Here is a 126,894-nt window from a genome sequence, read left to right on the forward strand (position 1 = left end):
CAATATTTTTATAGGTATGAATAAAACAGCAGATAGCTTATTTTAATATGGTAAAAACCTCTATGTGAGAAAATGCTCTGAGCAGATCTCTGGATTGTGTAAATAAGTTTATCCTGGCAAAAGCAGGAAACTGATGTGTGAAATTTATTTTATTACCTGTATACTGAACACAAACACGCTAGAAATGTATAATGAAATGGAAAATAGAATTATCAAAACACATGGAAATATAAGAAATTGGGGGTCTTCAAGGTCCAGGTTCTCTTTAGTTCTGCAGCTGAAGGGTTCAGTAGATGGCTGAGCTCACAGTTTGAAGTGTTCTGCTCTGGTTCTCCACAGAGAGGCGCTGTGTCCACTATGTCTGTTCTCTTTACCTCAGACACAAATAAAACCAGATAAAACCAGATAAATACAAGTAAACCCGGGGAAATACAGGTAAATACAAGTAAACCCAATTAAGTACAGGGGTCCTGCAGGGGTCCTGGAAATAACCCCATAATTTTAACATTTTAAAATGTAACTTTTGAAACCTAAAAGGTAACAATTTTCTAAAAGGAATCATTTAGAAAGAACATTTACTTGTATTTAAAGAACCCTTAAACCAGGCTTAAGGGCTCTGCTCTGCTGGTCTGCTGCTGCTAGCTTGCTCTACTCTTCAGCTTCTAAATTTCTCTCTATTTTAGTCTTTACACTTACTAAATTACTTTTAGTCTGCTTCCTCTTTGCTCTACACACTTAAAAATGTACTCTCAGTCTATTTTATAGACTTTTTCCTCAGGTTTGCTGGATTAGCTGTTTGCTGCTGCAGTTTGTTTGTGGTGTAAGTTTCTAATTTCATCTGAAACAAGGTCAGTGCTTTTTTACCATGGCTGCTGAGATTTTCTCCTGTTTAGAGTGCGGCATGTTTAGCTTAGACCCACTGTCCACCGATACTGGTAAAAATAGTGGTATTTGTAATAAGTGTGAGATAGTTAGCACCTTGGTGGAAAGATGAATAAGTTAGAGCTGCACATCCGGGGTTTAGTAAGGGATAGACAGCAGGATTCACTGTTAGCAGCCCCGTGGGCCCCTTTTTGGTTTTACCAAAGAGGGTCCCACAATCGTTTAGCCATTCAGTGCTTTCAAATGTCATTTTATTTACTATTACACTGTGTTTATGTAAACAAGTATGACCTTATTAAACCTGTAATATTTATAATTTATAATCATTAAATCATGTTGAACACTTGATATGCCCCAGTTGTCCACAGCACAGGTTTAGAACCCTTTCTAGGCGTGTTTTGATGAGTGAAATCGTTGGTGTTAGAGAGGAGAAAGGAAGTGTGGAACGGATGTGCTTAAACATCTCTACTGTTAAATACTCAAGCTGTGGTTGTGTCAAAAGTGAGGACGTGCTGTGTTAATGATTAACACTCAGTGGGTCAGGGAGTGCAATTTAGGCAACATGTACACTTAAAAGTACTAGGACAGCTGCTCATTATTTTTTTCTTCTGAAATCAAGGCTATTTTATAGAGTTTATCCTGCTTTTGTTGGAGTAATTGTCTCTACTAAGTGTTACTAAGGTCAAGATGTTGGTTGATCATGACACCACCTCATCCCCAAATTATCCCTTGCAAAAGTATTGAACAGAGACCCATCATTTTGGAGAACACAGTTCCACAGCTCCACAGCTCAATATACCCCTCTTTACCCCTCTAGCCCATATCTGGCATGAGGCATGTTGCACCCCATTCTCCTGCGTGGGGTGTTCTGGTGTATGAGCTACTCACAGGTAAAGGTTCTCACAGCTGCTTCTCAGATGGACTTATAGCTGTGTGGAGTTTATTCCACGTACTGTATCTCCTGTTTCACTACAAAATACGGGCTTTTATCTCCCTCACGCTCATATTCTAATCCAGGGATGGGCAACTTCCATGATGGAGAGGGCCACATTTTTTTCAGCATGACCATTGGAGGGCCACATGACCTCGCACTTCAAATAATTGAATATGAAAAACGCTACAAATGATTTTCAATAAGAACAAATTTTATATGAATTTATATCTGTATGTTTACAGCACCAACATTTATCAACAACTATTTTCTGCATATTAATGCATTTTTAATACGGCAAAAGACAAACCGTTTGCTTCACAAAGTGCAAAAAGGAAGTCCTTCATATCAAAGAACAAAAAGTTTGCTTAAAAAACTGATTGCAAATACAGTAGTTCCTCTGTGTAAAATAAGTTCATTATAACAAGTCCTTCATAAGCAACAAGGACAAAACATTTGCTTATAAAAGTGCAAAAGGCATTTGAACTCATTTATAACAAAGAACAAAAAAGATTTAAAAACTGATTGCAAATAGCTCATTCAATAATAGCAGAAAACTAGACCACAGAGGCCCAACATTTATTGAAGCTAATGAGAGAGCTGTGGTTTGGCCTGCTGGCTCACAATGGACTGGATGTCAATGTCAATTTTCGTGGTTGTTTGGCAGCGGTCAAAAGTAGAATTACGTTTTTTTTTTTTTTTTTTTTTTTTTAATTATGAAATTATGAAATTATTTTTGATCTATTCGCGGGCCGCACTGAGTGATGACGAGGGCCGTGTGCGGCCCCCGGGCCGCCAGTTGCCCATCCCTGTTCTAATCCCATACAGAATTCTGCAGCTTCCTCAGGGTTTTCTGTCGTTATTTCGCTGCTGTTTCGGTTGTGACTCGAATCTGACTCCCCGCAGAATTATGGAGTGAATTTTGTGCCAAAAGTTTTACGTAAAAAAATAAAATCCACAATCAAAATTTTAAGAATCAAAAGTAAAACATGTATGTTGCAAATTCAAAAGAGAAAAAATATATATCAAATATACGTATTTAAATATACTTGGTTATTTTATTATTCTTTGCACTTATTTGAAAATTATTTTAGTTTGGATTTTGCCAGTCTTTGCTTTCATTTTTGGATTTTTTTGGATTTTCTGTGGATTTTTGTGGATTTTGCTGCTAAAGACTTTTGCTTCTGGAATCTCTCCTTTGCTTCTGCTTCATTTTTTTGGTTCTGATTTTTGGCACACTTTTCACGGGTGGGCGGGGCTTAGAAGAAGGCGTTCCCCTTTAATCTCTATTGGTCACCTACCCTGAACCCTCGTCTGAGACAGACCACGCCCACCCCGCCAGCTTCAAGCGCTCTTCCAAACATGGCGGAGCGAACGGGGTTCAGCTCACAGCAGCACCAGCAGGTACTTTTCCAATTAAATTTCATACAGACGTTATGTTTAATGTTATATTTCTTTTTTAAGTAAGTGTTTAACTCTATTAAGATGCTCATGTTAGCGGGGTGTGCTAAATATCCATGCTTAAATTATACTAGTTAGTTAGTGAACACTAACCTACCTAGTCAGTGAGTTAGCTAGTTTACCTAGGTCATCTGGTCAGTGAGTTAGTGGGTTAGCTAAGCTAGTTAGGTTACCTAGTCAGTGAGTTAGCTAGTTAACCTTAACCAGCACTTACTTGGCTTTACCCTGGGGCATAATAACTAGCTTAGCTAACCCACTAGCTCACTGACTAGGTAACCTAACTAGCTTAGCTAACCCACTAACTCACTGACCAGATGACCTAGGTTAAGTAGCTAGCTAACTCGCTGACCAGATAACCTAGGTTAACTAGCTAACTCACTGACTAGGTAACCTAACTAGCTTAGCTAACCCACTAACTCACTGACCAGATGACCTAGGTTAAGTAGCTAGGTAACTCGCTGACCAGATGACCTAGGTAAACTAGCTAACTCGGTAAACTAGCTAAACTAGGTTAGTGTTCACTAACTAACTAGTATAATTTAAGCATAGATATTTAGCACACCCCGCTAACATGAGCATCTTAATAGAGTTAAACACTTACTTAAAAAAGAAATATAACATTAAACATAACGTCTGTATGAAATTTAATTGGAAAAGTACCTGCTGGTGCTGCTGTGAGCTGAACCCCGTTCGCTCCGCCATGTTTGGAAGAGCGCTTGAAGCTGGCGGGGTGGGCGTGGTCTGTCTCAGACGAGGGTTCAGGGTAGGTGACCAATAGAGATTAAAGGGGAACGCCTTCTTCTAAGCCCCGCCCACCCGTGAAAAGTGTGCCAAAAATCAGAACCAAAAAAATGAAGCAGAAGCAAAGGAGAGATTCCAGAAGCAAAAGTCTTTAGCAGCAAAATCCACAAAAATCCACAGAAAATCCAAAAAAATCCAAAAATGAAAGCAAAGACTGGCAAAATCCAAACTAAAATAATTTTCAAATAAGTGCAAAGAATAATAAAATAACCAAGTATATTTAAATATATATATTTGATATATATTTTTTCTCTTTTGAATTTGCAACATACATGTTTTACTTTTGATTCTTAAAATTTTGATTGTGGATTTTATTTTTTTACGTAAAACTTTTGGCACAAAATTCACTCCATACAGAATCGGCACAACACCGCCCACTGTAAAACTGCTCGAGTGGAAACAGCGCTTATAAATAAACAAACACAAAAACGAAGGGTTTTCTATCATTAATTTCAATTAGTTTTAGTTCCAGTTAGTTATGCTTTTTTCCTTTTAATTACCGTTTTTATTAGTTTCAGTTAACAAAAATGTTTTTTCACTTTCAGCTTTCATTATTTCATTTGTTTTCGTTAACGATAATAATTGGTTACTTAGCTAAATTGTGATTATCACGCCTAAGCTTTATATAAAATAAAAATACAATTAGAAAACAGATGCTTCATCTCAGACTATTTTCTGTAGCCCAACCCGACCCGGCCCGAGAAATGAGGTGGAAAATCTTTGCCCGACCCGACCCGAGTTCGGGTCAGGCTTCAGGTCGGGTTCGGGCAGAGAATTTAAGCTCTATGTTGCAGGTAGGTTCATGTTTGTTTATCTGCTCCAGAGAAGAGTCATATTCTATTGGCAGTACTCTTCTACAGGGAATGGACAAGCTGTGATGTGCATATCGTCGCTGTCCAATGAGAAACAAGTGTCTTGAGAACAAATTCATTTCAGCTAATTTTGGAAAAATTCCATTGGTCTACTCATCAAGGAATTTTGACACAGTGTGAGAGACAGTTTGTGTGCTCAAACTGTGTAGCAAACTAAAAATCTACAAAAAATGGAGATACTTGTTTTTATTGAACAGCGACGAAATGCACTTTGTGAGAAATGGGTACAATGTAATTAAAGTAGCCGATTGAAACATACATTAGTAGGATTGTCCACAAACTTTTGAACACATTGTGTATGCGGTCACTGTGATGTCACGTTGTGTAGTATGATATCATATAAATAAACAAACACCAGCAGGATCAAACACTGTTTACTGTGTTTATCAGAAGTTCGGCAGTAGAAGAAAAAAACATGTTTACGCTTTTATTCACAAGCGCACTCGAGAATAAATCACACACACTTCGGTACAAAACGTGCAGCATGCCCGACTAAAGCGTCACGCGATTACGCTAATAAATACCCCCAACAAAAGATAAATATATGATACACTGCTCTCACCCACGGCAAGACGAGCAGAGCTTCAGTATCAGAGCAGCAGCTGAAACCCGCACCACAACCAATTAACTACTGAACTACAGTGGTGGAGAATGCGGGCCCAGGAAAATAAAAAACACCCTTGGAGTTTGTTTCAACAGACAGTCGAAACAAAGTCCTGGGGTGGGTTTACTTTTCATGGACCTGGATTTACCACCTCTAGTGAATAAACACACCCCTCTTCAGTCTGTAAGATTCAGAAAAACATCAACAGTGCTTCAGTGTCGGCGAGGTACTTAACATTTCACACCAACAGCAGAGACCCCCGGACTCAGGGCTGTGGGGGTCAGCAGGGTGTTACTGTCAGTAGAGGCTGTAATTGTTCTGGAGATCCCAGTGTTTTACTTATAACACATGACATCTGGTTTTAACAAGTTGCTATGTGATTGTAAGAAATAAAATGTGTGATAGAAATGTATAAAAGTTAGTTGAGCAGCTTTACAGTTAGGCCTAACTCTCGGTATAACCCCTCCAGGGCTGTAATCTACAAATCTAAGGGACCATAACCACACCCACTTAACACCAGACCAATCAAATCAAACATTCAGTAAAGTCTATTTATCTATCTATATCTTTCTATTGCTTTTTGCTTCCTCAAGAGTTATATTAGCCTCTGCAGTGATATATTAACTCCTGCAGTGTTATTTTAATTACTGTGAGGGTGTTACCTTAACCCTCACAGTGTCACATGAACTTTCAGTGTTATATTATCTCATACTGTGGTACATTAACGCTTACAGTTTTACATTAACTCCCAGTGTTACATTATCTCATACTGTGATGCATTATTCCTTGCACTGTTAAATTTACTCCCAGTGTTACACTGGCTCCAAAAGTGTTACAGTGATTTAACTCTTTTTAGGTTACATTAACCACCACTGTGTAACATTAACTCATTAAGTGTTGAATTAACTTTTGCAGTGTAATGTAATATTTTATATATATTTAATACACACAGGGGTTGGACAATGCAACTGAATCACCTGGTTTTAGACCACAATAATTTATTGTCCGGACGGACAGTTCTGGTGGAAACAGGAGAGTTGAGGTTCACATTGAATTCTGTGTGATTTGGGCAGCCGTGGTTTTATGTGTTTTGGATACAATCCGGGTTAGCACCCAAACATCCCTTTCAGACAGCTTCCTCTTGCATCCACAGTTAATCCTATTGGATGTGGTTCGTCCTTCTTGGTGGGTGGTATGCTGACATTACCCTGGATACCGTGGCTCTTGATACATCACAAAGACTTGCTGTCTTGGTCACAGATGCGCCAGCAAGATGTGCACCAAACATTTGTCCTCTTTTGAACTCTGGTATATCACCCATAATGTTGTGTGCATTGCAATATTTTGAGCAAAACTGTGTTCTTACTCTCACACTCTGCTCTTACTGGTGCAATGTGCAGTTAATGAAGATTGGCCACCAGGCTGGTGTTTCAGTTTCATTGTCCAACCCCTGTATATATTATATTCTGGTCATTCTGATACAATACCATATAATATTAATATTCTATTACTAAATATTCTAAAAAGATACAGAGTTCTAATAAAATTAATATCAAGTATGAAGTTCTAACAAAATGTACATTCAGAATCCATCATATTTCAAACATGGCAATTATTTAAAAATGAAATATCATAAGAACACACAATTAAAATATTCAATAAAATAATCATTAAAACAACCCATTAATAGAATGACGAACAGTAAAGCAACAAAAGTGATTCGGAAAAACTCTTGGACAGTAGTGTAACTGTGTGCAAAGATGACATTAATTACATCATTTGTGGGAACAATTTTAAAATTTACTAAACAAGTAAACATCAACACATCATATAAAACAGCACCTGTTACCCAACTAACAATCAGCCTCGTTCACACTCACAACACAAACAATCAAAAATGTCATCATTTTTCCAAAGCATTTTCAAATAAAAGCAGATAAAAGCAGTGATTATCATAGCGAGTCACACGGTCATGCAGTCAGAATCTGTTTTACGACTAGAACTAAGGCAAAAACTCTTATAAAATATGAACAGTAATGAGGGTCTGCAGACTGAACACAAGAAACACAACCTCTCTACTCACATTATTGCAGATTAGCCTGCGGTTAAGCTAATGTTTTAGGCAGATTTGGGGAGTCCAGGTCAGGAAAGTAAAACTCCATCACAGGATTTAGTAACTACTGCAGCAGAAGATCCATCCAGAAAGTCAGAATAAATTCCTGGGATGGATTTGTAACTTTCTGGACCTGGAAATCCCGCATTCTCCACCACTGTTTTTACTCACTAGACAAGAGTTAGTATCCCTGTTATTCTTCTGATTGGACGTTTTTAAAGCATCATCGCACTGCTTTTCTGGAAGAGTAATGGAAGCATTAGTCCACAGAGCTCTAGGTTTTTTTTGTTTGTTTGTTTTTGTGGGGTTTTTTTTGTCCCTGCAGCATCGTTTACCGGTTGTGCTTGATTTTGTCTGTGATCAGATTCATGCAACATCGATGTGAAGGTTTTAGAGTAAAGCAGATCAGTACACAGGCAGGTGTTCTGGTCCATGAAGCCACTAGAGAAGATAAAGTTCTGCTGATATTCATGCATCAGATATCCGAACTGTCCTGAAGAAAACGGCAGTGTAGAGCTTAACTTCAGCAACAACACAAAACATACTTCATAAGGGTCATTCCAAGTCCAGCTCGTCACCTGGGCTGTGGAAGGTCATGGAATTTCTGTAAAAATTCATTATAAATATGTGTTTCCCTTGTGCAACCAAGCAACATTTTATCATTAATCTAGCTTAATTTTATTATTTTTTTAAATTATCTTATTTTGGCTTTATATTCAGTGTTAAATAGTAAATTTATTTGTTTAGTACTCAATTTATTTTTTTATTAAACTTAATAAATATTATCTGGGTAAAGAGAATGCTTATTATACTATTTTATACACAAATAAGATATTAATTAAATAGCATATGTTTCTTTTAAGAAAATACAGGTTTAAAATGTTACAAAACTGATTATTAGAATTCTTAATTAATTCTGTACCTTAAAATATGTAATATGCAACCAATAATCTAGTTTAAAATTAGTTTGTAAAATTTCTAAACTTTAATATGAATATTTTGAACAAAAGAAAATTTACACTACATCTTCTTATACATTATTCATTTCAGTTCATTTGCTTTACTGCATCTAAAATAACCAACTACTGCATGAATTAATACAATTTTTGATAGTTTGTTAAATCATTTAAAATTCGATTTATGCTTTATTTTTTTAATTCTGCACTCATGGAATAGCCTTTCAATATAAAGACAAAAAATAAAAAAAAATCACTACCTTACATCCTATATGTTGCAAAAATACATATGTTAAATAATTATTCAAAACGTGTCAACTGTAAAAAATAAAAATCATATTATATTAGTTAATATTTCAGCTCAGCTCTGTCACTCTGTAGCAGCTAAACTTTATTATTTAGTATTTTTCTCTCTTTATGGAAAACCATGACATTTGTCCAGGTGAGATTATACTTGTATGTTTTGATTTAAATACTGTTATGAAATATGGAAGTTAATAGAGTCCACAAATATAACATCCACCTTTAGTAATCACTCGTATTAATGATTAAACATGTTATATTATAAATCAATTACTGTGACACAAAAAAATAAATAAAAGTATAATAATAGTTTGAAACCAGTCTATTTATGAGAAAGCCAGAAACAGCAACAGTGAGATTAGACATAAATTAATAAAAAAGCAGATATAAAAAGTGTGCTTTAGTGTTAAACAGGCAGCAATATATTAAAGATAAAATGGGATTATTAAAGTTCACTGAGAACTCTTGCCATTTAATGAATTAATCATTCATTTTTGCTTTTTTTAATGTAATAATGCATTTCCCTAACGATAAAGAATCATTATTCTGAATGAATTATATTATTATTATTATATAATTTTATATTGTACTAGGTTTTTACTGTGTAATATTTATATTTGAACTGTTTACTTTAAACAGGAAATTAAAAATCTTAAAAGACATATATATTTGTTGATTTGAGTAAAAGGGTAGGGGTAGGTGCTAGGGGGTAGGGTAGAGGTGTTATAATAAGGTAAATCATAGTTTTAATAATTCTGTGATAGAGTTAAAAGTTTAATAATAAAAAAAAATAATAATAATAAAACTAATAATAATAATAATGAGGTAGATTTAGCAGAGTGAGGAGCTTTTTTATTAATGCCCAGGCTTACCACTGTAAGCATGGTAAGCATAGACATTATTTTAATATGTCTAATTTATATTAATACATATTTTTGTCATTTATAGAGTTTCATAAAACAACAGTTATTCATAGTTGTTTAAAATAAAAAAAATCCCAAATTCTGAAAAAAAAATGTGGTGTTTTGAGCAGTTTGTATATAATAATAACAATAAGACAATAAGATGAATAATAAGCAAACTGTGAAACAACATTATCTTATTTATAAACAGTATAATAATACAGCGACTCAAACTCACATCACCGCTTATCTGATCTGAATTATACAGATAATTATACTGACAACAGGAAGCATCGAATGGTTTAGTTAGCATTAGCATTAGCCACTAGTTGAATTTAGGTGGAAGCTGGAATGGATCCAAACAGAAATAATCAATACTGCCTTTATACTGATCACAGACTACAGAATGACATCACTTCCTCCTGAGACTCACTGAGCACTACAGTATGACACCACAGCTCATCTGTGCAGAAGCACTGAATTCTACTAAAATTAAATTAAATTCTAAAACAAGGAACATCCACGATCACCATATTACAAACATGTGTTCAATTAAATTTGAAGCATCACACATTTAAAATGCACAGATAAGGACTGTGTATTATCAGTATATTATATTGTCAGTGTATTATGTATTAATGGCTCTACTAGTACTAAAGCTTATTCATGATTGAATTTTGGAACATGAATCACCATTAATATCACAATGATGCTTCAACGTCTTACATTTTAACATCTGAACGCTGTCCTGGGGCCCGAGGTTACACGATTTTTAACTTTAAACACTCAAAAGAAGGAATAATAATGTGGAGAATCGCTTTATTGTCTCTACACTGTAATCTCTCCAGATATGTAACTATGCATCATGACATTAATTGGTCAATAACAGATCAGTGTAACGTTTATCAGTTCACATTTCTGATCATTTGAAGCTACATTAGAAAACTGGGAAAATTGGGTTCAAATTTATTTTCATCCATTTCCCCCCATTTCCTAGTTTTGTAATTAGATTTCCTGTTACAAAAATCTAATGGTATAATCCATTTTAAATTCCCAAAAAGTCTGCAGCTGCAGAGCTTCTTCGGATTGATCCTGTTTGATCTTACTAATCCTGTTATAACTGTTACAAATTATAATTAATATGCAGTGATTCCACACAGATGAACAGCAGTGAGTGCAGGATGGATATCTAGAACTAAGACATATCTAGAACTCTAGAACATATCTGATGATCCTGACTGAGGGATGGCGAGAAACACAGAAAAAGTCAGAACAACTGAGATTCTATGAGGGAGCGGCTAGACCAAAAATACAGAATCAGCACAGAACCTGTTCAGAACGGGTCTAAAGTCTGGACCTGCCCAGCTGACTGTGTGTTAGATCATCTGAAAGACAGAGAGATGATGTTTGGTTGTCTCAGGGTTCTCATGGTGAAGCAGAACCACAGAGAACCATAGGAATCAGACTCCTGTATAAGAGTGTCCAAACTGTTTCAGGGGAGGAACACCAGGATACAGACTAACTCTATACCAGCAGAACTGCATCAGCATCACCGCTCTCAGTGCTGATAGTTACAGGAAATATTCACTGTTACTGTGTTTATGATGTCTTTTGATTTAATTTAATTTCATTTAATTAGTTTGCTAATAAAGAATGGACCCTACATGTAAATGTAATTCAGTACACTACAAAATACTGTGTAATTAATTATTTAATTATTTAAGTTAAGTAGTATACCAACAGTGGCAGTAACAGCTGTAGATGTGTGGGTGTTAAAGTTCAGGCAGTCTGTGCTGTTTACATTTTGCTTATAGATCCTTTAAACTTTTTTCTATTTCTGTCTGCAACATAGAATAGCCACATCCACTATGAATTAAACTAAACAGTTTAACTATAAAAGCTCACTGTTTAAATATCACTCCAACCAGAATCAGACATACACCAAATATAAACAAACTACAGACCAATCAGCAAAACTACAAGCTACAAAACAACTAAAACACTAGCTATTTCTCTTGTAATGTACTGGAAGTCATAGTGTATATGGAATAATAGTCGATCGTAAAAAAGGAACTTCTTAATAATTTAGAGTGGATTCAGAGTCATAGTGTATTGCAGACTGTTAGTGGCAGTGCTTAGTATTTGATAAAATAATTAATAGTGGATACTGAATAATGATGAATTAAAATAATTCAAATGTGAAATCTGGAGTGTAGGTGAGCTGGACCATCAGCTTACTCTATTGGGCAACATTATGCTAATGCTAACTTGGCTAAACAGCAGAGCTAAACCAATTCTAATAGTCCTATTATCTGTAAAATGATGCTGTTCTGATCATTATTTATTTTATTTAATTGGTATGAGCAGGCTTATGTGTAGATTGTCCAGGTTTGGTTCTAGAGTTACTCTGTATTCTGCGATCTTCACTTCACACACTGCTGACGGTCACTCAGAACAGGCAGGTAAAGGCATGCTGAGGGTTTACTGTTTACACCAGAGGTGGAAAATTCAGATCCAGGAATAGAAATCCATCCCTGGGTTTAGTTCTAGCTGTGTGGACAGCTTTATATATCTGAATTCTGGCTGTTTGTACGTCTTTTTCTGAAAGTATACTGTTTGTTTTTCTGTTTTCATGCTTTCTACACAGAACTTCCACAGAAAAGCGTCAGCGCTGCATTCCGACGAGTTAAAGCACATACGGCGAGACGATCATCATCATAATACAGAATAATAAAACACTGTAACACTAAAACTACTGATTAATATTGAGCTGAAAGTGTGGAGCTGCACTGTAGCCCTTATTTAACACCTGTAAACGTCCGTGATCTACTGCCAGCATAATCCAGCTCGCTAAACCAAGAGTGTCACCAGCTTCGACTGCGATTGGTCGAATTATTTCAGGAAGTTACGCTGCGTGTTATGCATTTATTCATCTTGAAGCTTTGGTTTATCCTTTTCCTATCCTTTAAGTTATTACTCACTTAGTTGTTTCTTTTTATTTTGTTTTTTTACAAAACTCATGTTGCTTAAAATTACCCGAAAACACTGTTTTAACCCTGAAGAGTTTCTTTGATGTTGTGGTTGCGTTGCTGTTCATTAGTGGTTTGGTGTGTTTATTGCACGTTAAACTGAACACACCCCGGGTTCCTGGCTGCTGTTGGAGTTTATAATAAGTGATGTTTTTTGTTCCAATAAAACGGTGTGTAAAAACACCATGCACATTAATGAACTCATCAAAACAGACAAAATTATACTTCGCTTTTAAAGGTAATATGAAGAGTATTTATAAGCTGAAACATGGAGTATATTAATTACTGTACAGGTAAATAATAATAATAATAATACCATTATTAAAACGTACACCACCACTTTTTCCCCGTTTGATCTATACTAACTGAACACGTAAGCGTTAGTCATGCACTTCCATACGTTACTTTACTCTGTGCTCGGATTATTTTACAGCGTGGCTCAAAAACAACACACTGCCAACCAGAACAAAACAAAAAATAAATAAATAATTATCATAATAATAATAATAATAATAAACATCAAGCTCATTTTATAAAAGCCGTAGAAGCTTTCTCGGTATGGTTCCCATCACGCGTCGTACGCCATCAGTCCGATAAAAACGACACTCAGCTTTTCACCAGTTTTCCTCGAAAAAGTTTCATTCCAAGCAAAACTGCAGAAGAGAAACGGCGGGATGACCCTCAGCGTGGCGTATCTACAGACATGCTGGAGGTGAGTGTGTGTTTGAGTGTGCATGTGTGTGTGAGTGTGTGTGTGTGTGTGTGTGCGCAGTGAAGGCCGACATTGGCTGTGCGATGACAGTGGAAAACACAAGCCTGGATGGAGTTCAAGTAAGAATATGAAGCAGGGTCTCGTGGGTCCTCGGGCATGTAGGAAGGTGTGCAGGTGGGCAGTTGAACCGCTGAGCAGCATGGACCACCAGGATACTTCTCACTGCAAACTCCACCAACAGGGCAGCTCAACTGTGAGAGAGACAGAGAGAGAAAAATGAGAAGGGTGTTCTGATTCTTGTTGGGATAGAGGGATAAAGTGTCTACATTTGTCCACCACTATTTGCCTGCTAATGAAGATGTGATTATTTATTTATTTTGATGATGTGTCAGGTCCCTAAAGCTCGTTCCATTTTTATGGGGGAGAAGTACAACCCCAAAGGTGCCACTCAAAAATAATGGTTATATATTGGACCTTAGATTCTCTGTTGCCATGATCAGGTTGCGCCGGCTCATTATCTGCCTAAGGCTGACTTTCCACGCAACTCTTTGATCCATTTATCAGCTTGAAGTCAGTGTGTGTAAGGTTTTATCTCCAGGCTTGAATTCTGGCTTCCTGTTTGCTGTTGATGAATCTGTTAATCACATTCTAGGAGGAAACTCATCGATGCCTAGAAGAGGTCATCAATTATCTAACAGCTCAAGTTTTTACTGCCAGGAAAACTCTAAAGTTTACTGCAGCTCTTTGTTGTGGTCCTGAAATCCACGCCACCCTCAACTTTAACAAGATTCCCAGTACCTGCACTGAACCCACAGCCTCACAGCATGATGGAACCACCACAAAATTTTACCGTGGGGAGCAGTAAAGTAAAGTAAGTGCTTGTCTTGGAATGCTGTGTTCTTTTTACCCCATGCATAGAGTAATCCAAAAAACTCAATTTTAGCTTCATCACTCCAACAGAATCTTATTCCAAAATGAAGCTGGCTTGTCCAAATGTGCTTTAGCATACCTCAAGCGACTCTGTTTGTGGCGTGTGCTCAGAAAAGGCTTCTTCTGCATTTCTCTCCCATACAGCCTCTCCTTGAATAACTGAACGATGCACAGTGACACCATCTGCAGCAAGATGATGATGTAGGTATTTGGAGTTGGTCTATGGGTTGATTATAACTGTTCTCACCATTCTTCTCCTCTGATTATCTGAGATTTTTCTTGGTCTGCCACTTCAGGCCTTAACTAGAACTGTGCCTGTGGTCTTCCATTTCCTCACTATGTTTCTCACAGTACAAACTGACAGCTGAAATCTCTAAATCTGCTGTTACCATTATACTCACTAGGAGGCACTGGGGCAGTTTAGTTGGGAGCACTTAGGAGATTGTTCAGAGAGTGAATGTTCAGCTGTTGACCAGTGTGTAGCTCATTGTCGTGTCTACTGGCTGCAGGAAATATAAGCCTCAGTTTGTGTGTTAACTTTTAGGGTAAAATGACATGCTGGTGCATCAAACTCACCTTTAGATATAGAAAGATGTTTCTATTAACATCTTTATGACAGCACAACAGAGACATACAGTTCAAACAGCTCCTGAAAAAATGAGACACTGTTTCTCCCTCTCTACTCTTTTTTTTTTTTCATGAAACTGAACAATGGGAACTCATGAATTCACTAAGGATACATCCATCATGTATGAAAATGTAACATATTTTTCACACTATAAGGCATACCAGATTATAAGATGCACCATCAATGACATCTACGTTTTGGTCTATTTTCATATATAAGGCACACCGGATTATAAGGTGCACTGATGATTTTTGGGGAATTAAAGGAATTTAAGTGCGCCTTATAGTGCGAAAATAATGCACTTAGACTCCACATAGTTAAACAAATAGCTTTTTTTTTCTAATTTTTCCCATTTCTCCCCAATTTACACGGCCAAATACCCCACCCACTCATTAGGACTCCCCCAATCACTAGTGATGCCCCAACACACCAGGAGGGTAAAGACTAGCACATGCTTCCTCCGATACATGTGAAATCAGCCACCGCTTCTTTTTGAGCTGCTGCTGATGCAGCATTGCCGAGCAGCCAGTGAGCTCGGAGGACAGCGCAGCGGCTCGGTTCCGGTACATCAGCTCACAGACTCCCTGTGCTGCGGACATCAGCGTAGGAGTGATGTGTGGAGAGAGCGCCATCTACCCACCCAGAGGGGGCAGGGCCAATTTTGCTCCCTCTGAGCGCCGGCCGCTTGATGGCAAAGCTGCATGTGCTGGAGTTCGAACCTGTGACCTCCCGCTATAAACAGATAATTAAACAGATAATGTCTCTCAGTCAGTTTTAGGTCCCTTTACCTCATTAGCTTACTTGGTAATTGTGGATGGCGCTCCAGAGCGATGGAAATGGACGATCTGCCACTTTCCGTCGCGGCGATGCCAGATGCGGGACTCCTCGGACTGTGCAGTGCGGGGCATGCCGTTATTGTCAATGTACTGCGTGATGCGGATGTAGGCGATGCAGGCAGCCTCCTCTCCAATCAGGTGGATGTGCGGGTTCAGGATGGTGGTGTGAACTGGCTTACTGTTCTTAGACCACACTACAGGGCACACAGACACACACACACGCATAGCTATACACAAAATTCAAAACCAGATGGGAAAAGACAGTCACTGACTTCAGCTGCTTTGCTGCTTCAGGTTCTGAAAAACTAACCGATAACCAGTTCTGCTGTTTACCAGACAATCCTGAAGGAGAATATCCGGCCATCTCTTTGTGTACTCAAGCTCAGGTGTACTTGGGTTCTGCAGCAGGACAATGATCCAAAACAGACAAACAAGGCCACTTCAGAATGGCTTAAAAAAACAAATTAAGTTTTGGGAGTGGCCTAGTCGAAACCCTCTGATGTGGCTGAATTAAAACAATTCTATAAAGATGTGTGAGTCATAAATCCTCCACAGAGATGAGAAAGACTCGTTGACAGTTATTGGTAAAGCTTGATTGCAGTTGTTGCTGCCAAGAGTGGCACAACCAAGTTATTAGGTTTAGGGGCAAACACTTTTTCACACAGGGCTCGATTGGTTTGGATAATATTTTTTCCTTTAATAAATCATTTTAAAAAGTGCTTTATATATTTACTCAGGTTATCTTTGTCTGATATTAAGGTTTGTGTGATGATCAGGAAAATCAGTATGACAAAAAAGTAAAAACTAAAGAAATCTGTATATCTGTATTCACTGTATATAGACTCATCAACATTTTCATGCTTTTTTTGTTTGCCAATGAGTGTAAGAAATTATTAAATGATGAAAAAACCAATGTGTAGATGAACTAGAGAGTGGAGAGTGGAGTGAGTAACTAAAGCTGTAGCTGGGTCCAGCTCGCTGCTTCTCATGCCTCTATTTCAGGCCGTATGATGGAGGTCAGTTACAGATATTGAGATGTAAAACCATGGTGAGACGTCTGCAAACAAATGTTTTCTATTAGTAAACAGCAGCCCAGTCTATAATCAGCCCACCCCCAGCAGAACCTGCACAGCTCTCTGCCCACTGGGTTACAGCTCCAGATCTGAAGTGTGAGAAACATGAGCTGCAGTTTAACGACCAGAGAAAAGCCCCCGGAGTGAAGGAAGTCCCTGACCCTCACTGAGACCTTAACTCTTACTGCACCGTCAACATTCAGCTATTAATTTAAGAGTTATAATATCCAAAATATACTATTAATTGTTCAGTAATTATTTTGAGTTAATCAGAATACGCCATGAATTAAAGAGTGTCTTTAAATTATTTAGTATCCCCTTTGAATTACTCAGTAACACTATTTTAAGAGGGCATTGTTGGAGTTGTAGATATTTTCTAATGTTCTGGATTCAGTCCAGTCTAAGGCTGCCACGATTAGTCGGCATAATCGTCAAAATTTCATTGTCGACGCGTCATTAAAGTGTGATGGAGCGAGAGGGAAGAAAGAGAGAGAAAGCGAGAGAGCGCACGCGGAAGAAAAAAAAGGGGCGAGAGAGGAAGACACACACCTAGTGAGAGAGTGAGCATCCTGATTGGCCTCTCCTAATGCTTAGTTGGCCAATGAGGTTTCAGTGTGGGAGGGACTTGCAGCGCGAGGGAGAGAAAGAGAGAGGTAGAGACGCGCGTGCAGTGTAATATCAGCGCTGTGTCCATTAAACACAAACAAACACATTTAACTCCACAAAAATACTCTACAGTCTGTCTTTACTAGTTCTGTACAGTTTAAACACTGATTTCTATATTACCCGCAGTGAGGTAAATTACTGCAGTGAGCTGCTGAGGTGAGTTTAAACAGGCTTCACTTCTTCATTAACATTAATGACATTAGATAAACTATCGTTAGCTGGATAAGTGTTGGGGAGATACTGTACTCTGTCCTCTTTATTAAAAATTAAGTTATATTTTATAGTAACTACAGACTTCATTTAAAAAAAAAAACTTTATTTTCTTAAAGACAATCAAGAGTTTCAGGGTGGTTTCTCCTTGAAAAAAAGTAAGAAAGTAAGAAAAAAACACCTACAACTATCCTAGAATCTCCTGAAAATATCATCCAGCCTGTGTCAATGTTTCCTATAATATACTTTGTAATTTTTAGTTTAATATAGGTACGTCAAACTATCAAAATGTACTGCAAAAAAAAAAAACGTTTAGGGCCTAAACGTTTAGTTGTCCTTACCAGTAGAAAACACAAATAGAGGGCACGGAAAAAAATAATCGAGACTAATCGATTAATTGAACAAATAATTGGAAGATTAGTCGGCTACAAAAATAGTCATTAGTTGCAGCCCTAGTCTAGACGAAACACTGAAAGTTCTGAGCAGATAAAATGAAGAATTTCTTTGATCCTTACAGTTTTCAAAGTAGAAGCGATGGAAGTCCAGACCCTCCACCAGATTCCCCAGAGCTTCAGGCTCAAAGGCAGTTACACTTGGGTCGCACATCTTCCTGCACACACACACACACACACATACATGTGCACTCATACTTAGGCAGAAGCATTTAGCAATATTCTACATCTTTCTGAAAATATCCTTATGCCCGGATCAGACTACACGATTTTAGCCCAATTTTGTCCGATTTGACCGATTTGTTTTGGATCCGAATCCAGTGTTGTGAGTGACAAAGGTCCGTGTTGTGTGACACAGTCAAAGAGCAGTAATTTGACGTGAGCGACGCCGCTGGAGCGTCCGACAGAAAGACTAGGATGTTAGAATTTTTTGTACTTTATCGCCTAGTTTGACATGCTGCTCCGCGACCTGCTCCCTGACTCTGACCAATAGGAAGACAGAGTGTTCTGTGGCACACAGATGTAAACATGAGAAAAGAAAGCGGCACAGTGCTCCTGCAGTTCTCTGGACCAGAGAAACAGAAGAATAATCTAATAATCATCTAATAATCTACTTCATTCATGAAATATTTAGTTTACAGGCACTGAAACCTAAGTAGTTACATCTTTACCATACCTCAAGCTCTCTCTGGAGTACAAAAAAGCATGTAGTGTCCATTTGGGTCACCCACAGTCGCGTTTCCCTCTTTTTTTTCTGAGCACAAAAGCGCCAACATCACGCAAAAAAGGGCTTCTGTAGCAGTGATTGTCAGATTCTATGCTTTTCACCCACAATGACCTACGAACTCTGCTTAATCTGACATAGTGAACATTGTGAAGGACAAAAATGTCGTTTAGTCTGAGCTTGGCAGATATTCAACTTTTGGGAACACTAAGGAACATTGAGGATATTTAAAGATAAGACGATGAAATCACTACTGGACTGAAGTGAACTGAATTAAACAGAACTGAATCCAATTTAATTGAACATGACCCTGAAACTGAATTGTATTAAATTGAACACCTCCATTTAGATCTCCAGCCCCTTGCAGTTCAGCAGTGAGCAACAGCAGATTCAACCATTCTACACAAACCATGATCAGACAAAAGAATGAATCATCCTGGTTGTGTTCAGAGGGGGGGAGGTGTAGTGAGAGTCATTTTCAAACAGTAAGCAGTGGAGAGGATTCACTGAAAAATCCTGAAGAACAGCATGACACATACAGTACAAACCATTAAACGGGTTCTGCTAGATCCAGTTTGCAGCCAGAACTACAGAACATGACAGAACAGAGTCTACTATCTACATCAAACTAGACGTAGGTGTTGAGAGAGTGTGAGAGACTGTAAGAGAGTGTAAGGGAGAGTGAGATGGTGAGTGAGAGGTGTATGATGGAGGTGTAACTCACGTGTAACTCTCAAAGTCTCCATTGCTGATGGCTTCAATCAGCTGCTCCGTCACTTTAATGATCTCCTGCTTCCTCACTGAGAAACACACACAGCACCCTGAACACCCTGCACATAACCCACACATATCCCGCACACCATGCACCCTGCATCCCCTGTGCACCCTGCATATTTCAACTCATAACCCTGCACTCCTAATGGAGCATGATGAGGAACCTGTAGGAGCTCACTGATGGACATACAGGTGCTCTCTGACAAAACTATGGCAAATTTATGGAAGCTCTTCAAGGGACCTCTGATACCTTTTAAGAACTGTCCAGTGATTCTACTGCTTTAAGGAGTCACTCACTACGTATGTAAATGTGGGCATGTTTCACAAACAGGAAACAGAAGTTGGGGGACGATTTGCCCATTGGCCACTCGCATCACAGGTTCGCTGGTTCCAAACCAGCAAGATTGAGACTTGCGATTTGAGGCAAAAACCTGAGATTTTGCGATGAAAAAGCACAGAACCATTCGGAACTTGGCACCAGCACCATGCCGGGGGAAAGGCATCTAGAGTCATCTCTGATGGATCAATGAGTGGTCCCTGAGGAATCTATGAGTGGTCTCTGGGGGATCTATGGGGGCAATCTTAAGGATCTATGATTGCTTTTTGAAGGATCTATCGGAGCATGTTGAGGGATCGATTAGTATTCTCCAAAGGATCTATGGGTGCCCTCTGGTGGGATCTACGCTATGTAATGGATCTATGAGTGCTCTTTAAAGCTTTTATTGAAGCATGTTGAGGGATTTGATTGATACTCTCCAAATGAACTATGGGTGCCCTCAGATGGAATCTACATTATCAAATAGATCTATGCATGCTATTTGAGGGGACTATTTGAGCATGTTGAAGGATCGATTGGTACTCTCCAAAGGAACTATGGGTGCCCTTTGATGGATCTATGGGAGTTCTTACAGGGATTTAGGGAAACCTTCTGAATGATCTACATGATCTATCTGAGGGACCTATGAGTGCTGTCTGATGGATTAATGGGTGCAATCTAAAGGATCTATGAATGCTTTTTGAGGGATCTATTTTCATGTATGAATATCAAATAAAAGAAACACTCACCCCTGGTGTCTTCATCCTCGATAGTTGTGTTTGTACTCTCGGATGACTCCTGGAAAAATGAACAAAAACAGATTCAAAGATCCACACTGAATAACAAAACCACCACTTCAGGAAGCAGCTCTGTGGACAATCTGGATCTTCTCTTCTTCTCCTTCTATAAAAGAATTGATCCCTTAAATTGTTATTCAGTGTTTGTTGGCCTCTGGGTTCTGGATTATGGAGACATAGGGACAGAGGGAACAGCTACAATATGATCAGTGACCCCACACACATCAGAAACGTGAGGGGTTCGGGGGAACGTTAGAGATGGGATGTTCACAGTCAAAAAAAGAAAAAAAAGAAAGTCCAGCTCCATACAGAAGGACAGCAACGTTTTTTTTTGCTGAACGCACTGGCTTGCTTTTCACAGCTAGGGGGCCTCGAGTCTGGGATAACTTTCCGTGTTTAAGGAAAGTCGGGGTCTGAGTGACCTCGAGAGGAGGGGCATACACACTCACCATCAGCTGGACGCTGGAACTGGACTTCCTTTTCTGGAAAAGAAACGAGAAAAGGTTAAACAGGAAAACACAGAATGGGATGGAGACGGAGGCCAGGGTACGACAAGGACAGACCAGAGACACCTGAGTGAGTAAATGAGTGTGTGTTTGTTTGTGTATGTGTGTGTAAGTGTGTGTGGGTGTCTGTGTGTGTGTGTGTGTTCTCAGTTAGGGCTGGTAAATTTCCACAAATGCTGGAGTTGAGTATGATTCTGATTCCAGGTTATTTCACACAGTGATGTTCTCTATTATCTGAACAGGGAAGAAGATCAAGAAAACACTCATTAGGTTAATGATCTTCCATTCAGCTGCTTTTCATCTAACTTTTTTCATAGTTTTCTACGAAGCAGAGTACATCACTGCTGAAAACCACTTCTCTAGCCTGCAAAACATACCTTTATCATGGAATAAGCACACGTTTAACTATGAAAATCACTTCTCTAGCCTGCAAAACACTCCTTTTACCTGGAATAAGCCCACTTCTAACTATGAAAACCATCTCTCTAGCCTGCAAAACACTCCTTTAACTGGAATAAGTACAATTCTAACCATGAAAACCACTCTCTAGCCTGCAAAACACTCCTTTATCCTGCAATAAAAGCACTTTTAACTATGAAAACCACTCTCTAGACAGCAAAACACTCCTTTAACCTGGAATAAGCACACTTCTAACTATGAAAACCACTCTCTAGTCCCTTTCTAATTCCTCCAGGCTGTAAAAATCTCAATTTTACTATAAAAAGCACTGTAAATAGCCTGTAAAGGCACCCCTCAAACCAGGAAGAACACATACGTAGCCAGAAGAAAAACACTTCTCTAGCCTGGGAAAAAAAAAACGATTTACATTTAAAAGCACAGCCCCTGACTAGAAAGCATTTGCCTAGCCTGCAAAGACACACCAGCCTGGGAAAGGTACTTCTCTAGCGTGAAAAGGCACTCAACAAATCAGGAAAATCATTTGGACAACGCTCCTCTACCAGGGAAAGACACTAAACCAGACTGAACAGCACTCGTTTAACCTGAAAAAGCACTTCTTTGGCCTAAAAAAACAGATTTTACTCCTCTTTACGCTCCTCTGAACTGATTGTGCTTTAGCTGACAGAAAGTGTGATGGAGAGTGTGATAGAAAGTGTGAAGCTCCAGTAAAATACACCTCCCAGTTTCATGGCTGTTACTGGGAATGGGCTCTGAGATGTGATGCTACAGTATATGAGCTACTGATGGGTTTTAGCCAACTCTAAAAAATATTACCAACCGTCTCGGGTAACTGTAGACGGTTACTGGTTTAATGACCCCGTAGATTGTGATTTAGTTGTACAGTGTGGTGAACGCCAGTGTGCTCCTACCTTTACACCATCTGCCTTCTTGTTGGCTCCACTCTTTCCTCCTGAGCGAGAGACAAAGAAAAAGAGGAAGAGAGCAATCAGAAAGGGCATAAATGCCCAGAAAAGGAGGGCAAAGGGCATGGTCCCACTGCAGTCCTACTGCGGTCCCCGATCCAGCACTTTCCGCAGTCCCGCTTCTCGATCTGGACAGCCTGAAGCTCTGTAACTCTACAGCAGGTCTGAAAGGTCAGTCCACACGTGAGAGATCCATCCACACTCTGCAGACGAGGCCCGGAGTGTCCGGTTCACTGGAAGGCGGAGAGGTTAGGCAGCATGGAGGCCTCCCCAATATAGAAGCACTTGAGCCACCAGCACATTCCTGCAGCCCAAACGTGTGTGTGTGTGTGTGTGTGTGTATGTGGCTCACTAGTTTTCATTAACACACCACTTATCAGCCTCCTCTGGCTGTGTATCAGACAGGACGTTATTTAATTCCCTCTTGGTAAGTCGGATTGGGGTGCTTCCCCGGCTGTTACACACTTTTCACCACATTCGCTAATTATAGCAGGCCGGGTGTAGCCTGATCCCGAAGCCCTGGCCTCTTGACCACAGCGTCTCCGCCAGGCACTGCATGAGCAGGGGGTTCTCTTCCTCACTGTCCTTCAAAAGGCTCTTTGAAACTCCCCCAAATTCAGTCCACCACCACAGACGTGTAGCCTTAAAATCAATGTAGCTAAAATTCAAAGGAGTTGTATTCTCCAACAGTTAGCATTGTGTTAAGTGCAGCCCTAAACCATCAATCACATTAAACAATTTTCCACACCAGCTTAAATTGTATAGAACTGAAATTCTGGTGTCTATGAGGCCAGCTTATGATTTTACTTATCCAGTAGTGTTGCAGTGGTAACCGGTTCCATAGTAATAAAATGCATGGTTGTCATACCGTGAGCATTTGCTTATTACCAGTAAAAAGCAAGCCAGCTAAAAAACTCATTTGCTCATGTTCAACTCCGCTCTATATCAGCTGCTCAAGCACACAGCGGTGAGAATGGCAGACAGATATGGTACAGATTTAACCATAATCTCCATCCATGTAAACTAAAATCAGCAGTGTGGGACTACTTCAGATACCCGCCAAACGGACACGAGGATAGGAATCCAATTAGCAAAAAATGTGTCTGTGAGGTGGCAGCTAAAAAAGGGAATACCGAAATCTGGTTTTCGCATCTCCGAGAACACAATCCCTCTGTGCAGATCAAAGTAGTCTCATTTATAATTAAAATCCTAACCAAAATACGTGAAATTTTGAATATAAAACTTTGGAAAAAATACAAATCTTTGTATTTGTGCACAACTCACGCGGTAAGCGCCTGCAAAAGTGCTGAGTCATCCAAACTTTGGGCTCGTAGGTGACCATTAAGTGCATGCTGTGTTTTGTGCATGTGTATCTTTTAATGCCCATTGCAGACTAATTTTGATTTTGATTTTTCTGGACTCAATGTGAAAGACACCATTAATTTACATGCACTTATTTTCTAAATCTTAAAATCTAATGTGCCTATTTTTCACCCGTTAAAATCAGGCTCAGTGTGAAAGCCTTAAAATAGAAATATCTATTGTGAGGATCATAATCCCCTCTTTCTGCAGTATCTGCTTATATTCCAACTTGGCAGTAAAACATACGCTTACAACAGTAATTGATCATACACTCAACCAGGCGCAGTTTATCAGATATTAAATAAGTAAAAAAATTATAAAAAATACCACGGTATTTTCTGAGACAGTTATCATACAGTGAAAATCTCATACCATTGCAACCCTATTATCCATTCCACCTTAAAGTGGGCAGCACCTACATTTTTGTGTCTGTAAAACCACGTCCTTATTGACGTTTTGTTCCACCTTAAGTGGTGCAGCACCTTCATTTATGTGTCTGTCATGCCTGTTTTGTATTGAAAAGTTTTTGTTCCACCTTGGGTTGGGATGGTGCAGCATCTACATTTTTTGTGTCTGTAATGCCACTTCCTTATTCACATGTTTTGTTCCACCTTGGTTGCAGCATCTACATTTTGGTTTCTTTAGGGGCAGCTTTTTATTCTTAATTATTTATTCTACCTTAAATAGTAAAGCAATTAACCAGTGCGAAAGTCAAGCAAGAAGCTTGCATTAAAGCCACAAGAATGTGCCTGCTGCACCATTTAAGGTGGAATGGAAAACTAAATAAAACCTGGCCTTACAGAGAAAAGTATGTTCCTTCATTTAAAGTGAAATGGAAAATTATAATAAACATGAAGCAGTTCAGTAAAGGTTTCTCAGCCAGATTAGAATCCTCTACAGCTCTGTTTCTCAGTCTAGACTCATTTACCATTTCCAATTTCAAACATCTGACCAGCAGTGTGTCTAAAAACAGTATCAGTGTACATGTTATAGATAACAGTTTGTCATAGCTTAGCTTCTTTGGCTTGTTAGCCAAACTATTGCTTTAGGAGCCAAACTGGCAGAGTTAATAGCTGAGGAAAGAGCTATTAAAACACAAAGGGCAGATCTATCCAGGGCTGGTGAAGCAGTATAAATAGCCGCCCGTGTAAACGGACCGTAAATCTCTGGTCTGTCTGGTCGGGGTGAAGCTGAGCAGGCCGGGGAGGAGATGAATTGGCTTGAGATATTTAGCCTATGCAGGGGTAAGAAAGGTCACGGCTGCTGAACATAGCTGCACAGCACCACTGCCCAGTAACCAGGAGAGAGTGGTTCTATTCCAGATCATTAACGGGGGTTTCCCACGCAGTACAGGAAGAACACTAGAGAGAACATGAGTAGAACATGCAGCTTCTGCCAATTTATCCACTTATTACAATGATATTTCCCCAGATTCCCCCTGAATAACTATAGAGCTTAAAAGTAAATTTACCATGCTTTTCATAAACTTGAATTATTTAATGGTATAATTCATGTTTTTCGTGTTTTAAGGTGGTGAAATTTGCTATTCAAAAAATATAATACGAAAAAAATGTAACAACAGCATTTGATGTTAAGATAAATAAAATTAAAATCTATTCGATGTAAAATTTAGAAACAGAAATGTGTGAGGTGGATGTGAAACTGATGAAGGGGATATTTAATCACTACTGGGAAGCCTGGATGTTTCATCTCTGTTAAATAAATCTGAGTTTTTTTTTAATATTAAATCTTGAATTTAGATTTTAGATTCAGATTTGTTATAATAAAAATTATAATAAAAATTGCAGCCTCACAAGTTAAATGAAACAATCAGATCCAAATATTTATGCTTTATTTTTAGGCTGCATAACAAATACTAACTTACAGTTTGTATGTTAATTGAGGAGTGTTTAGAATTCCCAGAATTCACTTCTTGTCAGGGTTGGCCAGGCAGGGAGACGTGGAGGTGGACGCAAATGCAGGTAGGCTGAATATTTATTAAATAAATATCAAAGAAACAAAGAACAAAGAAATAAACCACAACAATGGGAACAATGGGGAAGCTAACAAACAAAATCAAGGAACTAAAACAAGAAAGAAATAAACTAAACAGGGCAAGGGAATTAAACAAAGGAATTAAACAAGAAACAAACAAGGAAAAAAAAACGAACAAAGAAATGAACACAGAAATAAACAAGAACAAGCAATGACTAAATACACCAGAAAGCAAACAACAGGGGTTAGTGCAAAAAACCGACGAGGACAAGGTGACACAGGAGGACTATATATACAAACAGGAAACACACACTAAACACGAACACCTGGGGTAAGGGCGGAGCGATAACACACAAAGACATGAGAACAGACAGGAAACTTGGCAAGAACATGACACTTCTTCTGCATTATGGTCAACTTTAACTTACTATGAGATCCAGGCTAAAGTACAGCCTCCAAACTGTACTTTGAAGGTGAATTAATTTTTTTTTACTTCTGTTCAAACTTCTGCACACAGAGTAAAATCTGGTATGACCATGTACACAACTATTTAATTTGCCACTGACAGTTCGGCGCTTCAGTGTGTCTTTCTGGGGCATGGAAATGAACTTACTGTTTGATGATGAAAAATCTAGCTGCATACTGGGCATGACTCTCCATGTGTTCAGTTGTAAAATATAATATATTACAGTACAGCTGCCTGGCATCAGTACTGAAGGCTGTTCTAGCAAGTTAACCCCTTAGTCTGCTGCTGCGTGAGGCTGTTGGCTGTATCCTACAGTGTTCACTAATGAACTAATACAGTATTACGCATCATTATTTTTTGAGAGAACACAATTCAATTTAAAGGGCTATTTGTAGAGTGTAGTTTCAGACAGTATTTCTGTTACTGAGACCCCCAGGGTTAACTCTGAAATACCCTTTTGGACACAGGTGGATATGTACAGGAATTTATTTTACAATTTGCTGTATCGTCCCTAGAAATCCCTTGTTTTTGTCTTATTGAGGTGTTACAATTAATTATTAATAATGTGGTTGTTCCGCAGTGGGAGGAGATTAAAGTTCTGGATAAACACAGTGAGGCCTGAGTGAATACAGCATTAAAAAACACTAAATACAGTTTATCCAAAAATCTGTATATGACTGACAGGACCACTATCATCACTATTCACTGCAGTTTTAAATGAATAAATGAACTCTGTTTATACATACCTGAGAAATTTCTGGTGGCGAGCATGGTGGTGAGAATAGCCCCCTAAAAAACAAAAATATACATCAAAACAAAACAGCAAAACACCAGAAGAGCTGACCCAAACCTGCCATACAGAATAGAGATCCGGGGCCAGCTGCACCAGCTGTGGATACGTTCAAACATAGGCTACTTGTAACATAAGTGTTAACTTAATTCAAATTTAATCAAAATGGACTGCACCACACAAACAGGTATATACATAGGAGCTAGTAGCTATTAAATATTTACACATACCACTATATACAGTGGTGTATGATTTATTTATTTTTTTGCATGTTTGTCACTCTTAAATGGTTTAGATCATCAACGAAATGTAAGTTTTTGAATGAAATTTTTTATTATTAAGGGTGAAAAAAAATCCAAACCTACATGGCCCTATGTGAAAGTGTTTGTCACCCCAGTTAAAACATAACTTAACTGTGGTTTCTCAAGTTCAATTTCTCTAGCCATAACCAGGCCTGATTACTGCCAAATCAATTAAATCAATTAAAGGACCTGTCTGACAAATCGAAGTATACCTAAAGATTCTAAAAAGCTACACATCATGGACGTTTCTCAATCTGCATTCTTGTCTGTACTTGTGTTCTTGTGGACTCGGGGAAACGTCATCAGTCGCAACCCAAGTACTGTTCCAATTCAGAAGATCACAGTTAGCCAAGTACACAACTAATACCCGGATGTGTTCCTGCTCCTCCCACTTTATCGAGGATGCATGGAAGGTGACTTGTGTGAACTTCTTACAGCCCGATAACCCAGAATGCACCTTGCAGCTGTATCAGCGTAATGGCAGAGGAGATGGTACATAACAGTAAGCACCTGTACGTTTTCAAAATAGTACTGCTGTGTGCTAAAATAATGGTTTATGTAATTTTTAGGCGAGAATGTAGAGGGTTTAGACTTCAGATATGTGGTTTATTTGTTAAGAAAGCGGCTAGGTGAAAATGTGCTCCTAGGTTTTCGGAACAACGCTCATAGCTGTTCCAATTACAGAACAACCGTCCCGCTTCCTCCCATTCTCGGGAGTCCGCACTCGCGATCCGAACTGCCCAAGTCCGTACTTGCCAAGTACGGGAGTCCAGACTTGTGTACTTGTGTATTGAGAAACGGCCCATGTCAATATCCAAAGAACTTCAGGAACAAATGAGAAAGAAAGTCATTGAGATTGATCAGTCGGGAAAAGATTATAAAGCCAACCACAGTGAGAGCCATTATCCACAAATGGCAAAAACATGGTGTACCTAAATGATCATAAGAGCGCAGCGACGACTCATCCAAGAGGTCACAAAAGACCCCACAACAACATCCAAAGAACTGCAGGCCTCACTCGCCTCAGTTAATGTCAGCATTCATGCCTCTACCATCAGAAAGAGACTGGGCAAAAATGGCCTGCATAACAGAGTGCTAAGACGAAAACCACTGCTGAGCAAAAAGAACATTAAGGCTCATCTCAACTTTGCCAGAATACTCTGTGGACTGACAAGATGAGAGTTTAACTTTTTAGAAGGTGTTTGTCCCATTACATCAGATGTAAAAGTAACATCACATTTCGAAAAAAAAAACAAAAAAAACAGTAGGTTTAGGGGCAAACACTTTTTCACTCGGGGACATGTAGAGTTGGATCCCCCCCCCCCCCCCCCCCCATAATTATAAAAACATTATTTTAAAAACTGATTTTGTATATATTTGTGTTGTCTTTGACTAATATTTTAATTAGTTTTAAGATCCAAAACATTTAAAAGTAACACATGCAAAAAAAAAGAAATCATGAAGGGTCAAACTAATTTTTAGACATATATAAAGAGAAACGTTATATAAAGTGAAGTTTAGCACTATAGCACTCCATCTTTCTATGTGTAATAATGTATTCATTCTGAGAAAATCTTGAAAAATGTATGTTACACAGTGTTTAAATGCAATTGAATTCTATGCTGTGACACAAAGGCAGGATATAATGATGTTGACATTCTGAGACGTTCTCCGAGAGACTGACGGACAGCTCAGTATTCAGGGGTCAGTTGGAGTAACGGCGCTGTTTTGGTGTGGAGCTCCAGGCGATGGTGAAGGTAGAGGAGATGTTCTGATGACAAAGACTATGATTCATTCAGCTCTGGATATCAAAGCGTCTCCATGACTAGACACCCTCTGAACATCCCGGAATATACAGACTATAAAAACACATCAGATAAACTGATTCACCCAACCTTCACACACAGCCCACCTGATCAGATACAGTGAGGGTTCTATAACAGTCGAGTCCTGCGTTTCTGTTTTGGTTTAGGAAATTGCAGATTTTACTAGCTGACTCAGTCTATAAGCACAGCGCCACCTGTGGACCAACAGAACGCTGACAGAATGTGCAGCCAGTCCATTTAAACCTGATACAGTAACTGATACAGTCATATGAAAAAGTTTGGGCACCCCTATTAATCTTAATCATTTTTAGTTCTAAATATTTGGGTGTTTGCAACAGCAATTTCAGTTTGATATATTTAATAACTGATGGACGCAGTAATATTTCAGGATTGAAATGAGGTTTATTGTACAGAAAATTTGCAATATGCATCAAACCAAAATTTGACCAGTACAAAAGTATGGGCACCCTTATCATTTTATTGATTTAAATACTCCTAAATATTTTTTACTGACTTACTGAAGCACAAAATTGGTTTGGTAACCTCATTGAGCTTTGAACTTCATAGCCAGGTGTATCCAATCATGAGAAAAGGTATTTAAGGTGGCCAATTGCAAGTTGTTCTCCTTTTTGAATCTCCTCTGAAGAGTGGCATCATGGGCTCATCAAAACAACTCTCAAAAGACTGTTCACAGTCCCCTGTTGTTCAGGGGAAGGATACAAAAAGTTGTCTCAGAGATTTAACCTGTCAGTTTCCACTGTGAGGAACATAGTAAGGAAGTGGAAGACCACAGGGACAGTTCTTGTTAAGCCCAGAAGTGGCAGGGCAAGAAAAATATCAGAAAGGCAGAGAAGAAGAATGGTGAGAACAGTCAAGGACAATCCACAGACCACCTCCAAAGAGCTGCAGCATCATCTTGCTGCAGATGGTGTCACTGTGCATCGGTCAACAATACAGCGCACTTTGCACAAGGAGAAGCTGTATGGGAGAGTGATGCGAAAGAAGCCATTTCTACAAGCACGCCACAAACAGAGTCGCCTGAGGTGTGCAAAAAAAAGCTGTTTTGCCCAAACTTTTTCATATGACTGTAACTGGCCACAAGCATGACCAAAGCTGAATGACCACCATGACTACACTAGACAGCCAGCAAGATCTGGTGACCATGACCATGCTGGCCAAAGGCTGGTCAACCAGTAAGTTTACCAGTGTAGGGTATACGTTCTCTTGGATGACGAGTTTTTCAATCATCTTGACCAGCAAAGACCATATTAGACTAACTGAAACCAGCTCCCAGCAGAAACTGGTCTTCAGCTGGACTACACTGAAAAAAATGATGCGTAAAATTTACTTTAAAAAAGTTTTGCAACTTTCTGCACTTGCATTAAAGTAAATTTAATTTCATGTTAATTTAAGTAACTTCAACTCGGTTTCAAGACTTAAATGTTACACAGAGTAAATAAGTGAACTGAACTTCGGTCAATCCTTTCTTTTAGTAAACTTTACTTAATTTCTGCATACAATATTACCTAATTATAATTATCTAATTCATACAATATTATTATATATAATTTTAGTTAAATAATTTTAGCACAAATTCAAATATTTACATAATCTCAAAGATTTATTTTGTAAACAGACCAAGTCTCACTGTCTCAACACATGAATGGCATGTTTAGTATACTAAAAAGAATGTAATACATGCCACCCATGTGTTGAGACACTGTAATATGTGTGTTTTAACTAAAATATTAAAAGTTCAGAAATTATACTATATTATGCATCATAAATAATTTGATTAATATTGTATAAATTAAGTAATTGTTATTAGGTAATATTGTATGCAGAAATTAAGTAAAGTTTACTTAAAGAAAGGATTGATTCAGCAAAAATAAATTAAGTAAGGTTTACTAAAAGAAAGGACTGACTGAAGTTCAGTTTACTTATTTACTTTATGTAACATTTAAGTCTTAAAACTGAGTTTAAATTACTTAAATTTATCTGAAACTAAATGTACTAAAAAAGCAAATGCAGAAAGCGGCAAAACGTTTTTAAAGCTAATTTTATGCATCATTTTTTTCAGTGTATTTAGTACGATTTTCATGGTACATCATGTGATAGAGCAGGGGTGTCCAAACTTTTTTGTTGGGGGCCAGAAGGAGAAATATATTTGAAGTCACGGGCCACACTTCGTAATAAAACAAATAATGAAATATACCACTTTAAATAATACTTTTTTTCCTGATTATTTCATTTACACACCATTTTACTTGATTTACTATCTTTATCTTTGACAATGTTGTGTAAACTAAGATTTTTCAAATTTATGTTTAATTTCATGATGTCTCTTAATATTAAACTCTCTAAAAATGGCAACTTTTAGACTCTTTGGCCCGGTTTTCTGCGCTAGAAATGCGCACCCTCTCCGCTTTTAGACTCTTTGGCCCTTTTTTCTGCGCTAGAAATGCACACCCTCTCCACTTTTAGACTCTTTGGCCCTTTTTTCTGCGCTAGAAATGCGCACCCTCTCCACTTTTAGACTCTTTGGCCCTTTTTTCTGCGCTAGAAATGCGCACCCTCTCCACTTTTAGACTATTTGGCCCTTTTTTCTGCGCTAGAAATGCGCACCCTCTCCGCTTTTAGACTCTTTGGCCCTTTTTTCTGCGCTAGAAATGCACACCCTCTCCACTTTTAGACTCTTTGGCCCTTTTTTCTGCGCTAGAAATGCGCACTCTCTCCACTTTTAGACTCTTTGGCCCGCTTTTCTGCGCTAGAAATGCGCACTCTCTCCGCTTTTACACTCTTTGGCCCTTTTTTCTGAGCTAGAAATGCGCACCCTCTCCACTTTTAGACTCTTTGGCCCGCTTTTCTGCGCTAGAAATGCGCACTCTCTCCGCTTTTAGACTCTTTGGCCCTTTTTTCTGCTCTAGAAATGCGCACCCTCTCCGCTTTTAGACTCTTTGGCCCGTTTTTCTGCGCTAGAAATGCGCACTCTCTCCGCTTTTAGACTCTTTGGTCCGTTTCTGACACCTAGCGTTCAAACTTTGAATCTCACATTATAAAAACCTGCTTGACAGCGGGCCAAATTTCATTCTATTCCTAAAATACCTCCCGGGCCGCTTCAAAATAGGAATAAACATTAAACAAACTGAGGTGAAGAGCCACCATTAAAAATGTCTAAGTTGAGTTCACTCAGAAATAGACTCTGTAATCAGATTCTGTATCAGTTTTTTTTGTTTGTTTCCAGTATAGATGAGTGCAGAGGCTTAAGTGTCTTGCCTAGAGGCAGAACCAGGTTCTGATTCATTACAGGAATTTGCTCCCACAACCCTCCAGGATTATCACAGGGCTACTGCTCGCCCTCTTCTCAGCCTGGGTGTGCTACAGCTAAACGATGCGGTGGTGCAGTGAGGAAGACCTGATCTTGAAATATAGAGGACCCTTAAACTGGGAACAGGTAATAGGGTCCCATAGAGCCCACGGAATAGTGCAGAACAGCTGAGAGCTCTTCAGTGAGTGAGTCACACTGTGAATGTGACTAACTCTCGCTTACCTTCAGCTTCCTCCGGGCATTGAACTTCTTCAGGCACTCCACGGTCTCCTGCCTGTGCATGCAGGACGCCACGGTGGAGCGATGCTGGAGGAAAAGGGTGGAGACAGGATTAAAAACAGCTAATTAAACTGGACAATGAGAAACTAAAAGCCATTACGAGTATAAACACAATGATGAAAATACAACATATCCTTATTTAGAGAAGAGAATTGAAATCAAACAACCCAAATTAGAAAGATACTCACTGATATCCAGGGGTGTTTTAGGGCCTCGGCTGCAGTGATGCGTTTGGCAGGGTTGATGGTCAGCATTTTATTAATGAGATCTTTGGCCTCAGGAGTGACCGTGTCCCACTCAGGAGATGGAAACTGTGAGGAGAAGTGTAGAAAGGCAGGTTTCGCCAAATAAACACCAGAACAGCAGAATAAGATTGAGAATAATGGCCATAATTTAGAAGGATAGTCCAGAGGGGTTAAAAGATTTAGTCTACCTGGCTGATTATAAGACTTGGCTTGGCTCTGGTTTGTCAGAAGATTGACCCACGATAGATTGGTCCACAATAAGGTTGCCCCAATGTCTCATTTTCTGACCAATCTAATGGTTGACCAACCAAGGCCCACCATTAGATTGGTCAGAAAATTAGACCAGAGTGGTCATAAGGTTGGTACTAGTTAATTAACCATAGAACTGTCCCTAGTTGCCTGGTCTGCTATAAGATTGAACATGACTGGTCAGAAGATTGCCCTGATTGGTTGAAAGGTTGGCCTGCACTTACATTTACTGGGGTCAACAGGTGCCTTAAACCAATACAGATAAATATCTAATCACAAAGAACTTACATCATATGCACCAGCTTTGATCTGCTGGTAGAGTCTATGCTGGTCCTCATCCCAGAAAGGCGGATATCCAACCAGCAGGATGTACAGGATCACACCTGGAGGAGGAGCCAAGACAGTCAGTGGGACATATCCTGCTCATCACCTCAGCATGATTACATCATCCGATTATACTATTACAAAATATTATGACTGCCTGGACATATAATTTATTGAAATTGAATTGAAAATCTATTGACAGTGTAAAACACACTGGTAAACAATGACACCACATTTAGCCCAGACATTTATTCTCTTTATATAGAAAAGCATGTGTTTCCTGTTTAGCTCTTTATCACGTAAACTTGTTGAGACTCACCACATGCCCACAGGTCCACCGCCTTCCCGTATGGGTCCTTCCGTAACACCTCGGGGGACAGGTACCCAGGAGTGCCAGCGAAGCCTGAAATCATACCAAAAAGGTTGTATTTAAAACCACTACCATTACTAGCTTAAAGAGTCCCTGAATAACCCCTCTTTATAGAAGTGCACTGAAACTAAACAGAAAGGAACAGCAGGTTTTATACTGCTGCAGGATCGTGCTGTGCCTGTAGAGGGCAGCCCGAGTCCAGCAGCCCATGGAGGCTTTCTCACTGTGAGGCCGAGTCAGGTTTAAAGTGAGTGATTAGAGATTCTGGGGGGTTGCACCACTCTATAGGCTTTAGTAGTGAAGGAGTGAGTGAGAGAGTGAGTAAATTTGTTAGAGAGTATGTGAGTGAGTGAGGGAACGAGTGAATGAGTTAGTGACTGGGGAAATAAGTAAGGGAGCGTATGAGGGAAAAAGGAAGGGACCGAGTGACTAAGGGAATGAATAAGAAAGTGTGTGAGGTAATGAGTAAAGAGTGCGAGACAGAGGAAGTAAGTGACTGAGAGAGAAAGTAAATAAGTGAGTGACTGAGGAGAAGAGAGAGTGTGTGACCAACGGTCTAAATAAATGTGTGAGGGAGTGAGTGAGTGAGTGAGTGAGATAGTGTGTGTGTGCAAAGAGTCAATGAGTAAGTGACTAAGGGGGTGAGTGAATGACTGAGGGAGAATGTAAAGGAGTGAGTGAATAAGGTAGAGATTAAATGAGTGAGTAACTGAGGGGCTGAATGAATGAGGGAGTAAGTGACGGAGGGATTAGTGACTGAGTGACTAAGGAAGTAAGGGAGTGAGTGAAAGAGGGAGCGAGCAAATGAGCTATTGAATGACTGAGGGAGAGAGTAAATGAGTGAGTAACTGAGGGGCTGAGTAAATGAGGCAAGTGACTGAGGGATTAGTGAATGAGTTACTGGAAGTGAGGGAGTGAGTGAATGAGGGAGTAAGTAAGTGAATGGCTAAGGGAGGGTGTGGAGTGAGTGACTGAATGAGTGAATTAGTTAGTGACTGAGAAAGTGAGTGAATAAGTGAAAAACTGTGTGATGGAGTGAGTGAATAAGTGAAAAGGGGAGTGTTTGAGGGAGTGAGTAAATGAGTGAATGGCTGAGGAAATGGGAAATGAAGGAGTGAGTGAGTGACTGAGGAGCTGCGGAAGTGAAAGATGAATAAAATGAGTGATGGAGAAAGTGAGTGACTGAGGAAGGAAGTAAGTGAGTGAAGAAATAGAAGAAATAAGAGACCCTTGCTGTGTGTGGGTGAGCATTATCCTTATGAAAAATGTGAGTTGGAGGCCCTGCTATGAGAAGCAGCACATGTGGCTGCAGGATGTCCTGCATATATTCCAGAGCTGATATTGTCCCTCATATCACAACTAGGGGTGAACGACTCCTCAAAGTCTGATAATACACTGTCTGTGTTTATGTCCCAGAGGGACATTCTAACCTTCATAGTGAGAGAATCTTTAACTAGGCAAAAACGTACACAGTGCTGTATATATATTTTTTTAAATTACCAAACCAAGCCTGCTGATCCCCCTCCACCTCAATGGCCAGGCCGAAGTCTGCTAACTTCACTGCGGCACCTTTGGACTTGGAGGCCAGGAGCAGGTTCTCCGGCTGGAGACACACAAACACAGAGGCAGATGTCCGTTAGAATCCGAACCGTTGTTACAGAGAGAACAGAGAGAATATCATTAGAATCCAAGAGAAACCTGCCCACCCACTTCCTGCCCACACACCAGCGCCAGCGTCTACTTCTCGTTTCAGCTGCGTTCTCGTTTCAGCTGCGTTCTCTTTACAGCGCTCTCCAGCCCACACAGAACCATCTGAGCTTTTATTCCCGGACCGAGCCCACAGCTTAGTGCAGAGCACAATAACGCAGTCCATTCATCTGCACTCAGTACGTACATTAACAACGTCTGAAACAGGCAGTTTAATAACAGCATCAGTGCAGCATATCCCAACTCTAAACTGCTGTAGACTCAATGGGTGGGGCTAAACTGCTGTAGACTCAATGGGTGGGGCTAAACTGTCGTTAGTGGCATGTATTTGGCATATGTTTTCTATGTGTTTAGTATATGTTTGCTTTGTGTTTGTGGTTTGTGTTTGGTATGTATTTGGTTTGTGATTGGATTATGATTCGTTTGTGGTCAGTTTGTGATTGTTTTTTGTTTGGTTTTGTTTCTATTTTGTTTGTGTTTGGTTTGTGTTCAGTTTGTAATTGGTTTGTGTTTGGTGTGTGTTCAGTTTGTGTTTGGTATGTGTTTGGTTTGTGTTCAGTTTGTAATTGGTTTGTGTTTGGTGTGTGTTCAGTTTGTAATTGGTTTGTGTTTGGTTTGTGTTCGGTTTGTAATTGGTTTGTGTTTGGTGTGTGTTCAGTTTGTGTTTGGTATGTGTTTGGTTTGTGTTCAGTTTGTAATTGGTTTGTGTTTGGTGTGTGTTCAGTTTGTAATTGGTTTGTGTTTGGTTTGTGTTCGGTTTGTAATTGGTTTGTGTTTGGTGTGTGTTCAGTTTGTGTTTGGTATGTGTTTGGTTTGTGTTCAGTTTGTAATTGGTTTGTGTTTGGTGTGTGTTCAGTTTGTGTTTGGTATGTGTTTGGTTTGTGTTCAGTTTGTAATTGGTTTGTGTTTGGTGTGTGTTCAGTTTGTGTTTGGTATGTGTTTGGTTTGTGTTCGGTTTGTAATTGGTTTGTGTTTGGTGTGTGTTTGGTATGTGTTTGGTTTGTGTTCGGTTTGTAATTGGTTTGTGTTTGGTGTGTGTTCAGTTTGTGTTTGGTATGTGTTTGGTTTGTGTTCGGTTTGTAATTGGTTTGTGATTGGTGTGCATTTGGTATGTGTTCAGTGTGTTTTTAGTTTGTATTCGGTTTATGATTGGTGTGTGTTTGATATGTGTTTGGTATGTGCTCAGTGTGTGTTCAGTTTGTGTTTGGTATGTGTTTGGTGTGTGTTTGGTATGTGTTCAGTGTGTGTTTAGTATGTGTTTGGTATGTGTTTGGTGTGTGTTTGCTGTGTGATTGGTATGTGTTTGGTGTGTGTTTGGTATGTGTTCAGTGTGTGTTCAGTTTGTGTTTGGTATGTGTTTGGTGTGTGTTTGGTATGTGTTCAGTGTGTGTTTGGTGTGTGTTTGGTATGTGTTCAGTGTGTGTTTGGTATGTGTTTGGTATGTGTTTGGTGTGTGTTTACTGTGTGATTCGTATGTGTTTGGTGTGTGTTTGGTGCTGTAGGCTCAGTATCAGATGTTCTGTATCTTTCTCTCTGGGTGAGAGAGTAATGGCAGATATATCAGCAGCCCACACACTGCTGGAACCCACCGCTAATTATGTCACTCTACAGAACCGCAGAGAGAACGCCCCCAAATCAGCTCCTTAACACACTCCATTTATATAAATGATCTGATACCACACAGCCACCACTGAGACACAAAACTGGGGACTGGGAGTGTCTTATCAAATGCTTAACAAAAGGTTGCCAAACAAAGACAAAATCAGAAGCAAGATTTTTACAAGATTTGTTCCACTGTAAATATTTGATCTGGTTAGTTTTGATGCTGCAGTTTAGTCATTAAATTGATTAAAATATTAAAATAGAAATGTTTTAGATTAGAGTTGCAGATACTCTAAGCTTGCCCCACCACCACACACTCCCCATCTTAAACCAACACAGTGTTTCATGTTCATGATCAGCTATAATGGGAAGATTCAGGTCAACCTAATTAATTAGAACATTAATAAACTCAGAAATTAATATTCATTCAGAGGCTAAACGGATAGAGAGTCATCAGGTTTAAAAGTCCAATTCAGGATATTTTCGCAAAAAAAGCAAAAAACAGGAGAAACACACACTGAAAAAACACAAACTAGACACAAACAATTGAGGAAATAAACACCTGAGAAATACACACTACTGGATAAACACGCCACTGGAGAAACACGTTGTAGAAATACATAGTGGAGAAATACACACTGGACAATATCTGGATGCACACAACTGGGGAAATACACACCTGAGAAATACACACTGGATACACACAACTGGGGAAATACACACCTGAGAAATACACACTGGAGAAACAGACACGGGAGAAATACAGTGGGAAATACATACTGGAGAAACACATACAGGAGAAATGAACAGTGAAAAATACATACTGGAGAAATGTGTAAGAATGGGTAATATTCTCAGCTAATTAAACACCTACCTTTAAGTCCCGGTGGACCACGCCCATCTGATGACAGTGCAGCACCGCCTCCAGAATCTGCTGAATACAATGACTAGACACACACACAAACACACACACACACACTTTTATTATAATATCTGATCAAATGTTCAACAGCTATTTGTTATTTAGTTAATTCAATATTATATTTTCTCTTTTACTCAGTGTTTACTCTAAACACTTCTGGCTACACTGAAAATAAAGAGAATAAAAATTAATTAATTGATAGATAGATTGATTGGTTGATTGATTGGTTCTCCAACTGATTAGTTGGAGTGGTGGTCTAGTGGTTCAGACCTTTAGTTCTTCTCGTTAGTGACCTGACTCCCTCAAGGTGTTAGTGTGATTTGAGTAAACTGTAGAACAGACTGTGCTGGGGTCCATTCCCCTGTTACCCTGAGTGGTGCAGTGGGTTAAACTCCTCCAGCCAACCTGCTCATGTGGGGATCAGGTGGTGGGAATATGGGCTAAGTGGGTTCTAGGTTGGCACAAGCTCTGAAAAGGTTTGTACATGTATTGTTACAGGGACCCAGTTGGGCTTCAGCCCATTTCTTACATGGGTCCGATCTAGACCCTATTTATAGTGTGCCTCTCCTGGTCTCAACACCTACCCTGATGGGGTCCATCACTGATGTCCATATGTGGGGCCAACATGAAACCAATGGACATAAACTACTGGATTACAGATCTCAGATGGTCATGCTATTGAGTCCTATGTCATAGCACCACCTCATCAACCAACTCTTTTACAGTAGAAAATTAGCACACAACATTTTAGCAACCAACTCCTATGTGATAGCAACTATCTCCTGTATCATAGCAACACCTTACAAACCAACTCCTATATCAGAGCAACAGCTTAGCAGTCAACGCCTACATTATAGCATCACAATAAGCAACCATCACTTTAGCAACAATCAACTCCTACATCATAGCAACATCTTAGCAACTAACTCCTTCAACATAGCAACATCTTAGCAACTATTACTTAGCAACCAATTCCTAGACCATAGCAACACCTTAGCAACCAACACTTTAGCAACCAATACCTACATCATAGCAATGCCTTAGAAACCAGCTCCTAGATCATAGCAACACCTTAGCAACCAACACCTACATCATAGCAAAAACTTAGCAGTCAACTTCTACATCATAGCAACAACTTTGCAATTAAAACCTATATCCTAGCAACACCTTGGCAACCATCACTTAAGCAGCAAACAACACCTACATTAAAGCAACACATTAGAAAACAACTCCTGCATCATAACAATTTCATAGCGACCAACTCCCCCATCATTCCAAATTCTTAATGGCCCAGTCACTAAATGAGTCCAGTCAAGTTCTCCTGAGTGAGATGATGTCCTGGTGTCTTCTGCTGACGAGAGGCTTATCTGTTGAACTTATGAAGAAGTGAAGACGAAAAACTTGGACCCGAAGCTGTGAAGATTACATTACATTACATTACATTACATTACATTTGGCAGACGCTTTTGTCCAAAGCGACTTACAATAATGAAGTGCAAATAATAGAAGAGGTTAAGTACAAAAATAATAGAAGTTAAAAATAAAACATCATAGATAGGGCCTTAAGGAGGTCAGAGGGAAATAATGGGATAGAGGAGTAGAGAAGAGGAAGAAGGAGATGAGGTTAGAATTAGTTAGTTTGTTAGAGGTGTTAGGAGAGTAAGTGCTCTTTGAAGAGCTCTGTCTTCAGGAGGTTCTTAAAGATAGCGAGAGATTCTCCTGATCTGGTAGTAGAAGGTAGTTTGTTCCACCATTGGGGAACTCTGTATGAGAACAGTCTGGATTGCTTTGTGTGAGTGTTTGGCAAAGCGAGGCGACGTTCATTGGAGGAGCGCAGCGGCCGGGAGGTAGCGTAAGCCTTCAGGAGCGAGTGCAGGTAGGAAGGAGCCTGTACTGTCATCACCTTGTAGGCGATTGTAAGCGCTTTGAATTTGATGCGAGCAGCAACCGGTAGCCAGTGGAGCTCAATGAGCAGCGGGGTGACATGTGCCCGTTTTGGTTGGTTGAAGACCAAACGTGCTGCTGCATTCTGAATCATCTGTAGTGGTTTTACTACACAGGCCGGGAGGCCAGTTAGTACGGCATTGCAGTAGTCGAGGCGTGAGATTACCACAGCTTGTACCAAGAGTTGGGTGGCCTGTTGAGTCAGAAACGGTCAAATTTTTCCGATGTTGTAAAGCGCAAAGCGGCAGGATCGAGCAACTGAGGCCACATGGTGCGTGAAGAGAAGCTGGTCATCAACCATGACACCCAGGTTCCTAGCAACCTTTGTCGGTGAGAGAGAGAGAGAGTCGATGGTTATGGCAAAGTTGTGTTGAATAGAAGGTTTTGCTGGTATGACCAGAAGTTCAGTCTTTGAGAGGTTTAGTTGGAGGTGATGTTCCTTCATCCATGCGGATATGTCTGAGAGACACTGTGATATTCGTGCAGAGATTGAGTGATCATCGGGTGAGAACGACAGGTATAGCTGAGTGTCGTCAGCAAAGCAGTGGTAGGAAAAACCATGTGAGCGGATAACCCGACCTAGAGAGGTGGTGTATATTGAGAAGAGAAGATCCACCTGCTGGTCTGTGACTGTCTGTTATATTAAAGCAGCACTACCCCTGGACTGATCTACAGTGGGTAATGAATCGGGGTGGCAGCAGGGGTGGTGGGGGCAGATATAAATAGCTGCAGAGCTGAGTGTAGACTGATTAGAGTGTGTCGCGACACGCCAGGGGGTCACAACCTCGTCTGATTACCATCATTAGCTCTTTTTAAAACCCTGAGATATAAATCCACTAATCAATGGATTTACAGCAATCTGATGAACACACCACAGCTCTAATCCATGTGTTTATTTGGTGATTGATTAATTGATTAGACAGCTGAAACAGTAACAAGAAATCATCCAACACTCATTTAGACAAGAGTTCTACAACCCTAAATCAGAAGAACTTGGGACAGTCTGAAAAAAATTGGTTGAACCCAGTATGAACCCAGGATATTTCATTTGCTCAATGTTTTTCATGTATTACTATACATCAGTCCTGCATTTTAGACATGCAGCATTTTTATAGTGGATCTCTGTATTTTTTTTTATTTCTAAACTGAAAGCAGAAGCATTGGGGTGTCGGGAGGCTTTTTGTGGGAGTTCTTCTGGCCACGTCAGGCGTCTTTATGTACTTACTTCCCATGTACAGCCTCAAATCAGGATCTGACGCAGTTTCACTGAACGTGAGCAGCTGGTGGAGCAATGGAGACTTCAGAAGGGGAAACTCAGACCTCAGTAACTCATTTACTCAAGGTAAAACCTAAGTGTGTAGTTGAAGTGAAGTTTCTGACAGAGCTCTCTCTCTCTCTCTCTCTCTCTCACTCTCTGAACATAACCTGGTATCTGATTCATCCGCTCTGAAAGGAGACCGCATCACACTCGCCCAGGTTAAAATGAGTCTTCTGCATGCTCAATGTAATTATCAGTTCTCACCAGAGAGGGCCCTAAATCCCCCAAATTCCAAAACTTACAAACATCAGCTTTAAAAAAGTGGGACAGGGGAAATGGGCTAGTTATGGAGTTTGAAAAAAGGTAAATAATGATGTGATTTCTAACAGGAAATGTCCAACAGGTGTTGATTTAATACTAAAGCAGGATCCACAGAAGGCTGAGTCTTTGAGAAGACTGTTGTCAGCAACAAGTCTAAAAGCCAGGGTCTGTAATAGTAAGTTAGTACACTTCTGTGATGCAACATTATGGTCTGCTTTTCAGACCACAACTTTTTAATGAACCTTTTTGCTTTTAACAAGACAATGCAAAACTCCATGATGCACAAATTACGACGGCATGGCAGCAGAAGAAGAGGGTACAGATACTCCTTGCAATCCTAATCTGTCCCTAGTAGAAAATGTGTGGAGAAAAAGTGATGATGATGACCCCGTACTGTTGGACATCCTGTAATGTATTTGTTAGAAGAGTTGGACAAAAAACTTTGGTCACAGAATACAAATCAGCCAATCAATGATGCCATCCCCCTGGTGACGTCTAATAATCTGAGCCTCGTCGCTGTCAGAGGCACACTGCTGCTCCTTGAGGGAGGGGGATATCTGTACTACATCAGCTAACTAGCTAGTTACATGTACTGTTTACTCCTTCAATTTTCAAAATTACTTCAATGATCAGTCTGAATTAGAGCTTAGGTCGGGCCCAAAAAATCCGACCTGTCCCAGCCCGAGCCCGTGCACGTTCTGCCCGAGCCCGACCCAACCCGAACCATAAACTGTCATTATGAGCCCGACCCGATCCGCCACATGAACTGGCTGTTTTCCGGCTGTTTAAATGAGCGAAATATGATCAGAATTATGTTAATTCTGAATTATGTTAATTCTCGGGCAGAGAATCTCAAGGATTCAAGGATTCAAGGGGATTTTATTGTCATTCGCATCATATGTGGTACATGAGGTGTTTCTAAGCTCTAGTCTGAATCCCAGTACCAAGACAGCCCGCATGCATGTTTACAGTGTGCAGCTTGCTGAGAGGATCAAATCCTTAAACAAACAAGTTTGGTACGATACAGACTTATAGTGGTGCTAAAACCCAGTGTGTGATGCTGCAAATGAAATGTCAATAGAAAATGTCAAGTAACGAGGTTAGCTAACAATCTAGCTGAGGTCTCGCTTACTAGCTCAGGCTGTATTAACTAATACAGCACACCTCAGATTCCTCTCTGATTGTTGATCTCAGAATGTTATAGAACAAGACAATGTTTAAAGAAATCTACTTTATTTCCTCAGAAGTCCATACATATTATATGAAATCCTTAACCAATCAAACCCCTAATGTTTCTGCTCTCTGCAGTTTAAAAAAGCAGCTCAAACTTGCTTCTCTGGTAAGCAGCAGCTCAGCCCAATCAGCTCTCTCCTGCCCTGCCCCTAAACCCATACATCACCCAGGGCCCCTCCCAAACTACCCCTACTATTTGTTTTGGCATTTTTGTAATTTGACCTGGGAGTGGAGTCAACTAAAATCAGGGGGTTTAGTGACACTTTAAATGCTTTACAGTCCCAACTTTGTTTTGGAATGGATGTTTATTAATAATTGAAATTACGTTGAGCATACAAAACATGAAATATTTTGGGATCATACTGTCTGCAATCAAATAAAATCCAACGTAAATGGGAGAAATGTTCTGTTTTTTTTTTTGCACTTTCCATACTGTCCCGACTTTTTCTGACATGTGAATGTGGGTGTGTCTCTGTGTGTTCATGTTTGTGTGCATGTGTCTTTGTGTGTGTGTGTAAGCTTACCTAGCATCTGCCTCACTGTAATATTCTCTGGCAACGATGTCCTCAAACAGCTCACCCCCTGTCACTCTGCAGAACACACACACAAATAAAAAAACAAAAACTATGTCACGGGACTATTAAGGACTGGACCCAAGTGCAAAGAGGTAAGTAATATTTGTGTAAGGATTATGTAAGGATTTATGGATGTGAAGTGGTGTGAGAGGGACTGCTTTATGCTGGGCTCGAACTCCCAACCTTGACAGTGCTGGGCCAACACTCTACTCCTGCGCTACTGGCAAGGACAGGCAGCTGTTGGAATAACACCCTCTTAACTGAGGAGGGAAAAAGGCGGGAAAACTAAACAAAGGAGATGCCACATGGCATTGCTCAAACAAAGGAAAGGCAAACAAACTAAAAAGGAAACTTAGGACAGACTTGCTAAAAGAAGTCTATTTCTTTTGAGCTCTTTTCTTTTCCTTTCTTTCTTTCTTTCTTTCTTTCTTTATTTCTTTATTTCTTTCTTTTTCTTTCTTTCTTTCTTTCTTTCTTTCTTTCTTTCTTTCTTTCTTTCTTTATTTCATTTGTAAGTTTTTGCTTTCTCTTCAGATCTCTTATTTTCCTCTCTTTTTTTATGAGATCTTTTCTTTTCCTTTTATTTTCTTTTTATTTTCTATTATTTTCTTCAGTACCCTATGTTACCGGTCACCCCTCTACAAAGGTGTGGCAAGAGTGTGCTGCTTTCCTTGGTCTTATATACCAGTGCCAGCAGGTGTGTCTCGTTTGCACTGATTACCTTCTGGCATTCTGGGGTTTTTGTGCTCGCCCCCTGCTGGCCGCTGGCAGCACTGGCCGACCCCTTACAGGGCCCCCTCCCCTAGGGACGGCCCCAGAAGTACCCAAGCCCGCAGCACGTGCTTGTCGGAACTCCCTGATAAGTTCTGGGTCAAGAATGTGGCGTGCTGGAACCCAAGACCGTTCCTCTGGCCCGTAGCCCTCCCAATCTACCAGATACTGGGTACCACCCTGCACTTTGCGGCAGTCCAGGAGGCGGCGAACAGTATATGCTGGGGAGCCATCAATAAGACGAGGAGCGGGAGGATGGGCCGGAGGAGCCCCAGCCCCACAAAGGAAGGGTCTGAGGCGAGAAACATGGAATGTAGGGTGGATCCGCATAGATGGTGGTAAGTGCAACCGGTAAGTAACTTGGTTAATACGCCGATCTACCTTAAACGGCCCCACAAACCGTGGTGCCAACTTTCGGGATTCTACCCGAAGTGGAAGGTCTTTAGCTGACAGCCAGACTCGCTGACCTGGACGGAAAGTTGGTGCACCCCGTCTTTTGCGGTCAGCAACTCGTTTCCTTGCCTCAGTCGTTCTCAGGAGAGATGCCCGAGCCTTTTGCCAGGCTCTCCGGCAACGCCGCACAAAATGTTCAGCAGCAGGGACCCCTACCTCCCGCTCCTGCTCAGCAAACATGGGCGGTGGGAACCCGAACTGGCATTCAAAGGGTGACATGCCCAAGGATGAATGCCAGAGGGTGTTATGGGCATATTCCGCCCATGACAGGTGATCCGCCCAAGAGGAGGGGTTGGTAGAGGTCAAACATCGCAGAGTCCGGCCAAGGTCCTGATTGACCCTCTCGGTCTGACCATTGGACTCTGGATGAAATCCAGAGGAGAGACTCACAGAGGCCCCCATAAGCCGGCAAAAGGCCTTCCAGAAACGACTTGTGAACTGGGGTCCCCGGTCGGACACCAGATCACTTGGCATCCCATGTATCCTGACCACGTGCTGTAACAGGAGTGCCGCTGTCTCCTTGGCCGATGGCAGCTTGGGCAATGCCACAAACTTGCAGGCCTTGGAGAAACGGTCGACAAGGACCAGAATGACTGTGTTACCCTTGGAGGGGGGCAGGCCAGTAACAAAGTCCAGGGAGACATGGGACCATGGGCGTGATGGGATGGGCAGTGGATGAAGAAGGCCTTGAGGTCTTGACCGGGGTGTTTTGTTGCGTGCACATGTCTCACATGCAGCGATAAAGGCACGAAGATCCTTCTCCATACTCGGCCACCAAAACCGCCTGCGCAAGAATTCCAGGGTCCTTGTCACCCCTGGATGCCCTGAAAATGGTGAGGCATGCCCCCAGGACATGACTTGCCTCCTCGCCGCAGTAGGAATATACATCTTGTTAGGAGGACCACCCCCTGGATCCGGCTCTTGTCTAAGTGCCTCCTGGATGGTGGTCTCCAGTTCCCACTGGAGAGGGGCTATGATACGAGGAGCAGGAATAATAGGCTCTGGGATAGGGTCGGACCCCAGAGGTGCCCACTGCTTGGAGAGAGCATCTGGCTTGATGTTCTTGGAACCTGGCCTATAGGACAGCACAAAGTCAAAGCGGCAGAAAAACATTGCCCACCTCGCTTGGCGGGGGTTCAGTCGCTTAGCTTGCTGAATATAGGCCAGGTTCTTATGATCGGTCCATACAACAAAGGGATGTTTCGCCCCCTCAAGCCAGTGCCTCCACTCCTGGAGGGCAAGCTTAACGGCCAGAAGCTCCTTATCCCCCACATCATAATTACGCTCAGCCGGTGTGAGCCGGTGAGAGAAAAATGCACAGGGATGGAGCTTCTTGGCTGGGCCTAGGCGCTGGGAGAGTACCGCTCCCACGCCAACATCTGAGGCATCTACCTCGATGACAAATGGTTCTTCTGGATCAGGCAACTGGAGGACTGGGGGGGACGTCAGCCGTGCCTTGATATCATCAAAGGCCTCTTGGGCCTCAGTGGTCCAACGAAATGGGCCTGGGGTCTTCCGGGTAAGGGCAGTAAGCGGGGCTGCCACAGAACTGAAATTCCGCACAAAGCGCCGGAAAAAGTTGGCAAACCCCAGGAACCGCTGGACCAACCAAAGAGAGGTAGGACGGGGCCAGTCCACCACAGCCTTGATCTTGGCTGGGTCCATACGGAGGGTGCCTTTGGACACCACAAAGCCCAGGAACGACACTGTGGGGGCATGGAATTCAGACTTCTCCAGCTTGATGTACAGACGGTTCTGCAGTAGCAGCTGGAGAACTCGCCTGACATGCCCGATGTGTTCCTTAGGGGTCCTACTGTATATAAGTATGTCATCGAGGTATACATATACATAATGACCCAGAGCCTCCCTCAGTACTTCATTAATAAAGCGTTGGAAGACAGCAGGGGCATTCATGAGTCCAAAAGGCATAACCTGGTACTCATAATGCCCAGTAGGAGTGATGAATGCTGTCTTCCACTCATCCCCCTGCTTAACACGTATCAGGTTGTAGGCGCTGCGCAAGTCCAGTTTAGTAAATATGGTGGCTTGTTGCAGTGCCTCAAACGCTGATGACATGAGTGGCAGGGGGTAGCGGTCTTTCACAGTGATGGAATTAAGACCCCTGTAATCCACACAGGGGCGAAGGCCCCCATCCTTCTTGCCCACAAAGAAAAAGCTTGCCCCTGCAGGTGAAGAAGAAGGCCGGATAAAGCCCAATTCTAATGCCTCCCGAACATAAGCATCCATAGCTGAGCGCTCAGGGGCTGAAAGGGCAAATAACCGCCCCCTTGGTGGTGTAGTACCCGGGAGGAGGTTAATCGCACAGTCATACTCCCTGTGCGGAGGCAAGACCTGGGCCTTTGCCTTACTGAAAACCTCTTGGAGGTCCCAATATTCCTGGGGAACCCCCCTAAGATCCTGTTTCTCAGGGCTCTGGGTAGTCAGAATCTTATGGGGGGACCTCAGGTTGTTCAGACAGTGCCCTTTGCACTGGGGACCCCAAGCAAACACAGATTTAGTGGACCAATCAATGCGGGGGTTATGTTGTTCTAACCAGGGGAACCCCAGCACTAATTGCAGATTGGGGGCTTGGGTTACATATAACACTATGTTCTCACTATGAGGCCCTACCCGCAATGTGATAGGACCAGTACAATGTGTTATATGTCCAGTACCCAGGGCTCGGCCATCTATAGCCATGATAGGTAGAGGGCGTTCTAGGGGCTCCAGAGGCAGACCGAGACTGGCTGCCAAGGATGCGTCTATAAAACATCCTGCTGCCCCTGAATCAATAAAGGCTAACAGGGTGGTATGTTGGCAGGGCCCCCATGACAAGGAAGCCTTTAATTGGAGCCCTGATGTCCTGGGGAAGAAACTCTGGCCCCTCACCGGTCCCCCTGGCCGGGACGGGCCTGACCATTTCCCAATGGTCGTGCACCACTGCGGGAACACCTGTTCCCCAGAGTGCGTAATCCTGAAGCTTGGCTGGAAAGGGAGGCCCCACCCAACTGCATGGGCTCAGGCAGTTCCAGGCTAACCGGTGACTGACCCGAGGTTGAGCGCCAGGGTGGATCTGAGCGCCAGGGTGGATGGGAGGACGAAGCACGAGACTCGCCCTTGCGGTCTAGGTCTCTCTGACGTATGCGAGTGTCTAGACGGATGCATACGTCATAGAGACCTTCTAAAGTGGATGGCAACTCTCTAGTAGCGAGCTCGTCCTTCAGTCTGCCATTTAACCCCTGTTGAAACACAGCCCGGAGTGCCTCATTGTTCCAGCCACTTTCAGCAGCCAAGGTACGAAATGCAATGGCATAATCTGCCACTGACCGTGAGCCCTGGGACAAGGCCAACAGGCGGGAAGCGGCTTCTCTGCCTCCGACAGGGTTGTAAAACGTTCGCCTCATTGCTGCTGCAAATCCTGTGCCTGTGTCACAGTCTGGGGAGGCCTGCTCCCACAGGGCTGTGGCCCATGCCAGTGCCCGCCCAGTTAACAGGGAGATCATGTAGGCCACCTTGGATCTCTCTGTGGGGAAACGAGAGGGCTGCTGCTCAAAAACCAAAGAGCATTGTAACAAGAACCCTCTGCAGCCTTCTGGATCCCCAGCATACCTTTCTGGGTTAGCCACATGAGAATCCCCACTAACAGGGCTGGGCATGGCAGGGGAAGGTGCTTCTGTGGGAGCTGCCACAGTAGGTGGAGTGGGGATTGCAGGAGCTCTAACTTGGAGGGCCTCAACCAGCACTGACAGTTGCTGGGCCATTTGCTGCAGCAGCTGTTCATGTTGCCCAATGGTAGCACCCTGATTCTGAAGGGCTACCTTAAACTGTTCTGCCTCTGCTGGGTCCATGTTGGCCACACCTTTCTGTCACGGGACTATTAAGGACTGGACCCAAGTGCAAAGAGGTAAGTAATATTTGTGTAAGGATTATGTAAGGATTTATGGATGTGAAGTGGTGTGAGAGGGACTGCTTTATGCTGGGCTCGAACTCCCAACCTTGACAGTGCTGGGCCAACACTCTACTCCTGCGCTACTGGCAAGGACAGGCAGCTGTTGGAATAACACCCTCTTAACTGAGGAGGGAAAAAGGCGGGAAAACTAAACAAAGGAGATGCCACATGGCATTGCTCAAACAAAGGAAAGGCAAACAAACTAAAAAGGAAACTTAGGACAGACTTGCTAAAAGAAGTCTATTTCTTTTGAGCTCTTTTCTTTTCCTTTCTTTCTTTCTTTCTTTCTTTCTTATTTCTTTATTTCTTTATTTCTTTATTTCTTTATTTCTTTCTTTTTCTTTCTTTCTTTCTTTCTTTCTTTCTTTCTTATTTCTTTATTTCTTTATTTCTTTATTTCTTTATTTCTTTCTTTTTCTTTCTTTCTTTCTTTCTTTCTTTCTTTCTTTATTTCATTTGTAAGTTTTTGCTTTCTCTTCAGATCTCTTATTTTCCTCTCTTTTTTTATGAGATCTTTTCTTTTCCTTTTATTTTCTTTTTATTTTCTATTATTTTCTTCAGTACCCTATGTTACCGGTCACCCCTCTACAAAGGTGTGGCAAGAGTGTGCTGCTTTCCTTGGTCTTATATACCAGTGCCAGCAGGTGTGTCTCGTTTGCACTGATTACCTTCTGGCATTCTGGGGTTTTTGTGCTCGCCCCCTGCTGGCCGCTGGCAGCACTGGCCGACCCCTTACAAACTAAATAAGAATGTAAATGTATTCTAAATCTGAAGCACTGTGACACTGCATCATGTGTTTATTTTTTCAACTGAGCTTTATCTGTTTAACATTCTGCATTGTATGGATGTGGTAAAATCAGGATGACCAATCGTCGCCGAGTTATCATGTTTAAAGACCAAACAAATGAACCTCACAGCAGCAGAACTGCAGAACTGCTGATCTGGTTTGGATCAGAACACAGAAGCTTATACTTTGATCAACAGTCTGACTATCAGACTGAGAAGGCTTAATTTGAGTTTATAGCCCTGATTACAGAGCAAAGAAATAAAAAAAAATCATGAATTTAAATATGTGCCTTATTGTTTTTATTTTGCATTTTCTCTTAATTTATTCTCATTTGTGATGTTAGCATTTGTGTATAAGAAGCTTATTTGTACTACAGATCCTGCTGGTGTGGGATCTCTCAGTGATGCTCATAAAAACCGCTGTGAAGATGCTTCAGTCTGCTGCTCTTCTCTCTGTTACATAAAACCTCATATCATATCTTTCAGTGGAGAAGATTTTATTTTGGAGTCATTCTATTGGTCCATTCATAATCAAATTCGGATACAATATAAAGAACAGCTGCCAGATTTGGCCAATGGCCCAATAGCCTATTTTCCACTGCAGGGCCAAATGGTAGTGAGGCAGAGCCGTCGAGTTTTGCACTAGAGACATTTGCTGTGTTGCTAAATCAGAATCAGAAAGCATTATAATAATGATGGGACAGTCACTGTCATCAGGTTTGGTCAGTATCACATTCCCACTCTGATTTTACAGATTAGCTTGTTAGCATGCTAAATTGCGGAACGGAGTATACTAAATGCAACTAAATGCAGAACAGAGAACTGATAAATAAAATGTATCTAGTATATTTTTCTTTATAAAGATAAAAGAGGAAATGTACTCACAAATCAAAGATGAGGTAATGATGCCCCTCCTCCGAGATGCTGTCGTGCAGGCGCACTGGAACAGATATAGAGAGTCCATCAAACAGCAGCTCACATTCCCCTCATTGTCCCAGCTCATCATTGTCCCAACTCTTCATTAACCCAGTTCATCATCATTATTCCAACACATTATCATTGGGACATTATCATGATCCCAGCTCTTCATTATCTCAGTCTGGCATCCTTATCCCAGCTCATCATTATCCCAACTCATCAATATCTCGGCTTATCATAATTCCAAGTCACATTCCCAGCTCATCATTATCCAAATGTCACATTTCCAGCTCGTCAATATCCTAGCTCATCACATTCCAAGTACATCATTGTCTCAGCTCATCAATATATCTCCTTATCATTATCCCAAGTCACATTCCCAGCACATTATTGTCCCAGCTCACATTCCCAGCTCGTCACATTTCCAGCTCATCATTATCCCGGCTCACATTCCCAGCACATCATTGTCCCTGCTCATCAATATCTCAGCTCATCATTATCCCAGCTCATCAATATCTCGGCTTATCATTATCCCAAGTCACATTCCCAGCTCATCATTATCCAAATGTCACATTTCCAGCTCATCGATATCCTAGCTCATTACATTCCAAGCACATAATTGTCTCAGCTCATCAATATATCTCCTTATCATTATCCCAAGTCACATTCCCAGCACATTATTGTCCCAGCTCACATTCCCAGAACATTATTGCCCCAGCTGACATTCCCAGCACATCTTTATCCCAGCTTATCAATATCTCAGCTCATCATTATTCCAAGTCACATTCCCAGCTCATCATTATCCCAAGTCACATTCCCAGCTCAACATTATCCCAGGTCATCACATTCCCAGATCATCATTATCCCAGCTTATTAATATCTCAGCTCATCATTATCCCAAGTCACATTCCCAGCTCATCATTATCCCAAGTCACATTTCCAGCTCATCATTATTCCAGCTCACACTGCCAGCACACCATTGTCCCATCTCATCAATATCACGGCTCATCATTATCCCAAGTCACATTACAAACTCATCATTATCTTGGCTCATCTTTATTCCAGCTCATTATTCTCCTAGCTCTTCAATATCTCGGCTCATCATTATCCCAAGTCACATTCCCAACTTACCATTATCTTGGTTCATCTTTATTCCAGCTCATCATTATCTTGACTCACCACAGTCCCAGCTCAAATTCCTTGCTCATCATTATCCCAGCTCAAATTCCTAGCTCATCATTATCCCAGCTTAAATTCATAGCTCATCATTGTCCTAGCTCAATATTATTTCAGGTTAATGTCATCTCGCCTCATCATTATCCCAGCTCAAATTCCTAGCTCATCATTATCCCAGCTCAAATTCCTAGCTCATCATTATCCAAGTTCAAATTCCTAGCTCATCATTATCCCAGTTCAAATTCATAGCTCATCATTATCCCAGCTCAAATTCATAGCTCATCATTGTCCTATCTTAATATTATTTCAGGTTAACGTTATCTTGCCTCATCATTATCTCAGCTCACATTCCCGGCATATTATTGTCTCAGCTCATCAGCATTATCCCAGCTCAGCATTATCATCTTCATGATCTCCTCCAGTCCTTTCCACTCCTCATCCCTCCCTCAGCACCAGCAGGATTTTCCCTTCTACTGAGCAGAATGATAGCAGTAAATCCTTCAGCTCAGACTAACACAGACATCAGCACACACACACAGTACCACTTGCTGAGACATCTGCGGCTAAAGACTTCAAAGACTCATCATCACCATCATCACCATCTTAAACACCATTATCATCATAACTATCATGACAATCACCATCATCTTCATCACCATTGTCAATATCATAGCCATCTTCTTTATCATGAATATCACCATCCTCACCATCTTTATTGAAATTTATAGAAGATCATAACAGACACAGAAAATAATTTATAATAATTACTGAATAATCTATAGTAATAATTAATTCCTAATAGTCATCTATTATTCAGTGTGTTTTATTTAAATCTAATTTTAGTTGAAGCTACTAATTGTCTTTATATAAATATATAATTGTCACCAGATACAGAGCCTCAAATCATGTTTGACTCCCACACAAAAATCCACTTTAATTCACAATTATTGAAGTGCAGCAGCTTTAATTCTGTAACAGTAGTTGACCATTCAGTATCTAGTGCAAATTATTCATGATCTGATATGGATTTATGGAAACAGTGTCCGGTATATAAATATCCATATTCGATCCTGAATAATTTGCAGTGGATCACTTGAGGCTCTGTATCTAATGACGATAAATAATATGCAAAAATAAATTGTGTAGAATATATGGCTTTAAGATGATCAAATAAAAAAAGGAAATTAATTCTACATCAGAGTGAGGATGAGGAGGGGAGTGGGACTGAATGTTTAAACACACTGTGTGCGGCAGTGTGTGGGTGCTGAAGCTGAACAGAACAACTTCACCTGGCAGCATCATCACTGCATAGCAACCATTGCATAACCCTCATAACACACACTGCCTTCATCACACCTCACTTCCTGTATCCACTTCCTCTACATACCCTGAAGAACACCCCCTCATACCTCCACATTCTTCACATTTACATTAGAACCTCATAGAACCTACACTGTCTGAATGTTCTAGATATATGAAAAATACAATTTAGAATTAAGAACAAAAAACAACTATAGCTTCTCCACTAAACATGGCGTAGAAAGATTGGGTGTGGCTAAACTGCTGTTTATAAAATAATCACAACTTCAGTTACTTATTATCAATATAAGTATCCTACTATGAAAAAGCAAGAATTATTCAGTTTTCATAACAAAACAAATAGTATACACTATTAATTATTAATTACCCTCTATTAATACTTTTATATCAGCTATTAATTATTTGGTGTCTGCAGGTTCAGGGTTGTTTATTAGATCAGTAGGTCTGTGGTTATCAGGTTTGGGTTGTTTATTGGATCAGTGGGTCTTTGGTTCTCGGGTTAGGGTTGTTTATTGGATCAGTGGGTCTGTGGTTCTCGGGTTAAGGTTGTTTATTGGATCAGTGGGTCTGTGGTTCTAGAGTTAGGGTTGTTTATTGGATCAGTGGGTCTGTGGTTATCAGGTTTGGGTTGTTTATTGGATCAGTGGGTCTTTGGTTCTCGGGTTAGGGTTGTTTATTGGATCAGTGGGTCTGTGGTTCTTGGTTCAAGGTTGTTTATTGGATCAGTGGGTCTGTGGTTCTTGGGTTAGGGCTGTTTATTGGATCAGGAGGTCTGTGGTTCTCGGGTTCGGGTTGTTTATTGGATCAGTGGGTCTGTGGTCCTCGGGTTATGATAGTTTATTGAATCAATGGGTCTGTGGTTCTCGGGTTAGGGTTGTTTATTGGATCAGTGAGGCTGTGGTTCTCAGGTTAGGGTTGTTTATTGGATCAGTGAGGCTGTGGTTCTCAGGTTAGGGTTGTTTATTGGATCAGTGAGGCTGTGGTTATCAGGTTTGGGTTGTTTATTGGATCAGTGGTCTGTGGTTCTCAGGTTTGGGTTGTTTAATGGATCAGTGGGTCTGTGGTTCTTGGGTCATGGTTGTTTAATGGATCAGTGGGTCTGTGGTTCTCGGGTCATGGTTGTTTAATGGATCAGTGGGTCTGTGGTTCTCGGGTCATGGTTGTTTAATGGATCAGTGTGTCTGTGGTTCTCGAGTCATGGTTGTTTATCGGATCAGTGGGTCTGTGGTTTTCGGGTTGTGTGTGTAGGAGTGGGAAGTGTGTGAATTGATCAGCTGACCTAAGGAAAAGAATCTGAGCTGTTACTCCCACTGGTTCCTTCAGCAGGTGTGGGAGGATCTTTGGCTGCTTAACTCCAACACCTCCACCCCATTCAACCATGAGGAACACTGCCATTCACAGAGCCCACCACAGGATAATTAATGTATTCAGCGCCGCTCACTCGCCAGACTGGAGCCTGAAGCTGTGAGGCAGAGTGTGAATGCTGATTCAGAACTCACTGGATTGATTTCTCAGAACCTCCTTACCAGGACATCCTCACCAGAATCCACCCACCAGGACATCCTCACCAGAATCTACCCACCAGGACATCCTCACCAGAATCTACTCACCAGGACATCCTCACCAGAATCTACTCACCAGCACATCCTCAACATAATCTCCTCACCAGAATCTACCCACCAGGACATCCTCAACAGAATCTAACTGCCAGGACATCCTCACCAGAATCTACTCACCAGGACATCTCAACAGAATCTACTCACTAGGGCATCCTCACCAGAATCTACCCACCAGGGCATCCTTACCAGAATCTACCCACCAGGGCATCCTCACCAGAATCTACCCACCAGGGCATCCTCACCAGAATCTACCCACCAGGGCATCCTCACCAGAAACTACCCACCAGGACATCCTAAACAGAATCTAACTGCCAGGACATCCTCACCAGAATATACCCACCAGGACATCCTCACCAGAATCTATCTGCCAGGACATCCTCGCCAGAATCTACTCACCAGGACATCCTCACCAGAATCTACTCACCAGGACATCCTCACCAGAATCTACTCACCAGGACATCCTTACCAGAATCTACCTGCCAGGACATCCTAACCAGAATCTACTCACCAGGACATCCTTACCAGAATCTACCTGCCAGGACATCCTAACCAGAATCTACTCACCAGGACATCCTCACCAGAATCTAACTGCCAGGACATCCTCACGAGAATCTACCCACCAGGACATCCTCACCAGAATCTACTCACCAGGACATCCTCACCAGAATCTAACTGCCAGGACATCCTCACCAGAATCTACTTGCAAGGGCATCCTCACCAGGACATCCTAAACAGAACCTCCTCACCAGGACATCCTCATCAGAATCTACGTGCCAGGGCATCCTCACCAGGACATCCTAACCAGAACCTCCTCACCAGGGTATCCTCACCAGAATCTACACACCAGGGCCAGGATCTAACAACCAGAAACTCCCCACCAGAAAATTGCCACATAAAACTTCACCGCCAGACCTTACATCCAAAAACTCTCTGCCAGAACCTCGCTATCAGAAGCTCAACCACAAGAAAACTAACAGGTTATATTTTTTTCTTGCATATTTGACAGTTATATATGCACATAACATCAGTTATACAAATTGGTGCTACTTTTTATAACTTAATTTGTTTTTAAGATTAATTTGTTAAAATTTCCTCTAAATGTTGTTAAAAAGGAATAATTCTAGTATGCCATTTTTTTTCTCATAAAATCATACGACACATTGCAATCCTTTCAGGAAGAATACAGTAAATAGAATTGAGCACAACTTGCTAGAAAATTGTATATTTCAACTTTTACAGTTTAAATGGATTTCAGATGGATGCTGGAGTATTTAGAGTTTGTTAGTGTGGTTTAATATCATCAGATGTCTTATTTTGTATACAAACTGTATACTGTATAAATTATTTAAAATCTTATCAATATTCACTTTTAGTTCCAGCATCAACATCAAAACCAAAGATAAACAACAGTTATTGGGTAAAGAGTCAGACCTGATCTCACAGTGTAGAACAGGATGACATCATTGTACCAGTCTGGAGTGGATTACTGCTAAACATTGAAACACACCAGTATGATATAACTGCTCTGAGTAAGTGTGTGTGTGTGTGTAAGGAGTGTTTTATAATGCCGTTGAGAGCCTGAGCCTTGTTTTAAACTTAATGCTTCTGTTCTATAATTACAGATTCAGAGTTGCTGGAGACAAAACATGTCTAAGATCCAGAGCCAAGGCAGAAACTCATCTGCTGCAGCAACCAGAACCAGACCCACAGCTATGATCAAATCAATAACTACACCTAGCCATAACCAAAAGTGTAACCTTATCCATAAAAATACCTATTACTACTATATATATATATATATATATATATATATATATATATATATATATTGTGGCCGGCGGCGCCGACCTCGAGGAGAGAGGACGCTGGAAACAGAGCGCCGTTCAGCACCGGACAGCTCCCAGCTGCACCGCCTTCCCATGCCTGGCCACCGTTCAGCACCACTGGTGGGACAGTGGTGGAAAAACACCAGCAGGCGGGACAGCCCCGCCCTCCGAGCACGGCTGGAAGACACTGAGTGCTGCACGGCTGGCAGCCTCTCAACTCCACTCAGCAGGCACAAAAAGGCTGCTGAAACGGCATTCTAGGAGGAGAGCCTCCAAGACGACACTAACGCTGTCTCTCTGTCCGTCTCTTTCTTGCTCCTCCACTCTGTCCTCCCTACAGAATCCTGACCCGCAGTGTGAGCCGCCGTGTCCGGGACTCCAGGACCCTTCTGCCAGCCCGAAGAGGAGCTCATACCCTCCTGCGGACTGGCTCTGGACTCAGCCTCCGGCCCTGCCCCGGCTGATCCCACAAGGAGTGGGCTGCAGAGCTAAAGACTGAACTTTTTCCTTTTGTCTGTGAAAGACTCTAAATAAATTCCCCTTCGGGGTTGTTTAAGTTATCCTGGTCTCGGTGTGTTTGGTCCCCCACCCCCGCCCCGGCGGCTCACACTGGTGGAGAATGCGGGTACGGGACCAAACTGACCACTAACTGACCAACAAAAAAAAAAAAAAAAAAAAAAAAAAAAAATTTTGTCATCAATTTTCCTCGGAAAAAAAAAAAAAAAAAAAAAAAGAGAGACTAATTTCCCTGTCTTTTAACCCAGAGATGGACCAGGTGATACGGCAGCTTTTGGAGGCCAACCTCACCCAACAAGGGGTAACCCAGGACCTCGCCCGGGGACTTCGAGAGGTCACCGGAGAACTCCTGGCAGCGCGACGAGCCAGCACGGCAGCAGCCCTTCCCGATCCCAGAAAACATGCCCATCAGCTCCTCACCAAGTTGGGACCGGCCGATGACATCGAAGCCTATCTCTACACCTTCGAGTGCATCGCCGAGCGAGAAGTGTGGGAGAAGGAGCAGTGGGCCGAAATCCTCACCCCGTTTCTGACTGGGGAGGCTCAGCTGGCCTACTATGCGCTGCCCCCGGAGGATGGCAGTGACTACGAGAAGTTGAAGGAAGAAATCCTCGCCCGGGTGGGGCTTGGTCCTTCCGCCGCTGCAGCGGAGTTTCATCGGTGGGGGTTTAAAACCAGCCAACCCCCTCGACCCCAAATGACACAGCTGCTGAGGACCGCCAAGCGTTGGCTACAGCCGGAGCAGCTGGGGCCAGAAGCGGTCACCGAAAGAGTAATTATGGACCACTATCTACGCTCCCTGCCATTGGAACTCCGGAAGGCGGTCGGGCTCCGGAACCCCACCTCAGCCAAGGAGATGGTCGAGGCCACGGAAATGGCAGAGTCGGTGCTGACCCTATCCCGACCGGAGAAAAAAGAGTCCACTAACAGTGGCCGCCCAGACCTCTTCGGCCCCACTCGGCCCGAGCTGAAACCCCATGTCCATAACCTACCTCGGCCACGCTTCTTCGGGCCCCGCCCCCGGGAGCCGGCGCGGAGTCCCCAGGATGAACCGATGCCCACCGAACCCGAACCCTCGCCAAGTCGGCCTCAGGGTCCAAAAGCCTGGCTGGCTGGATGTCGGCTGCATGGCATGGAACGGGGCACAGCCCCCACCCGCCTCCTGTGCCTGGACGGCCGCAAGGTGGAAGCTATCCTGGATACCGGGAGCACCGTCACTCTGGCCCGACCCACGGCTTTCCCCTGGCTCCATCCCGGTCCCGAATCCATCCAACTCTCCTGCGTCCATGGAGATCAAAGGCAGGTGCCGACGGCCCGGGTACACTTGGGACAACGCTCCCGAAATTGGGAGTTGTCCATCGGTCTCGTGCCAGATCTGCCGGTACCCCTACTGGTGGGTCGAGACTACCCAAACTTTGACGAGGAACTGCGGGGCAAACCGGAGAGGAGAATGACCCCTCGTAGGAGGAGGAAGCGCCGGCCCGTTGCTCCCCGCGCTCTGGCCGCCAGCGCCCACTCAGGCAGCAGTGAGCCAGCCTCAGAAGGTGAGCACAGTCCCCCCTGTAATCCTCTGTTTATGTTCCACCAACAGGCAAGGCGCGAGGGCTGTCTCAGCCGAGAGCAAAGGGAGGACGAGCGGCTACGGGAGGTATGGAAAGCGGCGCGTGAGGTGAATGGGGAGCCCAAAGGGGAGCCTAACCCAGTGCCCCCATACTTCATTATTAAAGATGACCTCGCTTATAGGGTGGCTGACCTAAATGGAGAGAGAGTGGAGCAGATGCTGGTGCCAAGAGGGAGAACCCGCACCATCCTTCACCTCGCACACCAACATCCTCTGGGGGGACATCTGGCCACCGACAACACGCTCGCCAGAATCCTCCGACGTTTCTATTGGCCCTCCATTCGGGCCGACGTAAGTCGCTATTGCCGAAGCTGTTCCACCTGCCAACTTACCTCCCCGTATAAGCCTCCTCCGGCCCCGTTAGTTCCCCTCCCCATTATAGAGACGCCGTACCAGCGACTCGGGATGGACATCGTGGGGCCGCTGCCGAAGTCTGGCCGGGGACATGAGTACATCCTGGTGATGGTCGATTATGCCACTCGCTATCCGGACGCGGTCCCCCTGAGGAAAGCCACCTCGAAGGCCATCGCCAAGGAACTGGTGCTCCTGATGAGCCGAGTCGGGATCCCCAAGGAAATCCTCACAGACCAAGGTACTCCTTTCGTTTCCAAACTAATGAACGACCTCTGCCGGCTCTTGCAGGTAAAAAGGCTGACTACCTCCGTGTGGCACCCGCAAACAGATGGGCTGGTGGAAAGGTTTAACCAGACGCTCAAGAAAACCCTCAAGCGGCTGGTAACAACAGACCCGCGGAATTGGGACCTGCTCCTGCCCCACGCCCTCTTTGCCATCAGGGAGATTCCCCAAGCGTCCACGGGGTTCTCCCCGTTTGAACTGCTCTACGGCCGTAATCCCCGCGGACTTCTGGACCTGGTCAAAGATGCATGGGAATCGCAGCCGTCTCCATTCAGGTCAGTGATCGATCATGTTCAAGACTTACAAAACCATATAAAAAAAATTATGCCCATAGTCAAGGAAAATATGGAGCAGGCCCAACAAGCCCAAGCCCGGGTGTACAACCGACCAGCCCGTCTGCGGACCTTCCAGCCAGGGGATCGGGTCATGGTGCTAATACCCACCTCCACATGTAAATTCCTAGCGAGTTGGCAAGGTCCATACACCATCACGGAGAGGCTGAGCGAGGTGAACTATCGGGTCGAACAACCAGGGCGGCGCAAGAGAGAACAGGTATATCACATCAACCTACTGAAAGAGTGGCATGAACCCCCTCCCCCTCCTGTGTCTGCCTCTTCCCAGGTGTGTTTTGCCGAGCACGAACCAGAAATCCCCACAGGAGAGGATTTAACGCCAGCCCAGAGGCAGGAGTTGAAGGAATGTCTGGCCCGCCATCGCTCAGTCTTCTCCGAGTCCCCCGGCCGGACCCAGGTGATCCACCATCGGATACCCACCGAACCCGGGAAAATCGTCCGGCAGCGGCCCTACCGGCTTCCGGAGGCCAGGAGGAAAGCCGTCGAAGAGGAAGTCAGGAAAATGCTCCAGCTCCAGGTGATAGAGCCCTCTGCCAGCCCCTGGTCCAGCCCCATCAAGCTGGTGCCCAAGCCGGACGGGTCGTGGCGGTTCTGCAATGACTTTAGACGGCTGAATTCCATTTCCCGCTTCGACTCGTACCCCATGCCCCGAGTGGATGACCTCATCGACCGACTCGGAAAAGCCAGGTACGTGTCCACCCTCGATCTTACCAAGGGCTACTGGCAGGTACCCCTGGCCCCGAAAGACCGAGAGAAGACAGCCTTTGCCACCCCCTCCGGACTCTGGCACTACACGGTGCTACCCTTCGGCCTTCACGGGGCCCCCGCGACCTTCCAGCGCCTCATGGATGTGGTATTAAGGCCCCACCAGTCCTTCGCGGCCGCGTACCTGGATGACGTCATCGTCCACTCGGAGACATGGGGGGAGCACCTGGCCCATCTCCACAAGGTGCTCTCGGCCATCCATCAGGCGGGCCTCACCGCGAACCCGCGGAAGTGTCACCTGGGCCTGACCGAGGCCGCCTACCTGGGCTACCGCATTGGCAGAGGGCTCCTCCGACCACAGCAACAGAAGGTCGACGCCGTCAGTAGCTGGCCCACCCCCCCGGAACAAGACCGACGTCCGAGCCTTCCTCGGGTTGGCCAGCTACTACCGCAGGTTTGTCCCACACTTCGCCACACTCGCCACCCCCCTCACCGCCCTACTGAGGAAGGATCAACCTGACGAAGTACAGTGGAGCGAGGATGCCCAGGCCGCGTTCGCGGCCCTAAAAAAATGCCTCACTTCGGAACCGGTACTTCGCAACCCCGACTTTAATCTGCCCTTCATACTCCACACGGACGCCTCGGACACAGGACTCGGCGCCGTGCTGGTTCAAGAATTCCACGGGGAGGAACACCCCATACTCTACATCAGCCGGGCCCTCAACCCGGCAGAGAAGCGCTATGCCGCCCTGGAGCGAGAAGCCCTGGCGATCAAGTGGGCTGTCGAGGAGCTAAGGTATTTTCTAACGGGTAGACAATTCACATTGGTGACTGATAATGCACCTTTGCAGTGGGTTTCCAAACACAAAGATACTAATGCCCGCGTAACCCGCTGGTTCCTAGCTCTACAGGAATTCTCATTCCAGGTGCGGCATCGCCCGGGTGTGGCCCATGCGGATGCCGATGGGCTTTCCAGGCGCTTCGGAGGGGGCGACCCGGTGAATCCCGCGCTCTGGTCCCAGCTGAGGGGGGGGCAGTGTGGCCGGCGGCGCCGACCTCGAGGAGAGAGGACGCTGGAAACAGAGCGCCGTTCAGCACCGGACAGCTCCCAGCTGCACCGCCTTCCCATGCCTGGCCACCGTTCAGCACCACTGGTGGGACAGTGGTGGAAAAACACCAGCAGGCGGGACAGCCCCGCCCTCCGAGCACGGCTGGAAGACACTGAGTGCTGCACGGCTGGCAGCCTCTCAACTCCACTCAGCAGCCCCACAAAAAGGCTGCTGAAACGGCATTCTAGGAGGAGAGCCTCCAAGACGACACTAACGCTGTCTCTCTGTCCGTCTCTTTCTTGCTCCTCCACTCTGTCCTCCCTACAGAATCCTGACCCGCAGTGTGAGCCGCCGTGTCCGGGACTCCAGGACCCTTCTGCCAGCCCGAAGAGGAGCTCATACTCTCCTGCGGACTGGCTCTGGACTCAGCCTCCGGCCCTGCCCCGGCTGATCCCACAAGGAGTGGGCTGCAGAGCTAAAGACTGAACTTTTTCCTTTTGTCTGTGAAAGACTCTAAATAAATTCCCCTTCGGGGTTGTTTAAGTTATCCTGGTCTCGGTGTGTTTGGTCCCCCACCCCCGCCCCGGCGGCTCACAATATATACAACAATACCCATAACCAAACATCTATATATTCTATAACTATGACTACAACTATAAACATCTCATAGTTACAGTATAACTTCAACTATAGCCATGCCCATAACCAAAGCCTTAACTATTACTACAACCATAGCAAATCCATAATCATAACTATTCCCCCATTACTGTAACCTGTAACATAACCATACTAAACCTATAACCACAACCAATTCCTATATTACTAATTTAACCATAAACTGCATAATCTCAAATAATCCAATCTAGTGTTTGGGGGGATGTTTTGTTAATAAGGTATTTGTGTTTCTGGGGTATCGAGGGTTTATGAGGTATTCAGGGTTTGTATGATATCCAGTGTTTATGAGGTTTTTAGTTTTATGAGATTTCATGTTTTTTGAGGTATCCAGTGTTTATAAGATTTTTATGGTTTTTAAGGTACCCATGGTTTATAAGGTTTCCATGTCTTGTAGGGTATCTATAGTTTATAAGGTTTTAATGGTTTATGGCAGGGGTGTCTGAAAAACAGGCCAAAGAGTCTAAAAGCGGAGAGAGTGCCCGTTTCTAGCGCAGAAAAACGGGCCAAAGAATATAAAAGCGGACAGGATGTGCATTTCTAGCGCAAAAAAAGAGTCTAAAAGCGGAGAGAGTGCGCGTTTCTAGCACAAAAAACGGTCCAAAGAGTCTAAAAGCGGAGAGAGTGCGCATTTCTAGCGCAGAAAACGGGCCAAAGAGTCTAAAAGTGGAGAGAGTGCACAGTTTTAGAGCAAAAAAAGGGCAAATGAGTTTAAAAGTTGCCGTAATTAAGGAGTTTAATATTAAGAGACATCATGAAATGAAACATCAATTTGAAAAATCTTAGTTTACACAACACTGTCAAAGATAAAGATAGTAAGTCAAGTAAAATGGTTTGTAAATGAAAGTAATCAGGAAAAAGTATTATTTAAACTGGTATATTTCATTATTTGTTTTATTACAGAGTGTGGCCCGTGACTTCAAATATATTTCTCCTTCTGGCCCCCAACAAAAAAAGTTTGGACACTCCTGGTTTATGGTGTATCAAGGGTTTGTAGAGTATTTATTGTTTAGGCAGTATCCAGGGTGTATGAAGTTTCCAGGGTTTTTAGGGTATACATGGTTTATGGGGTAACCAGTGTTTTTAGTGTATCCAGTGTTTATAAGGTATACATGGTTTATGAGGTATCCGGGGATTGTAGGGTTGTCATGGTTTACTGTGTATACAAGGATTATGGGGTTCCCATGGTTTATGGATTATCCAGGGTTTGTAGGGTATTCAGTGGGTATACAGGGTTTACAACAGACTGCAGACTAATGATGGGTTTGATACAGATATCACAGAAAATGATCCTCATTGGGCAGTTTTGTTTTCAAGGTATTACAGATTTAACCCTTTAGTTCCCAGCAGAACTGAAGACTAGTAATGTACCACTGTACACATTCTGTGTATATACTGACTAGAACATACATACTATGTAGACCTACAGAGATCTAGATCAATAGACCTTTAGAGAGTGGACAGTTCCACACTACTACAGGGTTCTTCTGTCTATACTGTTAATCTAGACTGAGAAACGTGGTGAGAAAAGAGGACCCTCCTCCTGTAACTACAGCCTCCTCTGCTTAATCCTCCAATCTGGATCAGACACACTGCTAAGTGCTCGTTAGAGTGTGTGTTAAAGTGTGTGTTTATATGTGTGTAGTGTGTGCTGAGTGCTGGGGAATGAGGGGTTGTGGGATATATAATGCAGGGCGTGTCATTGGTGGTGAGGATGATGCATTATTGAAGGAAATCTTCATCACCATATTAAACACAGTGTTCTCCATTATGCACACAGTCTGAGTGCACTTTGTTATGCAAAAGTTTGGAGCCCCTTTGGGCAAATTCCACATTTTATCATTTTTTTTGTGAGCATAGTGTCTAATATAAACTTTCTGTTTGATCCGTGCAAAAGTTTGGATCCATTACAGAGTCAGAACTAAGCTGTGTCTCATTTACCTGGATTTTGGATGTCGGAACTGGGAATGATGTCACATCTGATTTGACTGTGTTCCAGTTAAGCATTTCAGTAGTATTGTAGAATTTGTACAGTACTGTGTTTTATTTACTGAATTATTGAGACACTAACATACAGCGAATGACCAGATAGATGTATGAATTGCACTTATGTAGTGTCCTTCTAGACACCTTCTAGACAAGGATGCTTTCCAATTTTAACATTCCACAATCACTTTACACCCAACATCCATCCACACAAACACACATCAATGAGAAGCAGCAGCCAATCACACAAGGCCTACTCTCAACCAGAAACGACTGCTCACCTTTAGGACTGCATTGGGCACTACAGCATCAACCCAGGACAATCCATATCTGCACATATAGTCATGCACACATTCACACATCAGGGCAATTTAGAGTATTCAATTTACCTCTTTACCATGATTTTAGACTGTGGACGGAGACCACAGTCCCCAGAGGAAACATGAGGAGAATATTCAAACCCAGATAAGAAACTAAAGCCAAGACCCCAGCATTGGTAGGCGAATGTGCTAATCACAAAGCCACCATGCTGCCAAAAAGGTGCTGATAATAATACTGCTTTTACTACTGTAATCTTGGATTCTAAACTCTCCTGACTTTCTGAGCAGGAGATCTGACTTGTAGGAACATTCTAGTTAAAATTTCCTAATTGGAATTGGAAGTTTAATTGGAAAAATAGCACAGCATTTTGCTGAAATCACTGCCTGTAAACACTGCAGCTAAAAGCCTTTCCGTTCCTGCAGTTGATGGCTGTTACACTCTCATAAAAGATGTGTTAAAAGTTAACACAAAAAATGTGTTGTCACATACTTAACACAGTTTGTGTTGATATTAGCACAACATGTGTTAAGAAGCTCAAAATCTTAACACATATTGTGTACTGGACAAGTTAACACAACTGTGTGTTATTTCAGTCTACATGGCGGGAATTTGCCCTTGCGCTTCTGCCCTGGTGAACCTGTGCAAAGCAGGTTTGAGCTTTCCCGCCGCATTTGACAAAGGACTTGCAATGGAGGCTGCTTCTCTTGGGATGCACTACGACCCCTTGGTAAGTAATCATTAATATATTATATTAATGTGCTTCATCGAACTGTAAAGTGTCAGGATAAACCTGGAATGTAAATAATCCACTAACTCAGTTGCGTTTTTAACAGCATTTCCGATCAAATTTATCTTTGTTCAGCTGGCATAACATTACTGAGGTAACCTGACATTAACGTTAGCTAAGTTAGGCAAAAGGCAGACGTCTAATGTGGTTATGACATTTATATTTTTAGCCTAACTACAGTAATGTTATCGAACACGACGTAAAGAAAAATAATTGGCAAACATCGCTGCTCGTTTAAACTTAGCATTAAACTAGTGAAATCGTTAACATTTATGCCAAGTATCTGTTAGCATTAACGTAGGCTAACCGCCACTTTGATAATGTTAAAGGTGCATTAATTAGAGCAGGTGCAGTGTCTTTTTTTTATTTGAGTGAACAACTACTCATTTACCCGCAGGGACTAACGTTAGTGCTTAGTTTTTCATGGTTTTTAAACATCATTTGACAGAGGTTTTCTTGACAAAAAGGCAAATTCTTGATCATTTTACAGCCACGCTATTTTCATTATGCATTTATGTTCAATTAACACAAAATTTAAAAATAATAATAATAATAATAATAATAATAATAATAATAATAAACATACCTGTACACAGCAAATTCACCTGAGTTAAAAATCTGGTGTTGGTGAAATACGTGAGAGTAGAGAGTCAATCTGACTATTGCAAGAGTAAATCCAACTCTGGATAGAGTCGTATAGGTTTCTTTTCACTCCCAGTAGAAAAACAAGTGGTGTAAAAACAGTGTTAAACATGCTCTCCTTAAAATGAACTCTGAGTGTTAACACAAATATTACTCAATTCTAGGACTTAGGTTAACTCCCAGAGTGTTACCCTCATTGACTAACCGCACCCACAGTTTTTTTTTTAAACTTATGGAAGCCATTTTACAGAACACACAAACGCAGCGGGGAAAAAGCAACAACAGGTAGAGCGGAGAAGGCCATTTTATTGTTTTCCCATGTAACGTTACATATAAGCTAACAAACATTCAAATTAACCAGTAAGTTATAGGTTACAAATTACATTGGTAAGTGCTGTAACAGGTTAACAGGTCACTTTTGTAGGTTAATTAGGTTACTGTAGTGTATGGTGTTGAAGTAAAGACCAGGCGTTGTACTTGGTGAACTTAGGTCTGTCGTGTGCTTTGTAGGTTAAAGCTATTAATGAACATTTAAGTACTTCTTAGCTACCACTTGAACTTAATGTAAAAATAAGCTAGCGAGGAAACTCGGGGTGTGGAGCGGGGCTGGGGGTGGTAGCTAGTGCTGTTAGCGGGCTAAATGCTAGCGAGGAAACTCGGGGTGTGGAGCGGGGCTGGGGCTAGTAGTTAGCGGTATTAGCGGCTAAATGCTAGCGAGGGAACAGGGCTGGGGCTAGTAATTTAGCTGTGTTAGTGTGCTAAATGCTAGGGAGGGAACTGTGTGTGAAGCAGGGCTGGTAGCTAGCTGTGTTAGCGTGCTAAATGCTAGTGAGGGAACTTGTGGTGTGGAATAGGGCTGGGGCTGGTAGTTAGCTGGGTTACCGTGCATTCACACCGAACGCGACGCGAGCGACAAAGCAGCCGGCTTGAAATCGCTGCTCTGATTTTCAGTTCCTACTGAAGATTTGTTCTGCTCGCTAAATAGAAGAGTCTGATTCTCACTGAGTCCGGTTTCCCGGTTTTGTATGATGTGTCCCTGTTTGCGTACAGAGACCTTAATAAAAGGAATGATGCCTGGAAAAAGGAGTCAGAAATTGTTGAGGTAGTCAAAAAAGCTGAAGTAGTTTACAGCATTTTAATGGTCTTATTAATCCAGAACGTAAGTGTGTTTAGTCAGATTAAACTTTTGTTAGTTTCAGTGCTGATAGATCTTTTAGAGTATGAACGATGTTGTGTGTGTTTCAGGAGTATTTAAATGCTTTGAAATGATGGTTAATCAAGCGGTTTTATTATTTGCATTGTAATCGTTTTTACTACAAATATTGGAAAATTAGTGTACATCTTTATATATATTTTCCAAGCCAAATAAATAAAATAAATGGCAGGTCAGTTTGCTTAGTTGCATAGGTTATACTTTTTTATGCATAAGACATTTTAAATAACGTTAAACGTTTGTACGAGTGTATAAAGTTTGATAGTGTGTATATTCTGTATACTTGCTGTCTGAGTGCCTGTTTTTGGAAACGCCCACCAGCGACAGCTCGTTCTGTGTAGACACGCCCCTAAGCGACTCATCGCCTGCTGCACCAGCGACACGGAGCGATTTAATCGCGTTCGGTGTGGACGTACAGTTAGTGTGCTAAATGCTACCAAGGGAACTCGGGGTGTGGAACGGGGGTGGGGCTGGTAGTTATCTGTATTGGCGGGCTGAATGCTAGCGAGGGAACTATGGGTGTGCCTAATAGCCCTAATGGGTAGCCAAGGCCGTCACCCAATACAGTGTGTCTCTATTGTCTGTAGGTTGTGTTGGTTATTCAAATTATCTAATTGTAGCTTTCCCTTTTCCTATAGAACACACAAGACAGCCCACCCACCAGCAACAAAGTTCTTGTCACAGTAATCAGAAATGACATAGAGGTGTCAAAAAGAGTCCTCAATGTGACTGGGACAGCTGATCTCATAGAACAAACTCTATCCCAGCAAAGAGACAGTGTATTCCACCGGCTGTTAAAATACAATCCAGAGTTCAACGACTACATTGATGATGATGATGAGCCCCTGAAGCACCTGGATAGATACCAAATCATCTTGATGGAGGCTAAACAAAATGAGGAACTCTTTGCTACTCAAATCTCTAGTGTCACTGTTTTCTTTGTGGGATGTAATGGTATGGAATTAAGCATTTTGCACATTTCACAACTTACTTTTGGTGCGACTCATGGAACTACATTGAATGTCCAGTACCTTATTTTGATTGTGAGTATTACGAGTAATAGTCACACAATCTTAACAATTAGCATTCCAGTAATGACAGTTTTTTCTTTCAAAGGCTGAACCATTGAATGCAGGTGAAGATCGTCAAAGTGGGCTATTGGAGGTATTTACAGCATCTATTGATTACAAATTGATACAATGGTAGAATGTAGGGCTGGGGCATATGAGGGGGAAAGTCTGATCACAATAAGTGTTTTTTGTATTAGCCCGTTGGTGCATATTCAAATGTGTATTTATTTATTCTGTGTTCTATTATGTATTAGGGGCCATAATGCATTATGTGCTTTATCTGCTTTCACAGAAAGAGTCTCTAAGACAAACTGATAGCGTGCACAGCTTTGATGCTCCAGGTTTGGTGGCACTAATCAAGAACAAAGCCCCATCTGTTCTCGCTGAATATGAAAAAACTGGAACACTCTCTCTCACATCCCGAAAACTCCTTGTAAGAACAGGTGTCAGCAGTCTGGTTGAGCGACGGGGATTGTGAGTTTATTTCACATCATATCTACATCATTCAAGTGCATGTGCTCAAATTTTTTTTTCCATTGATGAGCTCTGTTTGTATGTTGTCACTCATGCTGCCACTGCCTAAACCTATCTGATGTATTCATTACAATCCTTTATTTCGATTACAGTTACCCCTCCAGTGCTGACAAGCTGATGTTGGCTAAAAGCATGATTGCAGTCTTCCCATCACTCATGATCAAGATACAAGAAGAGAACAAAGGATTTGTAAGTGTTATCAGTTTTTTTTCAGTAGATATAAAGTAACTTTGGGAATCATACTGATTGTTAATCAGTATAAATATCTGGGGTCCATTATTGATGATAAACTCAATGACAGACTTTTAAAAGTAATACTGAAATGCTATACAAGAAAGGGCAGCAGCACCTATAATGCCTCAGGAAACTGGTTAGGTTCCATGAGGACAAATCTGTAAGACTTTGTTTTATTGATCTTTTATTGAATCCATACTGATGGTCTCTGCCATCTGCTGGTACTCCTTTCTTAATGTTAAGAATGCCTTATCCAAGGTTATCAAAACTGGTACTCAACAGAAAAGCATAACTGTACTGTATGAAGAACAGGTTATTAGGAAGGCTGATTCTATTCTGGAAAACTACACCCATCCCCTCCACAGGGAATTCCAGTTTCTACCCTCTGGTTCCTGTTTTAAACACATATTAGCCAAGACCAAAATATATAAGCACTTATTCATACCCTCTGCTATTCAGTTGTTAAACTCCCATGCATTGTGTTTTTAAGGTGTCTTATACTGCAGATTTCTTACCTTATTTATTTACCCCCTCCCCTTTTTAGGTGTTTTTAAATGCTTTTATATATGTTCTGTGTTTTTTTTATGTTTTTTTTTTATGTTCCAGGAGCACTTATATGACCCAGTGTCCCACTGTGGATTCATTGAGATGAAACTGAGGAACCTGCGGAGAAGCCTTCATGATGATCAGAGACGCTATCGCAAACGTAGGAGGTCCAGTGAGGGTTCTGCGGGAGCGGTAACATTACAAGTAATTGCAGAAGGAGAAGACGAATCTACGCAAGATTGGATAACGGCCACCAAAAGGATGAGACCATCTCCCGAGAACCTTGCATCCATCAAAATGGGCATGGAGAAAACTTTCAACAACCGAAGGCTCTGGATCACAACTCAGTCACCAACCATAGAGGAGATTTTTCATCAGTACCCTCGCTTTGTAGATCTGCCATATTTGGTAAGCTTTCAGCACGTTGTACTGTAGTAATTGTAGCAATATTGATGCCCATGGCCTTAGAAAACCTAATCAGTATTTGAACATGAGCTAATATGAGTTCCAACTTCTCAGTTTGATGCAGAGTTTGCAAAAATATTTCCGGGCAAAGAAAATCAATTTCTTCGGAAATGGGAAGGACATATTGTTCCCAAACTCCTGAAAGTGGCCAGACTGGAAAATGAAAATGATCCTGATGTTCTGTCAGCTGGTGAGGAGAGTGATGGTAAGTTCAGTTAGCCTCCTGATAGAATATGAATCTATCATTTGTATTGAATGGCCAGTAGGCTTTTGCCATATTTTTTTAAAACCTCGTGTTCCTAAGGTTATTCCTAGACCCTCATGAACATGGTATATCAAATTATGCAATTTTGTGTCATATTCCCACTAGGGACAATAATATTAAAAATGACAAAAATGTTTTGAGTCTAAATTCAAGTTATTTATATATACCTTTCTAGACACACTGAAGGTCAGAGTACATAGGATAAAAACAGCAAAAGGTTAAAAACTGATTTTGGGCACAGCTTTCTCAATAACTAACTGTATGTCTGCCAATTTCTCCCTCTTCACAGAGTCACGTTGTCTCAGAGCTCTTAAGTCACTCACCAGTTTTCTACCTCCGACTGCAACTGGGAGGAACAAAGGCTGGTCCAAGTGCAGCGTGAAATCAGCCTTGTCATATATCCTAGAGGTGAAACAGGTAAACTGCTGACAAACAAGGAACAACTCTTTGAAGTACCTTTGCTGTTATACTGCAGTAGGGCTGGGCGATATGGAAAAAAACATATATCACGATATGTATTACTTTATATCACGATAACAATATATATTACGATATACCACAATTACGTAAGTTATTCTCTTTATTGTGTCATGTCACAAAACCACAGTTCTTTAAAATGAATCATTATTTTTTCTTTTTACAGTTATGTGAACTAAGAGCATGCCTAGAGACAACCAGAAATTATATTAAAATATGTTAAATTGTATATTAGCTGTAATAATGAATAAAATTAGTTTATCACAATATAAATGATAGAGGGAAAAAGGGCACGATAGACACTTTTCTTTCTCTATAGCGATATATATCATCATATCGCCCAGCCCTACGCAGTATGTTGCAGCCAGAAGGCTCCAGCTGGCTGCACCCATTTTCCTCAGATTTTGTCCAATGGTATTACACTATTGAGGCTGTTTACGTCTCTTAAACCCACATTTTTCTCCACAGATACCCTCAAGTGGCTAACAAAAAATATATCCAACAGTTTATATACATCATGCACATGCGCAGTACGGCACGACCTGTAATAAGTTGATATTTAAAACATGGTGGCGTGTATGATGTAAATAAACTGTTGGATATATTTTTTATTAGCCACCTGAGGGTATCTGTGGAGAAAAATGTGGGTTTGAGAGACATTAACAGCCTCAATAGTGTAAGTACCATCTGCCTCCATTCATATCTACCGAGGTGATGCGGTCACAGTCAGAATCAGGTCAGAGCTTCCACTAAACAGGAGCGAATAAACCGAAAATCTTCAGAAACTTTAGTTTAAAAAAATGGAATCTATGTATTTTAGTCTTCCTGTGGTCTGAATGTTAAATGGATTCATTCATAATTATGTGTATCAACAAATAAATTACTATGTGCACAGTAGTTGTCAGGACAAAACCAGTATAAGTACTGATGGATGTGTCAGAATGAATAACTATTTACATGTTAAAATACTTAATTTCATTTCCAAAATAACAGTTGATATATTTTTATCTTCCCAGACTGGAACAAGTATCCCCAGCCTCTACCAAGAACAAACAGCAGGAGCAGCGGAAGTGCAACAACCAAAGCTTGTGTGTCTGGGAGATCCATGTTCAGCAGCACAATATATTATTGTGGCAAAGCATGACAAAGTTGCCATCCCTTTACAGGACGAAGGACTGACATGTGCCCTGGACAAGCTGTTCAAAATGTTGTGGGTCTGTAATGTAGCCTATCCTGTCCAACTTAACTCTGTGTATTCTTTTATTGAGCATGTTTATGACTTGCCCATCTCAGGACCAAAGAGATCAAAAATTTTGGAGTTGATTGCCAAGCTCCGTGCACTAGGATAGATTAAACATGTACACGTGTCCCAAGTGCAAAAAGTCAATTTCAAACAGTGTAAGGACTCTGATCAGACATCTTAGGCAAGTTCACGCAGTTTCAGATGCACAGGAATATACAATTGTATGTAGTCAAAACCATTGTCAGAGAACATATCATAATTTCAATTCATATGCCAGACATCTCAATAGAGAACACAATCCAGTTGCAAACCCACAACATCTTGAACAAGTTGATCTAAGTGATGTGTTGGAGGATGTTTCTGTGCCATCTTGCAGTCATGCCATGGACACTTCTGAAACTACTTTGGATGCTGATTTGGACACTTCTAGGGATCTTCAATTTTCAAACCACCGTGAGTGTGCCGCATCATTTGTTGCTAAAATGTACTCCTCATCAAATGCCACCTTGACTGATGTACAGAAAAGCATTACATGCACCAAGGAACTACTGGACAAGACATTGGACTCTTTAAAAGAGAAAACTGCATCTGTTATTAACAGCTACTCTATATCAAATGATGATGATGCTGTACAGTCTTTAATGCAAGATTTTGAAAATGCACAAAATATGTTTTCAGAGGTCGATACTCCCTACAAAATGTGCAAATATTTTTCTGAAAAACACTCCCTTGTCAAGCCCACAGAAATTTTCTTAGGACACAGAGGTGACACTGCTAGAAAGCAGGGAAAATTTTCTCAAGTACTAGCTGCAGACACTTTCCAGTACATTTCAATTATTGATACCATAAAGTTCCTCTTTGGAAGTGAAAAAATGCAGAAACTCTATAAGCAATCGACAAAAAGTGTTGATGGTAAAATGCGAGATTATTGCGATGGCACACATTTTGCGAATCATACGTTATACAACAGGTATCCCAATGCTCTACAAATCCAAATGTATTTTGATGACTTGGAAACGACCAATCCTTTGGGGTCAAAAACAAAAGTTCACAAAATGGGAGCTGTTTACTTTTGTTTAAGAAACTTGCCTGTGGAATTGAACTCCTCCCTTGCAAACATCCACCTCTGTCTACTCTTTAATTCTATCGACCGGGAAACCTATGGCTTTGACAAAATATTAGCACCTTTTTTAGATGACATTCGAAGACTTGAAACGGATGGGATAGAGGTTGTAATTGAGGGTCAGATTTCTGTGCTTCATGGTACTATCTGCCTTTTGACCGCTGATAATCTGGCTTGCCATTCACTTGGTGGGTTTTTAGAGAGCTTTTCAGCTAACAGATTTTGCCATTTTTGTCTAACTGACAAACAAACTGCCCAGTGTGTGTTTGATGATGATCACCAGGAGTTTCGTGACAAAGTAAACTATGAAGAGCATGTCTTGCAAAATACTCCAAGTTTAACAGGAATAAAAACATATTCCTGTTTAAACTCACTAAATTACTTTCATGTTACTGAAAATATTTGTGTGGATGTTATGCACGACATTTTGGAGGGTGTTGCTTTAGTTGAAGTAAAACTGATGTTAAAACATTACATTTATGAAGACAAGTTGTTCACTTTGGACCAGTTCAATGACAGATTAGAAAGCTTTGACTATGGTGTTGCAAATGAAAAAAACAAACCAAGTGTTATTCTTAATTTAAGAACATCAGATAATCCCATAAAACAAACAGCAAGTCAGATGTGGTGTCTCTTGCTCTTTTTACCTTTTCTGATTGGAGATTTTGTCAGTGAACATGATCAACATTGGAAATTGTTTCTTCTCCTCAGAGAAATATGTAGTATTGTATTTTCTCCAGTTGTAAGTGTTGGGCTTAGTGTTTTTTTAAAGCAGTTGGTTATTGACCACCATGATTTGTTCAAGATTCTTTATCCAGACAGACCACTCACCCCAAAACATCATTTTATGACTCATTATTGGCGCATGATGATAAAGTTTGGCCCACTTTTAAAATTATGGTGCATGAGATTCGAGAGCAAGCATGGCTCTCTGAAAAGACATGCTCATGTTGTGTGTAATTTTATAAATATTTCTAAGACATTGGCTTATAAAATGCAGGTACAAAGCATGTACAACTGGAAATTTAGCAATCCCCTCGTCAAAAAAATGACAGTCACAAATGCCTTTGCAGTCATGGTTGGATCATTGAAAAAATGTGATTTGTTAATTCAAAATCTAAATGCACTTGGCCATGATGTCAGTACTTGCAGCATAATACATGTGGCCCACTCTGTCTTTTGTCTTGGTCATACATACAAAACTGGTTCTGTTCTTGTTTTAAACTGTGATATAAGGGGAGAGCGTCTATTTGGAGAGATTGTGCACATGGTTCTGAATTCAGAAAGTGAAGAGATGCTCTGTTTTTTAAGAGTTTTAACTGTTGTTTATTTTGATGAGCACCTGTTTTCATATGTTGTGCAAAGGACCAATGAGTATGAAATGAAAGATGTTAAAGGCTTAGCAGACCCAAGACCACTAGACATAATTTCCTTTTCTAGAAATCAGTTTTTTATAAATCCAAGATACAAATTAATTGTTTAATTATTTTCCTGTGACATCTCTGTATCAGCCTGATTGTTTACCAGTCTTGCCTGTAGTGGTCTTGCAATTAATGATGGTAACGCCTGATGTTCCTGCATGATCTTCTGCTGGTTAGTCCTGGCCTTAATTATTTGCAGTTTGTTTATTTGCATTTGCATGTTAAATAAACGTCACTTTACACAAATTCAGTCTATGCATTTATATATATATATATATATATTTTAGAGCATTTTAACCGTATGATTTCTATTCTAGAAAAAAGTATTAACACATTATGTGTTGTTTTCTAACACATCTGTGTGTCTTTTTAAGGGCAACACATTTTGTGTTGCTTTAACACATCTTTTGTGTTAAAATATTTAACACATAATATGTGTTGTGTTCAAATTAACACAAAATGTGTTGTCCTTAACTAGACACACAGATGTGTTAAAAAACAACACATGATGTGTTATTTTTAACACATCTGTTTTGAGAGTGTAGAAGGTTCTGGTTCTGCTCACAGCCTGTTCAATGACTAGCTACAAATCATCTGTGACTGAGTAAACCAATCCAAAAGCTCCAGTGTATGTCTCTACAAGTGGTCCAGGGTGGTTATGAGTGTTTTGGATCATCATCATCCAGCTGTAGAACCCAAACCCTTTGTTTTGCTTCACCATTTTACTTGTACAAATGCCCATCTTTACTGACTGTAAAGATAAACCATTTACTCCTTAGCTATCCTGGGTAAAGTTAGGATTAGTCCAATACCCAATCAGTAGTGGGATTTGAACCCACACCTTTCTGTGTGGAATTAAAAAAACATGTGAAATTATTATATTACAGTAAACAAACATTAAATGGTTATTTCAGAAACTAAATGTGGTAATCCATAGCCAAACTATAATTTTAACAGTAAGATTGTTTCACCATGATCAAATGAATACATACTTTACTGAGACTGACCTATTACTGTATAAACACACACAAGGGGATCAGGTACTCTGAAGGTGAGATGATTTAGTGATTTTGGCCAGTTTTGAAGTATGATGTAAACTTTACTTGCCTATGTTGGGATGCTTGAGAAGTCGACAGATCCTGGCTTCTCTGTCCAGCTTCTGGTGGTCTGAAACAAAGACACACACACACACACACACACACACACACACACACACACACACACAGAAACATTAGATACACTGGATGCAAAATAGCAGAAAGGAGATACAATTAAAATGGTTCTGATGGATTTATGTCCACTGGAGATCTATAAGTGCAGAGATCAACAATGTGCAATCAAGTCTGCAACTTATGTTTAAGTCACACTTAAAGAGCCACTAAACCTTAAATCATATTTTTTCCATTAGTAGCTGTAATGTGTTCCTTTGAAGTAATAAAACATATCAGTTCTGCTTAAAATTTGTATAAATGTTACCTAAGCTTTAAAAAATGCTTTTATCATGGTAATTTCTGCCTCTGTAGCGCCCTCTCAGGTTCAACTGTGCTATAGACATGGATCATGTCTCTGTGTCTTTTGGTACGTAGATACATCACAATATGCAGATATTGTCAATATTAATAATATCGCCCCTCCTTGCTGATGTCTATCCATCTGGGTCTTACCGCTTATCAGAGGCACACTGCTGCTACTGCAGCTCTGCCAATCAGCTCTCTCTCCTGCCCCGCCCCTAACCCATACATCACTGAGTGCCCCTCCCAAACTACCCCTTTATATTTTTTTAGCATTTTTTTTTTTTTCAAATTTGAGCTGAGGGTGGAGTCTAGTGGGGTTTAGGTCACATACAAATAGACAAGTCTCAACTTTAAACTCAACTTGAACTCCAAAATAACATCTGAACATTCCCCCCTATTTATCAGTACTTTTACTCCAAGATGCTTTATAAATGGGGCTCAGTATGCACTTTTCCATTATCCTGGCACAGTGTGTGAAAGTAAAAGAAACTTAGTTTGTTTGATTGATGGGTAACACTTTACTTGGATGGTCCATTTGATGGCCTCTTTGATGTTGAACTGATATTCAACTAACATCCAACTACATCTCTATTAAATGCAAATGAACTAAAATGTGAAAGTAAATGATTCTCTATTGAATATAACCCTACATTCAACTCCAATCCAAACACTTATCTTAATATTTAATTATTAAGGTTAGGGTTAGGGTTAGGTGTAGGGTTAGATTTTAGGGTTGATTAAGGGTTAAGGTTAGGGTTAGGTGTGGGGTTAGGTTCTCTTTTGAATAATTTACATTCAACATAGGCATAAGGTAAATTTAATGGACATTCAATTCAGTGTTAGTTGAATGGCAGTTGAACATCAACAAGGCCATAAAATGGACCATCCAAGTAAAGTGTTACTGATTGATGTAGAACGCAGCTCTTTTTCTCAGGACATCCAGCTAATGCAAGTGTAAGATCAGTGAGTAGCAGTTCAGCATCTCTGCTCTCTCTCTCTCTCTCTCTCTCTCTCTCTCTCTCACACACACACACACACACACAGAATAAAATCGCCAAGTTATGATATGACTTAGACCTAAACTTTGACTTAGACATACTAGATAGAAAGATAGATAGATAGATAGACAACACAACTATTATAATGTATCTATTATACCACTGTTCTCGTGGGCCAGTCTGTTAAAACCAGTATATTTTCTGAATGCTTAAGGTCGCTTAGCAACAGCCAATTTAGGGTCCCACCATCCAGCCTCACTCTAACAGAGGCAATAAAAACACTTTATTATATACACCATCAGCACTGTTTATAGTCAGTCTATATTCTGGGTGCAGCAAAAGGACATAAAACAACAGTTTCTAGAGATACTGTAATTAACAGCTCTATTTAGTGATATTAAGAGAATCTCTACATAGTCTATCTCAGTGTTTCTCAACCAGGGTGCCGCGGCACCCTGGGGTGCCGTCTGGCTTCATCGGGGGTGCCGTCAAAATATTGCGCCTCACGTGCATATTTCCTTTCCAGAGTCAGCTCGTGTCGGGGTGTGTCCCAATTCACAGGCAGCATACTCTGAAGGATGCGACCCACAGAGGCGGTGTATTACTGCGCATCTGTGACGCAATCTGTCTTCTAATACAGCCTCTGAAGGATGCAGCCCTTAAATTGGGACACACTGTAAAGTTTTTGTACCCCACGCGATGCACGCGCTATTTTATTTCATATTCCGCCAGCAACAACCCTCGTTCTCACCTGAAGTACTGCGCCAACAATACCCCCCACCCCCCCCCCCCCGTTCTCACCTGAAGTACTGCGCCAGCAACGCACCCCCCCCCCCCCCCCCCCGGTAAACTGGGGTGCCGTGACATCTCGCATATATTTAAAGGGTGTCGTGATAGAAAAAAGGTTGAGAAACGCTGGTCTATCTAATTGAACAGCACAGCAGTGGACAGCAGTTCTATACATGTTTTTAACAACAGCTCTATAAAGAGATTCTAAATATTAGCTCTATACAGAGACTGTAAACAGCAGCTTTATACAAAGACTGTATACAGCAGTTCTCTATACAGAGACTCTAAACAATAGCTCTATAGAGTGAATGTGAAGAACAGCTCTATACAGTGACTGTAAACAGCAGCTCTATAGAGTAAATGTAAACAGCAGCCCTAAAGAGTGAACGTAAACAGCAGCTCTAAACAGATACTGTAAACAGCATTTCTACATTGGAAATCTAAAGAGCAGCTTTGTACGGTGGCTGTACACAGATCCAATTTACAGCTCCTGGACACAGCTGCTTTATACAGGGACTGTAAACAGCTGCTCTATAGAGTGACAATACAGAGACTAACCAGCAGCTACAATGACTGTAAACAGCAGCTCTATACACAGCCTGTAAACAGCAGCTCTATACACAGCCTGTAAACAGCTGCTCTATACACAGCCTGTAAACAGCTGCTCTATACACAGACTCTAAAAAGCAGCTCTATACACAGCCTGTAAACAGCAGCTCTATACACAGCCTGTAAACAGTTGCTCTATACACAGCCTGTAAACAGCTGCTCTATACACAGACTCTAAAAAGCAGCTCTATACACAGCCTGTAAACAGCAGCTTTATACACAGCCTGTAAACAGCTGCTCTATACACAGACTCTAAAAAGCAGCTCTATACACAGCCTGTAAACAGCTGCTCTATACACAGCCTCTAAACAGCTGCTTTATACACAGCCTCTAAACAGCTGATTTATATAGACTCTAAACAGCAGCACTATACACAGCCTGTAAACAGCTGCTCTATACAGAGACTCTAAAAAGCAGCTCTATACACAGCCTGTAAACTGCTGCTCTATAAACAGCCTGTAAACAGCTGCTCTATACAGAGACTCTAAACAGCAGCTACAATGACTGTAAACAGCAGCTCTATACACAGCCTGTAAACAGCAGCTCTATACACAGCCTGTAAACAGCAGCTCTATACACAGCCTAAGCTGTGTGTAGTCTGTGTATAGAGTGTGTATTTATTGGACAACAAAATTAAAGGTTTTTAAATGCAGTCTAAATGGTATCGAAACCTCTAACAAACTGCAGAACAAATTAATAACCAACACAAATCTGTGAGCAGGAGGGTTCCTTTGTACCCTGGTCTGTCTAGAACAGGTGGAGAACCTGTGTGAAGGTGTGCATACTTCTGTCCTATTCATTACATAACAGTAATTACATCTAAACACTTATATAATTCAAACTGAACAAAGGTGTGTCTGTGTGTGTGACAGAGAAACCTTTTGAATCAGAGTTTAAAAGAAACATAAATTCCAACACAAAGCAACTCGCCCACATCAGCCGAGAGAGAGAGGAAGAGAGAGGGAGAGAGAGGGAGAGAGAGGGTGGGGGTGTGGGGGGGTGAGAGAGAGACAGGGGGAGGAGGGATAGAGGGGAGAGTTTAGCAGATCATTAAGGGAGATGGGAATCGTTATCTGAATACTTTTCCCCTCCTACTGAACTGATGTGTGTATAAGAATGTACGTGCATGTGTGTGTGTGTGTGTGAGTGTGTGTGTGGTGTAATCTATAATCTGTTATGAGCCTTGTCTTCCACTTCGCAGCATCATGACACACACTGAACTCTGGAAAAGCTGTTGCTAGGCAACACTGCCGACTACACCAGGAATAGAATTATAAAATATATAGAGAGAAGAAGCTGGAGCGGGAAATAAAGAAGTTGGAGCAGGAAATACCGGAGCCGGAATGGCAAATAACGGAGCTAGAGTGGGGAAATTATAATTGAGCCAGAGCAGGAAATAATGGATCTGGGAGTGGAAAATAATGGAGCCGGCGTGGGAAATAACAGAGCCAGACGTGGAAATAACAGCGCTGGAGTGGAAAATAACAGAGCTGTTGCGGGAAACAGCAGAGCTGGAGTGGGAAAAAGTGGAGCTGGAATTGGAAATAATGGAGTCGGAGCAGGAAATAATGGAGCCGGATGTGGAAATAACAGAGCTGGAGTGGGAAATAATGGAACTGGAGCAGGAAGTAATGGAGCCGGAGTGAAATAACGAACCCAAAGTTGGAAATGATGGAGCTGGAGTGGGAAATAACAGAGCTGTTGTGGGAAACAGAGGAGCTTGAGCAGAAAATAATGGAGCTGGAATAGGAAGTAATAGAGCCAGAGCAAGAAATGATGGAGCCTAAGATGGGACATAATGTGGATAGAACAGCATATAACGGAATCAAAGTAAGAAAGAGGTGGAGCAGGAGAAGGAAATAATGGAGCAAGAGCAGGAAGAAAGTGAAACCAGGACTCTAAGTACAATGTTTAGTCTGAGCAAAACATTGTTTCTCAGTCATTTCTGTACACTGTGCTCCAGTCCACTAGGGGTGCTACCACAGACGCTCTGCATTCTGCACAAAGTACAGCTGTACAAATCTACAAATCACTTTCGCGCCTCCTATTGTCAAAGTGTGAAGATATACAATATCTTAAAGCACTCAGGGAGGAACTAAACTCCAGTCTTGGCTGGCTGCCAACTCACCTGTAAACATGGTGGAGGAAGTTTTCTATTAGCTTTTATTAAACATTCATTTCAGTTTAGAACATTCAGTACACAATAACTATGAGACTGTGAGTGAATAGTGTGTGTAATATAGTGTTGGAGAACACGCCTTCAGAAAAAGCAGCTCTATGGTTAGTTTCTCTCTGACACTTCAACATGCCACATCCAGTTCATTTCAGTGGAGCTAGCATGCATCATATAATTACAGTATCTGCGAGGTAGCATTTGTCAGTGCATGGTTACTGGCATTGTCCACACAGGCAAAATTGATTTTTTTTTTTTTTTTACGTTATGTTGCATGTGAAGCTGCTGTTTACACTGTGCTAATGTGTTATAATTACAGGACAAATGGTTCCAGAATAACTTTAAATAAATGGTTCCAGAATTACTTTAAACGGCGGTCCAGCAGTCTAAAGCGCTGCCACTATGAGCAGGAGGTCGCAGGTTTGAACCCCCGCTCATGCAGCTTTGCCATCAAGCTGCCGGCGCTCAGAGGAAGCAAAATTGACCCTGCTCCCTCCTTTCGGGGGGGTAGATGGCGCTCTTTCCCCACATCACTAACAGGGCGTCTGTGAGCTGATGTACCGGAGCCGAGCTGCTGTGCTGTCCTCCGAGCGCGCTGTGATGCTGCTTGTCAATGCTGCATCAGCAGCAGCTCGAAAAGAAGCGGTGGCTGACTTCACATATATCGGAGGAAGCATGTGTTATGCCAAGCTCACAACATTTTTGTCCCTCACAATGTTCACTATGTCAGAATAAGCATTTATCTTCGTTTTGTGTCGTTCTCTGGGGACTGGCAACACTACATGTTAGTCACCGACCAATCATCGTCCGCGTTCTCGTGAAGTTCGTAGGTCATCGAGGGGGAGAAGCATAGAATCTGACAATCATGGCTACAGAAGCCCTTTTGCGTGATGGTGGTGCTTTTGTGCTCAGAAAAACAAAACAAAAAAAAGAGGAAAAAGCGACTGTGGGCTCATTCCTGGGTGACCCAAATGGATTTTTGTACTCCAGAGAGAACTAAAGGTATGAGAAGGTATGGTAAAGATTCAACTACTTAGGGTTCAGTGCCTGTAAACTGAATGTTTCATGAAAGAAGTAGATTATTATATGATTATTAGATTATTCTAATAATCTAATTATATTTATGTTTCTCTGGTCCAGAGAACTGCAGGAACACTCTGTCTTCCTATTGGTCAGCGTCAGGGAGCAGGTCACGGAGCATGTCAAACTAGGCGATAAAATACAAAAAATTCTAACATGCTAGTCTTTCCGACCGCGTCGCTCACGTCAAATCACTGCTCTTTAACTGTGTCACTCTACACGGACCTTTGTCGCTCGCGACACTGAAATTCGGATACGATGCACGCAATTTGTCTGCGCCAACATAATCGGGTCAAAATCGGGCTAAAATCGTGTAGTATGATCCGGGCAATAGTCTTCACCCTCCTGGTGTGTTGGGGCATTACTAGTGATAGGGGGACTCCTAGTGAGTGGGTTGCATAATTGGCTGTGTAAATTGGGGAAGAAAATGGGAAAAATTAGAAATAAAATTATAATAAATTGGATATTATCACACTGACTTTCTTATAAAAAATATGGTTTGTAGAAAAAAAAGGGTTAATTTGTTCCAACAGAAAACCAAGTTTCTGCAGCACTGTCACACTGAGCCCGAGCCAAACAAGCCCAAATATTCTGACATCTGTCAGAGCGGCGGTATATGAAACGCTAGTGCAGGGAGGGTGAGAGGCTGGGAAGTGACGGGGCTGTTATAGCAAGAGAGTAATGAAAGGTGAACAAGAGTCAGGGGAACCAAAACCACTGTTAGATCATCGCTTCACCTCGCTCGTTATTCCTCTCGTACAAATCTGATCTGAGCTCCACTGGTAAATACACTGCTGCCCTTTAGAGCAGCGGTGCTCCACTCAGCCCCGCAGCCCATCAACTGGAGCTTTAGGGTGTTTTCACACCTGAAAGTCCGGACCAGAGTCAGAAACAGGCAGCTGCGTTGTTGTACTAAGCAGTTCTCACCACTCTCTGCAAGGCCTGGTGTTCAGCAGCAATCATGTTGCCATAACACTCCGTGATGCAGGGAGTCAAAATGCTCTCCACAGTGAACCTGTAGAAATTGCAGAGTAGCTTTTTGTGTCAGGTTGACTCTTCTCAGCCATCGGAGAAAATGGATGTGCTGTTGGGCTTTTCTGATGATGTGGGATGTGTTAAGTGAAAGGTGAGATCCTCAGAAATGTGGAGATCCTCTCAATGCTCAGGGGTGTAAGACTGATGGGTGGATGGGATGACGGTGTTAAAGAAGTCAAAAAACAACATTCTGATGCAGCTGTTTGTTCCCTCCAAGTGGTGGAGTGTGGTGTGAATTACCAGGGAAACTGCATGATCAGTAGACCTGCCTGGTAGGCAAACTGATGTGGGTCCAGAGTGCTAGGGTGGCAGTAATTTTTGTGAGTCAAGCTCAACCTCTCAAAGCACTTCATCATAATGGATGTAAGAATGATGGGATAGTAGTCATTCAGGCATGAGATGGTAGTTTTCTTTGGAATCGGTGTGATGGTTGTGGCTTTATAGAAGGAAAGAAGAATAGAATGTGCAAGGGAGGTATTAAAGATGTTCATAAAGGTGGTCGCCAGTTAGTTGACACACACTTTTAGGACTCTATCTAGAACCATCTGGGTAAGCTTCTTTCAGAATTCAAACCCGTATCAATTCTCTTCCCAAAGTGTTTAATTTAGCACTGTTCAGTACAACAATGATGCTCAGACTGCTGCTTGCTGATAGTGTGAGTTAAAGTGGCTAATGCTAACTTAGTATCGCTTTGTGGATGAACACAATTAGAGCTTACTATTAGCATGATAGCCATTAGCATGAGTCTGATATGATGGTATGGAGCCACGATTCAGTGAAAATGCATTGACCCCATTTTTAACTGAAACAGTTGTAGATTTCTACCATGGTCAGTAAAGAGTTGTCTTCATTACAGGACCACTTCCTGGATTGTTTGAGATGATGGAAGAAAAAAAAGGGTCTTTGAGACCTAGTCCACAGGTCTCCTGTTGTGAGCCTGAGTTTCAGATTGGCCAGGTTATTCTCCAGCGATCGGATATTTGCGACCAATAGGAAGGGAAGCGGTATTCTGGCTAGCTTTGTTAGATTCACACTGATTCACATGTATGGCTGTCATCCACAAGTTATGCTCGGAGGCTAAGCTGTGTTTGGTTGAATGTTAAGTCCTTACAGTGCTTACCAATGTCAGCAGTGTTTGGTCTGAACATATATTGACAGAATGTTCATTAAACATACATAAAACAGAAAAAATAAGCAAAAAGCCTCCACATTAGCAGGAGAGGTAGCAAGCTGCTATCATCTTTACATATCATACAATATCATATGCTTTTGTTAACTGGCTTCTTAACAATTCTGCATGAGTAGTAACATTCAGCTCAGCAGCACAGTAAACTACTCTTACAGCTTTAAGCACTAAGGCCAGATACTGTATAGATTACAGCTGAACCATAGGTTAAGGTAGACTGTCAGGAGTGACTACAACTGATGTAAACTGAGGGGATAAAAACGCACCCAGTATCCAAAAACAAAGTGCCAAGAGCAAATAGGAAAGGTGTCAGTTTCACTCATTAAGGTAGCTCACATAAAAGAAGCCTAAAAATGCATGATATGCCAGTCTTAAGGGACAAAATAATAAAAACAGCCTGTTTAATTAGTAACGGCAATAAAAACACAACAAATACCGTTCATCTTTCTGAATACAGCTCTTCATTTGAACGATGGCCTTGGCTCATTCACATTCACCACATGTGCTTCCTCTCAGCCTCATGTTCGGTTCCTCTGCGGATTCAGGCCTCTGAAGTGGTATTATGTCTGGCAATTGAAGGAAAAGCGCCCTGCTCATTTCCAGACGACGGCGGCATTTCAGACTGTGATCAGCGTTTCAGGGGAACAGTGGGGAGTAAGTGGGCTAATGGGGCACCGCTCTGAATCAATGCAAATTAACCAACAAAAAAACTCCACAGGACGAGTTTAATGATGAAAAACGACATAAAAATACTCACTCATCAGTCCTGAGTACACCAGTCTAGAGCCTTATACATCAGCCCTAAATACACTACTTTACAGCCTCACACATCAGCCATGAATACACCAGTCTCCAACCCCACACATCAGTCCTGAGTACACCAGTCTAGAGCCTTATACATCAGCCCTAAATACACTACTTTACAGCCTCACACATCAGCCCTGTGTACACCAGTCTAGAGCCTTATACATCAGCCCTAAATACACTACTTTACAGCCTCACACATCAGCCCTGTGTACACCAGTCTAGAGCCTTATACATCAGCCCTAAATACACTACTTTACAGCCTCACACATCAGCCCTGAGTACACCAGTCTAGAGCCTTATACATCAGCCCTAAATACACTACTTTACAGCCTCACACATCAGCCCTGTGTGCACCAGTCTCCAACCCCACACATCAGCCCTGAGTACACCAGTCTAGAGCCTTATACATCAGCCCTAAATACACTACTTTACAGCCTCACACATCAGCCCTGTGTACACCAGTCTCCAACCCAACACATCAGCTATGAATACACCAGTCTCCAACCCCACACATCAGCCATGAATACATCAGTCTCTAACCACACACACCAGCCATTAATACACCACTCTAAAACCTTATACATCAGTCCTGAATACACCACTCTACAACCTCACACATCAGCCCTAAATACACCAGTCTACAACCTCACACATCAGCCAGGAATACACCAGTCTACAACCTCACACATCAGCCCTGTATACACCAGTCTACAACCTCACACATCAGCCATGAATACACCAGTCTACTAACTCATACATCAGTCCTGAATACACCAGTCTACAACCTCATACATAAGCCCTAAATACACCAGTCTACAACCTCACACATCAGCCCTGATTACACCAGTCTACAACCTCACACATCAGCCCTGTATACACCAGTCTACAACCTCACACATCAGCCATGAATACACCAGTCTACTACCTCATACATCAGTCCTGAATACACCAGTCTACAACCTCATACATAAGCCCTGAATACACCAGTCTACAACCTCATACATCAGCCCTGAATACACCAGTCTAGAGCCTTATACATCAGCCCTAAATACACTACTTTACAGCCTCACACATCAGCCCTGAGTACACCAGTCTAGAGCCTTATACATCAGCCCTAAATACACTACTTTACAGCCTCACACATCAGCCCTGAGTACACCAGTCTAGAGCCTTATACATCAGCCCTAAATACACTACTTTACAGCCTCACACATCAGCCCTGAGTACACCAGTCTAGAGCCTTATACATCAGCCCTAAATACACTACTTTACAGCCTCACACATCAGCCCTGTGTGCACCAGTCTCCAACCCCACACATCAGCCCTGAGTACACCAGTCTAGAGCCTTATACATCAGCCCTAAATACACTACTTTACAGCCTCACACATCAGCCATGAATACACCAGTCTCCAACCCCACACATCAGCCCTGAGTACACCAGTCTAGAGCCTTATACATCAGCCCTAAATACACTACTTTACAGCCTCACACATCAGCCCTGTGTACACCAGTCTCCAACCCCACACATCAGCCCTGAGTACACCAGTCTAGAGCCTTATACATCAGTCCTAAATACATTACTTTACAGCCTCACACATCAGCCCTGTGTACACCAGTCTCCAACCCCACACATCAGCCATGAATACACCAGTCTCCAACCCCACACATCAGCCATGAATACATCAGTCTCTAACCACACACACCAGCCATTAATACACCACTCTAAAACCTTATACATCAGTCCTGAATACACCACTCTACAACCTCACACATCAGCCCTAAATACACCAGTCTACAACCTCACACATCAGCCAGGAATACACCAGTCTACAACCTCACACATCAGCCCTGAATACACCAGTCTACAACCTCACGCATCAGCCATGAATACACCAGTCTACTACCTCATACATCAGTCCTGAATACACCAGTCTACAACCTCATACATAAGCCCTGAATACACCAGTCTACAACCTCACACATCAGCCCTGAGTACACCAGTCTACAACCTCACACATCAGCCCTGAGTACACCAGTCTACAACTTCATACATCAGTCCTGAATACACCAGTCTACAACCTCATACATCAGCCCTGAATACACCAGTCTACAACCTCCCACATCAGCCCTGAGTACACCAGTCTACAACCTCACACATCAGCCCTGAGTACATCTGTCTACAACCTCACACATCAGCCCTGAGTACACCAGTCTACAACTTCTGCATCAGCCCTGAATACACCAGTCTACAACCTCATACATCAGCCCTGAATACACCAGTCTACAACATCACACATCAGCCCTGAGTACACCAGTCTACAACCTCACACATCAGCCCTGAGTATTCCAGTCTACAACCTCACACATCAGCCCTGAGTACACCAGTCTACAACATCACACATCAGCCCTGAGTACACCAGTCTACAACCTCACACATCAGCCCTGAGTACACCAGTCTACAACTTCATACATCATCCTTGAGTACACCAGTCTAGAGCCTTAAACATCAGCCCTAAATACACTACATTACAACCTCACACATCAGCCATGAATACACCACTCTAAAACCTTATACATCAGTCCTGGATCCATCAGTCTCCAACCTCACACATCAGCCATAAATATACACCAGTCTACAACCTCACCCATCAGTCCTGAGAACACCAGTCTACATCACTGCCAACTGCTGGTATTCATATTATCAGCAAGAATTAAATAGTCACATTAGAAAAGTTTAATGGGAGTTTTGTATTTTTATCAGTATTTTTTTTAAATGATTCAAATAATCTAAAATAGTCACTGAATTAAGTCACTTTTGTGAGTACAACAGTCTCCAACATCACATATGTGCCCCAAAATTCACTAGTCTACAGCTTTCTACATCAGTCATAAATACACCAGTCTACAACCTCACTAATTAGTCCAGAAAACAAAATCTACAACCCTAAACATTAGCCTTAGACACACCTGTGTACAAACTCACACATCAGCCTTGCACGGACTAGGCTACAACCCATCAAATACACCCATCAAACCTGATTGTAGTTAAGAGTGTAGTTGGGGTGTAGTTGAGGGTGTTGTTGGAGGTGTAATCTAGGATGTAGTCAGGGTGTAGTTGGAGGGGTAAAGTCTGGGGATTGGGTATCGCTGCCATTAAAGCCGAAGGGGGTGTGAATACTTCTATAGCCAAATTTAGGCTAGTAGCATCAGCAGCACTTATTATAGTGCAAAGAGTGCCACCTGCTGGAATTCATATTATCAGCAAGAAATAATCACATCAGAAAAGTTTATTGGGAGTTCAGTATTTTTTATCAGCAAGTATAAAATGATTAAAATAATCTAAAATAGTAATTTAATTAAGTCACTTTTGTAGTTAAAATTATGAGTTTAACAACATGTTAAAATACACCAGAATGCAGGACATGGGATCTAAAAAAATTAAGGGAAGACCCCCAGACCTGCCCCCAGCCAAAAGTGTACCCCCCCTTTTCGGATGCCACTGGTCAAGGATGTAATTGGGGTATAATTGGGGGTGTAGTTGGGGTGTAGTCAATAAATCAAGATAAACTGGTAAAATTACCAACACTGCAGCTCCCGGAAAACACTGCCTGTACTCTGGCCCAGTCAGAACTGAGTCACAGCCCAGCGGGACACTGTCTGTGATTCCCTTCAACTGTCAACACACACACACACACACACACTCACACACACACACACACACACAGTGAATACTGCACAGACTGCTTATGTCTGATCCTCAGTGTTCCTCACAATAGAGACAGAACAGCTCAACCACTCCCATTATAAACCTCACCATATATATAAACCGGTATATATACACCATAAACCCTATACTAAACCACACCCATTCAGGTTACAGTAGTTTAACTCTACATATTCTGCCTACAGCAGTTAGCTCCACCACATTAACCCCCACCCATTTAGACTACACCAGTTTAACCCCACCCATTTAGCAAAAAGCAGTTTTGGCTCCCCCCATTCAGCGTACATCAGTTTAGCTCCACCTGCCCACCCTATAGCAATTTTAGTTTCAGCCTGGATTGCTTTTTGCACCATGCAAAATACATAGCAACCAATCAGAGCAGAACTGACATACATATATTAGTGCCAAAGGTACTGTGTGTAAGGTTTGGTTTCTAAAGAACAAATGCACAAATGTACAAACGCTGTACAACAGGCTCAGGTAGAAACAAACAACAAGAGGAAAATGAAAAAATAAATAAATGTTACACTTCTGGGCATTATTGTTTATAATATTTGTACTTTAATAAAGGGAAATTATAAGTGATGGGCGTTTGGTCTGAATATGATTACTGGGTATTGTTTGTATTTTGAAGCAGCAGCAGCTAAAGTAGATACGAGCTCGTTATTAATGAATATTAAATACTCTTAATCATCAGCAGAACCCTTTGAAGAACACAGAATCTGCTTATATTATGTGATTTCTATGCGGTAGATGAGTATGATTATATCAGCCCAGAGAAAATCCCTGATTCAGTGATGAGTCTCTTTTTATATATAGTTTAACCCCACCCATTCACCCTACAGCAGTTAAGCCCCACCCATTCACCCTACAGCAGTTAAGCCCCACCCATTCACCCTACAGCAGTTTAACCTCACCCATTCACCCTACAGCAGTTAAGCCCCACCCATTCACCCTACAGCAGTTAAGCCCCACCCATTCACCCTACAGCAGTTTAACCCCACCCATTCACCCTACAGCAGTTTAACCCCACCCATTCACCCTACAGCAGTTTAACCCCACCCATTCACCCTAAAGCAGTTTAACCCCACCCATTCACCCTACAGCAGTTAAGCCCCACCCATTCACCCTACAGCAGTTTAACCCCACCCATTTACCCTACAGCAGTTTAACCCCACCCATTTACCCTACAGCAGTTTAACCCCACCCATTCACCCTACAGCAGTTTAACCCCACCCATTTACCCTACAGCAGTTTAACCCCACCCATTCATCCTACAGCAGTTTAACCCCACCCATTCATCCTACAGCAGTTTAACCCCACCCATTCATCCTACAGCAGTTTAACCCCACCCATTCACTCTACAGCAGTTCAACCTCACCCATTTAACATACAACAGTTTAGCTCCACCTAGCATTCACCCTACAGCAGTTTAACCCCACTCATTCACCCTACAGCAGTTTAACCCCACTCATTCACCCTACAGCAGTTTAACCCCACTCATTCACCCTACAGCATAGTTTCAGCCTGGATTGCTTTTTGCACCATGCACAATATGTAGCAACCAATCAGAGCAGAACAGACATACATATATTAGTGCCAAGGGTACAATGTGTGTAAGTGTAAGGGAAATAGAGAGGATGGAAATTAATTATGGGTGATAAATTATATGGTGATTTTGGTTCCTAAACTCTTACAAACGCTGTACAACAGGCTCAGGGAGAAACAAATAACAAAAGGAAAATGTAAAAATAAATAAATGTTACACTTCTGGTCATTACTGTTTAAAATATTTGTACTTTAATAAAGGTAAATTATAAGTGATGGGCGTTTGGTCTGAATATGATTACTGGGTATTGTTTGTATTGTGAGGCCGCAGCAGCTGAAGTAGATACGAGCTCGTTATTAATGAATATTAAATACTCTTCATCATCAGCAGATCACCCTTTGAAGAACATACAATCCGGTTATGAAAATTGTAAATCAGGTGATTTGTATGTTGTAGAAGAGTATGATTATATCAGCCTAGAGAAAATCTAATAACAGCCTAATACAGTCTATTGTTAATGCATACTTTATGATAAAACATAAAGATAAAAAATTGGTGAAATGTTTCCATCAACTACTGAGCATGCCTCAGGTGTGAAAATGTATGTTGAGTAATCAACCATCAAATGAAATTATCAAAAATATCTTAAAAAATATATTATATGTTAATTATATATATTAATTATAAAAAAATATATTAATATATATATATATATATATATATATATATATATATATATATATATATATATATATTTTTTTTTTTTTTTTTTTTTTTTTTTTTTTTAATTAAAAACATGATCCAAAAGGTACAGAGAATCAGAGAATATCTGCTTGCAACTGAAAAGAAAAAAATCTTAGCTCAGCCTAGTTAATTGTAGGGATTTCTTTCCGTTTTAAGTTTTTAAAAGTATCCTGTATTATGTGTAGTTTTAACTTTATTTACGCCTTTACAAACTAACAATGTGTAAAGAAATTCAACATTGTTTGTTGTTGTTGACTTTTAACTTTTAAACACTAATTAAAATTATATAATTTTTTGCACTATAAGGAGCACTTAAAAGGCTTTTATTTTCCCAAAAATCGTCAGTGTGCCTTATGTATGAATTTTACCAGTCAGGTTGTAAGAAGCAGTAAAGCCACTCTGCTGAAGTGCAGCTTTATACAGGAGTTTCAGTTCAGTTCTCCAGCACTGAGACTAGAGCCGCATTAGCGTAGCCACTACCCGTGCTAGGCGCTAGCTCTTTCTCCGTTCAGAGGTGAGTATATTGGACTGTAGCCTGCGCTTTAATGTGTTACAACAAGCTACGTAGACTGAACCGATAGCTGATATTGCCCTGGCTTACCGTAACACTCAGGGTTAGCTCAGGTTAGCTAACAATGGTTAGCTGCTAATGCTAATGCTACTGCACCCAGCCTTAGTAAAAATCTGGAAATGTAAGCTTTAAATAAATAGAAGAGCTTTAGTCACCTGAATAAGAAGTTTTCAGGAGAGAAATATGTGAAGATTAACATCCAGCTCTCATTTGACTAATTTGACTAGAGTTTAATTTTTTTAAGAACTACAGTTTTGTTTACTTACCTTAGTTTAGCTTTCTGATGTTTGACATCAGTAGATTTTGAGCAGAAGTGCAGGGAGTACGGTGTGATTTGGGACTTTTCTGTAGAGTGAAGAGCAGCGTTAAATGAACTGCATGTGTTGTAATGTGCTAATGAACTAAACATAACAGAGGATTGGGAGCTTTGCTACAAACATTAGGGATTTTTAAGCCCCATAAGCCACCCAAAGCCAGACAATGCACCTCCTTTTATTGAACTTAAACTTTACATTAATTCTTTAAAAAAGGGATGTGAAAAGTGAACAGAGTAGTCTCAGAGCTCACTATAGAATGGCATTGTCTGATACTGTGTGTAAATCAGAAATTGTGCTTATATTCAATTTTTAATCAGAATTGCTCTAAATTATCCATGAAGCCACCATCTGTTTCCTGCTCTACAGCTCGGCTCTCAGACATGCTGTACAGAGCACAACATGTTGGCCACATTATATTATAATATTATAAAATGATATGCCACAATGTTTGTGGACACCTCTTTTTATTTATGTTGCGTTCAGATACTTTAATTAAGTTGCACCAATTTCTGACAATAATATGCAAATACACACCAACACTACCAGTAGAATATGACTCTCTAGAAAAGATAAACAAATATGAACCCTTTGGCACCATACCTAAATCTCCCATCTATGTTTGCACAGTGTGTTCTTGTACTATGTATTATTGTGAAGAACACATTCGAAAGGTCCTACAACACCAAGTCATTTCTCCTGAGGCCTTTTTTTCATAGTTTTTCTGCAGTATTACGCTGAAAGCCGCAGACAAAAGGCACAGAGGGGACAAGAAAGGGCAAATTAAGCTCCACCCCACTGGACACTGTGGTCATGTAGAGATGGTTCTCCCTCTGGGCGAGGAGCTGAGGCGGTAGTGAAGTAGATGATCCATTAGTGGAGAGAAGAATAGGAGGAAACCCTGCCCCGAGGTGACCTTTTAGTACGTCAATACAAGACCTGCTAAAACGAGCCAACCAGAATTTGTTTGAGTACCAGTGTGAATTGTTTCCGATCACTCCAGCAACCTTCAGAGGTGGACAGGGACCAATATATGACCACAAAACATCTGCAGTGTGGAGCCCAAAGGACCTATACATACATGTCTTCTACATCAACCACCCCGTCACAAACAAGTCAGTCTGCACTCCTTATTACAAACTCTCACAATTACTTAGATCTCATAGTGCTGAAAAATAGATGGATGGATGAATAGAACTTTACAAGACACTGACTTCTCTGTATCTTGGGATTCTCAGGTATCAGGGGATATCTCATGTATGTAGGTATGTCAGGTATCTGGAGTATATTGGATTCACCATGAATCTGGTGGTATTTTGGTATCTGGAGGTATAGCTGGTATCTGGGGTATCTTGGATTTTTCATGAATCTGGGGGTATTTTGGGTATCTGGAGGTTTCTTTGGTATCTGGAGGTATCTCTGGTATCTGGTGTAAAGGTGTAATTTGGGTATTTTAAGTTAGTTTTTGGCTATAGTGGGGTATTTAAGTGTATATCTGGAGGTATCTCAATAATCTGAAATTATCTTGTTAATCTGAAATTATCTCATGTATCTGGGGTTATCTCTGGTATTTGAAGGTATCTTGTGTATAGGGGTATCTTGGGTATTGGGGGTATCTTGCATATCTGGAAGTATCTGGGGTATCTGGGGTATCAAGGTATCTTAGTTATCTGAGAGTATCTCAAGTATCAGGAGGTAACTTGTGTATCTAAGGTTATCTTATTGGGGTATCTCAGGTATCTGGTGTATCTGGATGTCATCTTGAGTCGTGTGAGAACTTTTGTTTTGTGCTGGTGGAGAGTCTAAGAAAGAGAACTAGACACATGGCAAATCTGATCACTTCAGACTCAGGATACTTCAGAGGACCCAGACGGGCAGAGAGATAGTTCACAAGATGTTCAAAATCATTGTGTCAGTTTTATCTGACAGGAATTCTCCCTACAGTACCCCGAAACCTTCTCAGCCAAGATCTGTTACATAACCACACGACGAAATGCTACAGTATACTGCAGATATTGAGTATAACTATGCTGTCTTTCATTTCCTTTGAAGGTCAGATGTTGGAGCTGGAAATGAGGTCACATCCAAGTTGGCAACTTTCCAGTTAAGGCTTACCGTAGTAAGGGTGAAACGATTACTCGAGTAAATCAAGTAACTCGATAAAGAAAATTTATTGATTAATTTTCTGTGCCTCGAGGAATCGAGGAATAATTCATTTTAAAATGCAGAGCACAGAATTTAGCGCAGACTTTTAATGTGAAAAAGCCAGCTTAGCGTTATGTCACCCACGCACATGAAGCAGGTGGAGAAGACAGAGTTTTTTTAAAGCGGTAAGCAAATAAATTTAACTTATAACAAATCAATGAGATTAACATTAATGTAGCAGAGTGCAGATTATTAGGAATACTGTCTAATGTGTGTGGTTAGTTTATTACAACAAAGACAAGTTCTAGACTTAATACAGGCTCTATTTATCTATATCAGTTAACACAACGGTATGGAGTTAATAAACAAATACATGTTAAAGCAGGGCTCTGAAGTTTTGAAATTTGGTGGGCGTGAGATTGTGGAGTGGGTGGGTTTTTGGGGTGCGCGCAATTCTTCCTCAGTTGTTTAACTCGCCTGGCTGAATCTCCACCCTCTCATTAGGTCTGCCTAACAACAGAGCGATCTATATTCTGATTGGCTGAGAGTACATTATAATATGCAGCCGATGGATTGGCAAGCGTGAGAAATATCATGTGTGGCGTGTGAACTTGCATAAAGCGTGAGACTTGAGAAGACTGCATTAAAGTTAGGCTGAGCTGCAGTGACTCTGGCTGGAATGCACAGCCATGAACTTACTCTATTATGTCATTTAGTCTTAGCTATGTCAATTAATTAGATGTGAGTAGTGTAAAACGTAAATAAACAAACAAAAAAAAACATTTTAATACTTTAGTTGTCACAATTATTCCACAGGTCTTGAATTATTTCTGAAAACATCCCCTGTCCATTAAGGAAAATCCATTGACTTGGTGGGAAAAGAATGCAGCGAGCTTATCCAACCATGTTTATGCCATTATTATTGATTAATGCCCTAAATTTAATACTTACGACAAATCCTTGAAATAATTGAAATAATTGAAATAATTTAACTTAATTTATTAAATTATTAATTCTTAAATTATTACTTGTGGTATTTATGTCTATTTTGTGTTTTATTTATTTCTATTTGTGTTTGCAATGTGGAAATGTATGTTGTGAAATAAAAAATTTAACCAATTGGTCATTCATTATTAAGTGAAATTTCTTGTTTTCTCCAGTGTATTTTTTTTATTGCATTTTAGGCAAGCAAATATGTTTTATCCGATCATTCGATTAATCAAATCGATTTTTCAGTAGAGTACTCGATTACTATACCATTGTTAGCATTGTTAGCGACACCACTTGATAACATTACCATAAGCAGTTTCACATGGATGCAACTGTAGGTCAACACATTTGCCATAACAGGGTGGATGCATAACAGGAAATTAAAAGTGAAAATAAAATGTGATTAAGCTGGAAAAAATCGGTGTTCTCTTAAGTCGATCAAATATGTCAATAAAATGACATAATTTTAATCATTGCCTTTTATCATTGCCTTAATAATAGCTGTGTGTCTTATAGTTTTATAATGATAGCAGCATGCGTTGTCATGGCAATAGCATCATTGGCAGTGGCATTCCTGTGTGTGTGGGTAAAGGTGGCCTCTGCGTAATCCTAAAACACGTTTTAAACACTAATGTAAACGTTAATTAACGTAATAAAGTTCTGTTTTCATATCGTTAAAAGCTGAAAACACTGAACGCTGATGGGATGCTTTGCTGACCGCGACACTAGACAACTGTAACCACAGCTCTACTGTACCTGAGTCACACTGGGGAAAAACACAATAAAACAATATATAATTCATTGAATATTTATAATTTTAGTAAAACTAATCCCGATTTTACTGTGGACACCTGTCCAGCCGGTCCTCATCCCCCCTGAAATCAATGATGAGGGAGTGGACTGCAGTGTGGCGGTGGGCACTGCCCGCTCTCAGAGTGAGGAGGATGATGGCGCAGTGTTGTACAGTACTGTGAGAGGAGCTGGTCTGGATCCGGGCCCAGCAGCGCTGTGTGGGAGGTGTGAGATCAGAACTGAAGCGTCTCTGGTGTTCAGACCAACAAAACGGCATGATACAGCCAACCCAACAATGGCCACCCACCCGGCACTGATGCTGCTCGAGGACAAGCAGGTGAGCAGCCTGAGCTCCAGCACAGTGAACTGCATCAGACCATATCAGACTGTATCAGGCTGGATTAGACTGTATCAGACTGTAACAGACTGCATCAGACCGTATCAGACTGTAACAGACTGCATCAGACCGTATCAGACTGTATTAGACCATATCAGACTGTATCGGACTGCATCAGACCATATCAGACTGCATCAGACCATATCAGTCTGTATCAGGCTGGATTAGACCACATCAGACCGTAACAGTCTGCATCAGACCGTATCAGACTGTAACAGACTGCATCAGACCGTATCAGACTGTATTAGACCATATCAGACTGTATCAGACTGCATCAGACTGTACCAGACCATATCAGACTGTATCGGACTGCATCAGACCATATCAGACTGTACCAGACCATATCAGACTGCATCAGACCATATCAGACTGCATCAGACCATATCACACTGTATCAGGCTGGATTAGACCGTATCAGACTGTAACAGACTGCATCAGACCGTATCAGACTGTAACAGTCTGCATCAGACCGTATCAGACTGTATTAGACCATATCAGACTGTATCAGACTGCATTTTACCATATCAGACTGTACCAGACCATATCAGACTGTATCGGACTGCATCAGACTATATCAGACTGCATCAGACCATATCAGACTGTACCAGACCATATCAGACTGTATCAGACCATATCAGACTGTATCGGACTGCATCAGACTATATCAGACTGTATCAGACTGCATCAGACCATATCAGACTGCATTAGACCATATCAGACTGCATTAGACCATATCAGACTGCATTAGACCATATCAGACTGCATCAGATCATATCAGACTGCATTAGACCATGTCAGACTGCATTAGACCATATTAGACTGCATCAGATCATATCAGACTGCATTAGACCATGTCAGACTGCATTAGACCATATTAGACTGCATCAGACCATATCAGACTGCATTAGACCATATCAGACTGCATCAGATCATATCAGACCATATCAGACTGCATTAGACCATATCAGACTGCATTAGACCATATCAGACTGCATTAGACCATATCAGACTGTATCAGACTGCATCAGACCATATCAGACTGTATCAGACCATATCAGACTGCATTAGACCATATCAGACTGCATTAGACCATATCAGACTGCATCAGATCATATCAGACTGCATTAGACCATATCAGACTGCATTAGACCATATCAGACTGCATCAGATCATATCAGACCATATCAGACTGCATTAGACCATATCAGACTGCATTAGACCATATCAGACTGCATTAGACCATATCAGACTGTATCAGACTGCATCAGACCATATCAGACTGTATCAGACTGCATCAGATCATATCAGACTGCATTAGACCATATCAGACTGCATTAGACCATATCAGACTGCATTAGACCATATCAGACTGCATCAGACCATATCAGACTGCATCAGACCATATCAGTCGCGCAGTGCATCATGGCTCCGAGTCAAGATCAGGGAGGTCATGCAATGAAAAGTTGAGCTGAGCTGTACTTTATGCAAATTAATCCGTCCAATGCGATGCATCTATCCAATCAGAAAGCAGGTGTTTGCCTGATACGTGTCTACAGCGCAGTGTCTGAAAACATTTAGTTCCTCTTTCAAGCGTCCAAAGAAACCTGGAAGAGAAGTTTCAGGCTTCCTGATTCTTTGTTAAATCCCTGCTGATTTACAGGGTCTCTTTCAGTGAGGAGAAAGGCTGCTGTGATTGTTGGGGTCTCTGGTGGGTTTTTAAATATTAATATGTAATTTAATTGGAAAAGTTTTCTTTTGGTAGCTCATATACTGCTCACTAGACAGTGTAATGAAGCTCAATCAAATGTGTATATCTATAAATACACATTTATATTTATTAGTTTATAGGAAATAAATAATAATGGCTTGTATAAAAGCATTTCCCATTTATTAAAACGATTTAATTGGATGACGCAGGGAACGCCTTTGTAACGCCCACATGCGACCAGTTGGAGGGGGGCAGTGCGATTATGTGTTTTGACGTGACGGAGCAGTGTAAATGCACTGTTAGACCATATTAGACTGTAACAGACTGCATTTTACCATATCAGACTGCATCAGACCATATCAGACTGTAACAGACTGCATTGTACCATATCAGACTGTATCAGACCATATCAGACTGTAACAGACCATATCAGACTGTATCAGACCATATCAGACTGTAACAGACTGCATTGTACCATATCAGACTGTATCAGACCATATCAGACTGTAACAGACCATATCAGACTGTATCAGACCATATTAGACTGTAACAGACTGCATTTTACCATATCAGACTGCATCAGACCATATTAGACTGTAACAGACTGCATTTTACCATATCAGACTGCATCAGACCATATCAGACTGTAACAGACTGCATTGTACCATATCAGACTGTATCAGACCATATCAGACTGTAACAGACTGCATTTTACCATATCAGACTGTATCAGAGTGCATTTTACCATATTAGACTGCATCAGACCATATCAGACTGTAACAGACTGCATTTTACCATATCAGACTGTATCAGACTGCATTTTACCATATCAGACTGCATCAGACCATATCAGACTGTAACAGACTGCATTGTACCATATCAGACTGAATCAGACAATATCAGACTGTAACAGACTGCATTGTACCATATCAGACTGTATCAGACCATATCAGACTGTATCAGACTGCATTTTACCATATCAGACTGTATCAGACTGCATTTTACCATATCAGACTGTATCAGAATGCATTTTACCATATCAGACTGTATCAGACTGCATTTTACCATATCAGACTGTATCAGAGTGCATCAGACCATATCAGACTGTAACAGACTGCAGTAGAGCATATCTGGCTCTATCTGGCCTATCAGGATATACACTATATTGCCAAAAGTATCCACTTGCCTGCGTTGTGTTTGGTGATGTGAGGTTTGGATGGAGCAGCTTGGCTATGGAACCTGAGTTCAGTGATTTGGATCGGTGAGCAAACACGTTTGTCAGTATAATATACTAGACTGCATCAGTCTGTATCAAGTTGTATCAGATCATATCTGACTGTATCAGAACTTATTACTGTATTACTGTGTCAGATAATGTCAGATTGTATTCTATTAAATCAGACAATATCAGAACAAGTTAGACTGTAATGTGTATCTAGAACCCTGGTTCTGGTCCACACTCACCTCTGGCGGAGAGCTTCTTGGTGTTGATGATCTTGGCAGCATACTCCTGCCCTGAGAGGATTTTCACACAGCGGCGCACCACCGAAAACGCCCCCCTGCAACACAAACAGAGCACAGCTGTTAACAAAGTACGCAGTAAATTTAATGAGCATATCTTAAAAGTACGAAGCATAGCTAAAAACAAACACTGAGCATAAGTTATCAGCACATTATACATATTGAACATAGCAAATGAGTACTCAATACAGTAATAGGAAAAAAAGGTTATAGTTAAAAAGTAATAGTATGGTTAATAAGAATAGGTTTTAATAATGGGTATTTAAATGTGAATAAAAAAAATAGATTTGTATTATTGGTGCTGATCCCTAAAAAATATTGTATTTATCACAACAATATTCTGCAACTAAATGGATAAATTAGCAGGCTAGATCCTTTCATTACTGTATTTTAATATATAGCTCACAGTAGATTTGGTGCTTTTTAAACTATAATATTGTAATGTGTTGAGTTTAACTGAGTTTGAGAGAAGAAAGAGAGAGAAAAAAGAGGAAGAGAGAGAAAAAGAGAGGGAGAGAAACAGAGAAAGACAGCATAAACTTTAACATATATAAAAGGTAATCTACCTTTTGAAATCAGAAGTAAGCGTTGCTGTCATATCACTAAAAAAAACCTGATAAGGTGTCACCAGACTGTCAATTTTGTCACATAATTAATTTGTGTAAAGATTACTTGCATGTGTTAATGTTGGCAGTCCTAGTATATAGTTAAAATTACTAAGTATATATATAAAAAAAAGAACTATATACTTCATATAGTTTATAATGTACAGATTATAGTTCAAAAGTACGGAATATAGTTAAAAAGCACTAAGAAAGGTTAGAGCATGTATTGGTGTTATGCTCTGTAACAGTTGTGGGTTCTCTTTAGAACAGTGGTTCTGATGCGTTCTCTGTGTTCTCAGTTTAATGGTTGGCGGTATTCTACTCCATTTTTAAAGCAGACTGGTCTCCCTCAGGTCCTGCTGTAGAAATAACTGAGGCCTTGTTTCTCCAGGAGCTTTACTGACAGTTCATCCTTCCCGTTCCTCCACCCTGGAGAACTTGTTCCACAGGACTGAGAGCGGATCACTGTCGTCCTACACGGAGAAAAGTGCCAACAGTACCCTGCTCATTCCAGACTGTCCACAGAAACAGAGCCGTCACGACAGAGACCTCACTGTCTCATACAACCCAACACCACTGAACACAGTACAGATACGGCTTTACACTGTGCCTGATTTACAGCATTTACAGAACCGTCAGCAGCACCTCCAGCACAACACCAGGCTGTAAATACAGTTTCAGAAGTCTAAGAGTCTCAGAATTCACTCCTGTTTTATTGAAATATGCTCTTATATGCATAATTTCTACAACTCACAGTGAGAGATAGCCAGGCTAAAGTACAGCCTCCAAACATGGTGGAGAAACTGTGAGACACTAAGAAGTTAGCAGTGAGAGTCCTTGAGCAGATGCAATTTTTTATATATCAATGTATTGAGTCATATTTCATGCAAACCATGTGTAATAGTGCTTATTTCAAGATTTACTCTGAATGAGAGATTATTATTTATATATAGGAATGCTAATCTTCAGCATTTATCTTAAAGGTAAAGAGGAAGCTAAAAAAAATCTAATTTTAGAAAATATTTTATTAAACAGAATTTTAAGGACGTGAACACTGCAGTCTCCCATCGCCCTATAGAAGGTCTGATCCATTTTTTCTTATCTCTGAGCATGTGCACAAACATGCACACACATACACATGCACACACACACAATCAAACAGCACTATCATTGCTAATATCATTATCTAATGCATTTTAAATTTAGTAATCGAAAGATGCAGGCTGCAGCCACTGTCCAGTGTTTAAATGGTTCTGCTGTCATTGGTCAGTGTGTGTGTGTGTTGATATTAAAGCCCAAGTGCTAGACTAGTACTGTCTCTCTGTGTATCAGTTCATTAATGTTATCGCAGAAAAGGGGCCAAAGAGTTGATAAGCTGCAAGAGTGTACAATTGTAGTGCGGAAAACGGGCCAAAGAGTCTAAAATCTGGAATAGTGTACAGTTGTAGAGCAGAAAGCAAGCCAAAGAGTCTAAAAGTGGCGAGAGTGTACAGTTGTAGACCAGAAAATAGGCCAAACATTCTAAAAGCTGCGAGAGTCTACAGTTGTAGTGCAGAACAAGAGCCAAAAAGTTGATAAGCAGCGAGAGCGTACAGTTGTAGTGCAGAAAATGTGTCAAAGAGTCTAAAAGCTGCGAGAGTGTACAGTTGTAGTGCAGAAAACAAGCCAAAGAGTCTAAAAGCAACAAGAGTGTACAGTTGTAGCGCAGAACAAGCTCTGTGCAGCTCACTGGGCTCGGCAGAATCTCTGTCTGTGTATTTACACTATTAAGATTAGCTAACCACATTTCTGCACACAAGCAGCTACTAAGTAAGCTAGCATGGCTAAATATTACATTGACAAAGCCTATATACAGTAGTGCATGTCAAAAAATTAGAGCATCATTGAAATATTACTTTATTTCAGTAATTCAGTTGAAACTGTATATATAATATACAAACACACACATACACAAAATGTGGTGATAAAATATCATAGTAATTAAAATCATTTGAAAAGGTTCAACATGAACAATTGAACATGTCTGTAACTCTGTGGTTTGACACCCTGCCATGCCAGGTTGGACACATGCATGACAAAAAAAGTTATTAGACACCAAAATGCAGAGTATTCTGCTAATGGGCCTTTTACTGATATAGAGTTCTACTGAATGTGCTGTACAGTCCAGGATCTGTGATGATGAATGATGGTGCTGTTAATTATTTTTGTTTAGTCTGAGTAATGCAGGATTTTAAGGCAGTTTGGCCCATTCAGAACTGCTATGAGCTACTCTTTAATCAATCCGACACTTCTCTGGAAAAAGATCAGATCCTGAAGATGCATCAGCAGAACTCCAACCCAGCTCAGCTCATTTACCTGCAAGAGGAGCTGGAGCTCTGGAAACACAGCCAAGACTAGACCACAGCCTACACTTCCTCTCAGCCAATCAGAGCTGGCCTTATGCTCAAATTCTTTTTGTACATAAATCACAATTCTGCAAACACTGAGAGAACAAATAGTTAAAGTGGTAAAAATCATGCAAAAATATTTTGTAACATTACCTATTCTTTATTTTTGAAAGCTCTGACAGCACTATTATTTAGCTTAACAAAACCACATGACTATTCATGAATAGCTCCAAGAAACAATGTAATATTACAAAAATATAATATTACCCACAAAAAAAAAATTATTTAAAACTAACTCCACAAATTAAACCACATTAATAATAAATGCCTTCTAAAAATGGCAGGATTATTCACTATGTAATATAAAGCATTATTTTATTAAATTCTTTATTATTATAATTTTTTAAAAACAATTTTATAAAAAAATGTTGTCCCATTTTTTTCCCCAATTTACACAGCAATTACCCAACCCACTCATTAGGACTCCCCCTATCACTAGTAATGCTCCAACACCAGAAGTGTGAAGACTAGCACATGTCTCCTCCTATACATGTTGCCGCTGATGAAGCATTGCCGAGTAGCATTAAAGCGCACTTGAAGGAAAGCGCAGCGACTCGGTTCCGAAACATCAGCTCACAGACGCCCTGTGCTGAGCGACATCACTTTGTGGAGTGATGCCATCTACCCTCCCAGAGAGAGCAAGGCCAGTTTTGCTCTCTCAGGGCTCCGGCATCCGATGGTGAGATGCATGACCAGGATTCAAACCACCGATCTCTCGATTATAGCAGGGCTTTAGGCCATTGGAACACTCGGACCCATTGTTATTACTATCATTTTATTGTTGTTTTAAACTCAGCAGCAAGAAGCTGATAGTTGCAATGCAATGAAGTTTTACATGTGTAAATGTAATGATGATATACTGTAAGTGATTACAGTAATAGGATTACAGTGAATGAATAAGTTTATTGGGAAATTGAATTTAATTTAGGAGAATTTCTATTGGTCCATTTATCAAGAAGTTTTGACATAGTGTAAGGGACAGTTTGTGTTATATATTAAACTAAAAAGTGACAAAAATGGAGATACTTGTTTTTCATTGGACAGAGACAATATGTAGTTTAGAGTCAGTACAGATGTAATGCTGAAGAGTGAGGCGACAGTGGAGTGTTCAGTGTAGAGAAGAGGCAGCTGTGTGTGAGTGTGGGGGGTGGAGTGTGGGTGTATGTGGAGGGGGGGGGGAGGCCTCTACAGGTCATTCTGCTCTTCAGTGAGCGTGGGCTAACGCTGTACACCAGCTGCAGAACACTCTTTACATACACATTAATCTCCTGGGATTTATATTAACATCATTAGCATAACCAGAATTTCACACTAATAGCCCAGTTGACGGCAGAACAGAGAAACCATCATCACTGAACCACTGGTGGAGACCAGAGGGGGACCCAGACTCACCTACTCATTTTTAGTAGGCCAAGCAGCCTAAAGGATCACAGTCATAGCTTACCATACTTTTTTCACTATAGGGCACACCAGATTATGAGGCACATTATGCGACACTAGTAAGGATTGGGGTGTCGCCATGTTCTAATTCAGCAGGTCTCGCCGTTGGATTAAGTAAACAAAACTGTGAACTGAGTCAAACAAATGCTGTATGTTAACCTACACAGATTTCTCTCCTAAAAACTGTTTATTTTGGTGAATAAAGCACTTACGTTTATTTACAGTAAACTTAGATTAGCAGATTTCCACTAAGGCTAGCCTAGTGCTAGACTGAGGAATCCTGAGTGTTCTGGTAAGCCAGGAAGATATTAGCTAGCAGTTTGTCCCGCACAGCTTGTTTTAACATGGTAAACGTGCAGGCTACAGACCTGATATACTCACCTCTGAACGGCAAAACAGCTAGCACTTAGCATGGTTTGCAGCTAATGCTAATGCTGCTCCAGCAGTACTAGCCGGGGTTAGAAGCAGGCTACAGGCCGATAATACTCACCTCTGAATGGCAAAACTGCTAGCACTTAGCATGGTTAGCAGCTAATGCTAATGCTGCTCCAGCAGTACCAGCCGGGGTTAGAAGCAGGCTACAGGCCGATAATACTCACCTCTGAATGGCAAAACTTAGCACTTAGCATGGTTAGCAGCTAATGCTAATACTGCTCCAGTCTTTAGTCTCAGTGCTGAACAAACTTCACTGAAACTCCTTTAAAACGCTGCACTTCAGCGGAGTGGCTTTACTGCTCCTTACAATCTGACTGGTAAAATTCATACATAAGGCGCACCGGATTATAAGACGCGGATTTTAAGTGCGCCATACGATAGACACTGGAGATGGAAAGACAGTTTAGTCAAGAAAAATGAGATGAAATATGGGCGGAGCTGTTTTGTCTTTTCAACATATAAAGATGCATCATACTGCAACCAGTCAGCAGAGGCGCTAGACCTTTGGTGGCTTCACTTTTGAGAGATGTTGACTGGAACTGAAACTTCTAACATTTGAAATCCAGAACTGTGAAATAAGGTTTAATCTTTAAATGGTTAAACAGTTTTAACAGCAGATAGAATATTCAGTCTAAGCAATGTGGGCAGATATGACCCACCTTTAATTAGGATAGACCAATTAATAGGGTAAATTAATAAACCAGTTGACTGCTGGAGGGGGACAATCGCCGTCTAAATCAGGATCTGACCTAAAAGAGTTTCCTCCATTCCAAGACACAAGGAACAATCTGGAAATGGTGCTGCTGGAACCTTCTTAAAGCCATACTTCAGTACAAATGGGGGATGTTCTGCCTCATTTAAGGTGGAACGACAAATTTGGGTAAGACTACAACAAATCTAAAGCCAAACCTTCTTACCCTAACCCCTGTGGAGGTGTTCATTAATTTCTAATAGATATAATCATGTGGTGTCTGACACTGTATCACAATAGCAAGATGGCTGTTAGCACCATGCTAACTGGTGGGGATGTTGTTGTTAGCCAGCTAAGCTATGTATAGCCCTTTAACTTCATTGCAAAACTAAAGAAGAATGTGCACCATGTGAACAGCACTTTTTGGAAATAAAAAATGTTCTTTTGTTGGTGTAACTGTGTCAGACTTTCTACTGTATTTTTGTATTTAAAACATTACTGTGAGCATTTGATTGCTTTCAGTGACGAGATAAGCATTAGAGCAGCCAGAATGTTCTCCTCCACCTCATCAATAACTCCTCAACTTATAGCATCAGGCATGGTCCTATTAGGTTCAGGCTTGTTTATCTGCTCCAGAGAGCCCTATTCTATTTACAGGTGTTGGACAATAAACTTGAAACACCTGGTATTAAAACACAATAATTTATTGTCCCGACGGACAGTTCTGGTGGAAACAGGAGAGTTGAGGTGCACATTGAATGCTACCGTGATTTGGGCAGCCGTGGTTTTATGTTTTTTTGATACAATCCGGGTTAGCACCCGAACATCCCTTTCAGACAGCTTCCTCTTACAGAGTCCACAGTTAATCCTGTTGGATGTGATTCGTCCTTCTTGGTGGTATGCTGACATTACTCTAGATACCGTGGCTCTTGATACATCACAAAGATTTTACAGATGCGCCAGCAAGACGTACACCAACAATTTGTCCTCTTTTGAACTCTGGTGTATCACCCGTAATGTTGTGTGCATTGCAATATTTTGAGCAAAACTGTGCTCTACTCTGCTAATTGAACCTTCACACTCTGCTCTTACTGGTGCAATGTGCAATTAATGAAGACTGGCCACTTTATCCAATTTATCCATGAAACCTCCCACACTAAAATGGCAGGTGTTTCAATTAAATTGTCCAACCCCTGTATCTAAGTAAGAAATGGTGTCCACAGATATTTGGACATGTAGTGTATCTCTTTAATGCTCCTGCCGGAGGACTGTCAGGCCGCTCGGGACCGAGCCGTAGTTCTGGAGATGATGCAATCGAAGCTTCACCCTCATTTCCTGCCGGAGCTCTGGCCCTGAAGGCGCATGTGGGCTGAGAGTGTTCCGATGGACCAGGCCGGGTCGCAGCATTCACTGTTAATTCCTGCCAAATGCAATTAGAGAGAGCGTCCGCTCCATCAATGCTCCTCCTCCACCGATCCTCCAGCACTTTACCATACCACCACCACCACCCCCACTGCTCCTCCACATTTCCTTCAATATATCTCCACTGCTCCTTCAGCACTCTCTCACTGCTCCTCAACATTTCCTCCACCATTACTTCACTACTAATCCACCCTCCTACTCTGCTTCTCAACTGCTCCCTCACTGCTCCTCCACCGATCCTCATCCCCTCTCTTACCTCTCATCCACCACTCCCTCATACCTCCACCACTTCCTCACTGCCTCTTTTCCAACACTCCCTCATTCCTCCTCTGCTGCTCCTTCACGAACCCTTCACCACTCTCCTATGTTGCTCCACTGCTCCCTCACTGCTCCTCCACCCTTCCTCCACCCCTCCCTCACCTCTCACCCAACCCTCCCTCATACCATCTCTAGACCACCACTCCCTCACTGCTCTTCCACCTTTCTCCTCCGCCTTTCTCCACCACTCCTTCACTGATCCTTGCCTTTTCTCCACCGCTCCTCCAGCACTGCTCAGCTGCTTTGACCTCCAGTCCACCACCACTGCTACTCCATCACCCTCGTGCTAAACTCCACTGCTCCTTTCTCGTCACTCCTTCACCGTACCACCACCTCTTGCTTCTCAACATTTCCTCCACCACTCCTTCACTACTAATCCACCCTCCTCATTTGCTCCTTCACTGCTCCCTAACTGCTCCTACTCCGTTCCTCTACCCCTCCCTTCCCTCCTTCACTGCTCCCTAACTGCTCCTACTCCGTTCCTCTACCCCTCCGTTGCCTCCTCCACCACTCCCTCACTGCTCCTCAACATTTCCTCTCCTCCACTGCACTTCCAGTACTTCACTGCTCCTCCACAGATCTTTCACTGATTCTTGACCTTTCTCCACTGCTCCTCCAGCACCACCACTGCTCCACTGCTTCTCCTCCATTCCACCACCACTGCTACTTCCTCACCCTCCTCCATACCTCCACTGCTCCTCCCTTGCCACTCCACCTTTTACCTTGTACCACTACCTCTCATTCACCACTCTCTTGTACCTTCACTGCTTCCCCACCGCTGCTCCTCCACCGCTCCCTCACTGCTCCTCCCCACTGCTCCTCCACTACTTCACTGCTCCTCCCCACTGCTCCTCCACTACTTCACTGCTCCTCCCTAGCTTCTCCACTACTTCACTGCTCCTCTCCAGCTCCTTCACTAATCCTTAACCTTTTTCCACTGCTACTTCATTACCCTACTGCATACCTCCACGCTTCTACCTCACCACTCGTTCACCATACCACCACCTCTCTTCACTGCTTCCCCACCACTGCTCCTATATATCTCCACTGTTTCTCCCCATTACTCCTCCACTACCTACACAGTTCCATTCACCATTCCTCCACACTTCTCCACCCCTGTACCACTCCACAACAGCTCCTCCATACCTCCACCCTACCCCCCCTCCTTTGCATCTCCTGGCTGGGCAGTGCTGTAATTGAGTTAGCGTTAGTGATCATTGCTGAATGCTGGATGATAGGAACAGATTGCCGGCTGCATAATTGGGCTGAAATTGGGAGACAGTGGCGAAGCAGCTGACAAATCTTCCTGCTGCTGCTGTCCATCAGCGCCGCTCTGCTGGACCAACAGACAGGAACCCGTCCGGTGAGCAGCGCTACATGCAGTAATTACACAAACACACCTTGCATTCCTTTCGAAAGCCACAGTTCTCCACTGCTGCCTTAAACACAGTGGATTACAGGAATATGGGGCTAATGTAGCCAACAAGCAATGAAGGACTAAACTCCCTCAACCTTCAGAATGATGATACCTGTACATCAGAATTATCTTTTCATCCTTGTAATTATATTTAAGCACCATTAAAACAGAAAAAATACCATTAGCATTTAAAAACCCAGTGAAATCAGTAAATCACCACTAGAATCAGAATCAGTAAACAGTAAACACTACTAAAACACCAGTAAAAGTGTAAAAGAAAGCAACTAATAAAATCAATATTAACACATCATTTAAAACAGTAAGCACAACTACAAACATCACTATTTCAACAAGACAATGTTTATCAGTTATTGATTAAGGTGATCTGGCCCCTAGGCTACACTTTGAATGCCCCCCCCCCCATCCCAAACACTTCAACACACACACAGACTATTTATATTAATGACTTTATTCACATATTTTTTCATGATCATGATTTATTGGTTTTTAAACCAGAATATTTTAATGTGCTGAGTTTAACTGAAAGCTTTAATAGGGTAAAAAAAATGCTAGTATATTCTAATGCTCCATATTCTACCTTCAATAACCTGGAAATGTGCCATCAGCTGTGTGTGTGTGAGTGAGTGTGTGAGTGCATGTGAGCAAGAGAGAAACAGAGAGAGAGAAACAGAGAGAGAGAGAGCATCTGAGAATCTTCAGCACAGTGATGTAGGTCTATAGGTAACTTGCTGGATTAGCGTTATTGCTAAACGAGCATGCAATAAACAGTGCAGCAGCGCGAGAGGCCATGAGCACACTCACACAGACAAACTCATCATTCCCATCATTAATAAGGTCTCTAAATGATGGCAAGGCAGGGCGTGGCCAATCAGTGGGCCCAAATCGTTGCATGGGCCCCAAGGCTGCAGCCTGGGGTAGCCTGTGTTAATGCCCCCAGCATCGAGCTGTGGAGCAGTGGAACTGTGTTTTCTGGAATTATGAAGCTCCACCCAATACTTCATACAAACAGCACTATTTCAACAGGACTGTGCTCGTCTATTTACTGCTGCTGTCTCCAGAGCTTGTGGTGAAGACGCAGATACTATGCCATGGTCAAACCTTCAGTATCCACTAGGGGTGTCAAGATTTCGATATTTTGTCGAAATCGATCGAAATTATGTCATGGTCTCGAGTCTCGAATTCTAAAAGAGGATCGACGATCCCTCCCGCAAATGGCGCAGTGCACTGTAGCCGGCGCCGTAAGCTGTTAAGGCTCTAATTGTTCTATTATTTTTTACATGACTGTTCCTGTAGATGGCATTACATATATATCTTAATTAAATTATTTAAATTTGACCATTAGTGCCTAATGTGGTGAATTACAGATCACTTGTATTACTTTGCATCACTTATATCAAGCCCAGCTTTTGAAATAAGATATTGTAAATTTGATTAACTAAACCAATGACTGACCATAGACTAATCTAAAACTGGAATAGGCCTCTCTGCTGTAAAAAAAAAGAAAAAAGAAAATCGAGAATCGAATCAAATCGTGACCCTAAAATCGCAAATAAATTCGAATCGAGGATTTAAAGAATCGTGACACCCCTAGTGTACACAATTAAAAATGTGTGGGATTCTATCTGACACACTATCAATGCTAAACCCTACATAATAAAATGTGCAGCAGGAACTATACGGAATATTCGAACTGCATGGGATGGAAGATTGCAGGACACAATTAGGACACTATTAAACCTCTACAACTCCATGCCAAAACGTCTGACATGTTGCATAACAAATGCATTAAACACGACTTCTGTATATGTAGCTCAATAAATGTATATTTATATCAGTCTAAATATTTAATATTTAATATTTAACAATTTGTTGTATTAAAACCTTTATCTTCCTTTTGAATAGCATCGCATTCTCACACTTCCTTCTGGGTGCACTTTTTTTTTGATAATGATGATGATGATGAGTCTATATAAATTATTTAATATTAACACAAATATTATGTATTATGTTTTATACATTTCTATATATTTTTGTTGCTTTAAATTTGCAAATTGAACATTGTATCTATTGTGTGTGAATCTGTTCATGTTGGTTCTGAAGTGGCTCTGAAGGTGCTGCACGTGTGTGTGTGTGTGTGTGTGTGTGTGGTGAGCAGCAGTTCTGCTGTTGGATTGAAAATATTTTAGTCTCAGTGTTGAATTGCCGCCTCCAAACACAATTATGTAAGCAGCTTGGCTGTGATTGCCCAGAGACGGAGAGAAAAGAGTGTGTGTATGTGTGTGTGTGTGTGTGTGTGTGTGTGTGTGTGTGTGTGTGTGTGTGAGTGCTGTGTGCGGGAGTGTGTGGGAGTTGAGCAGTGGGCACAGGGCCAGCCAGGGTCTAAAGCTTCACTGTGGAGGTGTTACACACTCTCCAATAACAAGCACACACACACACACACACACACACCCGGCTGCAGTACAGTGTGGGTGAGGGAGAAAGTTACCTCTGGCAGCAGCACTCCGCTCACTCTCCACTTTACATCACTCTCACACTCCCTAACGAGCTTTACTCACACATAACGAGCCTGTAGCACACCCAATATATTTGCACACACAAACCATAATGACCACTTGTTCTTAAAGTTATGCTTTATTGGTATATACAGCCCTGGAAAGAAATTAAGAGACCACTTCAGCTTCTGAATCAGTTTCTCTGATTTTGCTATTTATAGGTATATATTTGAGTAAAATGAACATTGTTGTTTCATTCTATAAACTACGGACAACATTTCTCCCAAATTCCAAATAAAAATATTGTAATTTAGAGCATGTATTTGCAGAAAATGAGAAATGGCTGAAATAACAAGAAAAGATGCAGAGCTTTCAGACCTCAAATAATGCAAAGAAAAGAAAAGGAAATATTTGTTGGAATAACCCTTGTTTTTAATCACAGTTTTCATGCATCTTGGCATCATGTTCTCCTCCACCAGTCTCACACACTTAACTTTATGCCACTCCTGGTGCGAAAATTCAAGCAGTTCTGTTTGGTTTGATGGCTTGTGATCATCCATCTACCTTTTAATTATTTTCCATAGGTTTTCAATTTGGTAAAATCAGAGAAACTCATCATTTTTAAGTGGTCTCTTATTTTTTTTCCAGAGCTGTATATGAATATACACTGAACAAAAATATAAATGTAACACTTCTGGTTTTGCTCCTATTTTCATGAGCTGAACTCAAAAATCCTAGACTTTTTATGTACATAAAAGGCCTTTTTCTCTCAAATTTTGTTCACAATCGGTTCTAAATCTATGTAAGTGAGCACTTCTCCTTTGCTGAAATAAATCATCCACCAGTTACAGGTGTGGCAAATCAAGAGGCTTATTAGACAGGTGAACCTTGGGCTGGCTGCAATTAAGGGTCACTCTAAAATGTGCGGTTTTGTCACAAAGCACAATGTCACAGTTTTAAGGGAGCGTGCAATGTGCATGCTGACTGCAGGAATGTCCACCAGAGTTGTTGCCCCTGAATTGATTGTTCATTTCTCCACCATTAGCTGTCTTAGAGAATTTGGCAGTACATCCAACTGGTCTCACAACTGCAGACCACGTGTAACAACACCAGCTCAGGACCAACACATCCAGTATCTTCACCTCCAAGATCGTCTGAGACCAGCCACCCGGACAGCTGCTGTAACATCGCTTTGCATAACCAAAGACTTTCTGCACAAAACTGTCAGGAACTGTCTCAGGGAGTTGAGTCGGCAAATGCTCACTTTTTATGGTATCTGGCACAATTTAGAGGTGTTCTCTTTACGGATGAATCACGTTTTTCACTGTACAGGGCAGATGGCAGACTTGGCTTTCTGTGGTTGAGGGGTTTACTGATGTTATTGTTGTGAATGGAGTGGTCCATAGTGGCGGTGGGGTTATGGTATGGAAAGGCGTATGTTATACACATCATAGCTGAGTTTTTTGGATGGAATTTTGAATAGTAATAGAGATAAAGATACCGTGACAAGAACCTGAGGCCTATTGTTGTGCCACTCATCCATGACTCTAACCTCAAGTTACAGCATGATAATGCACAGCCCCATATTGCAAGGATCTGTACTCTAAAACATCCCAGTTCTTGCGTGGTCAGCTGATCAACTTTATGTGAAGGAGATGTGCTGCACTACGAGAGGAAAATGGTGGTTACACCAGATACTGACTGGTTTTCCCACCCAGATGAACACCCAGATTCACCCCAGATTCTCACAATACTGTAAAACTGCACATTTTACAGTGGCCTTTTCTTCAGATCCTTTGGGTGTCTGATACAGGTGTTCACACAGCTCAATAATCTCTATAGAAAAGCACTGACCAAAAGAACAGGATGTTTGGGAGCAGCCGTGATCACATGACCACTAACAAAAAAAAGACAAGTCTGAATAAAAATATTAAGTACAAATAGTATTCAGTACAAATACTCAGGACTCATCCAGGATGAGTCTGAGTCCAAGACGAGTCTGAGTACAAATGCTAATGAGTCCAAGACGAGTCTGAGTACAAATACTAATGAGTCCAAGACGAGTCTGAGTACAAATACTAATGAGTCCAGGATGAGTCTCAATCCAAGACGAGTCTGAGTACAAATACCAATGAGTCCAGGATGAGTCTGAGTCCAAGACGAGTCTGAGTACAAATACCAATGAGTCCAGGATGAGTCTGAGTCCAAGACGAGTCTAAGTACAAATGCTAAGGAGTCCAGGATGAGTCTGAGTCCAAGACAAGTCTGAGTACAAATATTAATGAGTCCAAGACGAGTCTGAGTACAAATGCTAAGGAGTAGAAGACGAGTCTGAGTACAAATACTAATGAGTCCAAGACGAGTCTGAGTACAAATGCTAAGGAGTCCAGGATGAGTCTGAGTACAAATACTTATGAGTCCAGGATGAGTCTGAGTCCAAGACGAGTCTGAGTACAAATGCTAATGAGTAGAAGACGAGTCTGAGTACAAATACTAATGAGTCCAAGACGAGTCTGAGTACAAATGCTAAGGAGTCCAGGATGTGTCTAAGTCCAAGACGAGTCTGAGTACAAATGCTAAGGAGTCCAGGATGAGTCTGAGTACAAATACTAATGAGTCCAAGACGAGTCTGAGTACAAATACTAATGAGTCCAGGATGAGTCTGAGACCAAGACGAGTCTGAGTACAAATACTAATGAGTCCAAGACGAGTCTGAGTACAAATACTAATGAGTCCAAGATGAGTCTGAGTACAAATGCTAAGGAGTCCAGGATGAGTCTAAGTCCAAGACGAGTCTGAGTACAAATGCTAAGGAGTCCAGGATGAGTCTAAGTCCAAGACGAGTCTGAGTACAAATGCTAAGGAGTCCAGGATGAGTCTGAGTACAAATACTAATGAGTCCAGGATGAGTCTGAGTCCAAGACGAGTCTGAGTACAAATACTAATGAGTCCAAGACGAGTCTGAGTACAAATACTAATACTTTTCTGTAAGTGTACTGAAGTGTACTATGCTGCACTGGTTAAAGTATAATGAACTCTAATGGGATGAGGGAACTAAGTGTAGTGTACTGTACCAGGTTAAGTGTACTATACTGTATGGGGGTGAAAGTACTATACTGTGTTAGGTTAAGTGTTCTATATTATACTGTGTTTTCATGTACTGTACTGTACTGTGTTAAATACACTGTACTGTACTATACTGTACTTGGTTGAGTGCACTACACTGTACTTGTTTGAATGTACTACATTGTGCCAGGTTAAGTGCATTACACTGTACTGGGCTGAATGTACTGTACTGTACTCTGTTAACCCTTGCCCCTCCCTGCAGGTTGTCTGTCAGGTGGTTATGTAAGCTGCAGGTATGATGCAGTGAGTCAGTGACTCATTTGATTCACACTCTGAATCAGTCACTCAGAGCTCTGCCAGTCAGACTGAGAGAGACTTGCCATTACTGAACCACTGTACTATTCTCATACACTGACAGGCCACCCGTCATGAATCAGGAACTGGAATAGGGTCCCATGACTTTTGCTATGTCCCATGGAAGTTAAAGAACGCTGCACTGACCTGTGGGATAAGTGTTGGGTTCTCCCGCATTTAATGTGTCTGTTTACAGGTTAATTGTAGCTAGAGGCCACTGGTCCCTATCATTACCACCCACTGCACTGTCCACTGCAGGTTGTAATGCCCTATCTAATGTGTTCTCTGTACACACTTGACATTGTGGGTAGAGGAATGTTAAAACCCTGAACAACTTCAGAAATGGAATGTCCTATCCATCTGCACCCACCATCAGGCCTCTCACAGTTTCTGGGCGTTCCCAAGCCGCCCCCTGAGGAAACGCTTCATTAACAATTTACATACTGATGTCCCATGACTAATGGCATGTCAGTATATCCCAGTATAGTGTGTGCAGTATATCAGTAACTTTACAGGAGAAGGAAACCAATTTCCTAACGTCAAATGGATGTGAGCAATTTTGGAGCATTCCTATTGGTTCATTCATCATCAAATTCTGCTAAATTATAAACAACAACTGCAAATAGAATATGAACAACAACTGAAGTGCAAACACACACACAAACTGCTTGTCTAAATGCCTGTAGTAGAGAAATACTGCAGATAGAATAGGACTCTCTGGAGAAGATAAATTAACATGTACCTACTGGCACCATGCCAAATGGCAGGCATGGGCTAGAGAGGAGAAATCCCCCCAGAATTGAGCTTTGGAGAAATAGAACTGTGTTCTCTTGACTTACATATGGTGCTTCTTTCAGTACTTTTGAGACAAGTTGTCCAACTGTCCAAACTAATCATCTAATCAACATCAGAACCTGACCCTACTAATACTCTCACTCTCTTGGGGTAAAATACACTCTTGGGGTAAAATACGCTCTTGGGGTAAAATACAACCAACCAAAAATGCATTAATGAAATTATCCAACATCTAGTGTAAAGCATTCCCAGAAGAGAGACAGACTCATAGTTCATACCATTAATTTCAGGAGGAAAAACAGGGTGTCCGAAAACTTTTGGCCATCTAGTATGCACTCCACTTACTGGCATGTAATGCAAACTATTGCCTCACCATTTAGAACGGTGCGAACTGCATGCTTATCTAATAATAAAGCTTCAAGTACTGGATGACGCTTTATCAGCTAATACTTTAAGAACGATCCCCAACATCCTGACTTTACTACTTGCAGAGCTTGTGGCTGAATGCAATCAAATCCTCAAGGCAATGCTTCAAATCTACAGTTACTACTCCTTTACTCTTATTTTTTTTGCCAGATAATGTAATACAATGTAAACAATGATTTAGCAGGCAGCCCAATACTTTTGGCTATGTAGTGTACATCACAACTGTCCTATACAATTCTCTGACTCGGTTTGTCTCATTTGGTTTGTCTCCAAACCTGGAAAACCTTTTAATGAGGGAGAGAACCAACTAAGCATTTTAAAGAACCTTTTTTTGCTTAAGGAATGTCAAAGCTAATGTTTCTGACAGGTAAGGGAGCTGCCAGAGCTGACTCTCCACCTGTTTGGTTTGTGGAATAGTTCCCCGCTGAAATGAACACACACACACATTCACTCACTCACACACACTCAATCACACACACTCGGAGGTGTGTGGCAGTGCTGAAAGTGGAGGTTGGCACTCACTTGCCCAGTTCTTCGAACAGCTGATACTCCTCAGTGAAGCGGGTGCAGGTGATGGTGGCCATGCTGCTCCAGGTGCTTCAGGTCAGGCTGCCTGCGCGAGAGTCAGTGCGCGAGAGTGTGTGGGTGTGTGTGCGTGAGTGTGTGTGTGTGTGTGTGTGTGTGTGTTGTTTTTCTCCTCTTTTGTTTGAGCTGGAAGCGTCTGAGAGGAAGGAGAGGAGGAAGATGGGAAGCCTGTTGGCGCGGGGAAAAGAAGAGGGTCGCTCAGCCCTGTGGACGAGAGAGCACTGTGAGAGTGGAGGAGAGAGAGAGTGAGAGTGAGAGGGGGAGAGAGTGAGAGTGAGAGAGAGAGAGAGATAGATAAAGAGGAAACGATGACTGACAGCTTTTCTCTTTTTATGGCTCGCCCGCTCTGTCTGCGCCGTCCAATCACAGCCTGCGCTGATGCTCCTGAATACACAGCCCCGTTGTCAGGGGCAACTGCATCCCTCCTCCACCTCCATCTCCACCTCCGCCTCCACCCACTCCTCCTGCTCTCCGGGTAGCGCCAGGATGAACTAGTGCCACACGCTTACATCCAGAACAGTGGAATACACCCACACACACCTTCACACACTCTCTCACACACACCATAATCATCTTCATATTTTCAGCACACTGGATTATCTCCTTCTCTGTCACAACTGAAACTGTAACAACCACCACAGCCACCCCCCCACACCGACCTGCCGTCACCCACACCCACCCACAGCCTGGGCTGACCCCGCCTTTCCACTGTGACATCCTGCTATTCACAGTCACAACCTCTATCTCTTTATCTGCTCATCTTTCACTTAGACTGGAGCTTACATAACATACACACTGTAATACACACTGCAATACACGCTGTATAGTGTAATGCACACTGTAATACATACCGCACATTGCAATACACACTGTAATACTGTAATGCACAGTGCACTGTATGAGACACCCACTGTAATTCACAGTACAAAACACTTGAAAAAAAAAGCTAAAATATTGCAATTGTCACACCTTAACCCGTGTCTGTCTTGTGTCTCCTTTTTTTGTCTCATGTTCTCCTGTCTGTCCTCTGTTCTCATTTTTAGTGTTCCTAGCCATGTGCTCTTTAAGCACATTGCCCTGTTTTGTTATTGTTCTGTCTCTGCCCTAGCCCCACATGTCTTGTTTGTTACCCCATCCCCTTGTTACCAGTCCCAGGTGTTCTTCACCCTCATCCTGTATTTAAGCCCCTTTTATTCAATGTTCCTTGCCGAGTCTTTTGTTTGCTTTGTGTGCTCCATGTTGGGTTTGTGTAAACATAGTCTTGTCCGAGTTCTTTCTTGTTTTCTTAGTTTTGATTTATATATACAGTTTTGTTATCTTTTGTCTTTATGGTTTAGTTTGCTTTGTCTTGTTTATTTAATGCATTACACATGCTACAATACACACTATAATACACAGTGCACTATAGACTATAGACTAACACATTACAATGCACACTTTAATACTCACTGCATTAAAATATACACTGCAGGTCTGCAACAGACACTGCACCAAAATACACAATGCACTGTAATACAGCAATATAGACTAGAATTTTCAATACATTAAAATACACAATTTAATACTCACTGCACTCGAATACACACTGCCATACACACTGCACTGAAATACACACTGCACTGTAGGCTAATACTGGAATATACCAGTGGTGTGCAGTGAGCCCTTCTAACCCTTCAGAGAAGGGGCGACAAAAAGTGCATGTAAATAATTACATATTTTTTTATCAGGAAGTATATAATTATTGTAAGTGTAAGCAATTATTTTATAAATTAACTAAAATACAAAACAGCAACTAACTTAAAGCATTAGTTTGTGTTTTTCAGTTGCTACAGGACTCTTATCTAACTGAAAGTGGTTTTAACCAATCAAAGCTTTTTAAAATAGCTTCTGCTCGTGGACCCTTCTGCTGATTTTTCGAAGAGTGTAGTAATGAGTCTATTAGCAAAGTCATAGGACAATCTAACCAATCAGATTCATGATTTTTACTCCGGGGGCGGGGCCATGGCTGTCTAACCCCTTCTCAGCGCTAGGAAGAAGTGGTTACGCTACGTGCATTGATTAGTCGTAAAACGGAGCGCGCGTGCTGGATTAATTAAATATTTAGCTAACTATCATGTAGATAAGACAGATATTATGTCATATTATATTAAAAAGCACTTTTAAAGGCTGCCCTTCAACGTGAAACTAAGTAATAGGCTGCCTGACTGGTGAGTTTTATGTGTAGTTAATGTTTTGGCTGCTCTGGCGTCCTGAAGGCATACAAATGAGTGATATTTGTTGAACGCCTGTGCTTGTTGGAACATTAAGCATTGATTGTTGGGTCTATTGTATGTTTTTGAGGTTTGTAGCTGTATTTGTGGGCTGTTTATGTGTATTAAGTTCATATAACTCAGTCAAGACAGAGAATATATAGTTATTGTAGTATTTATCAATGTGTCATGGACACAGAAAATAAAAAAAGTGATTAAGCTGAAAAATATAATTTCTTTCTGTCTTATCTGAACTTTTCTAAGTATGATAGAGAGTCAAAAAATGAAATTACTAAAAGGAATTATTAATATTATTATATCATATTATATTGTACTATATTTATGTAAAAAATAACATTTATTTTTATAATTCCTGATAAAATGACACAAACACCCAATCTAAATAAATCTGGATTTGATATTTAAACAACTAATAGCAATGACGGATCTGCCACTGGGCTGCTCCTGTCTCTCTGCTTTAATAAGGATATCTGCGGTGTACAGACTCTCCACTAGAGTGCATCATAAGCAGTCAAACACTGTCATCCCGTCTCATTATCAGTCAATCTGAAATACTGCCCATCTCCAGATACTGAAATACTGCTTACATCATCCGCAATAACCAGAGCTCTGTATCCCAAAAGCATGTTAGCATTAAAAGCATCTTAACATGGAGAGAGAGAGAGAGAGAGAGAGAGAGAGAGAGAGAGAGAGAGAGAGAGAGAGAGAGAGAGAGAGAGAGTGCTCAATGTAAAGCTCGCTCGACCATGTACAAATTATCTTACTGCTAAAAACCTTTTGGGAAACCCACCTTAGATCAGATGTGTTATTAATCACTAACAGTTTATCATTGATAATAACTAACATCAGTGTGACTGACTATAACTATGTGACTGGGGAAATTAATAAAAGGGGAGGGGCTTAAGTAAACACTGACATCCTCCTTTCAGCCTTTTTTAAAATTAAAGCAGCTCAATAGATCAGAAACATCACAGCTATATTGTTGTTACTGGTTGAGTGTGCAATATTCTATAATGCAGCACCATTTACAGCTTCATCAGTTCTTGATTTTATCTGTTTTACCTATTTTATTTTTCATAAAAAAAAATATTATAATGGAGAAAGATTATAAATTGGTTATATGAATATCATAATGAGATTTAATCATTTAAAATTAGCTGATGAATATACAGTACTCATTTAATGTTTTAATTAAATTTACATTCTACATTATAGATTAAAAATATGGTATGTGTGAACATTTTGTCTGTACTATACAGCTCTGAAAAAAATAAGAGACCACTTAAAAATAATGATTTTCTTTGATTTGACCAAATTAAAAAAAGCTCTGGAATATAATAAAGAGGAAGATGGATAAACACAAGCCATTAAGCTGAACTGCTTGAATTTTTGCACCAGGAGTGGCATAAAGTTGTCCAAAAGCAGTGTGTAAGACTGGTGGAGGAGAACATGATGCCAAGATGCATAAAAACTGTGATTAAAAACAGGGTTATTCCACTAAATATTATTTTTTTAACTCTTAAAACTTTATAATATAAAATTGATGTTCTAGCTGTTTCTTTGCATTATTTGAGGCCTGAAAGCTCTGCATCTTTTATTTTGTTATTTCAGCTATTTCTCATTTTCTGCAAACGAATGCTCTAAATGACAATATTTTTATTTGGAATTTGGGAGAAATGTCTGTAGTTTATAGTATAAAAAAATGTTCATTTTACCAAAAAAATATACCTATAAATAGCAAAATCGGAACAACTGATTCAGAAAAAGAAGTGGCCCCTTAATTTTTTCCAGAGCTGTATATTTTAAAATATATGTGCAGACTCTGCACGACAGTAACTCTGTGCTGTATGTGTATATATATATTTTAAACCTTTTTAATTTAGTTTAATTTTAATTCAAACCAGTTAACAAACCCACTCACTTTGACTCCTCCAATCACTGCAATACTCTCAACACAAGGATGGTTAGAAATGGGCATGCCTCCTTCAATAAATGTGAAGTAGGGTCCCACCTCTTTTGCAACTACCCCAGTGGAGCATCACCAGGCAGCCAGAGATCTCAGAGGAAAGCATCAGATCCCCAGCAATGATACATCAGCCATTAGACACCTGTGCCAGCCAGTATCACAATGAGGGGAGAGAGAGTGAGTGATTTTGTAATTAAAATATAGATTTTATAGAAGTATAGGATTTTTAATATGGTCACTAATTTGCCAATTATGTCACAAGTTGTGTAAAAACAACATATATAACTGACAAAACACCACACTATGCAGCTCTTCCAGTAGGTGGAAGCAGAAACACTTTTAGTTATTAACAGATGCGATAGTTCAGCATACATACTAATTAATACTAATTAATTCATACTAATTAATCCTGGCACTGGACTTAAACTTCACCCCACAGTAGATCACACCTGGTCCAGGTAATAAAGGCCTTCAGATTCTTACCCTACAGTGTTATGGATCCTGCTGTATCATAATGATCATGTTTTTGACATTATGGCAGTATTTTTTAAGTGTGTTCAGTGATGATTAAACATTGTTGAAATGTTTAATGAAGATCAGATTCTGTCTGATCTGCTGCACTCAGGATAAAGAGTAGAAAACTGTGAGGAATCTCTCTGAACTGTGGCTTTTATATTTCCACAGTCAGCAACAGTGGTGTTGATCTGAGCCAGTACTGGAACTCCAAGCCCTAGTTGGCCCTGAACTGGAAACTGACTGGCACAGACTGCAGCTTCCAGAGCCGCACAGCTCTTAGTTTAACGATGAGGAATGAGGGCTGGAAAATACGCTTTCCCTGCAGGATCACACATCCCATCCAGAACAGAGTGATTCAGAAGATCCTTCAAACTGTAATAAAACGGTTAATAAGTTTAAAAAAATACCCAACATAGATCAGACATTTCAGAATCTGGTAGGAACAAGATTAGACATTTTAGAATCTGGTAGGGAATGAGTTCAGACATTTCAGAAAAGTGGTATGGACAAGATAAGACAGCTGCTATAGTGACAGATCAGATGTTGAAAATCTGGTAGATACGAGGTTAGACAATTCAAAAACCTGTGGAGGCCAAAATGTTTTTGGGGCAAAATCAGACATTCCAAAAACTTGTGGAGATAAGATCAGACATTTAATGAAGTGGCAGAGACAAGATTAAAAGATTTCAGACATTTTTGGTAGTCTAAGTCTTTGAAACAAAACCAGAAATGTCAGGGAGTGATATGGAGACGATCAGACACTATAGAAAGTGTTATATTTATACAGTTTTATTATTATTAGTGTGCACATTTTTGTAGGCATAAAAAAGAAAGATCAAAGCTGTCTGATCTTTCTGTTGCAGTACTGAAGATCTGCAGATCATCTGAACAGAAAACAAAGGAAAGACTATGACCAGATTTGGTGGAGAGGAGATGATCACATGCAGCAGAGGTGGGAGGAGTCAAGCTCAGAGGATCAGAGGGTGGAGGGCGGAGTTTATGGACACAGAGCTGGTCTGTAGAAGCAACAACAAAATAATGGGACACAGATGAGCTGCTGGGATTAATCAGCATCTGTTTAACTTTATCACACAGCTAGAACATCAGCACCGTCCTCCCCATATCCCCCCTCGCTGCACTGCTGCACTGTATCTAACCATCACACTACAGGACTAATCACACCACATGACTAATCACACAGCTAGAACATCAGTAGCATCCTCCATGTCCCCCCTCCCACTGCACTGCTACACTGTACCTAACCACCACACTACAGGACTAATCACACCACATGACTTATCACACAGCTAGAACATCAGCACCGTCCTCCCCATATCCCCCCTCGCTGCACTGCTGCACTGTATCTAACCATCACACTACAGAACTAATCACACCACATGACTAATCACACAGCTAGAACATCAGTAGCATCCTCCATGTCCCCCCTCCCACTGCACTACTACACTGTACCTAACCACCACACTACAGGACTAATCACACCACATGATTTATCACACTGCTAGACCATCAGCACCATCCTCCATATTCCCCCTTAATGCACTGCTACACTGTACCTAACATCACCCTACAGGACTAATCACACCACATGACTAATCACACAGCTAGAACATCAGCAGCATCCTCCCTCCCCCTTCCATCACTGCACTGCTACACTGTATATAACCATCACACTCATGGGCGTGGTAGTGGGGGGAAAAGTGGACCTGACTACCCAGGGCCCGAGTAGGGAGAGGGGCCCATGAAAATCCTGATTTTTTTTTCGCTCACTTTCCTTTGTTTACTGGCATGGATAGGGGCCCATTAACATAGAGGGTGTACAGGGCCCAGAATTTGCTGCTACGCCCCTGATCACACTACATGACTAATCACACCACATGACTAATCACACAGCTAGAACATTAGCACCATCATCCATATCCCCCCTCAATGCACTGCAGCACTGTATCTAACCATCACACTACAGGACTAATCACACCACATGACTAATCACACAGCTAGAACATCAGTAGCATCCTCCATGTCCCCCCTCCCACTGCACTGCTACACTGTACCTAACCACCACACTACAGGACTAATCACACCACATGACTTATCACACAGCTAGAACATCAGTAGCATCCTCCATGTCCTACAGCTACACTTAATATCTAACAGTCACAATGCAGAGCCCATCACATTAATAGCTTATTACACCACAGGACTAACCATACCATAAGACTAATCACACTGCAGGACTAATTACACCACAGGACTAATCACACTGCAGAGCTTATCAAATCACATCACAGGGCTCATCACACCACAGGACTAACCATACCACAAAACTAATTACACTACAGGACTAATTACACTGCAGAGCTTATCACATCAAAGGGCTTATCACATCACAGGGCTCATCACACCACAAGACTAATGACACCACAGGACTAATCATACTGCAGAGCTTATCACATAACCTCACAGGGCTCATCACACCACAAGACTAATGACACCACAGGACTAATCACACTGCAGGACTAGTTACACTGCAGAGCTTGTCACATCACATCATGAGGCTTATCACACCACAGGACTAATCACACTGCAGAGCTTAACACATAACCTCACAGGGCTCATCACACCACAAGACTAATGACACCACAGGGATAATCACACTGCAGAGCTCATATAACACCACAGGACCAGTCACACCACAAGACTAATGACACAACAGGACTAATCACACCAAAGGACTAATCACAGTGCAGGACTAATTTTACCACAGAACTAATCACACTGCAGAGCTTATCACATAACATCACAGGGCTCATCACACCATAAGACTAATGACACCACAAGACTAATCACACTGCAGGACTAATTACACCACAGGAGTAATCACACCACCATGCAATTTGCACAGCCAGATTGAGATGGAGTGATACTAGGTCAGTTAGGAAGAGAGAAAAGTGTGTGTGTGTGTGTGTGTTCCAGCTGTGTTTGAGCTTTCTGTTAAACTCTACCAGACACATTCCAGCATCGCCATGGAAACAGTGAGGTATGAGTCATCTGTAAAACACAGCTGGCTCTCAGCATTCCTGTGTGTGTGTGTGTGTGTGTGTGTGTGTGTGTGTGTGTGTTTTATGACAGGTATTAAACGTGTATTAACATTACAACAGTCATGTAACTCATTAATAAAACTACTTATCTATTAAATGTTGATTCTCTGGAAATGTAGGGCCACAATCACCAGCAGGTAACAGAGTTAAAGCTCTTTTAATTTAGTCAATTTGACACAGTACTCATACTTGCACTATAGTAGTTTCTGCTCTTTTAATTGAAATTGTTCCCAAATGTTCACTATAGTATAGTTCAGCTCTTTTAATTGAGTTAAATTGTTCCCAAATGTTCACTATAGTATAGTTTAGCTCTTTTAATTGAGTTAAATTGTTCCCAAATGTTCACTATAGTATAGTTTAGCTCTTTTAATTGAGTTAAATTGTTCCCAAATGTTCACTATAGTATAGTTCAGCTCTTTTAATTGAGTTAAATTGTTCCCAAATGTTCACTATAATATAGTTCAGCTCTTTTAATTGAAATTGTTCCCAAATGTTCACTATAGTATAGTTCAGCTCTTTTAATTGAGTTAAATTGTTCCCAAATGTTCACTATAGTAGTTTAGCTCTTTTAATTGAGTTAAATTGTTCCCAAATGTTCACTATGATATAGTTTAGTTCTTTTAATTGAGTTAAATTGTTCCCAAATGTTCACTATAATATAGTTTAGCTCTTTTAATTGAGTTAAATTGTTCCCAAATGTTCACTATAGTATAGTTCAGCTCTTTTAATTGAGCTAAATTGACACAGTACTCATACTTGCACTGTGGTAGTTTCTGCTCCTTAAATTGAGTTAAATTGTTCCCAAAGGTTCACTAAAGTGTAGTTCAGCTCTTTAAATTGAATTAGATTGTTATACAGAACCCATATTTTCACTATAATAGTTTCTGTATTTTAGCTGAGTTAAATTGTGATACAGCACGCATACTTTTACTTTAGTAGTGTCTGTATTTTAATTGAGTTGGATTCTAATACAGTTCTAATATTTTATCTAATGTACAGTTTATGTTGTTTTAATAAAGTTTTACTGAAACATTACCCATGTTTTTACTTTTAGTAGTCAGCTCTTTAAATTGAGTTAGACTGCTATATACAGTACCTGTATAGCACAGTTAGATTGTGATACAGTATTCATTCTTTCTACAGTTAACACAGGTTCTGCTCTTTCAGTTTAGTTTGATTGAGAAACAGTATACTTTTCTTCACTTAAATAGTTTATGCTGTTTTAATTGAGTTAGATTCATACAGTATACTTTCATTCACTATAGTAGTGTCTGCTCTTTGAGTTAAGTTTGACTGTAATACACGTAATCTTTTCACTGTAATACATTGTATGTTTTTTTTAATTGAGTTAAACTGATTCAGTACTAATATACTATTTATATCTGTTTTTAGATTTTTATTGCATTTGTTTTTACATGTTTAGTCTGAATAATGTGAATTCTAAGCTGCAGTGTGGTGGGTGTTCTGACCCAGGCTCAGGTGGAGTTTAGGCTGCTGGTTGACAGAAGCTCCACTGGGTCTCTTTTGGCTGCGGTTCAGCAGCTCCAGCTTCACATGCCAAACCCAGTCACTGTCAAACAGAGCCAAGCCTGAACAGAACCACCGCACAGAGTAACAATACACACAGTTAACCCCTTACACACCTTTATAACTGAACTATGTACACACCAGCTTCCATTCACTGTCCACTTTATTAGAAACACCTACACAACGTTTTGCTTCCACTCACTGGCCTCTATATTTTCATTTTTATTTTACTAGGGGTCAGAAGGGCTGTATCTGCTATCAGTAATCAATCAAGATTTTCTGGCCTCTTTTCCACTGCCATGATATTTGCTTGCTAATGCTGCAATAGCGATGTGGAACAAGGCCTGAAGCTTGAAAGCTAATGCCATAGTAGCAAGGTGGGACAGGGCCAGTCACCAGGTTCAATAGCAACATCAGGTGAGGCCTGTATCTAAACTGCTAACATTGTGGAAATGATGCTGGCGGGCTGTTGTGCTGTTGTGGCGAAATTGGGTGAGCTAACAATGCAGTAGCGATGTGGGATAAGACTGGTACCCAGTTATTGGTTTTGATTTAGCAACTCAGCAAACAGCTAATACTGGAGTAACAAGTGGGACACAGCGTGTTGCTGGCAAGCAAATTCCTCTGTAGTGATGTGGGATGAGGCCAGTTGTTGGTGGGTTAAAAATGCAACAGCAATGTGAGAAAAGGCCAAAGACTGGTGTGCTAACACTGCTGTAGCAGACGTCCCAAGTCTCCCATAAGTTCCGTGAGTCTACCGCATATCAATAACGGCTCTCTGATGCCCGCACGTCAGATAAAATCTTTCGTAATTGAGAACGAGTGGCCCAAGAGTGAACACAAATGCGCATGCAGACTTTTTTAACACCCCTTGTGTGCATATTTATGAAGTGCATGCAAAACAGAGAGGATTCTGATTGGCCTGTTCACTGCAAAGCGTCTGTGAGTCACCCCTCCTGGACGGGATGCGTTCAGTGAGTTTTAATGGGAGCCATGATGCTCCTTTTTTTACTCATTTCACCTCTGACTACTCTAAAGTATATCCATGTCTGGTAAAAGTAAAAAAACAATGAAATTCTTGCCCCCTGTAAAGTTTATAATAGTGATTTTAGCATTGCCCAAGGGGGGGCTTAATGATTGCAGGGGACTGGGGGGTTGGTCCGGGGGTACCTCCCTGAAATTCATTTTTGGGATGTCTGCTGTAGTGATGTTAGACAAGGCCAATTGCCACTGGTGGTGGGCTAAAGGCCAAATACAGTCAGGGCAATTAGACCGTGAATCTACAAATTCAGGTCCTATAAGACGGTGCTAAAATGCAGTCAGACACAAATAAACTAATCTTAGCTTACCCTAACAATCAATCTAACAACCAGCAAATGTTTCACTGCGGTACCTCGGTCTAATCAAGAGGACAAACAAAGCTGTTAGAAACAATAACTGCTTTTGACTTAAAGTTAAATGACATAAAAGTTATTGGTAAATTATTAGGTACATTACGGGGGCGCTTCTATAGAGGCCTGAGCACTTCCTGGTGCTAATTTAGCAACACAGCTCATTTAAAATGAGTCCAAACCCACAGAAAAATACAGCGCAGCCTTAGTGACCATTTTGACCTGCAGTGGAAAAAAAGGCCATTCATTTTTTTTAGAACTGTTCCTTTAAGCTCTTAAGCCATATGGC

The 126,894-nt window shown here is 41.4% G+C and overlaps 2 protein-coding genes across 6 annotated transcripts; one reads left to right on the top strand and one right to left on the bottom strand.

The window, feature by feature from the left end:
• Window positions 1-5,305: 5,305 nt before the first annotated feature.
• Window positions 5,306-116,129, bottom strand: camk2a (calcium/calmodulin-dependent protein kinase II alpha). 4 transcript variants are annotated; one of them, XM_022676350.2, is made up of 19 exons: window positions 115,754-116,129; window positions 99,246-99,340; window positions 75,763-75,822; window positions 50,803-50,857; window positions 43,908-43,973; window positions 38,580-38,652; window positions 35,897-35,999; window positions 34,346-34,429; window positions 33,991-34,085; window positions 33,397-33,519; window positions 33,152-33,235; window positions 27,430-27,472; window positions 22,807-22,847; window positions 21,422-21,454; window positions 20,925-20,973; window positions 19,810-19,885; window positions 18,425-18,519; window positions 15,913-16,154; window positions 5,306-13,817 (listed from the first exon to the last, which is right to left on the bottom strand). In XM_022676350.2, exons 1-18 carry the CDS (start codon window positions 115,813-115,815, stop codon window positions 15,922-15,924), a joined length of 1,470 nt encoding a protein of 489 aa, XP_022532071.1. In that variant the 5' UTR covers window positions 115,816-116,129; the 3' UTR covers window positions 5,306-13,817; window positions 15,913-15,921. The 4 variants fall into 4 exon arrangements, with proteins under 4 accessions (XP_022532071.1, XP_022532070.1, XP_022532073.1 ...); XM_022676349.2 differs by having other exon boundaries at window positions 15,926-16,154; window positions 115,754-116,127; XM_022676352.2 differs by lacking the exon at window positions 21,422-21,454 and having other exon boundaries at window positions 115,754-116,127.
• Window positions 68,210-74,901, top strand: LOC125782371 (uncharacterized). Of its 2 annotated transcripts, none has more exons than XM_049466181.1 (7): window positions 68,210-68,441; window positions 68,640-68,821; window positions 68,974-69,070; window positions 69,722-70,069; window positions 70,181-70,331; window positions 70,681-70,808; window positions 71,885-74,901. In XM_049466181.1, the coding sequence occupies exons 3-7, from the start codon at window positions 68,999-69,001 to the stop codon at window positions 72,215-72,217; spliced, it is 1,032 nt and encodes a 343-aa protein (XP_049322138.1). In that variant the 5' UTR covers window positions 68,210-68,441; window positions 68,640-68,821; window positions 68,974-68,998; the 3' UTR covers window positions 72,218-74,901. The 2 variants fall into 2 exon arrangements, with proteins under 2 accessions (XP_049322138.1, XP_049322137.1); XM_049466180.1 differs by having other exon boundaries at window positions 68,214-68,441.
• Window positions 116,130-126,894: the final 10,765 nt, after the last annotated feature.

The sequence above is a fragment of the Astyanax mexicanus genome, chromosome 17, assembly GCF_023375975.1.
Source record: "Astyanax mexicanus isolate ESR-SI-001 chromosome 17, AstMex3_surface, whole genome shotgun sequence".
Classification (NCBI taxonomy): domain Eukaryota; kingdom Metazoa; phylum Chordata; class Actinopteri; order Characiformes; family Acestrorhamphidae; genus Astyanax; species Astyanax mexicanus.

Coding starts and splice junctions, on each gene's coding strand:
- camk2a (XM_022676350.2), bottom strand. CDS start 115,815: ATGGCCACCATCACCTGCACCCGCTTCACTGAGGAGTATCAGCTGTTC. Junction 22,848..27,429: donor CGCCACCAGAAATTTCTCAG/GTATGTATAAAC, acceptor TCTCTCGCTCAG/GAGGAAAGAGTGGAGCCAAC. Junction 19,886..20,924: donor CGAGGATGAAGACACCAGGG/GTGAGTGTTTCT, acceptor TGTGTTTCTCAG/TGAGGAAGCAGGAGATCATT.
- LOC125782371 (XM_049466180.1), top strand. CDS start 72,225: ATGTACACGTGTCCCAAGTGCAAAAAGTCAATTTCAAACAGTGTAAGG.